We start from the raw sequence: 121,896 nt of genomic DNA on the forward strand, positions 1-121,896 counted from the left end.
CACACAGGATCTCCCCTGACAAATAATTGACCTAAAATGTCAGTAGAACCAAGATTGAGAATCCCTCATATGTCCCCATCCAACAACCTACCCACCCATACACACACACCCATCTATTTTTTTAAGTATTATTTATTATTTATTTTTTTGAGAGAGAGGGACAGCACGAATGGGGAGGGGTCAAAGAGAGAGGGAAAGCACGAATCCCAAGCAGGCTCTGCACTGTCAGCACAGAGCTCAACACAGGGTTCAAACTCATGGAAACTGTGAGATCATGACCTGAGTCAAAACCAAGAGTCACATGCTTAACCGACTGAACCACCCAGGTGCCCCACACACCCATCTATTTCAATGTTTATGGAACACCTGTCACAATGTCTCTCAGTCTTGACTGCAAATCAGAGTCACCTGTGCACATATACAACCTACACGTGCCCAGGTATTCCCTTTGAGTATTTGGATTTTTATAATCAGAAATTATGGAAGTTTGTGAATTGAAAGTTAATCAGCAGAGAAGCTTCTATGCTTGTTTCTAATACAGTATATGATATTAAACAATTGCTAAGATTAACAAAAAATTTATCACCATATTAATCAGGGAATATACCAAAGGTGAAAAACAAATGTCCAGTACTCCTACCAGGGTAGTCTCAACTGAATGTACACATTAGAAACACTTGGGGGCTTTTAAAAAATACTGACGCCCAGATCCCAGAGGCTCTGATTTAATTGGTCTAGGATGTGCCTTAGGCATCAGGATTTTATAAAAGCACCCTAGATAATTATAATGTGCAACCAGGGATAAGAACAGCTGTGTCATGGGGGACCTGGGTGGCTCAGTTGGTTAAGTGTCCTGACTCTTGATTTCAGATCAGGTCAAGGTCTCACGGTTCATGGTATTGAGACCTACATCAGGATCTGTGCTGACAGAGTGGAGCCTGCTTGAGTATCTCTGACTCCCTCTTTCTCTGCCCCTTCCTCACTTTCTAAACAAACAAACAAACAAACAAACAAACATTTAAAAAAAAAAGAACAGCTGCATCCGAACTCAAAGAAATGCACTTCTCTTTTTCTTTATTGGCTAATTTTTTTTGGCATGTTTGTAACAGGTTTTTTCTTTTTCAATTTAGAGTCTAATCTTAAAATAATGTTTGAGTTAATCTGCATCCTCTTTGTCCTTGGATTCTTGGCTTGCTTTATTTTGTGTGTGTGGGATTGACCTAGAATCACAGGCCCCCAAAATTGTAGGATTGCCGACCATCAAGGGAAGGGCTCTTAAGTCATTTTCTGCTTCTGGAGCTTTTCAAGAAAGTGGCATTGGCAGAAGACCACGAGGTCTGTTCCAGGAGCTAATTATACATCTTTACTAATATTAGAATACTCAAACAGATGGTAACAAAATTTAGGTGAAAAGATTTAAAGGAATGGAAACACCTAAATACCATTAGATGTTCCTCTCACTAACATCCAGGCTTGTGCTGCAGAAGACCTGGTTTCGTGTCAGGTTTGAGAAAAGTCACATCTCAGGTCCAAAATCTTTCTTAGCTTTGGACACCATTGCTGCTGCCACCACCATGTTTTTCTGTAGCTCTGGGGCTTTTTAATGTTCTTCCTAGATGTCAAAACTCCCATTCTTTTCTAAGGCCCCCACCCCAACAGAAGGGATTCTTACCTTATGCAGCTTTCTGCCATTCTGGGGGAACAGGAATAATAACAGATATTTATGGAAGGCTTTAGGCATTGTGAAGTCTTCATAGACTTTATCTCCCATGATCCTTTTAGCGTCCCTGTAGTGGAGAGGGCAGTGATAGCTGCTGCCTCCTTTTTACAGATGTAGAGACTGAGACTCAGAGAAGTGTGCCCAAGGTCCCAGACGCTGAGTGGCAGCAACTGGACTTGCGGTTCTCAGATCCAGTGTTACCTTCTCGTACACCTGGCCACATGCGTGGCCCCACACGTTCTCTCGTTCAACTTGCCCACTTTCTGGAGAAGGCCAGGGCACCGGCCCATAGTAAATCATCCCCAAGTTTAAGAATAGTACTTGTCTACTACACACACACACACACACACACACACACACAACCCCAGCTTCCTAATGCCTTTTATAGCTTTTCTGGCTAGAACAGATTGTCCTTCAAGCAACTTGTAACAGGAAAATCCCACCTGTGTTCAGAAATCCATCTCTCACAAGCCACTTAAGTCATCAAATCACACTGTCGTGTCTGGCCTCGAGGGAAGCCCCTTCCCTATGTGTAAGACCCCCTTTTTCCTTCTAGCCTTTGCGGATACGTTTCTGCAAACAGGGTGCCTCTCCCTTTATTGTTGGAAAGCTGAGCTGGCAGAAGTGTCTGTCATCTGCTCATAAACAGATTGTTTTTATTAAAATATTATTTATAAATTAGACATTTTTGTTAATAATAGCAATTCATATTTAATAAATTAAAATTTCAAAAGGGAAAAACATCACTTCTAGTTTCATCCGGAAACAACCATTGACCTTTCAACATTTTAGTCTTTTTTTATTCAAATATAAATGTATCTATGTATTGGATATGTGAATTAGCTTTTTCACACCTGCTTTTACAGAATCACAGAATTTAAATTTAGAAGGAACTCAGAGGCCTCAAAGTCCTGTCTTCCTGGTTTGAGGATTCCTTTCACATGGACCTTCACTGGGGCTGCTCAGACACGGCTTGCATCCTCCAGGGACTGGGGGCCCAGTTTGCACCAAGACCACCCATTCTGGGTTTAGAAACTTCATCTTGTTATTTCCTCCTGAGGGGACAGAAAATTCAACTACCCCCACTCCTGTCCCACAGCCGTCTTTGGACTTCACTTCTCAGATTGAATATCTTTAATTTCTGTGACTATCCCTTACTTGACAGTGTTTTGAGAGCCCTTCGTGATGCTGGTCACCCTCCACTGGGCAGTCGGTCCAGCTAAAACCCTGCCTCCAGCCCCCAACGTGAAGTTCCAAGTGTAGCCTGGCTGACGTGGTATACAGTGGGACTACTACTTCCCTAACCCAAGACGCCTGACCTCCAGTAACACCACCCACGATGACACCAGGTATATTTTTAGCAACTACTTCTCTCTACTGTCAGCTTTTGGATTGGTCTTTAAAGGCCATCAGAATCAGGGTTAATTAAAGAAAGATAATGCCAGTCTCAATGCTGCCTTTTCAAATTCAAAATCCATTTTGGGGAGTGGAAACGGAGCCCAACGTTTGGGGGGGGGGTGTATGTTTGTACGTTCACCATTTATCAGACATAATGCTGGGCACATTCATATCCTTCTTTTGTACTTGGTTGAGGCCCAGCTGTGCGCTAGACATACATGGTGCCAGGATTATTAATCATTGTTTTACACATGAAAAAAGGCTGGGAAATTGGACACCTTGACCCAGGTTCCATGCCGGTAAGATATGGAGTCCCAGTTTAACTTGTATGTCTTGGCCCAAAGCCTGTGCTCTACCCCTATAATGTATTGCCTCAGATACGTGCAGCCTGCTATCAAGAGTCAAGTCCAGGGGTGCCTGGGTGGCTCAGTAGGTTGAGCGTCCGACTTCAGCTCAGGTCATGATCTTGAAGTTCATGAGTTTGAGCCCTGCATCAGGCTCTGTGCTGATGGCTCAGAACCTGGAGCCTGCTTTGGATTCTGTGTCTCCCTCTCTCTCTCCCCCTCCCCGACTCACGATCTGTCTCTCTCTTTCTCTCTCAAAAATAAACATTAAAAAAAAAAAAGTCAAGTCCAGAGTGAGACTCCCCAGGCCCAGCTGATGGGGGCCGTGGGTGAGGGGCAGACACAACAGAGGTGTCTGAGCCCTCCAGGTTAAAGATTGTGGAGGACATGGAAGGACTACCCAGAGTTCTTTATCCTATCTTGAATCTCTGCACTTCTGAAGGAAACTTGGGTGCTATAATGGTCCAATCTTATCCTTTTCATTATACTTTTATAACATAGATCATTAAAAATTCTATCATTAATTACTTTAATGATTTTGTCATATTATTTCACTAAAAATCCCATGATACATAGCAACCATCTTTTTTCCCCCTTTGGTTCCATTCATCTGTGTGTGAATTTGTACTTTTATTGGGGAGTCCCAGGAAATAGTGGAGAACCTGTCTCAGAGTTGTCCCACCAAGGGAGAGGAGGTATGGGTGCTCATCTACCAACTCACTGGTTGAGTTGCTCCTAAATGTGTTAACTCTCTGGCATTTGGGCCCACTTTGCAGCAAATAAGTACCTATGGTTGAGAAAGACTTTATGTAGAAAGCTACAGATGCTTTCAGTGGGAACCTACTAGCAGGAATGGCAAGTGCATGGGGTTATGATCAAGGCATGGCAGTATCTGCTACAGAAGGTGACATTTAAGCAAAGACTTGAAGTGAGAGAGTGAGCCATGTGGACATCTGGGAGAATATTTCAGGCAGAGGAAAACAGCCAGTAAGTACAAAGGTCCTGAGGCAGGAGCTCCCGGGCATGTCTGAAGAACAGTAAGGAGGCCCACATGGCTGGAGCATAGTGAGCAAGGGGGAGAAGAGAGTGAAGTCATAGGAGACAAAATCATGTAGGGCCTTCGAGTTGCTTTGAGGAATTGGGTTTCACTCTGGGAGAAACAGGAACCATGTGACGTTTGAAAAGATGTGTTTCGTGGTCTAACTTCTATTTCAAAAGGATCAACCAGGCAGCTGTTCTGGAAATGGACTATATAAGAGCAGAGGAGGAAGCAAGGACATAGGAAGTTGCTGCAATATCCAGGCAAGAGATGACAATGGCTTAGGTCAGAACAGGGGCAGTAGAAGTAGGAAGTGGTCAAATTTTTAATGTAGTAGGAAGGTAAAGTCCATTGGATCTCTTGACGGATTTGATATGGCGTGTTGGGGGGAAGAGAAGTATAAAACTACTAAGGATTTAGCCTGAGCAATTGGGCTGAGATTAGGGAGACTTTGGGTGGGGCATATCTGGGGGACAATTAGGCATTTAGTTTTAAACATGGTGATTTGTAGATGTCTTAACAGACATTCAAATGGAGATGCCACGTTAACAGGTTTGGAGCTCAGGAGAGCAGTCTAGTCTAGATATATAAGATGGATAATTGGCTATGAACGCTGGATGAGCTCACTAAGAGAGTGATCTCCTTGGGATCGCCTCCAAATCTGTGATTACCTGTATCCCGGCACTTCTCATGCTGTCTACCATGTCTCTTATCCACACATTCAATCTTCTCTCTCTTCATCCCACTATGCTACATTCCGGGCAATTTCTTCAGATCAAACATCCAGGTCAGCAATTCTCTCTTTTGCTGTTTCTAGTCTGTCATTTAAACTTTTAGAACTACAGTTTTTCATTCCCACAGGTTTCACTTAAAAAAAAAAAAATCTGTGCTCTATTTTGATAGCCTTTATCATATCGATTCCTACTTTTGTCTTTGTTTAAAACATATATGTTGTATAATCTTTATTCAATAATTTGTTATCTGAAGTTCTTAAAATCTGACCATGCTCTCATTATGCCTCCACTATGACAGGCTGTTTCCACACGCACATGTGCATGCATGTGTGTGTGTTTAATCTTTGGAGCTCATGTTTATGAGGGTCTTGTGGGAGTGTTGTGTGGCTCAGTAAGGGCATGTACAGATTTTTTTTTTTTTTTTTTTTTTTTTTTTTACTCTGCTGGGTGTTTTATCCTTGGGCTAAGTTTTTTTTTAATTTTTTAATGTTTTTATTTATTTTTGAGAGAGAGACAGACAGAACATGATCGGGGGAGGGGCAGAGAGAGAGAGGGAGACACAGAATCTGAAGCAGGCTCCAGGCTCTGAGCCATCAGCACAGAGCCCGATGTGGGGCTTGAACTCACAAGCTATCAGATCATGACCCGAGTCAAAGTCAGACTCTGAACCAACTGAGCCACGCAAGCACCCCTCTCTGGGCTAATTTTTACACTAATTCCTCAGGCTGGGGGTTCCTGGACACAGTGTAAATCTGAATCCCAAACCTGTGCATGGTTGCAAATTCTCTCAGGACCTGTTTCCCCTCATCTCTAGAAACTTTTCCCCCAAAAGTGGGGGAACTTTTTCTAGCTTACCTCTTTAGGAAGGATGAAGCCTTCAAGGTGCCAGCTTTATGCCCAAGGTCCCACTTTCAACTTCCTATGGGGCATGGCCAGAGCCTTATTTCTCACACTTACGTGGACATTCACACTCAAGGGCAACAATCCACGCACACCCCTTCCTACCCCTAGCAGCCACAGCCAGTTCCCATGCTGACCACTTGGGTTTTCAGTTCTCCAGCTCCTGGCAGTTCTCTGTCTCTTCCTGCAAATTTAGCTTTGCATTGAAAAGAATTTTTACTTGAGCCAGCATTTCTGTTTGTAGCAGGAGTATTTTCAGGTTATCTTATCTGTCCCATGTTGGAACTGGAAGTCCCCTCAGGGATGATTTTGGTGGTCAGATTAGCTCAGCAGAAACTATTTTCTAGAACAACAGGCCCATTTGAGTGGACGTGATGCCCCCTAGCTCCCTGTCATGTTGGAAACATCTGCTCCCGTGAGGAGTTTGTGGAGGGTGATCTGCCAGGCACCATCCTGGCTTATTTCTCTGGCTCTGCCCACATTGATGATTACTTGGTTCACTTTGTGCCACAGAGGCCTTTGTCATAATGAATTGAGCTAGAGACCAATGTGCCCAGCTGCCATGACAGAGGCCTAGCTCGCCCTGGCCAGCAGGCCCCAGGACTGGCTGTCTAGAAATCCTATGGAGTGACGTCCAGTAGGGCCATGCCATTGCAGCCAGTGGCAGGGAATGAAGGGAAGGGGGACCAGTAATGCCACAAACAGCTGCTTCCTATGGCCCCCAAAAGATGATGTACCCATTTGCTATGGCCTATTTCCTGAGATGCCCTAAAGACCTGGGAACCCCAAACAAGTCCCGGTAAGAGCAGGGGAAGCCGAGAAAGGAAAGAATCAGGTGCAGCCCGAGGCCTGCACTAGCTGGGAGGGCAGGCAGAGCCTGGGCAGACTCGTCTATTTGGCCACAATCAAAGGAGACATGAGGACTGACCAGTAGGGCTGTGTGCACACCATTAGTGCCGATCAGTGACAGTCCCCATGTGTGTCATCCAGGGTGAGGGAGCAGGGGCACTTCAAAGCGGCTCTGCGAAGCCTCGGTGTAGTAGGAGCCTCTGAAAGCTGTTTTAGGACCATTATGTATCAGTCAGTGAAAGTGAAAGGGGCTGAAGAGGAAGAGGGCAGAGACCTCACGGATGCCTTTCTACTTTCTCTGTTCCACAAACCCCCATCCATCTGCTCACTGCTGGGCTGAAGGACAGGGTCACCGAGTGTTTGAATGGACTGATGCCATCCAGTTCAACCTTCTATCTGATACAGGTTCTGCAACCTCCTTGCCAGACAGCCTCCCACTGTGGGGCTCTTCCCACTAACTTCAGGTAGGGCTGTGCTCATTTTAAGCCTCTTCTTATTCTGAGATAAAAATCTGCCTTTCAGCCATTTCCACCTAGACCCATTCCTCTGCTGGTTGCTGAGGAAGGAGGGCCTCCCGCTTTCACTGGCTCAGGATCACAGAGAGGATGTCCCAAGAGAACCTACAGTCTGACAGGGACTGAGAGAACCAGGGCTCCTCAGAACTAGCTCCCCCCAAGAATGCCCATCCAAGGAAGGAAAGAGGGTGACCAGTGGGACAAAGGCATGCCAGAGGAAGGTGGCTGAGCTACTTTTTCCCTTTCTTACCGGAGACTCGGTTCTGACCCCACCTGTGCATAGGGAAGCATCCTCCTGGACGGGAAATAAAATCAGGCTCTTGAGTGAGCACTGAACGTCCAAGCTAGAAAATTATTTTATCCTGTCCCTGCATATAAAACAGTGAATTGAAACCAAAAGTGGTCTGTGAAGATGAGTGTCCTGTGAAGGATGTTCCTGTTGGGAGGCAGGCCATTGTGAGTCCTCTGGGCTGGGCTCCAGCATTGGAGCAGGCTGTCTGGAACTCTGGGCAAGGGGTTTGGCAGCCCCACTCCAGAGCAGCAGGAGTTACTGGGGGTCTTGTCCTTGAAGGCACTGGCGATGAATCCCTATTTTCTGTGTGCCTGCTGGAGGCCCATCATGGTTTTCAAGTAATTGTGCTGGACGCAGAAAGGGGGAGAAAACAGGAATTGATTAGCAGGTATGGAATTAAGAACCAGAAGCCATGCCACTTACACCCACCCCACCATTCATCCTGCAAACATCACATTCTGGGGACGAGGATGCCCACTGACCAGCCCCAATTCTGTTGAGAAATAATGTTCCATTCATCCCCTTTCATATTTTCATCCTAAAGAAAGTGTGTAAAACTGTTTTAAAATGGTGTGGCAGGCATGTTTAAAAGCAGATGTGTATGCTTCAAAGGCCCACTTGAAAGTTTCTGGCAAGAATTAGGTTCAAAAAGAAAAGAAGAGGGTTCTGTCTCCACAGGGGTGGGCACACATGTATTCCGAAGGGCCCTCCCTCTGCAAACCAGATTGATGTTCACAAATTCTTCCCTTTTAATGCAGTTCTAGGCCCTCAGAAAGCAGGTGGGAAAGGTGCGCTGAAACAGAAACAGTGGGCAGTAAGCAAGCAAGTCCTAAAACCAACTTGAAATGTAGGTATGAATCCTCGATCCCCCACAACGTGGGAACGGAAACTGAAGCTCCCGTATTCAGCCAGAATTCTTTTCTACCCCCAATGTTTTTATTGTGGCAAAATACCTACCTTACATAAAAATTTCCCATTTTAACCATTAAATTTTTTAAATTATTATTTTAGAGAGAGGGTGCGTGCACAAGTGGGAGAGGGGGAGAGGGAGAAGGAGAGAGAATCTTAGGTAGGCTCCATGCTCAGTGTGGAGCCTGATGTGGGGGCTCGATCCCCTGACCTGGGATCATGACCTGAGCCAGAATCAAGAGTCAGATGCCCAATGAACTGGGCCCCCGCAGGTGCCCCCCCATCTTAACCATTTTTTTTTTTAATTTTTTTTTTCAACGTTTTTTATTTATTTTTGGGACAGAGAGAGACAGAGCATGAACGGAGGAGGGGCAGAGAGAGAGGGAGACACAGAATCGGAAACAGGCTCCAGGCTCCGAGCCATCAGCCCAGAGCCTGACGCGGGGCTCGAACTCACGGACCGCGAGATCGTGACCTGGCTGAAGTCGGACGCTTAACCGACTGCGCCACCCAGGCGCCCCTATCTTAACCATTTTTAAGTGTACAGTTTGGTGATGTACTGATAATGTGCAACCACCACTATCACCCATCTCCGTATGTCTTTTCATCTGGCAAAACTGAAATTCCATACCCATTAAACACTCACTCCTCATTCCCCTACCCCCGAGACCCTACCAACCACCATTCTATTTACTGTCTCTATGATTCTGGCTACTCCAAACACTTCATGTGAATGGAATCATATAGCTAATTTGCCTTTTTGTGACTGGCTTATTTCACTTAGTGGCTGGACTATTTTATATTCCCGCCAATAGCACACACACAACGGTTCCAATTATTCTACCTCCTCACCAATACTTGTTATTTTGTTGTTGTTGTTTTGTTTTGTTTTGTTTTGTTTTGTTTTGTTTTTTCTGGATCATTGCCATCCTAATGGGTATAAGGAGGTATGTTGTAGTTTTAATTTGCCTTTTCCTGATGATTTGTGACGTTGAGCATCTTTTCATACGCTTACTGTCCATCTGTATATTGTCTTTTGAGAAATGTCTACTCTTTGCCCATTTTTTAGTTTTAAAGTTCTCTAGAGGGGGGCCTGGGTGGCTCAGCTGGCTAAGCATCCAACTTCGGCTCGGGTTGGATCTCAGAGTTTATGGGTTTGAGCCTGTGTCAGCATAGAGCCCAGAGCCTGCTTCAGATTCTGTCTCCCTCTCTCTCTGCCCCTCTCCCATTTGCACTCTATCTCTGTTTTTCTTTTTTTTTTTTTATTTTTTTTAACGTTTATTTATTTTTTTGAGACAGAGAGAGACAGAGCATGAACAGGGGAGGAGCAGAGAGAGAGGGAGACACAGAATCCGAAACAGGCTCCAGGCTCTGAGCTGTCAGCACAGAGCCCGACGCGGGGCTCGAACTCACGAACCATGAGATCATGACCTGAGCCGAAGTCGGACGCTTAACCGACCGAGCCACCCAGGCACCCCTCTATCTCTGTTTTTCAAAAATAAACATTAAAAAATTTTTTAAAAAAAGAAGTTCTCTATATATTCAGGATATTAATCCCTTATCAAGTTGGAATTTTTGAAGGGAAGTTAAAATGGTCCTGGGTTGGCAATGCCCTGTGGCTAACTGCAAAATCAAGTGCAAATGCCATCAGGGGGAAAGAATGCACTTATGCACTCATGACTCCTACACCTTCAGTTCAGTCAAACATGAACTTATCACACGCGCGCGCACACACACACACACACACACACACACACACAGATAAAAGCCACCATAAGAGAAATTTAGCAAGATGGAAAACATTTTGACCTTGAAAAATCTGATCCTGTATACTTTACGTATAAAAATATATATGAAAAGTTTAAATAAATATTAAGATAGAATGGCTCAAGTATAACATTTACATATCAAGTTTCTGTGTTGGCATGTCTTTTTCTTTCCTTCCTTCCTTTCTTCTTTCTTTCCTTCCTTCTTTCTTTTCTTTCCTTTCTTCTTTCCTTTCTCTCTTCTCTTCCCCCCCTCCCCCCTCCCCTCCCCTCCCCTCCCCTCCCCTCCCTTCCCCTCCCCTTGCCTCCTCTCCTCTCCTCTCCTCTCATAGGTTCCACACTGGGCTTAAACTCATGACCCTGAGATAAAGACCTGAGCTGAGATCAAGAGTCAGGTGTTTAACTGACTGAGTCATCCAGGCGCTCCATGTGGGCACATCTTAAACATAAAAATTGTCCAATGCAGAGTTCTCCTAGAGATTGAGGGATGGTGGGAGAATATAATACTGACCTATAGAAATGCAGGATTCCCCTGTTGAATGGTTTAGAATTTAAATGTTTATCTGAGACTTTGGGAGTAAAGACAACACAAGGTTATGGGGCACCTGGGTGGCTCAATCTCTAATGCTTCCAACTCTTGGTTTTGGCTCAGATCATGATCTCATGGTTTGTGAATTCGATCCCTACATTGAGCTCTGCATGGACAGCACAGAGCCTACTTGGGAGTCTCTCTCTCTCTCTCTCTCTCTCTCTGTCCCTCCCCTGTGCACACACACTTACCTCTCTCTCAAAAAATAAATAAATAAGCATTTAAAAAAAAAAAAAAGAAAAAGGAAGGTTTGCCTGGAATGTCAAGAGAGAAATTCAGGGTGGTAGCCATGCAAATCACTTTGGTCCATCTTTTCTGTGATCTTGAAATAATTTATGCCAGTCAAAACAAGTTCACAACAATAAGGAATAAAATTTTGGAAGCTCTTTCCTCAAAGCCAAAGACCTTTTGGTCCTCCTATTCAATATATATGATGACTTTAACCAATTGATCAAAATTAACCTCACCAATAATGGGACAAAGCAACATCTTGTGCCTCTTGTTACAGACTGAATGTTTATACCACCTCAAAACACATTTGTTTATCGCCACTGTAATGGTATTTAGAGGTGGGAAACTTTGGGAGGTAATTAGGTTTAGATGAAATCATGAGGGTAGAGCTCTCATGATGGTTTAGTGTCCTTATAAAAAGAGGAAGAGTGAGAAGACTCTCTCTACACAAATACATGTCTAGGAAAAGGCCATGTGAGCACACAGCAAAAAGATGGCTGCTTACAAGCCAGGAAGAAGGCCCTCACCAAGAAGCAAATCTGCCAGCACCTTGATCTTGGTCTTCCCAGCCTCCAGAGCCATAAGAAAGAAATGTCTGTTGTTTAAGACACTCGTGTATGGCATTTTGTTATAGCATCCCAGGCTGAATAAGACATGTCCTGATATGATGTACATGAAGAACATGACATCATTCCTGTGGTATTTCTGCCCAGAATGCAGAACTTGAACTTAAATCACAAGAAAACATCAGACAAACCTAAACTGAGGGACATTCAACCAAATAACTGGCCTGTACTCTTCAAAAATATCAAAATCATGGGGCGCCTGGGTGGCTCAGTCGGTTGGGTGTCTGACTTTGGCTCAGGTCATGATCTTGCAGTCTGTGAGTTCAAGCCCCATGTCAGGCTCTGCGCTGACAGCTCAGAGCCTGGAGCCTACTTCAGATTCTGTCTCTATCTCTCTCTGCCCCTCCCCTGCTCTCACTGTGTCTCTCTCTCTCAAAAATAAAATAAAAACATAAAAAAAAATGTTTTTAAAAATCAAAATCATGAAACACAAGGAAAGACCCAGGAATTGTTCTAGATTAAAGGAGACATGGCACCTAAATGTGATGTATAATCCTAGACTTGATCCTGGCCAGGGTGTGAGAGGAAAACAACTATAAAGGACACCATTAGGTCAACTGTCGAAAGTTACATATGGACCTTGGGTTAAATAATATTGTTGCATCATTGTTAATTTTCCTGATTTCAATTACTATATCATGATTATGTAGGAGAATGTACTTGCTCTTTTTTTTTTTTAGGGTTTATTTTTGAGAGAGAGAGAGAGAGAGAGAGCGAGCGTGAGTGGGGGAGGGGCAGAGAGCAAGGGAGACACAGAATCTGAAGCAGGTTTCAGGCTCTGAGCTGTCAGCACAGAGCCCAATGAAGGGCTCGAACTCACAAGCCGTGAGATCATGACCTGAGCTGAAGTCGGACACTTAACTGCCTGAGCCACCCAGGCACCCTGAGAAGGTACTTGTTCTTAAAAAGTAAACACTGAAATATTTAGGAGTAAAAAACCAAGAGAATGACATGTTCTAAAATTCACTGTGGTTATGGTTGCATTTAACTGTGGATATATGAAAAAACCACTGGTTGTACACTATAAATGGGCGAATTGTATGGTATTTAAATTATATTATATCTCAAAGGTTTTTTTTAATGGTTATTTATTTATTTATTTATTTGAGAAAGAGAGAGAGTGTCAGCAGGGGACGCGCAGAGAGAGAGAGAGAGAGAGAGAGAGAGAGAGAGAGAATCTCAAGCAGGACTTGAGCCATCAATAGGAAATCTTATGTGGTGTTCAACCCCACATACCACAAGATTGTGACCTGAGCCAAAATCAAGAGTCAGACACTGAATAAGCCACCCAGATGACCCCCTTTGTTTCTTTTTATTTTTATTCTCTCTTATGATGTATGTTAGACTTTCTCATTATGTCCTGTGTATCTCCTAAAGTCTGTTATTTCTTCTAGCCTCTCACCTCTCTATGCTGTAATTTGGGTAATTTTGTTACATTCCTATTTCAGTTTATTAATGCCCTCTTCAGCTGTGTCTAGTCAGCCATATCTAAAAACTGTACTTGGTTTTTCTTCAAATCTGCTTGGTCATTTTTAATAAACTCTTTTTTCATGCCCTTTAAAAAAAGGATAAGGCTCCAATATCCTTTCGTGATAAAAATACTCAGTGAACTAGGTACAGAAGAGAGCTTTTTCACCCTGATAGAAGAAAGGTTCTAAGAATAAACTTCAAAGTGTGCTACTCAGAGTGTGTTCCCTGGACCAGCCACATCAGCATCATCTGGGAGCTTATCAGAAATGCAGAATCTCAGGCTCCACCCCAGGGCTGCTGCATCAGACTCTATTCTAACAGCCTGGTGATTCATGTGTACTGCACAGAGTGAGAAGTTCTGCTATAAGGCTCTTCTTTTTTTTTTTCTAGGAAAACCCCATAGCCAACATTATACTTAATGGTGAAGGAATGAACACCTTCCTCCTAAGGTCAGGAACAAGACAAAGATGGCGACTTTCATCTCTTATTTCAACATCATACTAGAGGTTCCAGCCAGGCAAAGCAGGTGAGAAAAAGATATAAAAGGCATTGGATTGGAAAGAAAGAAGTAAAACTATTTGTATTTGTATATGACATGATCTCCTATATAGAGATAACCCTAAGGAATCCACTAAAGAACTATTAAAATTAATAAATTAGTTTAGCAAGGTGGTAGAATACCACATCATTATATAAAAATCGGGGGCACCTAGGTGGCCCAGTCAGTTAAGTGTCCAACTTCGGCTTAAGTGTCTGACTTCGGCTCAGGTAATGATCTCACGGTTTGTGAGTTTGAGCCCTGTGTTGGGCTCTGTGCTGATCTGTGCTGACAGCTGGGAGCCTGGAGCCTGCCTCGGATTCTGTGTCTCCCTCTCTCTCTGCCCCTCCCCTGATCATGCTTTCTTTCTCTCTCTCAAAAAAACATTAAAAAAAAAAAAACTTTAGAAAAAAAATCAATTGTATTTCTATACACATGCAATGAACAATCCAAAAGTGAAATTTAAAATACAATTCAATTCATAATAGGGGTGCCTGGTGGCTCAGCTGGTTAAGTGCCCAACTCTTGGTTTCAGCTCAGGTCATGATCTCACAGTTTGTGAGTTCAAGTCCTGATTCAGGCTCTGCACTGATAGTGCAGGCAAGGGATTCTCTGTCTCCCTCTCTCTGTCGCTCCCCCGCTCTCTCACTCTCTCTCAAAAATAAATAAATATTTTAATAAACAAAATTCCATTCATAATAGCATCAAAAAGAATAAAATACTTAGGGGCACCTGGGTAGCTCAGTCGGTTAAGCATCTGACTTCGGCTCAGGTCATGATCTCACGGTTTGTGAGTTCGAGCCCCGCATTGGGCTCTGTGCTGACAGCTTGGAGCCTGGAGCCTCCTTCGGATTCTGTGTCTCCCTCTCTCTCTGCCCCTCCCCAACTTGTGCTCTGTCTCTCTATGTCTCTCAAAAAATAAATAAATGTAAAAAAAAATTTTTTTTTTAAAGAATAAAATACTTAGGAATAAACTTTTTTTTAAAAGTACAAAACTTATACTCTGAAAAGTACAATTATACTGAAAGAAATTAAAGACCTCAATAAATAGAAAGATAGCCTATGTTCATAGGTTTGAAGACAATATTAAGATGTCAATATTCCCCAAAGCAACCGATAGATTCAACACAACCCCTGTCCCAGCTGGCTTCTTTGCATAAACTGACAAGCTGGTCTGAAAATTTGTTTGGAAATACAAGGAACCCAGAATAGTCAAAACAATCTTAAAAAAGAACAAAGATGGAGAATTTCTACTTTGTAATTTCAAAACTAACTACAAATCTACAGCAACCAACACAGTATAGTACTGGCATAATGACATATAGATCAATGGGATAGAACTGAGAGTCCAAAAATTAAAACCTCACATTTCTGGTCAATTGAATTTCAACAAGGGTAACAAGATAATTCAAAAAAGAATGGCTTTTTTTCAATAATTGGCACTGGGAAAACTGGATATCCACCTGCAAGAGAATAAAGTTGGATCCCTGCCTCATACCATGTGCCCCCTCCACTGAGCCCAGCAGGGGCAGGCCTCTTTATGGCCAAAGAAGGAAATTCCTACATGATGGTCACAGTCAAATGATCTTTGAGGCTGGGCTATCTAGGCCTACTTGTCCCTACTCCATTCTCTGCCAAATGTTCTGGGAGAGCCCTGCCTCCCCACAGAGAGATTTTCATGGACAACCCTGAGTGAGCTCTTTGGAGTCAGGTAGTGGGGTCAAGGGGGACAGCCTGGCCAGGGTCTCCTTCCCCAGCCAACGTGGTTGTGTTCCAGCAAACTTTTTCAGAGAGTCAGGGCCCTGTCCACTGATCTGGGCATCCCTCCAGGGGCCAGGGTTAATAAAGCTTGATGTTCACAGCACAAAGCTAAATGGCTAAATTTAGCTCCCATCCTCTCTTCTGCTGAGGGAATTAGACCAGGCAGCTGGAGCAGGCAGGGGAACCTGCTCCAAACCACCACTAATTAGGCCAGGAATGTACATTTAACCCAAGAAGAGTCACCTAGGCTTTCCCTCTGGAGAGACACAAAGTAAGTAGTCAGGTGATATACTGGACATTGGAGCTGGGAAGTCTTAGAAAATAGCCAGACTGGGGGCAAAGACTGGGGCTAAAATCGAGAAGTGAGTGGGAAGAACAGATAGGGGAAGGAGTAGACCTCAGGAAGAAGCTCACGGACAGAGAGAGGCCTGGAGGGAGAGGAGCCAGAGGCTGTTTCCTGCAGATGAGCTCTGTGGCCTGCTACTCAAAGTGTGATCTCGGACAAGCAGCATATGCATCATCTGAGCCTTATTAGAAATGCGGAATCTCAGGCTCCACCCTAGACATGCTATGTCTGAATCTGCAATCTAACAAGTCAGTACAGATGTCAGCTTAACTATAAGTGTAAAGAGAATGAATTCAATAAGGAGAGGACTTAATTATGACACAAAATCCAGAAGCCAAGAAAGAAAAGACTAATACACTTGATTTCATAAAAATCAACAGAATAACTACAAAAAAAAAGGTAAAGACAAATGACAAACAGGGAAAAATATTTGCAATTCATATCATAAAGAGCCAATCTCCCCAGTATATCAAGACTTCCTACAAATTAATAAGAATAAAGACCAATATACAATGGAAAAATAGGGGCGCCTGGGTGGCTCAGTCGGTTAAGCATCTGACTTTGGCTCAGGTCATATCATGGTTCATGAGTTTGAGCCCCTCATTGGGCTCTGTGCTGACAGCTCTCAGCCTGGAGCCTACTTCAGATTCTGTGTCTCCTTCTTTCTTTCTGCCCCTCCCTCACCTCTTTCTCTCTCTCTCTCTCTCAAAAATTAAAAAAAATAGGCAAAAATATGAACAGGCAATTTATAGGAAAAGAAATTAAAATGGCTCTTAAATATATGAGGAGAAGCTCAACTTCACTTATAATAAGAGAAATGTAAAATAGAATACCTGAGAGACCATTTTTCACCTTTTAGACTGGAAAAAAAAACAAAAAGCAGGATAATACATCTTGTAGTGAGGCTGTGGGGGTACAGATGGGTCCAGCTCTAGGCAGGCGATTTAGCACCATCCATTAAAAGTACACATGTCCTGGGGTGCCTGGGTGGCTTAGTCGGTTAAGCATCTGACTTCTGCTCAGGTCATGATCTCATGATTTGTTGGTTCGAGCCCCGCGTCGGGCTCTGGGCTGATGGCTCAGAGCCTGGAGCCTGCTTCGGATTCTGTGTCTCCCTCTCTCTCTGCCCCTCCCCCACTTGTGCTCTGTCTCTCTCTGTCTCTCCAAAATAAATAAATGTAAAAAAAAAAAAAGTTTGAAAAAAGTACACGTCCTTGGGGTGCCTGGATGGTTCAGTCAGTTGAGCGCCTGACTTGATTTCGGCTCAGGTCATGAGATCGAGGACTGTGTTGGGCTCTGCACTGAGTGTGGAGCCTGTTTAAAATTCTCTCTCTTCCTCTCCCTCTGCCCCTCCCTAGCTTGCACAGGCACTCTCTCAAAAAAACAAACAAAAAAAAAGTATACGTCTTTGTGACCAAGAAATTCACTTCTACAAACTTCTCTCTCACATATATTCACTCATATGTGAATTCACATTTCTACAAGGTTAATCATCACAACAATATTTGTATTGTAAAGAAATGGAATCACCTAAATATTCCTCAATATGAGATGGGTTAAATAAATTTTGATACATCCTCACAATGGAGTACCACTATACAGCTATAAAAAAAAAAAAAGAAGAAGAAAACAAGCAGCTATGAGTTGACATAGAATGATCTTCAGGATACACGGTTAAGTGCAAAAAGCAAAGATATAACACAATGTGCAAGGGGAACAGTAGAAATAAGTGACAGGGTTTCCCTGTCAGAGCGGGTTGGTGGGAATTGGATGGATGGGGACTGGGTATTTGTATTTACATTTATATTTTGTGTGTGTATATATATATATATATATATATATATATATATATATATATTTGACAGAGAGAGAGAAAGAGTGTGAGCAGGGGAGGGGCACTGGGGGTGGTGAAAGAGAGACAGAGAGAGAGAGAGAGAGAGAATACAACGAGAGAGAGAGAGAGAGAGAGAGAGAGAGAGAGAGAGAGAGAATCTTAAGCAGGTTCCACACTGGACGTGGAGCCCAACACAGGGCTCGATCCCTCGACCCTGGGATCTTGACCTGAGCTGAAATCTAGTCAGACACTTAACCAACTGAGCCACCCAGGTTCCCTGTATTTATATATCTTACATGATGAGCTCTCTTAAGCAGTCCCCCACGTGCACCTGCCACTTGCATATAGGAGCCTGTGGGCACAGAGAAGTACACAGCACACAGGCCCTCTGTGTTCTGGCTCCAGACTGAGCCTCAGTAGACCGAACCCTTCTGCTCCAGCCCAAGCTGCTCAGGGAGGAGAGTGCAGGCCCACCCCATGGCCAACACCTGGTCTAGCTTTGCCTCAGCTGCATGTGGTCCTCTGTCCCCTGCCTCCTGTTCATGGTGGCCCCCATTGGAGACATTGTCCCCAGCAGGCAGACCCTGTCCTGGGCTACGAACCACACATGGACCAGCTTAGCTCCCAATAGCCATGTCCAGGCCTGGCCATGGTCTGTGGGGCTCCTATTGGTTCCCAGGACTCTGGTGTCAGCAGGAGATCCCAGTGACTCCAGGTGACTGTATTTCCCGCAGCTGGCATATTCCTTCTTTGTCTTTTCAAAGTAGGAAGTGTGATCTTGGGTGTCCCAGTAATGTGGCCCCCGAGGCCTCACCTTCCTGGAGACATGAACCCCCAAGTTACCTTCTGTTCTGTCTTGACTTTGGCATTGTAGAAGGCGACGGAGTCAGGGCCCTCGGGCAGCACCACCTGCTGCAGCTGGCTGAACTTGTCCTGGGCATCTTCTCCCTAGAAGAGGCTCAACTCAGTACAGTCCCTTCAGCCTGGCACTGTCGAGATCGACCCTGACACGGCCTGTGGGGGGCATCAGGGCAGCCCCTCGCAGGGTTGGCAAACCCCTGTGCAGGGTAGCTCACGACCCCCAGCCCCAAGTTTGCCAGACACTCTGCAACTGCCTTCGGGGCGGGATGAGCCACCCCAGAGAGGTGACGGCAGCAAGTGATGTTTCCTGGGTCCCCATCTTCTCCATACCTGGGGAGAGACCTATACCTGTCTGTTTGCCTGGGTCCGCCATGGGCGAGGCCAGGAGCAGCCTGTACATTGCCATGTTCGTGGAGAAAAGAGAGGATGAAGGGCGCTGCCCACTCACTACCCCGTGCTCGTCCATTAGCCCCACTCCTGCCCTTGTGCCACTCACCAGGGACATGATCCTGCTGACAGGCACCATGCCTGGCCGGATGCTGCCGCCTGGCTTCAGCGCCACTTGTAGGTCCTCGGGGATGAAGAAGGACTCGTTGTACCAGATATCAAATTCTGCAAGCAGGCAGGCAGACGGCACTGTGAGCTGTGGGGGCGTCTCTGAGGGAGCACTTACAGCCTATGTGTGCAGGTCACAGGCTCGCCCTCTGTTTACTTCCTGTCCCGGGGTCTCACCCTTTCCTATCTCCCTCCCCTACCCTCGGAGTGATTTTTTTTTTAAGTTTGTTTGTTTGTTTGTTTAGAGAGAGGGAGAGAGAGAATCCCAAGCAGGTCCCCCACTGATGAGAGACTCAAATTCATGAACTGCGAGATCATGACCTGAGCCAAAAACTGACAGAGCCACCCAGACGCCCCTCTTGGAAACACTTCTGAAGCCCCTGTCCAGCCCCAGCCTCTGTCAGAGAGACGCTCTGAAGCCACTTCTAGAACCCAGGTGGTGGCCTTGCCCTCTGTCTCCCAGGACCTCAGGTGGCCAGCCGACCTTCCCAAATGGCACACCTGTGAGCAGGCGGTGACGACACTGATCCACCAAGTGCTGGCAGTACTGGATTTCTGCCCTGAGGTCTCGCAAGTCCTGATACTCAGTACGGTACTGCTTCTTGAGGTCTTTGAGCTTCAGGATCAGCAGGAATTCCTCCTCATCGATGATCATCAGCCCCTTGTTCTCATACTCACCTGCAGGGACACAGGAGGTCAGAGAATGAGTTGCTCACTTGGGGTGTGGGGAGGAAGGTATTCTGGAAGGACAGAACAAAGTGCTGGCAAAGCCCGAAGACCAGAAACCAGAGGAAAGGCTGGGGTGTGGTGTGCGGGTGGGCAAAGCACCTGGACTTGCCAGGCGACAAGGACATATGTGGAAGAGGGAACTCAGGCCGGAGGGGCCACACTGGCACCTTTAAGAACAGGTGGGGGCGCCTGGGTGCCTCAGTCGGTTATGCATCCGACCTCGGCTCAGGTCATGGTCTCACAGTCCCTGGGTTCAAGCCCCGCTTGGGCTCTGTGCTGACAGCTCGGAGCCTGGAGCCTGCTTCAGATTCTGTGTCTCCCTCTCTCCCTCTCTGCCCCTCCCCCGCTCATGCCCTGTCTCTCTCTCTCTCTCTCAAAAAATAAACATTAAAAAAAAAAAAAGAACAAGAGGGGTGGCAGAGGAGAGGGTAGAGATGGCCCATGTTTCACACTTATGTTGATCTTAAACCTCAGTGGCCAAAGATAATTTAGTAAGCACCTGGATTAAATGGATGTTTTCCTTTTTTGTAAGCTATATACATGAACTGCCAGCACTTGGGCAAGGTTCCCTATTAATAACAGTGGCTGTAAATCTGTATCATGTCGAGTGGCTGTCAGAAGCTCCAGGAGGAGAGGGGTCAGTTGCGCTGTTCGTCAGCTCTACTCACGGTCTCTGCATGACCTTCGAAGGTCTGTCAGTTGATGAGCGTTGCTGAGTTAAGACAACATAACATGGTCTGTGGAGTCACGCACCTCAGCCACTGCCACTGCCCGCAGCACCTTGAAAGCTCAACATAGGCATCATGTCAACCCCCCCCCACCAGGGAGTGTGGGGCTTCCACCCCAGGACCCCTGGAGAGTGAGTCCTGCGTGCGACTGAGGTGTGTGGCGGGGGTGTGCGAGGCAGTCTCCAGGTGCCCTTCCGCTGAAGTTTACTGCAGAAAAGTTAAGACGCTGTCACAGACACCACATATGGAAAGGCAACTGGGACCTTGAATTGGTCCCAATTCAAGGAGTCTGGAGTTGGAGGGTACAGTGTGGAGTGACCTGGTCCGTGTACTGTGGGCAGTCCCCAGTGTGGTCACTGTGACAGACACAAATCCTTTATAAAGTCTTTACAGTATTCTATTTCACAGAGTCTTTACGGTATTCTGTTGACATGGGGAGGGACTGTGAGCACCCTGTGTCCCACTGCAGGGGAGGGGGGTTCTCTGATTATCTGCAAGGAAAACACTTCAACCTAAAATGATTTTTCAGGGGCACCTGGGTGGCTCAGTCAGTTAAGCATCCCACTCTTGGTTATGGCTCAGGTCATGATCTCACAGTTCATGGGATAGAGCCCCGTGTCGGGGTCTGCGCTGACAGCATGGAGCCTGCTTGGGATTCTCTCTCTCTCCCTCTCCCTCTGCCCCTACCTTGCTTGCACATTCTCTGTCTCTCAAAATAAACATTTTTTTTTTAATTAAAATGATTTTTCATTTTTCTTTCACAAAACACTAATCAACATGCCAAATTTGCTGACCTTCTGGGCCAATAAGTGGCTATCAATCAAAATGAATCAAAAAATGAATTCAGTTGATCTATTTCCTCAAGATAAAAGTATTTTATTTGGTATTTTAACAACCAATGGAAAAACAAGTGATGTTGGGGGTAAGAGCAAAAGTGTTTTCTTTGGTACTGATAGATAAAATTTATTTATTTATTCATTTATTTATTTATAAGTTTATTTATTTTGAGAGAGAGTTCAGGACCATGAGGGGGAGCAGAGAAAGAGTGAGAGAGAGAGAATTCTAAACAGACTCTGTGCCATCAGTGCAGAGCTGGATGCAAGGCTCAAACCCACAAACCACGAGATCATGACCGGAGCCAAAATCAACAGTTGGATGCTTAAACCAACTGAGCCACCCAGGTGCCCCTGACAGATAAAATTTTAAGTATTTTATTTTACTATTTTTTTAATCAATTGAATGTAATTTTTTTAATGTTTATTGATTTTGGGAGAAAGGGTGCATGCATGAGCGGGGAAGGGACAGAGAGAGAGAGAGATGGAGAGAGAATCCTAAGTGGGCTCCATGCCTAGTGCAGAGCCCAACTTAGGGCTCAATGTCACGACTGTTAGGTTATGACCTGAGCTGAAATCGAGAGTTGGATGCTTGACTGAGCCACCCAGGTGCCCCTAATTTAAAATATTTTATTTTTATTTTTATAATGTTTATTTATTTTTGAGAGACAGAGAGAGACAGCATGAGCAGGGGAGGGGCAGAAAGAGAGGTAGACATAGAACATGAAGCAGGCTCCAGGCTCTGAGCTGTCAGCACAGAGCACGACGCGGGGCTTGAACTCACGAGCCATGAGATCATGACCTGAGCCGAAGGTGGACGCCCAACTGACTGAGCCACCCAGGTGCCCCTGAAATATGTTAAAGTACTGTTTATTTATTCTTCATCTCATCCTTTAAAAACATCTGTTTTCAGGTATATTTAGGAATAGATGATATGTCAGCACAGCATGAGTATATATTATTTAAGGTATGTAAATATGTAATAAGAAATTGTATATTCAAAGAAGGTGTGGGCAGAAGAGACAAAGAAGTACTTGGCTCTGGGGGCGCCTGGAGCTTCTGGGCGGGGGCATGAGAGCCACCGTCACCAGCCCTTCCCTGTCCCCAGATCCTTGGAGGCTTTGCCCTCTGGAATAGTGTGTGACAGTTGCTCTGTAGGGTGTGAGCAGAGTGGCCTCAAGAATTTGGAGGTGCCCTCTGAGAAGTAAATGAGCAAGGTACGTGTCTCACTGTGACATGATCCACCTGGCCTGCAGAAATAAAACAGATGACATCTAGAGATGTCCCCACTGATAATCACCTGGAAAAAGGTTGTGATTTAGCAAGATAAAGCCCAGTAACCTGTGGTGTGCCCTGCTGAAAGGACAATGGGACCAAGCCAGGGGTGTGAACAAAGATGTGGTTTCTGAACCTCTGGCCTCAGAGTCAGGATGGTTACTCATTAAAATGCAGGTTCTGAGCCTTGCTCCAGATCCCCTGAGTTAGAACCAGCAGTCCGGGCCTGGGAACCTGTGTTTGACTAGCCCTACCAGAGGAGTTCTCTGAATACTCAAGCTTGAGGGTCCCTGGCCCACAGTGCAGGTGTGGGCAGTGTCTGCCACTGTGACAAGGGCACCAGGTCAGGGTAACCAGGTGAGCACCCTCCTCACAGTAAGGTCCCTGCTTTCTGAGCCTGAGGGCCCCCACACCACCTGGCTTAGGGGACGAGATTTTGCCAGGCCAGCATTGGGTGTTGAGGGTTTGGCATAAGGAATGGTCCTAGTGACAATGAATCCCCAGGCTCTCTGGTATCCACATTCTCTTTCCTTCCTCAGTTTCCTGTGTCTTGACCAGCATCCTCATGTCAGTCAGACTACCCTGGGTAGTAAGGAGACCACACCAGGATCTCGGGGCCTTGTGGGGGACGCCAGCTGCCCATCTTCCTGGGGAAGCCTCTATAAGACCAAGGCCTGCTTCTCCACTGGGAGAAGCACCTAGGTCTGAGATAACAAAATAATGGGGGGCCCACAGGCAGAAGCTGACTGACAGGGAAGGACCCTGTGATTCCCAGGGCTGACTAGAGCCACGTGATGACCCAGGGGTGAAGACTGCACCCCAACATGCCCTGAGGCCCCCTCCCATCTGAGTCCTCCAGTACCCAGGGCTGCCCCATTTAGCGCAGGATATTCAGCTCCCACAGCCGCCCCCCCACCCCACTATCTTCCCATCATATTTACCTTGTTTCTCCCGGAGTGACTTCTGGAAATTTAGTGCCTCCTTGGTCACGTCCATCTCCCGTTTGATGGTATTGATGCGCTGTGTGGTCTCGCTGGCCCTTTTCCTCCGCTCGTTCAAGATGGATTTGTTCTCTTTGAAGATGCGGTTGATCTCACTGCCTCGCTCGTTCTTAAAGTCCTCGAAGGCCACAGGTTTGGGGGGTGGGGTACTGGGCCTGAAGACAGAGGGGGAGGGGAAGGAGAAAGTGGGGCAGGGTCTTAGAGCCTAGAGGCACTTGGCCTCTCTTCGCCGGGGCTTCTGTGGGCAGAAGGCCCAAACTCCCAGGCACCACCTATCCTGCACTGGAGCTACCCTGTGTGGGAACCGCTCACCTGTGTCTGTCTCACTCAGCAAGCAAGGACACATGGCCATTGCAGAAAGTGAGGACAGCAAGGAAAAGTGTAAAAAACAGAAAACAAAGCAAAAAACCACTCACTGCCTATTAGCAATTACACTCTGGTGTCTCTACTTCAGGGATCTCTTCGATAATTTTTTTAATGTTTGAGGAGCACTTGGGTGGCTCAGTCGGTTGAGCATCTGACTCTTGATTTCGGCTCAGGTCATGATCCCAGGCTCGTGGGATCAAGCCCCATCTCGGGCTCCGTGCTGAGCATGGAGCCTGCTTGGGATTCTCTCTCACCCTCTGCTCCTCTCCCCCGCTCACACATGTTCTCTCCCTCTCTCTCTAAAATAAAAATAAATAAATAATTAAAGTTTTTTTTAATGTTTGAGGCCACACAGTAGATGTAATTTTACATCTTACGTCATTCACAGAACCATTCTTTCGTGTTATAAGGAGCCCCGAGAACTCTGGTTAACAAGATATAATTTGAAGTGCTGGGGCAGGGAGAAGCAGATCGTCTGCAACTTCCTATGAAATGCATCGAAAAAATAAGAGGGATTGGGGTGACTGGGTGGCTCAGTGAGTTAGGCGTCCGACTTCAGCTCAGGTCATGATCTCATGGTCCATGAGTTTGAGCGCTACGTCAGGCTCTGTGCTGACAGCTCAGAGACAGGAGCCTGCTTCGGATTCTGTGTCTCCCTCTCTCTCTGCCCCTCTCCTGCTCACGCTCTGTCTCTCTCACTCTCAAAAATGCATAAATGTTAAAAAAAAATTTTTTTAATAAGAGGGATGGAGAGAAAGATGGATGTGTGATGAAATAGGTATAGTAATATGTTAAATGTAGACTCAAGACAGTATTCACTGTCCAGTACTTCCAACTTCTCTGAGTGCTTAGAACTGTTCACCTGCTGGGGAAAAAATTCTTCATGCACATCCTTGTACATCCCAAGGGCAGAGATAATAACTCATTTAGTGCCTTTGCCATCACATTAGCTCCTGAAGGTATTTCACAAAAAACTGTCGTCACCTTTTTAAATTGATGATGCAATGAACATCTGTTTGCACAAATCTTTGTGCAAACATCTCTAATTATTTCCTCAGGATGGATTACTGAACACTCAATGACCGACTCACCAGGGAGAGAAACTGGGTAGCCAGAGGAAGGGGTCTCATACCTTGAGAATTCGGTGCCTTTTTTTTTCTTTGTCTTTAAGTAGGCTTCAAACCCAGCATGGAGCCCAACGTGGGGCTTGAACTCATGACCCTGAGATCAAGACCTGAGCTGAGATCATGAGTCAGACACTGACTGAGCCACCCAGGCACCCTGAGGGGCCTTTTAAATGCATTAGTTATTTAAAGAAAAAAAATTTTTTAATGCTTATTTATTTTCTAGAGAGACAGAGCACGAGCAGGGGAGTGGTAGAGAGCAAGAGGGACAGAGCAACCGAGTGGGCTCTGCAGTGATAGCAGAGAGCCTGATGTGGGGCTCAAACTCACGAACCATGAAATCATGACTTGAGCTGAAGTCGGACGCTCAGCTGACTGAGCCACCCAGGCGCCCCTAAAAATTTTTATTTAAATAATGGCTATTTGAAGGGTCTAAAATGATTCCATGTGTAACTGCATATCTTGGAGGAGTCCTGAGGTGGGACCATTTTGCATGTGTATAAGCCATCATCTTACTTCTTTTTTTTTTTTTTTTTGTTACTTCTTTTTGGATTGTACTCCTAGTCTTTGCCTGTTATCCCCTGTTTTATCTCATGTATCTACAGGTACTATTCACATCTTGAGGATCACATTCTGGTTTTGAAAGATCTGGAGCAGGAACTACCATTAGAGGGTCACCTGGGTGGGCGTAATTCCTCCTTTGGGGAGTCCGAAGGAAGAGGCTCAAGGCTGGAGGTCTCCCGTTCCCGTATAGTCATGTCTTTGACATCCCCCTCCTTGGAGGATGGGGTCAGCTGGGTCTTGGACGTAGAGACATCCAACTCCTTGCCACTCACAGGGCTGCTGGCACCTTCCTTTCTTGCTGAGGAGCTAGAAGGAGAAGGCAGGGAGACCCCAGGCTTAGTCATGGGCAGTAAGGTGTCTCTGGTGCTGAGGAGAGTGACCTTTCCAAACCCTGTTATATCAAAAGCCCCATCCCACTCAGTCTTATTTAGATCATACATGTGGGCCCAAACACAAAGAGTAAGACCCTATGGATAGGAAGAGGAGAGCATTCTTCTCCTCCTCATCAGAATACGTAGCCCCCCCTTCAGCAGCCTCAGCAGGAGACACCTGGGAAAATGGCAGTCTCCAGGTCTGGAAGCAGGTGCACCTGTGGGGTGGGCCACAGGCTCCCGGGAATATCCTGGCCATTGAGGCACTTATCACACAGGCACCCCTGGAAAGGAGTGGCAGAGCCCCCATCCAGGTTAGGTCTGGGGACCGAAGGTAAAGCAAGACATGTCTGCCCTGATGCCTTGACCAGCCCATGAGTTCTGCATTCTCCCACCTACATGGGTGCCCACACCAGCTCCCAGGAAGGTAGCTGCCCTTCCCCTCCAAGTGACGGTGCCCAGGGTCCTCCTTCTCAGAGAGGCACGTCTGAGCAGGCCTGAATCATCAGGAGGATGCGAGGGGCCTCGGCAACCCCCGCTACCTGACTCCTGTCCTGCATGTGATGGTTTTGCACAATCAGCTTTGGACTGTGTCCTTTACCAAGTGATAGTAACAACAACAACAACACATTCCCACTGTGTACTTTCTAGGTACGGGGACTGCATTCACCCACATCTTCACAACCCCCGTGATTTTGATGCTACTATTATGAGTCCCAACTTAGGGACCAGAAAATAGAAGCACAGAGAGGCTGTCATGCCTCGCACAAGGGTGAAAGGCGCTTCCTAGAGCCTATGCTCTTTGTCCACTGCTACGAGCATCTCCCAGGGAGAGCGTCTCATTAAGTGAGCCTTGCATCCACAAATGATCCTTGCCTGAAAGGTGAACTGTGGTTTTTAGGGGACATGAGCACCAGGCAGCTGGGTCACAGGTGGTTTCCGCGTGCAGTACTAGAGTGGGGAGTGCTAGCCTGGCCTCTCTCTTCTACTCTACCACTCATCAGTGGTGTGGCCTTGGACCACACCCCTGGGCCTTGGTTTCCACATCAGTAAGATGGAGACATTAATGCCCACCTCATGGGGTCGCTGTGTGGACAAGAGGTAACCAGCCCAACCTGAGTCCCGCGGATACTGCTAGTACTGGCAGTAATAGGAGCAACTGTGACCAGCCAGTAGCTAAGACACTAGCTTAGCTACTCTCTTCTTTCACCAGCCAAGGAGGGCCAGGTGTTGAGCAGGTAGAGCAGCAGGAAGGTTACTCACCTGAGCTGCTCTTTGAAGGTCTTCTTGGACTTGGATTTCTTTCCCGGTTTGGCAGAGAAAGGGGTGACCCGGAGTCCGAAGCCTTGTCCATCAGGCTCACCTACTAGGTGGCCATCAACGTCCACAAGCCCTGCCTGGAAGAGGCCAGCCACAGGGCAAGGAGTTAGTTGAAGGCTTCTGGCCTGTGGGGGACCCAAGTGCATACGTGCTCTGGTGGGCACGTTGACCCCACACACCAAGATAGCTGTCACCAGTGCCGCTGACTTCAGGCTGCCCCCAACAGCACTATCTCTGGCCATTCTACCAAATGTCCACTTTCCACATCAACACCACACCATACCGAGAATCTCGAGTCCTGTTGCCAACGTGACTCCAGGAACCGGTCTCGTCTGTGGTCACGTCTCTAATTTTGGAGACCATTTTAAATTCCTGTATGGCAGACTCTTGCATGGGTCACACTCATCCTGGTGTTACCTTTACCTGGTGCAACCCTAGATCTGCTTTAATGTGACACTTGCTGCTTCTGAAAAGGTCTGGGGATGGAAACATCTGACATGAATGCTGTCAACAAGAAGCAACCATGCATACCTTCTGGACCGCAGAAATGGCTGCAAAGTCATTCTTATCTATGAGGGTATACTTCCTGCGCAAAGCAGATTCCACTTCCTGTTCCTGTTGGCTTGAGAGAGAGAATGAGAGAACACCTGACACCTGGGGCCATGCTGAACCCTCTGGAGCAAGAACCAAGTACTGGAGGTAGACCTCATGTGGGTGTGGCCCCCCTGTGATGGAACCACACCCTCCTCATGAACCAGACCAGACAAAACAAGTTCATGCCACATCCCGATTTCTCAGTGCACACATCTATTGTCCGGCCTCCCAAATTTGTAATGGCCACCCTTGCTTGCCAGGCACTTCTGCTCCAAGATAACTTTAACAAGGACTGTAAGCCTGCCTCAGGACCATGCTTTCCTAGGTGCTATCTTTAAAGGCCCTTTGGGGGGTGCCTGGGTGGCTCACTTGATTAAGTGTCCGACTTCAGCTCAGGTCATGATCTCACGGTCAGTGAGTTCAAGCCTCACATCGAGCTCTGTGTGACAGCTCAGAGCCTGGAGCCTGTTTCGGATTCTGCGTCTCTGTCTCTTGCTGCCCCTCCACCACTCAAGCTCCCTCTCTCTCTCAAAAATAAATAAACATTTAAAAATTATTTAAAAAGGGCCCTTTGGAATCACGTGACCCACTTCTGTGATCCACCCAGCATAAGCCACTCAGTTTACAGGTATGCCTGTACCCATATAAACCACAAATGCCTCTTGAGGTGGGGGTGGGGAGCAGGGAATATTCACGATGCCCTGCTCTGGCCATGCTCAGGGCGCTCAGGGTCGGCACTCCATAAGGACCTCCTGTTGAGTTAATGAACTCGATAAACATCTACCAGGGACTACCAGGGACTCCTCTCTGTGTTGTCCTTAAATGGATGTCTGTCCTCCCCGCTTCCCCCAGGGGAAGGGAAGGGCTGGAGGATTTGAGAGCTCAGGGGCCTGGGCACACCCCAAGAACTCTGATCTGGCTCTTCACCCACGAGAGACGAGGCAGTGCACTTAGAGGCCATGCCCTGACCACGGGAAATGAAAATGGCCGCCTGATGTAGGAATCCAGTGGGTGGGGAGGGTCCCTTACCTCAGAACCACCCGGAACTGGTTGAACACCTCCTGGATCTGTCTGAGGTTGATTATCTGGAGGGAAGAGAGCAAGGCAGAGGTTAGGCCTCTGGCAGCGCAGCACAGGGTGTGTCTCTGTTCATAGAGAAACCAGGACTCCTTGACTAACCCTTTGATCCTCTGTCTTGAGAATGGCATATCTGTTCTCCTCAAGAACAAAGAAACAATTGGTTAATAGTTTTCAAGCTAAGTATTTATTGAGGCTTTAAAAATGACCTTTTCTAAGGGAAGATCTCTGTAAAATTAGAATGTCTCTAGTACTTGAAAATACTAAGAAAAAACATTTTAATAAAATGTATTGTCCTCAGCTCTCTCCTGTTGCTGAAAGGTTCTGTTGAACTTTTGTGTGGTTACAGACACATATACATCTATGGCTGGGGGAAGGCTATTGGCTTCCCTCTCGGCCCTAGGGACCACACGCATTACCCCTGAGGGTCAGTCTAGGACTAGCACTGTTACAATGCCAGAAGGGCCTGCCCCTCCATCGTCTGAGGCCTGCCAGTTATAGCTGCCACAGTGACAGGCTAGGGATGGGGAGGTGTCTGTCATGTAGCTCCCTGATGAAGGGTTTGCTGGCCTGCACTGTGAAAAAAGAATGCAACCTTCCTCCTGAGGGCCCTTCCCCATGTGGCTGCCGTCTCTTCCTCCTTGGCCTACTCCAACTCAGGCCCTGGGTGTCTGCCTTGTAAACCAGCATGACCATCATCCTTGAATGGCCTCACCCCACGTGGCAGAGCCAAGCACCTGAGCTCCTACAGCTCAGTTAATTCCAGCTTGCTTTCCCTCCTCACTGTACAAGTGTGGCCACCAAAGTCCGCAAGGTTAAGCATTTTGCTGACATCACTCAGCAAGGAGGCAGCTGAGCTGGGACGTGATTCAGGGCAGCCTGGCTCCAGGGCCTGCACTTGTGATGGACCACCCCCTGTGTGGTCAGGGCCGGTCAAGGCTTCTGGCCACTCTGTGGGGCACACCCATGCTTGTAACCCTAAACATGGATGCTGAGGCTTCAGTGGGCTGCAGGGCCCAAGGCCGGGGGTCCAGCACCACCCACCCGACACCCACTGCACCCACTCAGTGTAAGGTTCTAAGGCCAGCACAGCACAAGTGGGGGTATGCCCAGGATAGGGAGACCCAGGCCACTGGGCATGGTGGTCCCAAGGAGATGCTCCTTACATCAATCTCGTCCAGTGTCCCCTCCAGGTACCTCCGCACCTGGGAGTTGATCTCAGCAATCTGGATTTCATCCATGGGATCGTAGTTCACAAGGGTGCGGTTGGCCTTGGAGGAGGATGAAGAACATGTCAACGAGCTCCAAATACCTGAGCCCGACAGGGGCAGGAGGGGTCATTCTGAGAATCAAGGTGGAGAGGTTTGGGCACAGGTCCTGGCCACCTAAGCCAGCTCCATTCCCTTCACCATCAGGTCCTGGCCAGGTGCTCGGGTCACAGAGGGACAACTGGGTCTTGGAGGGAAGGAAAGCCACCTGTCATGAGCTTGCCACTCCAAGCAAAGGGCTCTGCTGCCCGAGTCTCAGGAGACTCTAGGATGACAGCCATGGGTGGGAGGTGGCTGCCTCTGCCTTGAGACACCCCCCCCCCCCCCCACTCATGAGTAGGCCCAGGCAAGCCACCAGAGGTCTCCTGTCCCCACCCTCTGCCCTCAGGGCTCTATGCTGCTGCCCCTCCCCCACTGCCCAGTATGCCCCACCTCCTCTGACCTTGACCATCATGCTATCTATCCCTGCCCTACCTGCCTGGCACCTGGCCCCCTGCCCCTCATCTTCCTGCCAACTGTCTGCCTCTGCTCCCTGATATCTGACACCCCTGCCCACAGCCTCCTGCTCTTCCAATTTCCCTGCCCACCAGGCATCCCTGGCTCCTTAGCCCCTCTGACCCCAAAGTCTCCCTGCCTACTTGGCCCTCCTGGGGCCTGTCCACCCAATCCCTCTGCCCACCTGGTACTGTGACCGCAGTCCCTCCAGCACTCTGGCCAGCCCCTCACCCAGCCACCTGCCTCCAGCCCCTTACCAGGCTGTCGTGGATGGCCAGCTCCTGCTTGAGCAGTGCCAGCTCCTTCTCCAGGTTCTTGACCATTCGCTGCCAGGGAAACACAGTTTGGGACGGGGCAGGGAGGACAGTCAGAGAGGCCACTCTGCCTCTTCCACATCAAGCCCACAGTTCCCCAACCTGTGGCCGGACATCCTGGCCCCTCCTGGTAAACCATGGAGTGTGATCTCAGCATCTGGACAATTCCTTCCCCGCCAGTGACTCTTTCCCAACCGGGGTGAGTTTAGGGCCTTCGGGGGCCTCACAAGTCCCTGGCCTCTGCTTCTTTCAGCAGACAGAGGAGATTTAACAGAGTGAGCACAGGCACCCACAGGGCAACCTCACACCTCAACTTCCAGGAACTTCGGGTTATTTCCAGTCTACCGGGGTGAAGGCCTTCTCGTTGCAGCCCGCTGCCTCCAGGAGGCTCCCCACGCAGTCGTACCTTTTACCCTCATCCTTCCCAACCACTGCACAAACATGTCACATTCCCTGCTGATAATCATGTATGTCACCTCCAAAGTTTTGCTGTTATAAACAAGGCTGCACAACATTTTTGTACTTACATCTTTGTGTCTTTATAGGTTTCTGTAGGATAGCACAGGCTCTTTGTGATCTGCCCCCATTAACTCTTCCCTACCATTCTCCTCCAAGCTCATTCCACTCCTACCAAATTGGCACACTCCCGCCTCTGCACTGCCTGTCCCCTCTGCCCAGGACACTCTTCCCCCAGGTGTTGCCCTGGCACACCCCCACACCTCCTTCAAGTCTTTGTTCAAAAGCTTCTAAATTAGGCACATTTCAATCACTCTATGTAAAACTGCAGTTTTACACACTCCCCACTCCCACACCACTCTTTTCTCAAATCTTGCTCTAATTTTCTTTATAGCACCTATCACCAACACACCCTAGAGCAGTGCTGTTTGACAGTACTTCCTGTAATGATGGAAATGTTCTATATCTGGGCCCTGAGTTACACGTAGCTACTGAACCCTGGAAATGTCATTAGGGTGACCAAGGAAGTGAACTTTTAATTTTATGTAACTAATTTAAATAACCCCAAGCGAGTAGCAGCTACTATTCTGGATGGTGGAGCTCTAGAACTTACCTATTTCTTTTTTTTTTTTTAATATTTTTATTTTTTTATATATATTTATTTATTTATTTATTAACGTTTATTTATTTTTGAGACAGAGAGAGACACAGCATGAACAGGGGAGGGGCAGAGAGAGAGGGAGACACAGAATCTGAAAAGGGCTCCAGGCTCTGAGCTGGCAGCACAGAGCCCGACGCCGGGCTCGAACTCACGGACCGTGAGATCGTGACCTGAGCCGAAGTTGGACGCTTAACCGACTGAGCCACCCAGGCGCCCCTTTTTTAATTTGTTTTTAAATTTATTTATTTATTTTGAGAGAGAGAGAAAGCAGGGGGAGAGAGAGAGGAAGAGAGACTCAAGCAGGCTCCACGCTGTCAGTGCAGAGCACAATGTGGGGCTCCAACTCACAAACCATGAGATCATAACCTGAGCTGAAATTGAGAGTCAGATGCTCAACCAACTGAGTCACCCAGGCACCCCTTTAAACATTTTTTAAAGAAAAATTGTAGGCACGCATACCTCATTTCATTGTTCTTTGCTTTACTGAGCTTCTCAGATACTGTTTTTTATAGATTGAAGATTTGTGGCAACCTTGAATCAGGCAAGTCTATCGGCACTATTTTTCCACAACATTTGCTCACTTCCTGTCTCTGTGTTACATTTGGTAACTTCTGCAGTATTTCAAATTTTTCATTATTATTTTATTTGTTATATTATCTGTGATCAGGGATTATGAGTCACTGAAAGCTCAGACTTGGGGTGAAGTAGGCTCCATGCCCAGCATGGAGCCTGACACGGGGCTTGAATTCATGACCCTGAGATCAAGACCTCAGCTGAGATCAAGAGTCAGACACTGAACTGACTGAGCCACCCAGGTGTCCCAGCAATAAAGTATTTTTAAATTAAGGTAGGTGCATTGTTTTTTTAGACATAATGCTATTGCACACTTAACAGACTACAGTATAGGGGTGCCTGGGTAGCTCAGTCAGTTAAGCATCCAACACTTGATTTCAACTCGGGTCATGTTATCACAGTTTGTGAGATTGAGCCCTGCATCAGACTCCATGCTGACAGTTCCAGAGGCTGCATGGGATTCTCTCTCCCCATCTCTCTTTGCCCTGCCCCAGACTACTATATAGCATAAAAGTAACTTTTATAGGCACTGGGAAACCACAAAACTCATTTGACTTGCTTTATTGTGATATTCACTATATTATAGTGGTCTAGAACTGAACCCACAATATCTCTGGAGGTATGCCTGAATATTTGAGGTGTACAACATGATATACACATACATAGTAAAATGATTACTATAGTCAAGTTAGCTAACATATCTATCTCCTCACCTAGGGACAATTTTTTGTGTGTGGTTAAGAGCATCTGAGATCTACTTTCCCAGCAAAGCTCAGATGATGGTTAGCATTTTTGAGCAATAAAGCATTTTTTAAATACAGTATACAATACGGTATTATTTTTTGAAAAAAATGTTTAATGTTTATTTTTGAGAGAGAGAGAAACAAAGCACGAGCAAGGGAGGGGCAGAGAGAGGGAGAGATACAGAATCCGAAGCAGGCTCCAGGCTCTGAGCTGTCAGCACAGAGCTCAATGTGGGGCTTGAATTCACAGAGTGCAAGATCATGACCTGAGCTGAAGTCGGACGCTCAACCGACTGAGCCACCCAGGTACCCCTACAATATGGTATTATTAACTATGGTCACCATGCTGTACTGAACTGGGGATAAGATCCCCAGAACTTATCCATCCTACAAACGAAAATTTGTGTACTTTGACCAACATTTCCCCTTTCCTCAGCCCCTACCCCCACTCTTGGTAACCACCACTCTACTCCCTGTTTCTGTGAATTTGACTTTTTAGGTTCCACATGTAAGTGCGATCTTGCAGTATTTTTCCTTCTGTATCTGGTTTATTTCACTTGGAATAATGTCTTCTAAGTTCATCAATGTTGTTGCAAATGGCAGGATCTAGATTCACTTCTTTTATTTTTTTTAAGTTTATTTATTTAAGTAATCTCTACACCGAATCTGGGGCTCAAACTCACAAATCCGAGAGTAAGAATTATATGCTCTCCCTGGGGCGCCTGGGTGGCTTAGTCAGTTGAACGTCCGACTTCAGCTCAGGTCATGATCTCACAGTTGGTGAGTTCGGGCCCGGGCCCGCATCGGGCTCTGTGCTGACAGCTCAGAGCCTGGAGCCTGCTTCCGATTCTGTGTCTCCCTCTCTCTCTGCCCCTCCCCCACACATGCTCTGTCTCTCTCTGCCTCTCAGAAATAAAGAAAACTAATAAAAAAAAATTTTTTTTAAATAGAATTATATGCTCTCCCAACTAAGCCAGCCAGGCTCATTTATTTCTTATATTTATCGTATCTCTCTCTCCCACCCCCAGTAGTCAGCTCTTTGAGGACACAGATTTGTGTTTTTTGTATATTAACACACTCCAGGTGCTTCAAAAAGTGCCTGGCACATGGTAAGTGCTCTATAGATTTTAGGTGAATGGATAAATGACATATTTCTAGAAACAGAATTGCTGAGTCATTTTACATTTGATGGATACTATCCTGTTGTCTTTCAAATGAGAGGCACAAGGGATTTTATGCTGAGAACCTTCTCTGTGAACAACAGGGCGTTCTTCAGTTGTCAAAAAATGGCCACTGGAGGGAGCCCCTGACAACTGCATCCTGGTACTGGTGACCAGGGCTGTGACCAGTCTGCAGCGAGAGGTGACAGAACCCTGGCATTCTGGTGTCTTTGTGGCAATTCAGGGCACAAAGCCTAAGACTCAAAGCACATGACCAGGGTCCAAATCCCGGCTCTGCCCCTCTGGGAAGCCCCAAGAGGTTCTCCTTCAGGTAGACTTCCTATGAGGTCAACGGGAGAGGCTTGGTGGCCAAGCCCCTCCCCTCAGCTGAGGGATCTCAGTTCTAAAAAATACATCATGCCGCCGCTAGGGAAAGTCGGGCTGTTGAGGGCCTCCAACTGGATGACTGTCCAGTGTGGCGCGGGGAGCCAGGCTTAGATCTCTGGGCCAATCAGGTGATGTGAGGAAATGGGTCATTGGCTCCCCCTGTAACCAGCCTCCATGTCACATCCTGAGACCACAGGTGCTTCTCCTCATGCCTGGCAGACTCGCCCTCCTGTACCGAATGGAAAGAAGCTGCTTGGAAACACAGGGCTGGAGCACCAGACCCCACAGAACAGGGCCTGGCAGCACCTCCTGGCTGACCAACTCCTTTTTTTTTTTGTATCTCAGATGGAACACGAACCTGACCAATGCCTTTAAAGACCAGGGACATTTTCTGGATGGAACTAATGCCTTGGAAACAGCACAGACTCAAGTAAGTTCCCTGACGGTCAGGGGTTTTCATCATAAACATAATGAGGATAATTCAGCACCTTCTGTTTAAGCAGCACACCAGGCTAGGAGCACCTCTCCACTCGGGAAACTTCCCTGGTTGACCCCACTGCAGCCTGCAGGTATGATCTTCTCTCAGCAGAGCAGAATATCAAGTGTTTGTCTGCTGCCTGTTTACACCCAAGGCTCACAACCTTTACACCACCTCACAGAATCACAGACTGACAGAGTACAAGGGTCACCTGGAGGTCATCAGTCCAGCCTCCTAGTCCATAGGTGAAAACTCTGAGGCAATTCCACAGAAGCTACCCCATGGTCCAGAAAACAGGCATCTATACTGAAGAGGGCGCTAGAAATAACACAGGCAGACTGGCTGTGGTCTATGGAAGGCGGCAGCCCAGGTAATTTTCCATGCCTCTCTCAAGAACTCATGCTTATAAATGCTTATCATTTTTTAAGTTTACTTATCTTGAGAGAGAGAGAGAGAGAGAGAGAGAGAGAGAGAGAGAGAGAATGAGGGACAGAGAGAAAGGGAGAGAGAGAAAATCCCAAGCAGGTTCTGCCCTTTCAGTGCAGAGCCCGATAAGCTCTTTTTTAATTAAAAAAAATTTTTTTTAATGTTTTTATTTATTTTTGAGACAGAGAGAGACAGAGCATGAGCAGGGGAAGGACAGAGAGAGAGGGAGGCATAGAATCCGAAGCAGGCTCCAGGCTCTGAGCTGTCAGCACAGAGCCCGATGCGGGGCTCGAACTCACAGACTGCGAGATCATGACCTGAGCTGAAGTCGAACACTTAACCGACTGAGCCACCCAGGCGCCCCTTAAATTTTTTTAATTAAAAAAATTTTTCATTTTTTAAGTAGGCTTCGCACCCAGCATGGAGCCCATTGCAGGGTTTGAACTCACAGCCCTTGAGATCAAGACCTGAGCTTAGATCGAGTCAGACACTTAACCGACTTGAGGCACCCAGGTGCCCCCCCCCCACCTTTTTAAAGAAATAAAACACTGCAGACAAATATGCAGCCCCTATGTACCTCTCTCCAAGTCCACCGCCCCCCCGACATCCCAGAGGGAACCCCCAGCCTCAGGTTGGTCTTTTCGCCCCTGTGTTTTGTTGTTGTTGCTTTTTTTTAATGCACACACATGTATCGATGAACAATATTCAGCTATGCTTCACATGTGTTTAGACAGATGCTACCATTTGGCCCGCTTCAATCCCGCTTGAGATTATCCAGCTGGCAGCTCGAGCCCTGGCTCTCTCCCTCCCTGACTCACTCAGCTCCTCTCTGGTGAAGGGCTAGCGGTCCCGTGCCCAGCTGCTCACTAGTACAATGAGCAGCACAGGCACCGTTCTGCCTCGAGGCTCTTCACATACATATGTGGGGACCGCCTCCAGACTGTCCACCGGGAAAGGGAACACTGCTGACCCATACAGCGAGCAGTGCGCTAGCCAACATTTACTGAGCATTCACTCCACGACAGCACTGTGGGAAGAGGTTTCTCCCCATTGTATGATTCTCCACAGCCTCTCTTAGAGAGTGGATTCTGCCACTCCCCCAATTTACTATTGAAGAAATGGTGGCTTACTAAGAATAAGTATCTTGCTGAGGATGTACAGCTGATGGAAGGAAAGAGCAGGTTGCTGAACCCCCAATGTGGGGGCCATGGCTCTTAACTACTGTGCCAGTGGTTCTTGAGTATGGCCCCGGAAGAGCAGCAGCAGCAGCATCTGGAAACTTATTAGAAACGTGAATCCTTAGGCCTCACCCTTTGGCCAATGGAATCAGGAACTCTGAATGGGTTCAGTGACCTGTGGTTCCAGAAGCCTGCCTAGAGGGGCTCCTGGGTGGCTCAGGCGATTAAGCGACAGGCTCCAGGTTTCTTCTCAGGTCATGATCTCACAGTTCCTGAGGTGAAGCCCTGTGTGGGGCTCTGCTCTGATGGTATGGAGCCTGCTTGGGATTCTTTCTCACCTCTCTCTCTGCCTGTTGCCCCCTCACATTCTCTCTCTCAAAACAAACAAACAAACATTAAAAAAAAAAAAGAAGCCGGCCTGGGGTTCTGCTACCAGGGTCTGAGAGCCACTGCTCTAACCCACCCCCCTCCTCAACCTCCAAACCATGGGTTAGTTACACAGAGCCACGGGGACCACTATTTTCCTTTAGGATTTGGAATCTGGAAGGTTTAACTACTTTGTCATGAGCTCAGGGCACATACATGCTCCTGTCTCTGGTAACCATGATTCCACAAGCATCCTGAAGGAAAATGAGGTAAATGAGTTTTTACTTTACAAGAAGTTGCCAAGATGCTCTCGAAAGCAATTTTATAGATTATGCTCTGGCCAGGAACAGACAAAGGCTCTGGTTTCTGCACATTCTCGCCACCACTCTGCATTGTGGAAACGTGCTAATTTTTGCTAGTCTGAGGGTGGACTTTCACTAAGGTTTCAACCTACACCTCCCTGGTGGTGGTGCTGAGCGCTCCTTCTGATCGGTCAGCTGTGCTTGCTGAGAGGGATCACACAGGTCAGCAGCAAAGAGGTTCCGTAGCGTTCTAACCAGATGAGTCTGAGACATGGTCCACACTGACTGAACTCTGAAACAGCTCTAAGGAACTCTCATATAGAAGTCCAGGGTAGTCAGAGGCCCTGAAGCCTCACACATGAACTGGGTGGGGACCTGACCTAGTCCTTTCACCTGTGCGGTGGCCCCCAAGTGGGGGGGGTGGGTCTCCAGGGGCTCTGAAGACTCTGGCCTGTCCCAGAGTGGAAAGGGACTGACCCGGGATCTCATTGAGGCAGGAAGGGAAGCCAGGCTTGTGTGACCCAGGCAGCAAACCCACACACCCTCCACGGTGAGACATCTGCCCACAAACCCCTTACTACCTCAGCATCATACTTTTCGTTGATGGCAGGCTCAGTGGTGACCAGCTTCATCCTGCTGGCAAACCGCAGTGAAGACAGCTGAAAAACAGATCAGACAGCCCTCTATGTCTTTGGCCAATTGCTTATGAATAGAGATATTTTCAAAACAGGCCAAAGGAGTCCACCAGGAAAGACAAATTTCTGCATATAAGTCTACTCCAATGTGAAGTGTGGGGTCTCCTTGGGGGTTCCACCCGAGTCCCTCTGGAGGGGCAGCCAGGCAGGGGTAATTATGGCCACAGGCCCAGGAGGCAGCCACGTAAGTAGGCACTTGAGAAAGAGCCCCGGCACTGTGCCCCACTGCACCAATGTTACACGACAGGTGGAGGGCTGTCCCTTGGCAACGAGGAACTGCCAGTGGTAGCACGGGGCGGGCCCTGAGATCCCAGCCTCACAAGATGGCGGGCTGTCGCAGGGCCCCGAAACAGGGGGGCGGGCCTGGGGGAGGGCCACCCAGAAGTGGCCCAGAAGAAGGCCCGAAAGCGCTCTTCAGTCCACCCTGGTGATTAAGAACCCTACCGCTGACCCACCACGCAACCTCAAACAGGTTTTGTAGCTTCTCTGTAAAGTCAGGGAGACTTCATGAAGAGGTGGGTGGTGTGCTCTGGATGGAGCTGGCAGGAGGTCCTCCGGAGGAGGCCCCTGTCACTAGTCGGAGCTGCTTCTGTGTGGGGTGGATTCGGACTCTCCTGCTCCAAACACAGCAGCGAGTGTGGCCACGACCCCCTTGCTGTGTTTACTCCCACACATACGTGCAGCGGCCCTGAATAAAGCAATGTGATCCACGACAGGAACACCGTCAAGGTTTTGAAGCATTTGGAGAAGAGACTCATTAGCTTCCACACCCCAATATGCCTTCATCCCAACCCCCTGAGGCCCCTCCAGCAGCTCCTCTGGGCTCCATGGGCACCGTCCTGGGTCACGGGACGGGATGGCGGGGTACCAGCAGAATGGCTTTCTATGCGGTGACCATCTCAGGGGTGGGAATGAGAGAGAGGGGCCTTCCACCGTCTTGGAGGGCATTGCTCAACAAGGCAGTCAGGAGGCCCAATTTTCATATGGCTCCTCTCGGGGTTCACTCGTGCTTTGTTATACTATGCGGTTCCTGAAGCCTTCCCCCCCCTGGGGATGCTGCCTGCACGTCAGTGGGAGCTCCCTCCCTGGCCTCCCAAGCCCCAGGGTGCTCTCTCTGGAAGCTGGAATGGTCCCTGATGCAAGAAACTGGGAGGCCCTGCAGGAGCATCTTGCCCTGCAACGTGCCTGGAAAGGACCTGTTTCACCTAAGTGGATTCGCCAGATGACTGAGGCTTGCCTTAAACATCCACACCTGACAAAATGTCTATGGAGCACTTTCCAAATCTGTCTTATTTATGATGAGTGGCCCTTCAGAGGAAGAAGGGAAGCCTCAGCCGGAATGCCCAGTTGTGTGAGCTCACCTGTGTCACTGCCTCAGCCATTAGAGCCCATATTCCTGCCTCTGGGTCTCCTAAGCTTGTCCCCTCCCAGGTCCCCTGGGTCCTGCTGCTGGGTTAATCTTCCTGAGTCACAACTCTGGCCACAGCCCTCCCTGCTCAAACCCCATGACACCCCAGCAACCAACAGAACAGCCAAGGCGGCACCCTGGCTGCCAGGACCCGAGCAGACTCTGGAGTCTTTTCTCCCCCTTCTCCTTCCTGAACACCACCCCCACTCCCCCTGCAGCAGCCAGGTGTTCCCGGCATGGGCCACACCATCAGGCCCACAGTTGCCTCTGCCAGAAGCATCTCTGCTTTCTTTTTATTTTATTTTATTTTATTTTATTTTATTTGTTTTTAAATGTTTACTTATTGTGAGAGAGAGCGTGCACACGTGCGTAAGGGGCAGAGAGGGAGAGAAAGAATCCCAAGCAGGCTCTGTGCTGTCAGCACAGAGCCCGATGTGGGACTTGAACCCACAAGCCATGAGAGCCTAATCCTGAACCAAAACCAAGAGCCAGCCACGTAACGAATTGAGCCACCCAGGCAACCCGCCTCTCTGCTTTCTGTACCACCAACCCTTTAAACCCAGCCAGCTCGGTGCCCACCTACCTCACCCCACTTTCAGGAAAAGTACCTTTTCCTCTGAAGGATTCTTTCGTCCAGACCTCTCACATTACTCAGGGCCATGGCAAGGAACTCTGAGGCGCGAGGCCACGTATAATTCACCTCTACCGAGCTGCTCTTCCCCCCACACGCACACACAGTACGTGCTCAATGCCCATCAGTTTGCACCAGCCTCATAACCACAGCCTGGAACCCTGTGGTGCTTCTAAGATTTTTCAGCGTGTAATTATGAAGAACAAGAAATCAGCTGCCCTAGATCCCAATTCACAGGAGCAGCACCGTGGGAAGCATGGTCCTTGCCCCCACAAAACCCTCTTCACATAGACTCCCACGGTGCGCCTGCTCCCTGCCTTGCCTCTTCCTCAACACAGCCTCTGCCCCTTGGTACTTGGTATTTGGATCCCGCAACAATTTTGGTTGATTCAGTCCCCGGATCTCTTCCCTCTTGACAATGTCTATGGCCCAGTATGCCAGCTTAGCCAGCCCGGAGCCAGCCTTACCCAGCCCTGGAACCCACAAGAAGGGATTCCAACCAGGCCGCCTCGGCTATCTTTACGTACCGTCTCTTCTAACTGGGCGGCTTCTCCGTAGATGTTTGTCAAGAGAACCATATTGCAATTTCCCCCTGCAGAAAGCAGGACACAGAAGGGCCATGAACCATGTGGGTATTCTGCCAAGAGATTCTTTTAAGGCTGGTAGGGGTCTGCTATGGGTTGAGAGTTTGTGTCCTGACAAAATTCCTATGTTGAAGTCCTATCCCCAAGTGTGATGGTATCTGGAGATGGGGCCTGGGGGAGGTGATCAGGTTTAGAGGAGGTCCTGAGTGTGGAGCCGGCATAATGGGATTAGTGCCCTTATATGAGAGAAAGAGAAAGACCAGAACTCTGTCTCTCTTTCTGGTCCCTTTCTCTTTTCTTTCTTGCTCTTTGCCGTGTGAAGGCATAGAAAGAAAGCAGCTGTGTATGAGCCAAAAAGAGCCCTCACCAGGAACCATCCATGCTGAACCTTGATCTGGGACTTCCAGCCTCCAGAGCTGTGAGGAATAAATGTCTATTGTTGAAGCACTCCAGACTGTGGCGTTTTGTTACAGCCACCTGAGCTGACTCAGACAGAGTCAGGAGGGACATGCCCAAGCATGTGTGAGACTGGAGGAGGGCAGGGAAGGGGAGAGGCCACTGGATGTACCTAAAAGAGGAGCCGGGGGAACAGCAGAGGAGAGATGGCATGGGGCAGGGGAGAGGGCTGTGGGCCAGGGCTTTGCTACTGGTGGCTCTCAATCAGTAATCAGACACCCAAGACCGTGCCATCAGGCGACACAAATATGACAAACACAACCCCTGTTCCTCTGTCAGGGAGGCTGTGGGGGAAGAGAAGGAGGCATGACAGAGACCCTCCACCTGGTCACCTTGAAGGCTGTGAAGGATTCTGCCAGGTTAGGGATGAGGGGAAGTGAGCAGGTAGTCCCAACAGAGGCAAAAGTTTAAGCAAAGCTTCTGAGGGAGCAGCACTGCATGCTGTGGGTGAAAGAGGGGACCATGCATGACTCTGCCTTTTCAGCTGTGTCTGGGATCACAGTGAAAAGGTTGCAGGGAAGTGCCAGCTGCCGGAAGGGAGCAATTCCATTACCACCAGTAGCAGCTAGACCCGGCCTGGCCCTCCTCCCTGTGCATGGACCTCGCCCTCACCTGCCCTTACCTAATGAGTCCTTGAGGGCGTGGGTAAGCTTGCACTGCCGGAAGGGGATGTGCTCCCGCTTCTGGTCCCCGAGGGCAATGATGGCCTGCTCCAGGAATGACAGCGACTTGTTGATGTAGGTGGCTTCCTTCAGGACTCGGCCCTCAGACTACAAACCAAAGGTCAATTCCACTTCACACCAAATGGGGAGGCTGCCTCACTGGGAACACTGTGGGTGGGTGGCCAGGCCGGAGCCTCCTTTCCAGAGCCAGTTCTTTTCTCAATATCATGGGATTGTATTCCATCATGGCCTAATACTAATACTCACAGGAATGCTCATGCGAATATTCATGGGAACGCTCACGGGAATATGAATACTTCTGTGAATATTCAATGAATTCTCACCTAAGAGTCACACCGATATGAATACGCACAGGAATGTTTGTGCAGACACTTGGGCAAATCATCTTGTGACTATCATACACATACAAACACTTAGCTGAATGCACATAGGAATGCTCACTGCATACTTGTGTGAATAGTTATGCTAATTCATGGCCAAGCCCATGAATAGCTGAGCTGAAATACTCATGGAAAGACTCATGTGGACACTCCTACTCATATGCAGAGAAATGTTACTACTAGCACCAAGCATTTTCTGAGTACTTATGGGGGGCTAGGCACCTGGCTAAGAATTTAGGGGCTGTCCTCTCATTTAATATTTACCAAAATCCTCTTAGGTAGGATGCAACTATGGTGCAGCTGTTTCCCCTCCACTAATTCCATCCCTCAAAGCTCCATGGGGTCATGCCCACATGCTCCACTGCGCCCAGCTCAGGGCTGGGCGCACAAATGCCCCATGAGGGACGTCCCATGTGCATAGGCACTGTGCAGGAAACAGGGCTGTGGCTTGAGAAGGGATGTCCTGCTCCCACTTACCCCAGACTTTCCCAGCCTTTCTGAGCCCGCTAGATCCACCAAGTTAATTTTGGAAGTGATGTACTTTTCGTCTGATAAGGTCCTCGAATGAGCCTACAAAACATCCAAACAGAGGTTAGATGTCACAGGGAGAAGCTTCTAGTCTGCAGCAGATCCAGTGGGACTGGGCTGTGCCCCGCCCCCATCCCCCCATCACTGGGCTATTCAAGGAGCTCAGACCCACCTCCACATAGATGGTGAAAATGCAGTGCGACCTGGATGAGTTTTTATTCATTGTGTGGGAGGCTATAATCCTGTTGGTCTCTCCCTGAAGAGGAGAGGAAAAGTAGACAGCATTTTGAAGAATTAAAACAATAAAGCATTTGGGTTATTTTCAACTATTCTGACAGGTATACAAGTGATTTCATGTTACTGCAATCAGACCTTCCAGAGATATCTCATTTATACACTAGTAGAATGAGAGACCAATTGGAGTCCAGACCTAGACTTTCACCCTCTGCTAGGGATGTGTGAATTTGTAGAGCTTTCTGAAAAGCCAAGTAGCAATAAGAATGAAAAAGTCTTAAAAATGTTCATGAATATTGACTAACAATTAACCTACATACCCAATGATTAGGTCTATCTGTACAATGGAATGTTATATAGCCAGGAAAATGTTGACAAATATGCAGAATCCAAAATCATAACAAACTGACTTCAATGGCACATTAAAAGGATCATGTACCAGGGCACCTGGGTGGCTCAGTCAGTTAAGTGTCTGACTCTTGATTTTAGTCATGATCTCACGGTTCATGAGTTTGAGCCCTGCATCAGGCTGTGTGGTCACAGTGGGAAGCCTGCTTGGGATTCTCTCTCTCCCTCTCTCTGTCTGCCCCTCCCCTGCTCAATCTCTCTGTCTCTCTCTCAAAATAAATTTAAAAACATTAAAAAAAATTTTTTTTGCACATTTAATCCCATCTTGGCATCTGCTTCTCAGAAGGCACAGACTAACATACTTTTAAAGGACTATTGAACAGACTGACATTGACTTCTCACTACTAGTGATGGAAACCATAACTTTGCAATGATCTCTTTAATATGGTAGAACAAAACAGGGGCACCTGGGAGGCTCAGTTGGTTAAGCATCCGACTTCAGCTCAGGTCATGATCTCACAGTTTTTGGGTTTGAGCCCCATGTCGGGCTATGTGTGGACAGCCCAGAGCCTGGAGCCTGCTTCAAATTCTGTGGCTCCCTCTCTCTCTGCCCCTCCCCCACTCTCACTCTGTTTCTCTGTCTCTCAAAAATAAATAAACATTAAAAAAAATTTTTTTTAAATATGGTAGAAGAAAACAAATGTGAAAATAGAATTTTATACCCAGCAAAAATATCTCTCAAGACTAAGGGTAAAATAAGGACATTTCAAAAAACAAGAAACTCTTTGTCACCAGCATGCTCACTGTAAAGGATATACAACAGAAGAAAGAAAACAATCTCCAGTGGAAGGTGATGGAGAAAAGAAAGGAAAAGCAATGAGGGTGGTAAATACGAGGGTAAACGTAAAAGAATGTGTACTATATAAAACATTAATAATGATGCCCCTGCAGAGTCAAAAAACAAAAACATAAAAGACAAGGTAGCAATCCTAAGGTTCTTATAGAATGCAGGAGGAAGTAAAAGGTTTTCATGAACTTTAGATTTTTAGAGGTTTTATTTTTTTATTTATTAAAAATTTTTTAATGTTTATTTATTTTTGAGAGAGAGAGAGACAGAGCATGAGCTGGGAAAGACAGAGAGAGAGGGAGATACAGAATCTGAAGCAGGCTCCAGGCTCTGAGCTATCAGCACAGAGCCCAATGCAGGGCTCAAACTCACAAAGTGTTAGATCATAACCTGAGCTGAAGTCAGATATTCAACTGACTGAGTCACCCAGGCGCACCACAGAGGTTTTATTTTTAAATATATATATATATATGTCTATTTATTAATTTTGAGAGATAGCAATCAGGGTAAGAGCAGAGAGAGAGGGAGAGACAGAGAGAATCCCAAGCAGTCTCTGAGCTGTCAGTACAGAACCTGACATGGGGCTTGAACTCATGAGCAGTGAGATCATACATGACCTGAGCCGAAATCAAGAGTCGGATGCTTAAATGACCAAGCCCCCAGGCACCCCTATTTTTAAACATTTTAACGTAATTATAACACAATTAAAATGATAATGTTATAGTAAAATATAATAAAAATTATGATAAAATGACACTTTATTTTGATCCACAGGAGTTTTGAAGAAATGTACAGGGAGGTCCCCTGTACTCTTCACTCAGTCTCTCCCTAAGATAATATCTTGCAAAACTATAGCGCAATATCAAAACCAAGAAGCTGACTTTGGATAATCCATAGAGCTTATTCACATCTCACTAGTTAGATACACTCACTTGGGTGTGTATGTATTAACTAAATGTGCCAAGTTGTTATTTCTGGGCTAAACGGAGAGAGTGAGAGAATATAAATATGAATGAACATACAACTTCTAAATTAGTAAAAGGGAAAACAAGTATAATAAAAAATATCCAATAAAAAAGGGGCAAAACATGGGTAAGGGGCATTAAGGAGGACACTTGTTGGGATGAGCACTGGGTGTTATATGTAGGGGATGAATCACTGGATTCTACTCCTGAAATCATTATTGCACTGGATGCTAACTAACTTGGATGTAAATTAAAAAAAATAAATTAATGAAATTAAATTAAATTAGGGGCAAAACGGGTAAGAAAAATAAATGTAGAACAAATGGAACAACGAGATAGCACATAATAACATGACAGATGTAAACCCCAATATATCAGTAATTACATTAAGTGCAAATGCAATGAAATGCTTCAGTTAAAAGATAAAGACTGTCAGACTCCCAAGACTGAATTATGATGAAAAGGAAAATCTAAACAGACCAATTTATGAATCAGTAATCAAAAACCTCTCAACAAATAAAAGTCCAAGGTCAGATGACTTAACTGGAGAATTCTACATGTGGATTAAAAAAAAAAAATTGGGGGTGGGGCACCTGGGTGGCTCAGTCGGTTAAGCATCTGACTTTGGCTCAGGTCATGATCTCACCGTTCATGAGTTCGAGCCCCACATCAGGCTCTGCACTGACAGCACAGAGCCTTCTTGGGATTCTCTCTCTCCCTCTCTCTTTGCTCCTCTCCTGCTTGCTCACTCTCTCTCAAAATAAATAAATAAACTTAAAAAAATAAAAATTTTTTAATGTTTTATTTATTTTTAAGAGAGAGGCAGAGTATGAGCAGGGGAGGGAGAGAGGGAGGGAGACACAGAATCTGAAGCAGGTTCCAGGCTCTGAGCTGTCAGCACAGAGCCCATCGTGGGGCTCAAACCCACGAAAAGTGAGATCATGACCTGAGCTGAAGTCAGATGCCCAAATGACTGAGCCACCCAGGTGGCCCTCTACCTGTGGATTTTTAAAAGAAAATCCTCTTATGTGCTCTTTACACAGAAAGTCAAAACAAAAAATTTACATACATTCAATTAACCTAAAATCAAGAATTTTTGTTCATCAAATAACACATAAAGAGTGAAAAAAAGGCAAGCCATGGGAAATATAACATATTCACAATACATATAATTGAAAAAGTATTAGTTTTCAGAGTATATAAAGAATTCATGCAAACAAGACAAAGAAAAAAAAAGACATCTATAAAGAAGATAAAAAATATGGGAAGGGAAATCCAAATGGTCAATAAACATATGAAAAGGCCCTTCACTTCATTAGTAATTAGGGAGAAGAAAACAAAGATCACAGTGGGAAAAACCACACACCAGCCAGATTGGTCAAAATTTTAAGGTCTTAAGGTCTAACCCACTGTGGGAGTATACCATTATGGGAAAGAGTTGGCATTGCCTAAGAAAGTTTAAGACACACTCAATGACCCATAACTGCAGTCCTTGGTTTTACCTAGAAAAATTCATGCTTATATACACGAGGCAGACATACAAGAATGTTCCCAGTGGCATTGTACGAAATATCCCTCAAACTAGGAAAACCTACATGTCCATCAGAAGTAGAGTGGATAGGGGCACTGAGGCGGCTCAGTCGGCTCAGCATCTGACTCAATTTCAGCTCAGGTCATGATTCCAGGGTCGTGGGATCAAGCCCTGTGTTGGGCTCTGCACTGAGCATTGAGCCTGCTTAAGATTTTCTCTCTTTCTTCCCCTACCCCTCTCCCTTGCTCATGAGCACACTCACTCTAAAAGAAAAAAAAAAGAAAAAGAAAAAAAAAGAAAAGGAAAGAAAGAGAGTGGATAACTAACTTGTAGTATATTCACCTAACACCCAATGTAATACAGTGATGATGACAATGAAAAATATATAGCAAGAACATAGATGAATTTCACATAAAAAGTAGATAAGAGGGAAAAGTAATCAGAATTCATCCTACATGATTCCTTTTATATAAAAGTTTTCAAAAAAATTTAACTATGCTGTTTGAGGAAACATACATGGTATGCTAGAAGTGGTAAAGCTATAAAGAAGACCAATGAAATGATTACAAATCAGGAGAGTGGTTACCACTAAGGGTATGAATAAATACTTATTAATGGTAAAAACTCTTCCCAAACTTGGACATTCTTTAACCTTAAGCCACCAAAGCCCCACAGCAAATACCATTAGTCGTGGTGAAATGTCAGGAGCAACAATAAGAATGCTCTATTGCTGGGGGCACCTGGGTGGCTCAGTCGAGCGTCTGACTTCGGCTCAGGTCATGATCTCACAGTTCGTGAGTTTGAGCCCCGCATCTGACTCTGCGCTGACAGCTCAGAGCCTGGAGCCTGCTTTGGATTCTGTGCCTCCCTCTCGCTCTCTGCCCCTCCCCACTCACACTCCGTCTCTGCCTCTCAAAAAATAAAGAAATGTAATAAAAATTTTTTTTAAGAATGCTCTATTGCTGCCTCCTGGGATGCTCTTTCCTCCCTGTAGATCCAAGGGCTCCAGGTTTAAATCACCCTGAGGACCCCTATGTGACCTTTTTTTTAATATGTAAATGTTTATTCATTTTTGACTGGGAGGGGAGGGGGGAAGGACAGAGAGAGAGGGGACAGAGGATCCGAAGCGGGCTCTGCATTGACAGCAGTGAGTTTGATGTGGGGCTCCAGCTCACGACTGTGAGATCATGACCTGAGCTGAAGTTGGCTGTTCAACCACTCAACCAACTGAGCCACCCAGGCGCTCCACCTATGTGACTTTTTAAATAAACTTTTATCGACATATAATTTAATAATTTTTTAACATGTTTGTTTGTTTATTTATTTGGCGAGAGAGACACACAGAGAGAGATCAGAGGATCAGGGGAGGGGCAGAGAGAGAGGGAGACAGAGAATCCCAAGCAGGCTCTGCACAGTCAGTGTGGAACCCTATGCGGGGCTCAACCTCACAAACAGTGAGATCGTGACGTGAGTTGAAATCAAGAGTCGGAGGCTTAATCAAGTCACACAGGTGCCTCTATTGACATATAACTTATATGGCATAAAATTCTCTGTTTTAAGTATACAGTTTGTGATTTTTTAAAGGAAATTTAGAGCTATGCAACCATCACCACAATCCTGTTTTAGAAATGTTACATCACCCAAAAAGTTCCCTGGGCTCATCTGTAGCCATTTCCCACCCCGTCCTCCCAGCTAATCTACTTGTATCTCTAAAGATGTGGCTACTGGGAACATTTCAAATGAATGGAACCAAACAGGATGTGATCTTCTGTATTTCTTTTACTTAGCATTTTTTTGAGACTCATCTATGTTGTAGCATGCATATATCAGTACTCCATTTCTTTTATTGTTAAATAGTTTTGCATCATTTTATTTACCCATTCACCAGGTGATAGAATTTTGGTTATTTCCAGTCTATGGCTATTTTGAATAATTCTGCTATAGTATTTGCTTACAAGCCTTTGTGTAACATACGCTTGTGAACATACGCTTTCATTTCCCTTGGAAAAATACCTAGGATATTTGCTAAGTTCTATGATAAAATTAATTAACTTTTTAGGATACTGCCAATATGGCCACACCATTTTATAGTTCATCAGTGAGGTATAAGAGTTCCAATGTATATGACTTTAAAAAAATTTTTTTAATGTTTATTTTTTTGAGAGAGAGAGAGAGAGAGAGAGACAGAGACAGAACACGAGCAAGGAAGGGACAGAAAAGGAGACACAGAATCCAAAGCAGCTCCAGGCTCTAAGCTGTCAGCAAAGAGCCCAACGTAGGGCTCAAACCCACGAACTGTGAGTTCATGACCTGAGCCGGAGTCGGAGGCTTAACTGACTGAGCCACCCAGGTGCCCCCTATATGACTTTTAAAAGAATAACATATGCTGAGGAATTTATAGATTTATAAGAGCTTTTATATACTAAGAATGTTAATTCTTTTTTTTTCTATACCACAAATGCCATGATTTCACATTAACTGAAAATTTCAACTGACAATTTCAATTATGTTAATTTTTGTTCCTGTATTTTTTCATTACTATCTGAACTTGCTAAACGAGCATATATTAACATTTATTCTGGTTATCAAAGTAAGTAAAACAACTAAGGAGGGAGGGAGAAAAGAAAAAAAAGAACAAAGGAAGAGAGAGATGGAAGGAGAAAGGGAGGGAGGGAGGGGGATGTGAGGGAGGGAGGGAGAGAGGAAGGGAGGAAGGAAGGAAGGAAGGAAGAAAGGGCAGAAGGCATCCTTAGACTTGGTCATCTCACCTCAAAAAGGAGGCTGAATGCATCCTCCTCCTGACTTGTAAGATGCACTGACAAGCCCTTAATGAAGACCCCTTGAGGGTTTTCCACGATGGTCATTGGTGTGACTGATGGTCCGACATAGGGCAGAGTGGACAGGAGATCAAACAGACTCTCATTGTAAATTTCCAGGTAGGAAACACGCACAGTGATGGCATGTGTGGGGCGTTCTTCAATCATCCTAAAAACCTACATGGAATATTGGACAGTAGTCACCAAGAGCAAAACTCCAATGACCAACCAGTGTTAGGAGAGTTCTTACCTCAGCAGGAAACATCAAGAGGTACAATAAAAAAAAAAAAAAATCTGTCCTAAAAGAATTTACAGTCTAGCTGGCATAATGGTCATCATCATCAACAATTACTATTAATAGTTCATTGAGTGGCACTTATTATCATCTTGTAGAGTTTTTTTTTTTAATGTTTTTATTTATTTTTGAGAGAGAGACAGAGTGTGAGCGGGGGAGGAGCAGAGAGAGGGAGACACAGAATCTGAAGAAGGCTCCAGGCTCTGAGTTGTCAGTACAGAGCCAACACGGGGCTCGAACCCACAAACCGTGAGATCATGACCTGAGCTGAAGTCGGACGCTTAACTGACTGAGCCACCCAGGTGCCCCACATCTTGTAGAATTTTGAAGACTGACTTAACAGATTGTACAGCCATGATGAATGGAAAGGACTCTGGAGTGAAGATCCCTCATTTTATGGAGTCTCACCATATATAAGCCTCTTACACATCCATTATTTAATCCTATTCTTACAACTCCCCTGCGATTGAAGAAGGATAGGGGCAATGCCCATCTGGGTAAAGGCCCATGCAATGAAATTATTTGTCTATGGCCTCAGCTAGTAAGAGAAGAAGCCAAGCCAAAACTCAGCCTTCCCAACTAACAACTTCCAAATACCCTTCCTGGTACTTCTGAGCAGGTGGTGACTTTGGACTGGTCTTTTCCCCTCTCTGGACCTTAACTTTCTTAGTTGCCACATGAAGGGAGGGGTTGGGCTGGATGATCCCTGAGGCCCCCACCTGGCTCTAACAGTCGAGGGTAGTGCTGTCCAACACGGTAGATACTAGCCACAGGTGGCTGCTGAACACCTGAAATGTGGCTGATGCAAATAAGGAATGGAATTTTAAATTTTACTTGATCGTAATTAATTTGAATTGAAAGTTAAAACTAGCTGCTAAAGGGGCACCTGGGTGGCTCAGTCAGTTGAACATCTGACTCTTGATTTTGGCTCAGGTCATGATCTCACGGTTGTGGGATTGAGTCCCACGTCAGGCGTTGAGCTGACAGCAAGGAGCCTTTTTGGGATTCTCTCTCTCCCTCTCCCTCTGCCCTTCCCCAGCATGTGTATGCACATGCGTGCACAGACACACACACACACACACACACACTCTCTCTATCAAAATAAATAAATCAACTTTAAAAAATGTCCACTAAGTTCAATTACTGGTAAACTTTTCAGAATGTTGGCAACAACTTGAGTTTATAAATCTACTTTTTCAACTGTAAATTTTATGAAATCTAAATGCAGATTGAGTATTCCTGATAAGTACTTAGTGTCTAAATTGAAATGGACCGTAAGTGTAAAATACACACTGCATAGACTTAGTGTGAGAAAAATAATGTAAAATATTTCAAGAATTTTTATATTGATTATATGTGTAAATTATATTTTGGATATACTCAGTTACATAAAATATATTATTAAAATCAATTTCACCTGTTTTACTTAAAAAAATTTTTTTTTTAATATTTACTTATTTTTGAGAGAGAGAGAGACAGAGTGTGAGCTGGGGAGGGGCAGAGAGAGAGGGAGACACAGAATCCGAAGCAGGCTCCAGGCTCTGAGCTGTCAGCACACAGCCTAATGTGGGGCTTGAACTCACAAACTGTGAGATCGTGACCTGAGCCAAAGTCGGGCGTCCAACCGAGTCACCCAGGCGCCCCTTCCTGTTTTACTTTTTAAACTGTGGTTACTAGAAAACTCAAAATTGCATGTGTGACTTACACCGTGTCTCTACTGGGCAGTGCTGGGCTCGACTACTGAAGTCTAAGATACCGAGATACTGAAGCTTGGACAGTGGGATGTGAAGGCTACTGCTTCATAAATTAGAGCATGGATGCTTTATACACTAGACAGTCATCTATGTTTTTTATAGGACAGGGCTATAAAACCTCGAGACGCTTTTGGGGAAAGGCCCTTTGCCTCCTACCTTCCAACAGAAGGTCCTCACAGAACTCCAGAGGAAGGCCCTTGTGTACTGTTTTCAGTCATACTTCCCAGACCCCCAGGACTCACTCGATCCTGAAAGTTCATGTTGGGCCCTGCTTCTTCCCTTTGTTCTTTCTGGGGCTGTGGCAGTGGAAGAAGCCAGAGCAGGCCAGGGAGGAAGCTTTGCAAGAGGCCATATCCCCCTCATTAAAATGAGGCAGGAACATGATTAGGACTTCCAAATCCTCAATTACAGGTTCACAGACCATCACAGCAGCAAGAAGCTGGTTGGCACGTCCAACTCCCTCTTTTACAATGAGGAAATAGGTTCCTCATGGGCTTGGGTCAGACCCTGAAACTTGAAGTCCCAGTTTCCTAGTTTCCTGAGGCCTCTGCACCACCCTGCCCCCCACCCCCCACCCGCCACCATGTGTATCCTGTCTCCAGTAGCAGGCCTAGGGTTAGCAGCAGGTGTGGTAGAAAGGGGACCTGTGTGGTACCCTGCCTGTGGGCCCTCTCTCTACCTGCTGTAGGGCACGAGGAAGGATCCCCCGGTGCTTGTAATTCTCAGTTGTCCCTGTCATGGTATATGTCTTGCCGGCTCCCGTCTGCCCGTAACACATGATGGTACCTGCAAACATTTGGAAGCGTGTCTTGGTGATGTCCAGGAAAATAGCTCCAAGGATAGCTCTCCTATCCCCCAGCATGCCCGATGCCAGCCTGGACCCTGGCGCGAAGGTGGCCATTAGGAGCAGCCAGGGACAGGAGGGATTCCTGCCTTGGAGGGCAGGGTGAGTGGGCAAGGAAACAGGACATAAATGGTCAAAACACAGACTGCAGCTCTGAATGTGTGGCCCAGGTAGTGCTCTACTGATCCCTCTGCCAAGAGACCAGACCCTAGGGCTGCTGAGCAGAGTGGGGAATCCCAGGGAACAGAGGAACTGGGAATTTTTCTAGACAGGTGAGGAGGGAGATAGAACATTGAACTCCAGCCCTTCTTTAGCAAGGCCATGAACTGTCAAGAGTCTCGGGGTAGGCCTCCCAGGGGCTGGCCAGTCAGGAGACAAGGAGAGCTTTCAAAATCCCCAGGAAGAGATGGGAGTGGGGAGAGAATTTCCTGTTGATGGTGAGGATTCTTTGCAGACTGCAAGTTCCCACAGGATCAAACAGGGCTACTAGTTGGCCCCAAGCCACTTCCAAACACAGACCATGACAGGTCCTGATCTGGTCCCACGGCCCTCTCTGGGAAGACTTCCACTTGCACTTCTCACATCTCTTAGGTCTACTGTCACCACCAGGCTCTGAGACACGAAGAATGCTGTCACCCTGGACTCCGGTTCCCATCCGCTCTTTCTCCTGGCTTGGCCAACCTGAGCCAGACCCCATCCCAAATGCCGCTTCTGGGCAACACTGGGCCATGGAAATCAGCATTTGCCTTCACCACACCAATGCTCTAGTTCCTGGGATTGGTAGGTTTTGCACACGGGGCTCAAACTCAGCATGTGAGCTGAGGTCAGAAACAGTGCCGATTAGCACAGATGTGCAGGAAGGAGTCACTTCAGCTGGGACTCAGAGCCCACTTGTAATTCTATAGCAGCCAGGGCCCAAGACTCTTAACTTCCTTGGCCTTCTTAGTTCCTCTGTCTCTACCTCCTCAGGGCCATATCCCCTCAGGATTAATAAGGACCACGTCTATGTGTCACAAGTGGGATACATTACAATGTTTAGTTCTCAACACTAAACAGACTTTAAAAGAGACTTTTAAACAGAAGACCTAAAACTTGCAGACAGGGGTCATTCTAGTCACATGGGCAAAGTTTACAAACTGTGATAGATTCTTTCTACAGATTTTCAAATCTTAAGATTTTAAAGCAATCTTAGACCAAACTAGTTTGTAAAAATCTCCCAATAAAGCTGCTTTCCATTTGTTAAGAAAATCAAACTCTACTCCATTTTTTCATGCTATATGTAAATAACTCTATGCTAAAATAGGAAGAGTAGATTTATTTTGCTGGTAAAATGATGGAAATAACTCCTGGCAGGTAGTCAAGAGAGAAGTATTTGGACTCCATCAAATTCGTAAGGCCATTATCTTCAAACTAGTATTTGAGAGATTTGAAACAGGATAATAGTTCAATCCCCATGACCTATAGAGAGCCACAGTCACTTAGTCTTCCTATTCAGAAGTTTGGATCAAGTCATGCCCACAATACCACCAAGCAAATAATAAGTTTTCTACTAAAAGAATATGAGATAGACACATAAACAAACAAAAGTTAGCACAAGAGGTTATATTTTATTTTATTCACCATAAAATACTTGCACCTCTTCCTCCAGGAAGGGTTCTGCAGGTTCTTACAGTCAATTAATAACAGTCAATTAACTAAATTACCATTGTATCCGTCGAGAGCCTGAGCAACCACGTCCTTTGCGACCGTCTCATAAACCAAGTCCTGGGAGGCATTGTGGAGAACTCCATCCAGCTTGAACGACCAGTCTGTCTGCTGGTTATTGACAACCCCTCTCCGAGTATCTTTTTTTAAGTGAATATCAATGCTCTAGAAAGAGAGAGAGAGAGAGAGAGTTAGCCAGCTAGTTAGGTATTAGGAAACTGGTATGAAAAACTCACTGATAGCTGAGGCCTGACCTGGAGAAAATAAGAGGAAGCAAACTTTAGGAAGAACAGGGATTCTCACACATGGGCTGATATTCAGATGATTTCTTTGGGATGGGAGAGGAGAAGGGAGGCCACACCGCCTTTACGGTGGAAGGATCAGGAGACTGGAGCACTTACTGGTTTCAGGCCTTGTCACCCTAGGTTACAGGGTGCTGTTTGGCTTGATTCCCACATCTATGATACGAGGTCAAGCACATTTATCATGTTTTTTTATTAAACAAGCTTTAGACACATTTAATAAGCACAGGGAGGCCTTGACTTAGGCCAGAGAGAAGACTGGGCTTGGTGACAGAGACCTGGGCTTGAGCCACATCTTTTACATGCTACGGAGCATTGTGAGGAATGATGAATTAATAACCACAGAAATGGCTCTTGGCTTCTCAGACAGTTCCTCACTGGTATTATAGCAAATCAAGGGTGCCTATCACTTGTAATTAGCATATCTTCAGGTGCAAAGATTTCATTTTTTTTTTTTTTTTTTAGATGCAAAGTTTCCTAAAGACATTTTTAGACTTTTAGATCTCTCCATAGCAAGCCACTAAGGCAACAGCTGGTTTAGGAACATATTGGGTTAGGTCAAGGGGAGATTCCAATCTTCACCGTGGGGCCTTCTGATGTAAAGAGACTCTTGTCAGAATTTTACACTGGCTGTCCTAATCCAGGAGCCAACACACAGCCACATGCAGAAAAAGTAAGATCAAGCAAGAGGAGGGGCTTTGTCCATTCACACATGAAATGCTCTGTGTTTCTGTGCTCACTGAGACCATGTCCTGCAGGATTTGCTGCACATGAGCTTTTCTCTGACTGTCAAGACTTTCAAAGCTTGGGCAGTTTGCTCTCGGATTCTTCCCTTAACGAATGTCCTCATGCTGCCCATGTAGGTTCACAGATGTTTGCTCAATGAAAACATAGAACTCTCTCAACCTGTCCTAAGCCTGTCATGGGCTTCAGAAAGGTTGTCAGGACAGTGGTCGGGACACAGGGATGGATACATCTTTCCAGTTCTTTCGAAAAGAGTTTCTCTCACTGGTTTGGTAAGTTGAACAGTTATCAACTTAAGACATCTTACTTGACTCCCTCCCTGAGGGATCATGTAACAGCAGATCTGATCCCCACAGAGTTTTATGAGTGTGGACAAATGTCAGCTTTTCTGTGTCAGACACAAGGATGAAGGCAAACTTATTAACCACAAATACAATTAAAAGTGGGAGCTTCGGGGCACCTGGGTGGCTCAGTCGGTCAAGTGCCTGACTTTGGCTCAGGTCACGATCTCACGGTTCATGAGTTCGAGCCCCACGTCGGGCTCTGTGCTGACAGCTCGGAGCCTGGAGCCTGCTTTGGATTCTGTGTCTCCCTCTCTCTCTGCTCCTCCCCTGCTCACGTTCTGTCTCAATCTCTCTCTCAAAAAAAAAAAAAACATTAAAAAAAATTAAAACAAAAAAAAGTGGGAGCTTCAGGAGTTTCCTTATCAAAAGTGACTCAAGGGGAGTGGTTTGGACTTGTTGGAAGTCTGGACTCCATCTGAACTTTTATCAATTCTGTCTTGGCCCTTAAAGGCTGTTTGGACACAGGGTCCCACCGCAGCAAGGTGGGACAGAGAGGACCAAGCTGGTGAAAGCAAGCACATCCCACTTACTTTGTTGTCATCTCCGTATTTGATCATTTCGTGAGCAAAGTCATCGGTGGGTTTGACACGGACAAAGGTATGAACTTTTTTCCTAGTACCCATTCTAGCTAAAAAGAAGAAAACAGTACAGCTTTCAGTAGTTATCATCAAGTGGCAACGCATTAAGAAGATCAGAATGGAGTGACTGACACTTGGTCTGTGTTCTTCTATCCCAATGAGACCCAGTCTTCCTTTTTACCCCTTCTCGTGTCAGTGCTCTACCCACAGGACCCGCTGTTCAACAAGTACAGGCACTTCCTACTTTACAGGCTGCCTCACCATTTTCCGCCATGGGCCCCTAAGAGACAGAAACACGAAGCAAGAAGAACGCTCCCTTTAGTGGCCTAATCTTAGACGTGTTTCCTAAAAATATTCTGTACCTAAAAATGTCCGCTTATGCTTTGCCTCATTCATTATGCTTTCATCTAAAATACTTACTATGAAATGCATTTAAACTTAATTTTCTTGTCTTCACGAACATATGTTATTTCAGATGCAGCAGCCCCTCCTTTACCTCCGTTTGACCAGCTTAGATCAGAAAATGATTCCCTAGAAGTGTATTTAATCTAGTCCACAATCAGATACTCTTTCTTTTCTGACAGTCCATTGAGAAAAAATCAAACAGCCCTCTACCTCCTCGTCTTCTCGTCAACCTAACTAGAGTTTCATCATTTTCTTTCAGGTAGATCCACTTAATCTGTATTCCTTTATTTATACTACCACAAATAATTACCGTGTATAACAAAATGTCAAAATAAATGCTTGGTGTGGCTTCATGGAATAGGATGTAAGCATACAGGTGTATGTGTTGAGGGAGGGAGATTTAGGTAAATGACCTTCCTACTATGTAGAGCTGTCCTATAATGGAAAAGACTCAAGCAAGGTCAAGATGCCAGCTAGCAGAGATGCTACCAAAGGGACTGTTGCACTGAGGGGAGAGTTAATTAATTTCTAAGATCCTGTCCAACTGAAGTATTTTATTAAAATTTAAAAAAATTGATTGCACAATCAAATGATAACCAAGAAATCTTGTATTTTATCGGCTATTAGTCTCATTGGTGAAATCACACTAGGCCCTTTCCTGAGAGTGCCTGTGTAAAAATATTGAATACTAATCAGACAGTAAATTTTGGTTCCAACATTGACATAGAGTGGAAAAGCAAAGAGGGTTATTAAACAGAAGTAACAATTGTGCTATTTTTATTGCTTTAAGGGGAACTTAAAACTTAGTTCTTCAAAAAATAAAAATAAAAAACAAAACTTAGTTCTTTAGGTACCTCTTATACCCTGATGACAAAGGATTAAATATTGAGAGAAAATGTCAAAAGCTCTAAGGAGAGCTAAGGAAAAATCAACCTGTAATCATCATCAATACATTTAACCTAGTTAAGTAATACCACTAAACAAGATGAAAGTCTATGAAAATGTACTAAACTTCGTTATTTGAAACTATTAGGGAAATTAACATAATACAATTTTAATTTGTTCAAAGGGGAAACATTTCTAATTTTACATATAAGTTTTCCTAATATCAACCTAATATTTTTTCTTTCCTTCTTTTTCAAATGATGTGAACAGTATCATCAAGTGGTCTATGGTCATGCAGTCCTAACATTGGGCTCTCACATTTCAATAATTTCACTTTTATGGAACTATGAATACACAGAAAGAATGTTAAAAACTCATTTAGCGTTAATGTTCCAAATGTACCAAACACATTTGGAATAGGGACAAGGCCTGAGGGTCAGTCAGGATGTATGCTGCTTGGTACACTTCTCTTCTGACCTTCCTATTGGGGTTGAATCAGTTGAATAAGAGATGAGGCATTTGGTGCTAAAATAACTTGCATCTTCATAGGGCAGGAAAGAGGAGTTAAGGCCAAAGAAATCACCTGTATGCTTTTGTAAACAACAACAACAACAACAACAACAACCAGCAAAAGAATTTGTTGAATTTAGGAAGAGTTAGGGAAACATGAGACATAGGGAGCTGATTCAATTTCATATTCAAATTGGAAAAGAGCAATAACACAGCAATTAAGGAAAAATAGCTTGCTTGAACTACTGCAAAGCACTCTAATAAACTGCTATGATGCTTAATATTTTTAAAAAACGAAATGTTAAGACCTGTACTGTAAAGAAAAAAATCATGCATGACAGGGATTTCTTCTCTGAAATACAGTTAATTATTTCACTTTTTAAAAAAAAAAGCACTTTAAGGGGCATCTGGGTGGCTCAGTCAGTTAAGCGGCCAACTTCAGCTCAAGTCATGATCTCATGGTTCGTGGGTTTGAGGCCCGCATCGGGCTCTGAGCTGACAGCTGGAGCCTGGAGCTTGCATTGGATTCTCTGTCTCCCTCTCTCTCTCCCCGTCCCCTGCTCATGCTCTGTCTCTCATTCTCTCAATAAATAAATATTAAAAAAAAATTAAAGCACATTAAATAAAGAATATTAACATTTTCCCTGTATTATCTAAGATAGGCTCACTGAATGTTACCTGATAGATTTTAAGGATATTAAACATATTTCTAGACACAACTTGCAATGACCGGTAGATTTCCTATTACAATTATATTAACTATCATCAGTGGCGTGAAATATCTCTATAGAAGTAAATTAAATAGAGACAGGTCCTGCCCTTTCAGTCTACAGTTTCAATGATGTAGACAAACGAAACTCTAACCCCTGTTACAAGCCCTTCAGATGTAAAATCAAATAAGCAAACATGACACTTTCACATCTGCCAACTGTAGAACTGCGTGTCCGCTTGCTACATTCCTCAAGTAATTAGTTCATGGAAGTCTTTTCCCAGCCACTATGGGACCATTCAGACCTTTCAATTTTTAGAAAACGAAGCTGAAAAGTATTCAGGTGATCAAGGATGATGGCTTATCCAATTTCAGTCCTAAAATTTTTGTCTACAACATTGAGGTCGAGCGATAAAGAGCCACAAATAGCTTGAAGGTCAATAGCTCTGGGTCTGAGGACCCAGCCTCCTGGCCAGGGTGCCCTCTGAAAGGAACCAGCCTAGGTGGCAGGTGCCCAGGCCTCCCTCCTGGAAGCCTCCACCCACCAAGCACAGGAACAGCACGGACAGCCTGAGCATCGCCCTCCCCTCAGAGTGGGGCCTGTAATTTGCCAACATGCACATGCACATGCAGCTCCCCTATCCTCCCCAGACCCTCCCCGTGCTCACATCCATAGCTTCAAGTATGCCAGGAGTCATACCCACCTAAGACAAACTTTCTCTATTTTCAGATTTTTTTTTTTTTATTTTTAAGTAATCTCTGTGCCCAATGTGGGGCTCGAACTCACAACCCCAAGATCAAGAGCTGCATGCTCTACCCACTGAGCCAGCCAGGCACTCTGCAAGCTTTTTCTATTAACTTAACTCCTCCTATAAGGCTCCTACTCAGCAGCCCCTCAACACCCAGACATTCAGAGACCCCATGCCATCTTGCACTTACTGAAATAACGCTTGTTACCATTCTTACGCCACATCATTTGAGTGGGTTTCCGCTCCCAAATTAAATTACAAGTTGCTTGTGGGACAGAACTGTGCTTTCTCTCTTTTGAATCCCCCTTCAATGTCCAGAACAGTGCCCAGCACAGAACAGGTACTCAAGAAATGGTGGTTGGTAGTGATGGTCATGGCTGGAAGTCAGAGGGTGGCTGGCTGAATCTCCACATGTGGGTCCATCTTCGGTCACTACTGAGAGAGTCCCAAGGGGCATATGTCACTTCCCTCCCACACCACATCCAACCCCTGAGCCCACAGACCTTCCAGAAGGGCTTAGCTTCCAGGCACCACTTACAACAAGCCATATTCAGCCCCTCACCATGCCCTCTCTTTTAGCAGGGGTTTCCTCCCTCAGGATCTTATGGGAAATGCTTCTCTCTCATGGGCACCACCCTTAGATATTTCTTGTGTAAATAAATGAACCTCGGAGTGGCCACCAGCAGATCTCCCTGAAGGTTCGTGGTTTCCTTATTCGTTTTAGTGGTGGGAATGAACAGAATTTGCTACCAAGCGTTTCTGAAAGCTGGATTAAAGAAGAGGAAGCGTCTGCTGGAATGGTGGGCACCAGGTGAATCCCTACCTTTCAGCGCTCCTGCCCAGACCAGACGCTCTCATATGGAACCCTCATCGTTTTAAAGCGGCGGCAGCACCTGAACCCCGAAACAACAGGGTCCAAACGCACCCGGCCCTAGGCTAAACCAAAGACTCGATTCCCGACAGACCTGGTCTTCTCCCTTTTCCTCACCCAACATACCGGACCCCTGTGTGGAGTGTGGGAGGCAGTGGAACTTGGGACCATTCTTGCCCCTCTTTGGAGCGGCTTCCTCATCCATAAAGTGAAGGGCTCTACCTAGCGATCCCGAAGCCCCCTCCAGTTCGAAAACTGCCGTGTATGAAAGGGTCCAGCAGACCTCTGGTCCCCCACCTCACGCCCTCTCAACCTCGGCAGAGACGCAGAGGTCTCGTGGGGCCAGGGAACGTTAGATCCGAAGACCCTAAACTGCAGCCAGCCTGAAAGAGCCCCCACGATGCCGCGCCCTCTCCTCCGCTCGGGTTTCACAAATCAGCGAGCCAAGCTGGGGGACTCCCGGGTAGGGCGGTGTTCGGATCCCAGCCGCTGCCCACCGCCTGGGCGTATACCCCGTCTCGGGCCTCCCTTCTCCCCATCCGTGCGGCGCGTGGTCGCTGCTCACCGCTCCCGAGGCAGAGGCCCTCCCGCCGCGCGACCGCTGCAGGAGCAGCGACCGCAGCCCTGCATTCTCGGCTGCAGAACTGTGTACATAGCCGCCATGGCAACGGACCGTTTCCGCAGATGCCGGAAGTGTCGGGTAGTGGCGGAAGTGAAGTCCGCGGCCCTGGGTGGAGACACGAGTAAGGTCAGGGCCGAATCGGAAAGGCGGGAGATGGGACCGGTTAATCCAGAAAGACTGCGGCAACGGCAGGCGCGACAGCACGGTAGGGAAAGCGAGGGAAAGAAGGCTGCGCTCGCACCAGGAAGCGGGGCAGCGGAGCTTCCGGCGCAGAGCAGCCGAGACTACGGCGGCCGTGCAGGTCCGTCTCCTTCTAGCCGTGTGCTCGCGGCGGCAGTCCGCCCCGCCCCGTTTGGTTTCTAGCCGGCCTCCCAGGCCTGCGCAGTCGCGGCGGCCGGGGAAGATGGTGGAGGACGGCGCGGAGGAGCTGGAGGACCTGGTGCACTTCTCCGTGTCCGAGTTGCCTAGTCGCGGCTACGGCGTCATGGAGGAGATCCGGCGGCAAGGCAAGCTGTGCGACGTGACGCTCAAGGTACCGAGGGCTGGGCAGCGCGAGGCTGAGGGATAAGGAACCGAGTGGGGAGGAAAGAAGGGCGGGGGGTAGGGGAAGAGAGGTCTAGCGGGCAGAGCGATGGGGCAAGAAGGTTGGAGACCGAGTAGGGGAGAGAGAGGTGCCGAGTGGGAGAGGGGATTGGGGCTGAATGGGGAGACGGACAGGAACAGCCTCTTAGCCCTTGGAAGGCAAGGCTGAGAGGTGCGCGACTGAGGCCCTCGGCGTGGGAGACATTGGGGTGCCGCCTCCCTTTTCTGTCAGACAGGAGAAAATGGACTTGCAGCCTCTTTGGAGGAGGGGGCGGTGGCCGCCTCCACATTCTGATGGGCACCAGTGAAGCACCTTCTCTTGTCACCATAGACATTTCTTTGTGCCCCTCGAAGTTAGCTGTTCTGTTGCAGAGGCGCAGGCTACGCCTTAGGAGTCATTGCTTGCCCTTGGTCGTTAGATTACTACCTTGTTTCCTAAGAGCTTTTAAAATCATATCTGGACATCTTTTGAGGTGGGCATCTACTCTGCCCCCCACCCCATACTGGAAGGCACACCACCACTACCACCTCCACAAGGGTCTCTGAGGATGGACTGGGTCTGCGTGGGGAGAGGGATCTCTTAACCACCTGTTTCCTACCGGTATTCTGGGCGCAAGAGCCAGCCTTCCTCCTGTGCTTTGCATCCATTCCTGCTGGGGAGGCATGCTGTGCTGCTCCTTGGCCAGATTGCTGAGCCCTCAGGAGCCCTCCAGGTGGGGAGAGACTGCTGTGAACTGTGTTCCCTGTTGGGCTTTGACTTGAGGCTCTGAGCATCTGTGGAAGACCACGCTAAAACGTGTGTGTGTGTGTGTGTGTGTGTGTGTGTGTGTGTATGTGTGTGTATGTATATGTATATATACATATTTATATATATGTATCTATATTTATATATGTGTGTATACGTTTATATATATACATATATATATATACGTATATATGTGTATATATACACGTATATATACGCATATATATGTGTATACACACACACACGCAGAGCTCCTTTTGCTCTTCTCATTTTCTGCAGAATTAAGGAAACTTTTTTTCTTCCCATATTTGAGTCAGACCTCTGGAGACATGAGAGTAGATTTAAGAGTGTGGAGATAGAAGGATTTGGAGTAGAATCCTAGTCATAACCTTGGGCAAGTTACTTAATGTCTCTAAACATCAGTGTTCCAAATGTAAAAATAGGGATGCTTTCTTATTAGTGTGAGAATTAAATGAGACCATTTGTGGTGTTCTTTGCATGAGGCCTGGCCTGCGTTTTCATCCCTTGAGGGAGGTCAGTTTTCCAGGAGAGGCATGAGGTGGCCTGAGAGGGAAAAGGATCTTTAGTGGGGAACCAAGGGGTTTGAGAAAAATGAGCTGGACTAAAGGAGTCAGAGGAAGTAAATATAAATGAGGCGGTTACATGTAGACGTCGCGGCTACTAGAGGTTTGTAAGCACAAGAATGATCTGGTTGTGGCGGTGACACTTAGGGTGAGTAGAGACTGGTAAAAAGCAGTAATAGGGGAGGGTTTTTGGATTAAGATTTAGGCTGTAAGGGTGAGCCATGGAAAGCCTGAGAGAGAAGCAAAAGCGTATGATACAGGGGGATGATTACAGATATTTCTACATAAAATAAAGCAGTGCAGTTTGCCTCTGCATGTAATGCAAACACAGAATATAACAAGCCTTTGGCATAACAATGCTCGCGTGATTTTTTTCCATTAAAATGCTATTTATTCATTCAAAGAGACAAGATAATTATCAGAGGTAGTTCCAACCCAGAGTGTCAGTCTAAATTGCTGTGTTAGTTTCGAGCATCCGGCACATAAGGATAAAGTATAAAGGCACAGAGTAGAACTGAACAGGACCTAGAGAGCGTTTGCTTCATTGGTTTTCTAACTCTTCTGTACAGCCTGAGGAGTAGCTCAGTGGCAATGTGAGGTCAGAGGCCAGGGAGAGGTCATACAAACCAGGCTCTCTCTCATTTCTCTCCCCTTCACTAAAGCTGCCCTGTGAAATCTGTTTTGGTTTCTCTCTCTCTCTCTCTCTGTCCCTCAAGATAGAGTCTTTCCTGAAACTTCTGATGTTTCCTGACTGTCTTCCAAATAAATGGGTACTGAAAAGCTGGTTGGAAGCATTTTGGTGTGGGATGGGTTTATTGACTAGTGGTCCTCCTTATAGGGCAGTGCTTCTCAATCTTTAGCAGGTATTATAATCACTCGGTGGCCTGTTCACACACTGGTTGTTGGACCTCACCCCAGAATTTTTTATTCAATTCGTCTGGCATGGGCCCAAGAATTTCCATTTCTGACAAATTCTCCAGTGATGCTACTGCTGGCCTGGAGCTGCATTCTGAGAGCCAAAACTGTAGGGTGATGGACCTGACCTTTTCAATGTGATGTGTTCAAAGTCCATGGACCTTCATTCAGGCTTCTGCCTGAGTGGAATAACCTTGGCTCTTACCATTTGAGGAGCCTTGTGATGGGAGGGGACTGGGGGCTCTTGCTTCTGTGTGCAGACTTTCACCTAGTCCCCCGAATGGTGCCACTTCCTTGTCTTCAGTGGTTCCCTAGCTGCCCAAGTTTGGAGTCTAGTTCGTCCTGTCCAGATGATAAACCTCCAGCGTTTATCCAGCAACGGAACAGTTGCTTGCCTAGTGGAGGGGAGCAGTACTGTCTGATTGCAGCCTCCCTTATCCCCACACCTTCAGAGGAAGCCTGAGTCTCCAACAGTTGAGTTTTGGAGGGGGCTCTGCAGGGACTTGCCGTCTGTAGCACTCAGTATTCTCCATCTAAATCAGCTACTACTCATCTTCCAAAATTTGGTGATGCTTTTAATATCCTCTTTCTTTCAGCTTCTTTTTCCTTGGGAGCTTTGCTGTTTCTTGATTTTCAGTCTGAGAGGTAGTATATAGTACAGACTCAAGCCAGACTGCCTGGGTTTGAACCCTGGCTCTGCCAGTTATTAGCTGTGACAGCTTGGGCAAGTTCCTTAAACACTGGTGACTCAGTTCCTTCATCTTTAAAATGGGTGTCATCACCTACCTAGTAAGTGTGTTAGGGATTCCATTAGTTAATGCACTTAAAACAATCATGTAGTAAATGTTCAGTAAGCAGTAGATATTTATGAATAATAATTTGATGGCGCTTCTAGAAGGGAGGGGAAATAAATGGGTATGTTCAACGTGCCATTTTGAATTTGTTTTAGCTTCTGATGAATTCTGGATGATTTTATCTAAACATAACGTTCATTGCCTTAAAAGAGTTTGCAAACCACTGCTTTGCTTCAGTAGCCTGCATTTTACAGATGAGGACCCAAGCCCAGAAGAAGGGACTGGTCCAAGGTCACAGACTGAGTTAGGCGGAGCTAGGACTAGAGACTGGACTCCTGGTCTCTGTTCTCCTGGCCAAGTGTTCTTTCGTGCTCTCCTGTTGCCTCTTCTGTCACTGACAGTGGCAGAACTGATTCCAGCTGCTGATTCAAAGTGGATTAATCTACCTCAGGTCAACCCTCACTCATCCTTAACAACATGTCATCTTTTCTGTCCTCCCGAGTTTTAGTGAGAGTGTGCAAGTTAGCGTTAGCAGGTATGATGCAGTCTGTAAGTTCACTGCCAACTCCTAAACCTTTCTTAGTTTTTTTTTTGGAAATATTTGAAATTTAAATTCCTTGGGCACCTGTTGGATAATTAAGAAGAGGCATAACAGAAAGAGTAATAATGCTGGATTTTTAAAACCATATTCCGTATCTATGTTGACTTGAACCTTTTTCTTAAAAACTGAACATGATGAACCCTCTTCCCAGAAAAATGTGCATACAAAATTTTGCATTCAGTCATAGGCGCGATTCCCCTGAAGCCCATCTTTGGATCATGGGTCATGAATCCAGCTGAGTATTGTTCTCCTATCAGGAAAAACCCATGGTCCATCTACTTGGCAAATCATTTTATCTTGAAGGTACGGAGGATAGCAGTGCAGGACTTCTCGGCAACATATAGCAGAAGGCTTGGTCTGGGTAGAGGGGTTTGCGTACGGTCAAGGCTCTTAGCCCCTCGTTCCAACAGCTGGTTTCATGTCCTTTCCTCTGGGCCACCAGCTGCCCAGTGCTCAGGCCACATCTGTCAGGCTCACATGCGTCCAGCGAGTTGAGCAGATTCAGTGAGTGCTCACCACGGGTTGTTATTCATAAGATCTAGACCCACCACTTTAACATTTGTCTGTTCTCCTCTCACCTCACATACTCCTTTTTCTTTATTTGTGAAGACAGAATGGGGTCACCAAACCTGAATATTACTCACTGATCCATCAGCTTAGGAGAACAGCTTCCTACACACACACACACACACACACACACACACACACACACTCTCACACCCTGATTTGCAACCACTAATGAATGGTTCTCCACCAGTTTTCTGGCATCAGTCTTCTAGCATTTTCCCAAGGCCCTTGCTAAAGTTTTGAGCCCAGATCTGAGAATTTATCCTCTGGAAAGAAATGTCTTTTCCATGGGTAAAAGGCACAGTATTAGAATATTTCCTTTTGACCCACTAAACCCAAGTACGCAATTTTCATTGAGACTGGCTTCAAAAGCCACACATTTGAGTGGAATCTTGCCTAAGTTTCTCTCACACTGATTTTGTGATGAAGGAGTATGTGGAGAAGGATATCAGGAAGTGAAGTAAGAACTTGTTGATACATGCCACTTTTATGTTGTGTGTGGTGTTACACAGGTATAATTACAGAGCTGGAGGAATCCTATGAAAAGGAGCCATAGAGATCCTCTATCAAAGCCATTCATTTTACAGATTAAAAAACCCTGAGGCTTAGAGATATTAAGGGACTGCCCAAGGCACAAAGCTATATTCTCTGGGATCCAACATAGCTGTTTGTTGGTGGAAGGAATGCCTTTGCGTCCTCTATCAGATTACTCACCTGCCCTGCTGGTGTTATGCAGCAGAGCAGGGAACACCATCTGCAGTGTCATTTTTGAGCAGGGAGGACAGTGATGGGTATGCTGCTAGGCCTTTGGACGTATGGATTGTGAACTCTTTTGAATTTGAAATGACACTGTATTGGAAAACTTGAGCCTCTGAATATCATTCATTCCTGGTGTTTTCTACTGACTTTTTCCAGGCGTCTGTGTTCATTTCCAGCCTCTCCTCTTTTTAGTGAACAGTTAGACCTCAGAGGAAGAGTGTGCTCCTTGAGAGCACGTGTGCACTTGGGATATGAATTCATATTCATCGAAAAGTCAGTCTTGCTCTTTCTTCCTCAAGTTATGTGGTGGGTAATGCTGTTACCTTTGGACACCAGGCAGAGGATGAGAGAACTTGCTGCTGCCTGATGTAGGGAGGGAAAGGGAGTCGGAGGCATCCTGGAAAATCAGTTACCACCCAAGCAGTGTTCCTGGGGTTCACCCTGAGGCTTCTGGAGCTTGGCCAGCCGGCTGTGTGAATTTAAGAAGCTTATTTTGGGGATGCTTCTTAATGCAGGTGGTTCCTTTATTATTTTGTACATGAGACTCCATCGTTTGCCCCTTGGCCACACCTGGTTCAGCTTAGAGGCTGGTTGATGGAAAATGAGATCACATCTTTCTAAAGGTGTGTTCCTCGCCCCTTCTAAATTGCAAGCATGGCGTGTCCCTTCCTACTCTTGATTTGTTGCGTGTTGGCACTCCTGTTGCCTCCTTGGTGTAGAGCCAGCCAGTTTCCCCACAGTCAGTTTGGGGAGGCCCCTTCCGCACAAACCACTGACCACATCACCCGTTTCCAGCGGGGGAGAAGAGAATGAACCAAGATGTGTGAACCAGGAGTTGGCAAGCATTTTCTGTAAAGAGCCAGATAGTAAATATTTTAGGATTTGTAGGTCATACAGTTTCAGTTGCAACTGCTCAACTCTGATGTTGTAGCACCAAAGCAGCTGTACAGAATACATAAACAAATGGGTATGGCTTTGTCCTGTTAAAACTTTATCTGCCAAAAACAGGTGTAGGCCTAACCCATCGGCTGTGGCTGGCTGACCCCCGTTGTAGAGTGATATGGCCTTTGTAAAGTTAAAGGCTTTTGAAGTAGGCTCCACTTGCTTTATTGCCCCAGCGTATACTTCTGTGGTTTCAACACAGTATCTAGCAGTGGGAAGCATCTCTTGTTAAAGAGTACAAATGAGCCCGAAGTGAAGCACTTTCTTTTTCCAGCTCACTGCAGGGGATCATGGGACTATCCTGGTTGGTGACTGAATAACTGACATAGGAGAAGTTACTGTTAAATTTTGCATCTCTAAAGTCTTGTTAGCTCTGCTGGAGCTTGAACCAGACTGTTTCTGAAGCATTAACTAAAGACACCATGCTCCCTTTCTGTCTCAGTTGAAGCTGAGGATGCTTAGCTGCTTGCAGAATGGCAGGCCAGAGGAGACCGTGATGGCTCCTGTGTTCCAGTGGACCTGACCGGCTGTGTTCAGGGCCGTGAAGGTAAGGGCCAGAGTTGGGGCTGCCCGCCGGCAGGCAAAGTAGACAGTTCACATATGGCCCAATACATCTGGGCAGAGTGTGCTGCATATCTGATCAGAACACAAAAGTGCTTTCCAAAAAACAAGCTCAAGAACAGATATTTTTATATATTTACGGCAGAATTATTCACAGTAGCTGAAAGATGGAAACCACCCAAGGGGCACCGACTGTTGAATGGATAAAATTTACTCCATTTTGTTGAAATATACACGATGGAATAATATTCCATACATACAATGGAATATTATGTAGCCTTAAAAATGGAAGAAACTCTGACACCTGCTACAATATGGATGAACCTTAAAGACTTTATTTATGCTGAGTGAAACTAGCCGTTCATAAAAGGACAAACACCATAAGATTCCACTTGAATGACATAACCAGAGTACACAAAGGAAGTAGAGTGGGGGCTGCTTAGGATTGGGAGGAGGGGACAGAGTTTCAGTTTGGGAAGATGGAAAAGTTCTGGAGACAGATAGTGGGGCTGGTTGCACACCAATGTGAATGTCTTTCACGCCACTCAACTGGACACTTAAGAATGGTTAAAATGGTAAACTTTACGTTATGTGTATGTTACCACAATTTTTTAAAAAGCTAATAAGCTCAAGAAGACTTGTTACCAGGTGGGCACGTGAGACTGCTTGTAGTGCTGTGATTGTGGAGACACTGAAGATAGAATCTGGCTCTGTGTCCAGACCCACCGAGGAGAAACACAGATACTGAGGGGTGATCTCTCCTGTTCTTGTGCTGCCTCAGCTGTTAAGAGCCACATTTTATTAGCTCAGCCCTGGAGCTGCACTTCAAATGGTCACTTAAAAGGAATCGATTTCTGAGAGATACATAGTAAAGTGATGCACACGTGTCGTAAGCTTATTTTTCCTGTGCTGATTTGTAAAATCTAAATGTCCTGTAACCTTGACAGAGCTGTTCTGAGGACCAGCAAAACATACTGTGCTAACCTGTCTTCCCACTAAAGGTTTGTTGGCATAATCTGTAAATTACAGTGGCTTTCACATCAATATCTCTGTTTTGCTTATTTTGCTTCTAAATACTAGACCTGCGTTTCACCTGTCCTGTTGATCCTCATGCTAATTATGTCTCAAATGAAGGCTCTTTCCCTCCTAAACTATCTCTCCTTTTGTTCATTTTGTGTATGGATGGCACACTATCCATGTAGTCAGGTAGAAGGGAAGCTCTGGAATTGGCTTTGGCTCATCCTCTCTCTCTTCTGTATATTTTATGGCACTTATCACAATAATAATGACATTACTTACAATATCATAACTCCGTGAGAGCAGGGACTGTGACTGAATTATTCACTGATGTGTCTATGTAATGTGTCTAGTAAGCCGCTGTCCTAATTCAGGTCCTCTTCATCTTTTCCCTAAACCCAGGATTTCTGGAGTAGTGTGTTGAGAGAATTCTTACAGACCCTTTAGGGAATGGTCCTTGTGCAGCTGCCAGATTGTTTCTCCCCAGGCTCTGGTCTGATCATTCGTTCTCCTGTTGTGAGTGACCTCCCATTCCATTCTCATTCAGCAGTGTGCTCAGCAGATATGTCAGTGCCTTCCGCGTGCCAAGCACTGTTCCATCTGCTGAGCAAGCAGCCCTAGGCAGGGTAGGCAGCGCCTCCGTGAGTGTGAGCTCACGTTCTGGTGGGAGGTGGAGTGGCAGACAATAAACAGATAAATAGGTATAAAATGTCCCATGGTGATAAGTGCTATGGAGAAAAATAAAGCCCGATAAGGGGACTGAGGGTGTTGTTTTTGTCAGAGGGACCAGAACCAGCCTTGCTGAGTAGAGGTCTGAATGAAATGAGGGAATGACCCATGAGCATATCTAAGGGAAAGTATTCTAGGCAGAGGGAATAGCAAGCACAGAATCCTGAGACAGGAGCATACTTGGTATTTGGGGACACACCAGGCAGCTGGTGTGATAGGAAGAGAGTGACCTGGGTGACAAGTGGAAGAACACAAGGTTGGAGAGGTAGATCTGCAGGCCCAACATAGTTCCTTGTGTGGCTCAGTGAATACTTGTTGAATGAATGAATGAAGCTAGACAGTAATTATTCGTTTATTGGTTTATGAGTTTAGAATCACGGCAGGGTGTTTGGGGTACACATAAGAAACGTAGGGAGAGGGCAGGGACTGTGACTGAATTATTCACTGGTGAAGAGAGCACAGGATTTCACTTGGACTTTTCCCTTCTCCCATTCAGGAGACATGAGCTCTCTGGCCAGAGCTAGAGAGACCAATGTTGGCGTGTGTGTGTGTGTGTTTAATGTTTATTTATTTTAGAGAGAGAGAGAGAGAGCATGAGCAGGGGAGGGGCAGAGAGGGAGACATAGAATCTGAAGCAGGCTCCAGCTGTCAGCACAGAGCTGGATGTGGGACTCGAACCCACGAACCGTGAGATTGTGACCTGAGCCGAAGTCAGAGACTTAACTGACTGAGCCACCCAGGCGCCCCTGGCTTGTTCTTGAAGTAACTTCTCTTCACCACAGAGAACATCAGAAGTTAGAAACTTGTCAGGGGAACAGGAAGTAGAACTCTTGGTGGTTTAAAAGGTGCTCCTACCCATGTTTGGGAAAGCTTGTCTTTTCTCCCCCTGTCCATAGGCTGTACTTTTAAGTCAGCAGGACATCTGGGGAAAGCCACTGGCTGGTGGGAGTGCAGGAGCAGCAGGTGGTGGCTGGTTTTCGGTGGGATTAGAGGAAAGACTGCTGATTTAAATGCTTCTCTGATTATTCTAAGCTGCTCACAGAAATCTGCCACTGTGCCTGTGAGACGTAAGAGAAGCTTAAGCATGCCCTGTTGGTGCTGACCGCTACTCCTGGTTGACTTTTTTAGGGCCACCAGCGGCATCCTTGATATACACATTCCACCAGACTGGCCCTTCTCTGCCTTTCTCTCCTAGTCGTCTGTATGCTCCTCCTGCCGACTGTGTCTTTGTGATCTGTGTTCTCCAACTTCCAAGCCTTTGCTCCCGCATTCTTCTGGCTTAGAGTATCGCTCACATCTGCCAGCATTCTTACCCGTGTGCAAGGCTCCTTTCATATTTTTTTTTTCCCCAATTAAGGGGAAAGAAGTGGCCAAACACTCCTTCCTCTGTTCTCCTAAGGCACGCTGCATTGTTTCTGTTCAGCATTGTCTTGTGGTCACAAGTTTGCACTCCTGCCTCCCTGCCAATCTGTGTTTTTGTGAGGCACAGGCCTGTGCCACCTTCTCTCTTTTGCGCTGCCCTGTTGCGGTGGAGGGTGGTGTGAAATCCTGTCTGTCTGGAGTCTTCTCATATCCCTCCAGGTGCAGTCAATCTCTCCCTCTTCTGTTGTACCTTATCCCCTTGTTACTGACAATATGGCCCTTGCACTGATAGCTTCCATGTCCCCTGAGAGCTCGTTGGAAATGCACACTCTCTGCCCCCACCTCAGACCTGCTGAACTGGAATCTGGTGGTTCTTACATCCTGTGCACATGAAAATTTGAGAAGCATTGCCTTCACACTTCGCACCCCTTACCATACTGAACACAGTGTAGACGTGCTTGAGTGTTCACTCTTCCCATCCAGACGTTGAGCTCCTGTGGCCTGTGAAGCCTCTATTATCCAGCATACTTCTTAGCATGTTTCAGGCGCTCAAAAGTGTTTGCTGTATTATCTGAAAGGGCCCCTGGTGTTATGTTTGAGATGCTCCTTCAGTCAACATATTAATGAAGTGCCTAACTGTGCATGCTGCTTTCCCAGTGCACGAGGCACCCTGCTGTTGAGTGGGCATCAGCCCCTAACTTTGGCATTGAGAGGTCGGTGGGTGAGATGGATACCCATAATTAATTATGAGACAAGGTGGAGTGTGGTAAATTCTGTAAGTGCCCAGCTGTTACCAGAGGCCTAAGGGAATGCCAAAGGAATGGCAGCTATTTCCAGTTCACAGGATTTGTGATGGTTTCATGGAGAGGATAGTGTCCGATTGGTGCCCTGCACGATGAATAGAACTTTGACAAACAGACTTTGTGGGAGGAGGCATTCCAGGCTGGGGAGAGCCTGTTCAAGGGCCTAGGCATGAAAGTGCACAGACAGGATGTTCCTTGAACAAGTAAGACGTAGAGGTGGAAGGTGTGATTGGGGAGGTGCGTGCATGTGCACTGAACTCCTGGAATTCTAGTGGTGAGGAGTCTGGACGGGTGAGGAACTGGAAAATCACATGCTATTGTTGCAGTTAGATGTTCAGTGGTTTCTAGGGGCTCTGCCCTCCTGTCTCCCTCTCTCCCTCTCTCCCATTCTACCTTGCTGGACATGGTGGGAGGCAGGGGAGGGTTTAGAAGCAGTGGGATAGGCCTGAATATTGTAGCTGGCTCTTTACTGGCTCTTTATGGGACCATGGCCCACGTCTTTTTTTAGTCCTAGCTGGTCAGCCACTTCCTCCCTCACCCCCTTCCGGAGTCACTTAGCCAGTGGGGGCTCCCTATAGCTCATCAATAGAGGGTTTCACACAGTGAGCTTTAAGATGCCATCAAAACCCCAGACTGAACCCAGTGTGTTTTATTATGCCTGCTGTCTGCTTCTCAACCCTGTGGGTTTGGGATACTAATCATTTTTCCTTTTGGTGGGATGGACTAACATCCCTCAGCCCATGTTCTGGGCTGGGGGCAGGTCATCCAGCATTCAAAATGAAAGGACACACCCCTACCTTCATTTCCTTACATGCCACCCTGTTAGAAATGCACCTGAACAAGGCAACCATAGTGTGGCTTGTTTATTTCTTCTAGGGTTGGGACTGCACTGTCAGCCTGGACACCAGGTCCTCCTCTGGTCGTCCCTAAGCTTTACCATCTTTTTGTTGAGCCTCTTACTTCAGCTAACTGAATTTCCAGATAAGGTTAGATAGTAACCCACTGAACTTTTTTTTTTTTTTATTTAAGGTTATTTTTGAGAGAGAGTGTGTGAGCAGGAGAGAGGCAGAGAGAGATGGGGACAGAGGATCTGAAGCGGGCTCTACACTGACAGCCTGATGCGGGGCTCAAACTCACGAACTGTGAGATTATGACCTGAGCTGAAGTCAGACACTCAGCCGACTGAGCCACCCAGGGGCCCCTAGATAGTAACCCTCTTGATGCTTCAGTGCCTTCCTCCCACCAGCTCTGTCAGTCCTGAGCCAAAAGATCAAGGTTAAAAAGAAGAGATGGCACTCATCAGAAGTTTTGTTATTTGTTTGTATCTCAGATGAAAGACTGAGAGCTATCTCTTAGATGAAATGGGCTCTGGGATTCATTAAGTGCACTTGGCAATGAGTTACTGTGTTAAGTGCTAGGACATCATAGCCTTTCCTTTCTGCGGGAAGAACATTCGTTCCGGATGGGGAGACATTCATTAGAGACAATATAAAAATGCTACAAGTTATGCTGGAGGCTTGTACCAGGCACTACAGGATGGGGATGCCCACTGCCTGGGAGTCTCGGAAGCCCCATAGAAGAGGGAGCATTTGAGCTGTATCTTCATAGATGAGCAGTAATTCACCAGGCAGAAAAATATGGGATAAGGATCCCAGCAGAGGAAATAGGGTGATTTAGGGGAATTGCCAAGAGCTGAGAAGAAAGGCATGGTGGGGGATTTGGGGTAGATAGAGGCTAATTCGGGATTTGGATCTGACTTGTAGGCAATAGGGAGCCCAACAAAATGGGGACTGACATGACAGACTCCATTATATTTTGAGTTGATTCATTCAGAAACTTTATTCATTCAACAAATACTGAGCGTTCATTGCCAGAACTAGTCCAGGAAACATACAAAGATTGCTCCCTTGGTAGACCTCGTGATTTAGTAAGATAGGTAAGTTACTTATGTCAGGCCGCCACCATTTGCTCTTGTCAAGGTTGCCCGTGACCTCCACATACAGAATGACCTCCACAGTATAGAACTATTCTGTAACCACAAAGATTTCCCTTGTGCTGCCCCTTTATAGTCACACCCATCCCCCTCCCACCCTCCATCCCTGGTCTCTGGCGGCCGCTAATTTGTTCTGCTTCTCTCATTTCAAGAATGCTGTATGAATGGAATCATGAAGTACGTGACGTTTTGAGATTGACTTTTTCTACTCAGCATAATGCATTTGAGGGCCATCCAGGTTGTTAAATGTACTGATAGTTTTTTACTTAATATTTCTGACTAGTATGCCGTGGTGTGGATGTACCATGTTTTGTTTAACCGTTTACTCATTGAAAGACATTTAGGTTCTTTCCAGTTTGGGGCTACAAATAAGGCTGCTATGAATATTCATTCACGGGATTTTGCACGAAGGTAGGTTTTCGTTTCTCTGGGATAAATGCCCAAAGAGTACAATTGCTGGGTCATCCAGTAAATTGATTTTTAGTTTTAACAGACATTGCCAAACTAGTTTCCAGAGTGGCTGTGCCATTTTACATTCATACCGGCATGTATGAATACCATGGTTAATTTTGGGGGTCAAGTTGACTAGACTATGGTGTCTAGTTGTTTGGCCAAACATCAGTCTGGATGTTGCAGTGGAGGTATTTTTTTGGATGTGGTTAGCATTTAAATTGGTAGACCTTGAGTAAAGCAGATTACCTTCCATAATGTGGGTGGGCCTCATAAAATTGTTGAAGGTCTCAGGAGCAAAAACTGAGGTTTCCTGAAGAAGAGACAATTCTTCGAGATTGTAACATAAAAACCTTGTCTGATTTTCCCACCTGGGGGCCTGCCCTGCTGATTTCACACTCTAGACTGCAACATCAAATCTGATCTGAATCTCCTTCCTGTCAGCCCACCATATAGATTTCAGACTTACCAGCCCCTGTAATTGTGTGAGCCAATTCCTTAAAATCAACCTCCCCTCCCTCTCCCACCTTCCCTCCTTTCTCTGGCTCCCTCCCCATACGTACACACAACACTTCTGTTTATCTGGAGAACCCTGACTAATATGATGAGTGACTGAGTTCTGCATCTTCACCAGCAATTGGTGTTACCACTTTTTTAATAGTAGCCATTGTGTTAAATATATAGTGATATCTAATTGTGACTTTAATTTGCATTTCCCTAACGGGTGGTAGGGTTGAACATCCCATGTATTTATTTGCCAGCTGTATATCCTTTCTGATGAACTGTCTCTTCATGTCTTTTGCCCATTTTCTCGTTGGATTATTTTTGTTAGACAACTGTTGTGCATTTAGTGTTCTTTATGTATTGGAGGTAGGAGTCCTTTGTCAGATGGACTCACATTTGGCAAATAGGTCAAAAATACAGTGTTAAATAGCATCAAGTCCTATTATTAAATAGTATTTTTTGCAAGTAATAATACAAATTTACAAGTGTAATTTGCAAATAACAATACTTTCATTTTTCTTTCAATCCCACACCTCTCAGAGTGAGAGGATTTCTACACTAGCCTAGTCTGCCTTTGTAATGAATCTGATAATTTGCCACTTATTCAGTTCTGGGGAAACCTGTTCCTACCATACAGAAAACATACTCTTTGCTGATCCCCTGTCCTTGGATTCCTGCAGAGAAAGGACAAGATCCAAGATCCAAGATCTGAACTCTTAAGTGAGATCCTGCTGAGTATCCCTATAAAGTATTTTAAGTTTATTTATTTATTTTGAGAGAGAGAGAGTGCATGCATGTGCATCCGAGTGGGGAAGGGGCAGAGAGAGAGGGAAGACAGAATCCCAGGTGTCCAAGGCAGGCTCCACGATGTCAGCGGGAAGCCCAAAGTGGAGCTTGAAATCATGACTTGAGCGAAATCAAGAGTTGGACACTTATCCACTTAACCAACTGAGCCACCCAGGCACCCCTGAGTGTCTTTTTAATTTAAAAAATGCTTTTATTTCTTTTGTATCATTTAATTTTGAAAAAAAGATTTTCTTTCTTTTTTGAAAAACATATATTTTTTTAAATGTGTATTCATTTTTGAGAGAGAGAGAGTGTGCAAGAGAGTGCACACAAGTGGGGGAGGGAAGAGAGAGGAAGACAGAGAATCCAAAGCAGGCTCCTTTGAGGTCAGTGCACAGAGCCTGAAGTGGGGCTCGAGCCCATGAGATCATGACCTGAGCTGAAGTTGGATGCTCAACTGACTAAGCCACCCAGGTGCCCCCCCAAAATATTTTCTTAAAGACAATATAAGTCTCCCCATTTCATAGCAGATAAAGTTGAGGCCCAGGGAAATTGGGCCTGTATTTAATTTGCAAATAAAATTTATTTATATTGCAAGTTTGCAAATATTTCTCCCCATCTGTAGATTGTCTTTTCATTCCCCTAAGAGGGTGTTTCATGGCACAAAAGTTTTAAATTGTGATTTAGTCTAATTTATTAAATCTTTTCCTTATGGATTGTAGTTTTCAGTCTCATATCTGATAACTCTTTACCAAGCCCTAGGTCCTGAAGAATTTCTCCTATGTTTTCATCTAAGTTTTATATTTGTAAGTTTTACATTTAAAAATCTATGATCTGGGGTGCCTGGGTGGCTCAGTCTATTAAACGTCCGACTCTTGGTCCCCACTCAGGTCAGGGTCTCCTGGTTTGTGGGTTCAGGCCCTGTGTTGGGCTCTGCACTGACAGTGCCGAGCCTACTTTGAATTCTCTCACCCTCTCTCTGCCCCTACCCAACTTGTGCTTGGTTGCTCTCCCAAAATAAATAAATAAACTTAAAAAAAAATTAAAAATCTATGATCCATTTTGAGTTAATTTTTGTGTGTGCTGAGGTGTAAGCTGAAGTTCTTTTCTTTGCCTGTGGATTTCCAATTGCTCAGCCCTATTTGCTGAAAAGACCTATCTTTCCTCCATTTTAGGTACAGATGTTTTCGTACCTTTGTCAGAATTCAGCGGCGGGAGATGCTCAGGTGGCTCATTCGGTTAAGCATCTGATTCTTGATCTCAGCTCAGGTCTTGATCTCAGGGTTGTGAGTTTAAGCCCTGCTTTGGGCTCCATGCTGGGCATGGAGCCTACTAAGAAAAAAAAATCAGTTGGTCATACTTGGGTGGGGTTACTTCTGGGTTCCTAGTTATCTTCCATTGGTCAAGGTCCCTATCCCTACACCACTTATTCTGGCTATATAGTAAATCTTGAAATGGAGAGAGTGATTCCTCCCACATTATCCTTTTATTATACTATTTTAATTATTATTATTATTTACATTTTAAACCATTTTTAAATGTATAATTCATTTGTCATTATGATGCCAGCAAGTTGGGTCCAGAGACCCAGAGGATGGATGGACTTTAAATGTAAGCCAGCAGGGGGTGCCTGGGTGGCTCAGTCGGTTGAGCTCCGACTTCGGCTCAGGTCATGATCTCACGGTCTGTGAGTTCGAGCCCCGTGTCGGGCTCCGTGCTGACAGCTCAGAGCCTGGAGCCTGCTTCGGATTCTGTGTCTCCCTCTCTCTCTGCCCCTCCCCTGCTCACGCTCTGTCTCTCTCTCTCTCAAAAATAAATAAACATTAAAAAAAAAATTAAAAAAAAAAATGTAAGCCAGCAGGAGGTGAAAGCAGAGTTTATTGAAGGTATAGAGAGAGTGCAGGTACAGAGAATCCCAGAGACTCAGAAGGAAAAAGAGGGAGTCTCGTCTTTGCTCATGGTCTTGGGGTTTTTGTTGAAGACTGTGGTGTGGTGGATTACGTGTCCACTCACGCATCCAGGAACTGGTTGGAACAAAGAGGAGGGCCCAGGTGTTATTCCCAGGAGCCATAGGGCCCGGGTGTCAAGATGTCCAGAGCTGTGGTGGTCTGAAATGCGCGTACGAGGGCTTCCCAGCCATTCTCATCTGGTCCTTCCTTAGATGTTATCTATTCTAAAGAAATCATTATTAACTCCTTGTCCCTTACTTACAAGAGGACATATACTATTTGCTTTATAAGGCCTGTGTAAAGTGGGGTGGACGTTTAGGTCCTAGCAAGAATAGAAGTAGGAAAAGGAGTAAAGTGCAGATATTTATGGGATCCTTCAGTCTCCCTCTCTCAATTAAATACACTTAAAATGTGTAACCATCACCCTCGCCCACCGTCTATTACAAACCTTTTTCATCACCCAAAACAGAACCCTGTAACCAATAAGCAATAATTCTCCGTTGCCCCTTCCCCTGTCCCTTTGAGCCTCCTTTTCTGTCTCTGGTTTGCCTATTCTAGACCTCTCCTGTAAGAATCATACAGTATTGGCCTTTGTGTCCGGTTTATTTTGCTTAGTATGATGTTTTCAAGGTTCATCCACATTGTAGTATGTATTCTAATTTAATTCCTTAAAAAAAAAAAAAAAGACTTGGGGCACTTGGCTGGCTCAGGCAGTAGAGCATGCAACTCTTGATCTTGGGGTCATAAGTTTAAGCCCCACATTGGGGGCAGCATTTACTTAAAATTTTTTAAAAAGGCTTTATTTTTTAGAGTAGTTTTAGGTTCACAGTAAAATTGATCAGAAGATGTAGAAATTTCCCGTATACCCACTACCCCCACAGCACACACAGCACCCTTCACTATCAGTTCCTGCACCAGAGTGTGGTACACTTGTCATAATCAAACCCACACGAATACATCATGATCAGAGCTTATGGTGTACATCAAGGTCCCCTCTTAGTCGTGTATGTTCTGTGATTTTTGACATGTATAATAACATGTAAGCACCATTATAGTATCATAAAGAATGGTTTCACTGCCCTAAAACCCCTCTGTGCTCTACCTTTCATCTCTCTCTCCCTACACCCACAGGCAACCACTGATCCTTTTATTGTCTCCATAGTTTGCCTTTTCCTGAGTGTTGGAATCCTGTAGTATGTAGCCTTTTCAGATTGGCTTCTTTCACTTAGCAATATACGTTTTAAAGTTCCTCTACATCCTTTCATGGCTTGATAGCTCATTTCTTTTTGCGCTGAATGATATTCCACGTCTGGATGGATGGACCACAGCTTATTTATCCATTCAGCTCCTGAAGGATATCTTCAGGATATCCTTTTAACTTTTGGTAATTATGAATGTGGCTGCTATAAACATTCACGTGAAGGTTTTAGTGCGGACATAGGTTTTTAACTCCTTTGGGGAAATCTCAGGGAGTGTGATTTTAGATTGTATGATAAGAATATGTTTAGTTTTATAAGAAAATGCCAAATTAGGGGCACCTGGGTGGCTCATTCGGTTAGCGTCCGACTTGGGCTCAGGTCATGGTCTCGCAGTTCGTGGATTTGAGCCCTGCATCGGGTTCTGTGCTGTTAGCTCAGAGCCTGGAGCCTGCTTCGGATTCTGTGTCTCTTTCTCTCTCTGTTCCTCTCCTGCTCACACTCTGTCTCTCTCTCCCTCTCTCAAAAATAAATAAAGATTTAAAAAATTTTTCTTTTTAAAGAAAATGCCAAATTGTCTTCCAAAGTGGCTATACCATTTTACATTCCCACCAGCACGAATGAGAGTTCCCGATGCTGCACATCTTTGTCAGCATTTGGTGTTTTCAGTGTTTTGGATTTTGGCCATCATAATAGATGCACAGAGATACTTTTTTTTTAATTTACATTTCCTTGATGACATGGTATGGAACATCTTTTCATATGCGTATTTGCCATCTGTGTATCTTCTTGCTGAGATGTCTGTTAAAATCTTTTGCCTGTTTTTTAAATTCACTTGTTTGTTTTCTTATTGTTAGGTTTTAAGTGTTCTTTGTATGTTTTGAGGGGCTCCTGGGTGGCTCAGTCAGCTCAGGTCATTATCTCTTGGTTTGTGGGTTTGAGCCCCGCATCAGGATCTGTTCTGACAGCTCAGAGCCTGGAGCCTGCTTCAGATTCAGTGTCTCCCTCTCTCTCTCTCTCTCTCTCTCTCTCTCTGCCCCTCCCCTGCTCGTACTCTGCCTCTCTCTGTCTCTCAAAAATAAATAAATGTTAAAAAATTAAAAAAAGTTCTTTGTTTTGATTAACAGCCCTTTATCAGTTAGGTCCTTTGCAAATATTTGCTCCCCATTTATGGCTTATCTTCTCATTCTCTTGATTCATTCCTTTTTAAGGCTAACTAATATTCCATTGTATGTATATGTACCACATTTTGTATACCCATTCATCTACTGATGGAGACCTGGGTGGGCTGTTTCCACCTTTTGGCTATTGTCAATAATGCTGCTGTGAATTTATGGGCATACAAATATCTCTTTGAGACTATGCTTTCGATCCTTTTGGGTATATACCTAGGAGTAGAATTGCTGTGTCATATTATTATTCTATGTTTAACTTTCTGAAGAACCTCCAAACTTTTCCACCATTTTATATTTGCACCAGCAGTACAAGCAGTGCACAAGGCTTCTAGTTTCTCCACATCTTCACCAGCACTTGTTATTTTGTTTTTTTTGTTTTGTTTCGTTTTGTTTTGGTAATAGCTATCATTGTGGGTGTAAAGTGGTATCTTATCGTAGTTTTGATTTGCATTTCCCTGATGACTAATAATTTTAAACATTTTTTCATGTGCATATTGACCATTTGCGTGCACTTTATTACTTGAAATTGGTTCAGATATTTTAGTTCTTTTTCCCATCATATGAATTTTGGGAGAATCTTGTCTGTATCTATAAAAATAATCTCGCTGTGGTTAGGAATTGCATCAGATCCACACATCAGTTGGGGGGAAGAAATGACCTCTCTTTACTGTGTTGAGTGTTGTAATCCCTTAAGACCTGACTGGTGAGCAGAATGGGGGTCTTGAGACACAACAAGGGCCCAGTCAGAGCTAAAGCCACCCATCTACTAAAGCCGGGAAAGAAGGTCCGCCTTTTCTGATCTTCCCCAGGGCTTTCTCTGGATCACAGTGCTCAGAACTCTGCTCTTAATAGCAGAACTACCCTCAGCAAGACCAACCATTTATTGGCTCATGCAATCCAACTGGAGAAAAGACAGTATTGATGATGTGCCAGGGACTGAAATGCTGTCAAGATACTTTCCCTGCATGTTCAATGCGCTCCTCCCGCTGCAGACTGGTTTTTCATACATGGAGGATGGTGGAGCATCTGATGGGCCCTTGTTATCCTGGGGGGGGATTGTTCCTCTTTCTCATTTGAAAAGTCCTGAGGAAGGGCCTCATCGTTAGGGTTTAAATCATATGTTATATAGTGTGGTTGGAATGAATATGGAAGTTCCCAGAAGGTAAGGAGCACTAGACAAAGCTGACACGAGAGGGAGTCTATAGCTAGTCATGTTTTTGGAAGGTTTTTAGTGGCATGTGTTGAAGCCACAAGTGTTTTCTGCTAACCTTCAAGTAACCTAAAATAGTTTAGTAAGAGATCATCGTTATATTACAGATCATTGATAGCTAATATATGTTATTAGTATACATAGTTACCTAATTATATGGCTATTTAGTGACATATATCTAGTTAAAGGTAAATAATAATAATAAACATATTGTCATTGCAGTAGCCTTCAAGTGTTACACTTATTTGCAGACTTACTGTACCTATTTATATATGTAAGAAAAATTTGAAGGACATGAGTAGAAAATCATAATGCCTCCTGCTCAATCTTTTTTTTTTTTTTTTTTTTTAATTTATTTTGAGAGAGAGAGAGAGAAAGAGAGCCCGGGAGGGGCAGAGAGACAATCCCAAGCAGGCCCCATACTGTCAGCGTGGAGCCTAACGAACCGTGAGATCATGACCTGAGCCGAAATCAAGAGTCTGAGGCTTAATCAACTGAGCCACCCAGGCGCCCCTCCTGCTCAATTTTTGATAGGCTTTTCTAAATTTAACCAAGAGAACCTGCTGTCCATTTTGACTATAACCTTCAGTGAAACTGCCATCTTTCTGAATGTGCAGTTAATTTATTTTCACAGGGAATTGTTTGTTGACTTTCTGAGTCGCTGTTGAGGATAGAGTTGGTATTTTAATACCAATGACTATTTACTGAGCTATGTGAGGGATGTAGGAGACCCTTTTTGCCCTCAAGGAGTCTGAAGTCTACTAAGGGGGTAAAAACAAAAATACAGTGCTTGTGACTGAGGCTTCATATCTCCAACATGAAATAGCCTTACTTGTCTAAAATCTGAATGAGATTTTGTTTGGGGGTAGAGAGCTGGGTTGAGCTGACTTTTGTGTTTGGCAGTTGCTGCATAAGATAGGGGTATGGTTGATACCTGAGGTAGGAAAACAGATGCTTCAAGGCATCTCCATTCAGTCCACCTCTTCCATTTCTAATGGACAAGGCTGCTTTATTGCTGAAACTGATTAGCATTTAAACTCCATGGGGGTGGGGGTTGGGGCAGAAAGAGAGAATAATTGTGTAACTATGATTAAGAAACTGAAGTTTAAAAAAAAAAATGACATTGGTGGTGAGTAGGCCTATAACAGGCCATTAATGGCTCAAGTGTGAATGCTTCTATATCAGGCTTAGCTCATTTCCTTTTTTAAAAGGAGCATTTTGTATAAGATACTGTTTATCTCAGTGTTGAATTCCACAAAGTGCAGACAGTTCATACTGGTTCAGTGAGTCTGTGAATACCAGCAAATCAGGTGTGATGTAAGGTGAGGGGGTTCTTAAGTTAAAATCGGTATCTTCTCCTTTCTAGAGAATGTATTCACGTCCCTCTTCATAATATGTGTTCCCTGTGACTCTAAAGCAGAAATTAGCAAACTTTTTTTTTTCTTTTTTTAATGTTTATTTATTTTTAAGAGAGAGAGAGGGACAGAGCACGAGCCAGGGGAGGGGCAGAGAGAGGGGGAGACACAGAATCTGAAGCAAGCTCTGGGCTCTGAGCTGACAGCACAGAGCCCGACATGGGACTCGAACTCACGAACTGTGAGATCATGACTTGAACTGAAGTCAGATGCTTAACCAACTGAGCCACCCAGGCACCCCTTGCAAACTTTTTCTATAAAAGTCCAAACAGTAAATATTTTTGGCTTTGTAGGCCAATGGTCATTGTCATAGCTACTCAACTTTGAGATTGTATGGACATGTCTGTGTTCCAATAAAACTGTATGTGGACACTGAAATTTGGATTTCATATAATTCTCACATGTCATATTAGTCTCCTTTTGATTCCCTCCTCCCCCCCCCCCCCCCCCCCAATCTATAAAAATGTGAATGGGACGCCTGGGTGGCTCAGTCGGTTGGGCATCCGACTTTGGCTCAGGTCATGATCTCGCGGTCCGTGAGTTCGAGCCCCGCGTCAGGCTCTGTGCTGACATCTCGGAGCCTGGAGCCTGCTTCCGATTCTGTGTCTCCCTCTCTCTCTGCCCCTCCCCCACTCATGCTCTGTCTCTCTCTCTGTCAAAAATAAACATTAAAAAAAATTTTTTTTTAATGTGAAAAACTACACTTAGCTCATGGGCTAAAACAAGAGGCAGGCCAGATTTGGGCCCATAGACTATAGTTTGCTGACCCCTTCTCTAAAGATCTTAAAAATAACTTCTATCGGGGGTGCCTGGCTGGGAGCAAAGGACTCTGGATCTTGGTTTGAGCCCTACGTTTTGGGTGTAGAGGTTACTTAAAAATAAAATATTTATTAAAAAAAGGGGCACCTGGGTGGCTTAGTTGGTGAAGCATCGACTTTGGCTCAGGTCTTGATCTCACTATTTGTGAGTTCAAGCCCTGCATCAGGTTCTGTGTTGGCAGTGCGAAGCCTACTTGGGATTCTCTCTCTCTCCCTCTCTCTCTGCCCCTCCCTGACTCGTGCTTTCTCTCTCTCTTTCTCTTTCTCTCAAAATAAATAAATAAATAAATAGTTAAGAAAACTTCTATACAGTCTTATATTTGAGGACATTTTATTTATTTACCAGTTATATTGCACTTAATATGTGCCATGCACTATTTTAAATGCCTTACAGAGATTAATTTAATCCTCACAATTAACCCCAGGAAAAAGGTACTGTTTAAATTTTTTTTTAATGTTTATTTGTTTTTGAGAGAGACAGAGTGTGAACAGGGGAGGGGCAGAGAGAGAGGGAGACACAGAATCCAAAGTAGGCTCCAGGCTCTGAGCTGATAGCCCAGAGCCTGACGTGGGGCTTAAACTCACGAACCGCAAGATCATGACCTCAGCCAAAGGTGGACGCTTAACTGACTGAGCCACCCAGGCGCCCCAAGAAAGGTACTGTTTAATAACATTTTGCAGATGTGTGAATTGAGGCACAGAGAGGTTGAGTGACTAGCCCAGAGTCACACAGCTAGCAAATGGCAGAACCTGGATCTGAACCCAGGTATTCTAGCTCCAGAGTACTTGCTCTTATCTACAATGATATGCTATCTGTCTTAAAGGATTTATAATTATTGATTTTCTAGCCTAAAGGAATTTTAGAGATTAATCCATCCCTACTACATTTCCATTTTGTAGACACATTCTCACGCACCAGCTTCCTACATAGCCTTTATGATTCAAATTTGTGCCTCAGTAAAATCATGGATTACCACTTATGCACTTTCAGCATCTCTTGTGACTGCCTAAAAGCTTAGTCTTAAATCCCACTTATCCCAAGGGTAATCTGTCTGCACAGGCTGGGCACTTAACTGTTCCCTTAGTGTTTTATTTATGTTCCTTGTGAGATGTTTGAAGGTAGGAGCAAAAGTATCAAAATGCTTTCCATCAAAGGGAAATCTATTCTGGGCATATCTTTTGCTTTCTTTGGGAACACCTGTCTCAGATTACTCCCAACTCAGATTTTGCCCTGATGCTTTTCCTGCTTGAATAAGCAGCTGGTTGAATCTTGAGCCCCACCTGTCTGTTGATAGGAAACAGAATTTGTGGTGTCATGCTACACTATCCTTGTTGATCTAAAGATACCACCAAAGCAGGGCTGTGAATGGAAAATTTCCCAGTCTTTCCAAGGAAAAAAATGGAAGCTAGGTGTGAATGCATGCGTGTGTGTGTGTGTGTGTGTGTGTGTGTGTGTGTGTGTTAAAGCAAGTCAAAATTTAGGTAAATGATGAGGTGCTCAGGTCTTCTGGTTCTTTTTGCTTATAGTCTCAGATTCTACTAACCTCTGATGAAGAGGTTCCTGTGCCACAGGGACTCAGCAGAGTTGTTGCCAGGGGCTCTCATATCCAAATGTGCACCAGTCTGTCAGCCAGATAAATGATACGTTTAAGAGGTGGGCGTAATTACTTTTCAAACGTATGTAGGTATCATCATGAGCAAAAAGCAGAGCTTTGCTGAATTCGTGTTAGATGGCTGTTATTAATACAGTTACTACCTATTGAGACACCCGATCCAGTTAGAGCCCCTTATTTACACATGAAGAAACTGAGGCTCAGGGGTGAAGGGAAGAGATTTGCCTTGGTCACACAGAAAGAGAACAGCTGGCCTGGAAGTTTGCACGGTTTGTATGTACCATATGGCTTGTGCTGTCTCCCTTGGGATGATCAGATAAAGCGATTGGTAAATATTTTGACCTTTAATACTGCGCTGTACTTTCTTTTTTTTTTTTTTTTATTTTTTTTTTTCAACGTTTTTTAATTTGTTTTTGGGACAGAGAGAGACAGAGCATGAACGGGGGAGGGGCAGAGAGAGAGGGAGACACAGAATCGGAAACAGGCTCCAGGCTCCGAGCCATCAGCCCAGAGCCTGACGCAGGGCTCGAACTCACGGACCGCGAGATCGTGACCTGGTTGAAGTCGGACGCTTAACCGACTGCGCCACCCAGGCGCCCCTGCGCTGTACTTTCTAATAGAGTGGTTGATCACAGTAACATTTACCAGTATTTATAGTGCTTCTCTTGAGAATTTTAATGTGTTTTTTGGGGTTTTTGTTTGTTTGTTTGTTTGTTTGTTTTTACTGTATTCCTTGCTATACCAGCATTAAGTAGTAATCCTACCTGGAAATCCAGTCCAACCTAGAAGCAAAGCCTAGGAGAATTGGGCAGCTTGCTTATATCTGTAGTAGAGCTGGCTCTAAAACTCAAGGTTTAATCTCTATGAATCAGACTGAACTTGTGAGGATTTTAGTTATTTATATCTTAGCCTTCTATGGCTGTTATCTCTCAGCTGGGTGTAAAAACAAACTTTTGTTAAATCTCTGCTAAGTGCCTGGCAGTGTGCTAGGGTATTTTCACATGTATTACCTACCTATCACTTAATTTAATAAGACCAATGTTGCAATTCTGAGGCTCTGCTCAGAAAAAGCTAAATAGCTTCAATCTGCTCCAGAGCCCATCCATCTAGTCATTGATTTATTCATCTATTTACTGTTGTGGACCACCAACATCAGGTTTGCAAATGTGCCCTTGAGTCATGTCCCATTGGTGGCCAAGCTGGGACAAATCAGCACAGATCCCTTCCTCCAACAAGACTCAGGATTGGCAGTAACATCAGCATGGTCTGCACAGGGCAACACTTTTTTCCCACTAGAACTTCAGGAATTTGGAGTGACCCTGCTGATTTGGTCGAATGACGTTCGCAGCAGCCATTCTTGTACATCTTTCTATTTGATCTTCTTAAAAACTCTTAAGAAGTCAGATGAATAGGGACGATCTCATAAGTTGAGAAGCCAAACATGGAGGAGGCCTGTATGAGGTGACCTTGCTAGCACGGGCTGGGCCTTCTAGCTTGCACGTTTGTGTCACGTGGCCATGTGTTATGGTTACATGGCATCATGAGCCACCGCTGCCCCCACGCTCTTCTCTTCCTTCAGGCGGCTCCTTGCTTCTCTTCTTTTCTTTTCCTTCCTGTACTTTCCTTCTGTTGCCTTGCAGATGCATCCCCAGTAGGTAGGCTTTGACTGTCAGAGTTCCACAAGGCTTCTTATACCCTTTTTGCGCTCTAAGCTCTCCCTCAGTGACCTCTTCTTGTCTCTACACTGACAACTCCAAAAAGTGTCATTTGAGCCTAGACTCCATCTCTCTGTGTTCCGGATGTAGCCATCCACTTACTACACGGTATCTGTTCGGATGCCTCCCAGGCACTCAGTGGCAGCTTGTCCCAAACTTGACTCCATCTTCTACCCCTAACATAGCCCTTCTGTGTCATTTCTCATCTAAGTGAATGGCAACTCCCAGTTCATGCTCTGCCTGCAGAGAATGGCCCCATGGCCTTAGAGACCCTTCCTTGTACTGTTTCCTGGTTTCCTAACACTCTTAAAGTAAAATGTAGAATTTCTGAGTGCCCTATCTACTTTTCCAGCTTCACATCACATCACTTTCCTTTTCATATCTGTACTTGCATCATGGAGGCCACTTTGATTTTTAACAACTATCGATGGAATAGTGTGTTCATGATTTTTAAAACCAAGTATAGAGGAGTTGCAATACATGTGGATTTATGTTACCCTTACCTTCTTCCCCTTCATTTAACCCCATTAGCTCTTAATTTTCCCAACAAAGCTATTAACAGACATTATAAGTTACAGGGGCTTCATAATTAAAAAAAAAAAAAAAAAAAAAAAACCATACAGAGGAACTCTATAGGTGAGCTTCAGTCTCTTCAGATCCTACTGTGCAGAGCCCCTGCTTAGAAAGAGGTTCTGATTCCACTCTTTGTAGAAGCCAGATGGCCTGAGTGCCGAGTCTTTGCTGCAGTTTTAGTGGAAGTTGGTTGGGTTTTCAGTTGGAATTGGTGTTTTTTTCTCAGAAGCACACTTATGTACCTAGGGAGTCCTGGGATTGCCCCTAATTTGCTTTGTAGATGCTAGTCATCGCATACCATTCCAGAGCGGTTAAGTGGCTGGTGCTGATCCATGCGCTTACTAAGGAGTAGTGTGAGCACAGGCACTAGGAGTGTGCTGTGTGCACAAAGACCTGATATCCTGATCCAACCCAGGCAGCTCCATATGTGGTCATGCATTTAACTCTTTCAGTTCAGAGTGTTTCATTATACCACATATTTACTTTTTTCCTTCTGCCCTAGCTTGGACTTGGAACCTAGCTCTTTCCAATACTTTAAATTAATGGTCTGATTCCGTTCTAGTGGTGCCACCAAAGCACCCTTGCTTTATTCCTTTTTTTTTTCAAATGAACTTTTTATTTTGAGATGATTGTAGATTTGGATGTAGTTATTTGAAATGATAACAGTGCAGGGTGCCTGAGTGGCTCATTTGGTTGAGCGTCCAACTCTTGATTTCGACTCAGGTCATGATCCCAGGGTCATGGGATGGAGCCCCACATGAAGCTCCATACTGAGCGTGGTACCTGCTTAAGATTCTCTCTCTCTCCCTCCCTCCCTCCCCCCTTCCTCCCTCGCTCCCTCTCCCCCACTCTCCCCCACTCTCCCTCCCTCTCCTTGTGCCCCCTCCCCCATGCATGCTGTCTCTCTCTAAAATAAAAATAAGTGAAAAGAGGAAATAATAACAGGGAGATCCTGTTTACCCTTTACCCAGTTTCCCCCATGGTAATCTTACAAAACTTCAGTACAACATCACAACTAAGATTTTGACATTGATATAATTCACCACTCTTACTCAGATAACCCCAGCTTTACTTTTATTCACTGGTGTGTATATGTGTGTTTAGTTCTATCTAATTTTTTTTATCGTGTGTAGATTTTTTTATTTTTTCAAAAATTTCCCACATGGCTGAGAACTTGAGCTGGGAGGAGGTGTTTATTTACTTGGTCCCTCTCAAACTCCACTAGTAAACAGCTCAAGCATAATTCCTTCTCTTTTACATAATAGCTACTTAATTTTCAGGCAAGTTATTTAACTTCTAAATCTTCGTTTCCTCTTTTACAAAATGGAATTCACAGTAGCTACTTAATGCACAGGTTGCTATGAGGGCCAAAATGAGAAAATAATGCATAATGGGTACTTAACAAAAAGGAATTCAGTAAATGATCATCTCTCTCTATCTCTGTCTCTCTTTCTTTTCCTTTTTTTTTTTAAAGAAAGTGTGCGCAAGCTGCAGAGAGAAGCAGGCGGCGGGGGGAGGAGAGAGAGAGAGAGAGAGAGAGAGAGAGAGAGAGAGAGAGAGAGAGAATCTTAAGCAGGCTCACACTCAGCACACAGCCCTGAGGGGGCTTGATCCCATGGCCGTGGAATCATGACCTGAGCCAAAACCAAGAGTTGGTCATTCAGCCGACTGAGCTACGCAGACAGGCACCCCTGATCATCTCATTTTTTAAGTGATTTTTTAAAACTGAGATTACAAATGAGAGTATTTGGGTTTTTTAAAGCTTTTCACAAAAATGTGGTATCTTAGGATTATAGAATTGGAAGATCCCTTAATAGGTTTGGGACTGGTGAAGAACCGCCCTAAACATTCTTAGGTGATAGGACCTTATTCTTTGTAATAAACTAAAATCTGCCTCCCTGTCATTTCTGGATCTGCCCTCATCCATGTGATGGCCCTTCTAGGGTTTGAGGACAGCTGCTGTGTCCCCCTTCCCAAATTATCTTTTACAAATGGGCTATCCTTTAGCCATTCCTCTTAAGATGTAGCTTCCAGACCTTCCCCCAGCTTGGTCTCCCTCTTCTGGATAAAGACAAATTTGTTGTCCCCTTTAACAAAATACAGAGTTCAGTTGTAATCTGGCTAACGTATCCCAAGATAGGCCTGCCTTCTCTTTACCTGAGCTTTTTGGGGAAACCAGGTCACCTAGTTTATGCATGTACCGTTTGTTCTTTTGTCTTCTGTCTACTTCCCAGATGAAAAATAAATGCATGGCAGTTTAACACAGCTAATTGAGCACACATTTTAACCCCCATGCTCTGCTGTAATCCCATTAAAATGATAGTAAGAGGGAGAAGAGGTATCAGTAGTTGAGAGGTCAATGGAATGTTGACACCAGAAAGTAGGAAGTGTGGTGAGCTTTGAGGGCCAGAGGAACTGAAAGTGCCTGCCAGGGGGAGAGACTAAGAAGAAAGAGGATTTGTAATGCAGAACCCTGGAAGAGTTCCAGAATTAGAGAAACAAAATACTGAAAACAGGAAGATTAGTTGAAAGTCTGTGTGAAAAGCAATTAGTTGCCTACAACTCCTCCCCCACTCTCCCAGGAGACCAGAATTTCAGTCTTACATATTGAACCAGAGTCATACCAAGGATAGAAGAGGGGATGGAATATGGTACAAAACTGAAAATAAAGGCTTTAAGGCAGAGGTCTAACTAGTGAGTGGTAGGACCATCACCTCTCTAACCTACTTTTCAGAATATCTGCAGGCAGGCACTCCCATCCAAGAGATTGGAAGATCCATCTCTGATAAAGTTTGCCACAGAGAAAAAGTTCCAAAGATACTATTTTTAGGGGTCCTCAGTAGAATGGCAGGGTCTTGCTTGGTCACCCCAATGTGAAGTCCACAAGTTGATAAGCCGAGTTCTCCCACACAGAACTTTCAAACAGTTTCTAAAAATATCAGCAGTTAGGGGTGCCTGGTTGGCTCAGTCGGTTGAGCATCTGACTTCGGTTCAGGTTATGATCTCACAGTTCGTGGGTTTGAGCCCATGTCAGTCTCTGTGCTGACAGCTCAGAGCCTGGAGCCTGCTTCAGATTCTGTGTCTCCCTCTCTCTCTCTCTGCCCCTCCCTTGCTCACACTCTGTCTGTCTCTCTCTCAAAATTTAAACATTAAAAAAAAATTTTTTTTAAAGTATCAGCAGATAGCCACTGTCACGAGGCATTTAAAGCAAGCCTCTAACATAAAAGACAGAGACCAAAACAAATGGGGGAGAAAAGAACTCAGAGGAATAACAGTAAAAGCAGGGAGGAAGAGGAAAAAAAGAAGAAAAAAATTTAACATTTTAAAAAAAGGTTATTTATTTATTTTCAGAGTCTCAGAAAAGAGAGAGCATGGAGGAGGGGAAGAGAGAGTGAGAATCCCAAGCAGGTTCCACGCCAGTGGTGCAGAGCCCACACAGGGCTTGATCTCATGGCCATGAGATCATGACTTGAGCTGAAGTCTAGAGTCAGACACTTAACCAAATAAGCCACCCAGGTGCCCCTAACTATAATATTGAGAGAGGTTAGAGAAAATACTGCATTTGTGAAAGATGAATAAGATTCTTTCAGTAAAAAGCTGGATGGGGGAGACCTTCAGAAAACAAGAAGGGCCTCTTGGAAATTAAAAATACACCATAGCCTTATAAAAAGCTACAACACAGAAATATTGAAAGATAAAGTTGAAGAAGATTCCCAGGAGACTGACCAAATGAAAGAGATGGGAAATGGGGAACAGGTGAAAAAAATAGAGGATCATGGGGCGCCTCAGTGGCTCAGTCAGTTGAGCATCTGACTTTGGCTTGGGTCATGATCTCGCGGTTCATAGGTTTGAGCCCCATGTCGGGCTCTATGCTGACAGCTCAGGTCCTAGAGCCTGCTTCGGATTCTGTATCTCCCTCTCTCTCTGCCCCTTGCCCCTCCCCCCTCAAAAATAAACATTAAAAAAATTTTTTTTTTAAATATAGGCACATTCCAAGAGGCCTAACATCCGACTAATAGAAATTTTGGAAAAGAAAAAATAGACAATAGAGAGGAGGAAATTATCAAAGAAATAGGATGGAAAAGTATTCTGAGAACTAGAATCAAGTCTGTGGATTGATAAAGCACGCTGAATAAAGGACACCAAGAGCAAGGTATAATCCTGTTAGATTCAGAACTCTGAGAATAAAGAGAAAGTACTAAAAGCTTCTAGAGAGAGCAGTCACATACTGAGGGTTAGTGATCAGAAGGGCATTAAATTCCTCAAAAGCAGCAAAGTAGAAGACATTGGAGCAATGCCTTCAGAATTCTGATAGAAAAATATATTCCCAACTTAGAATTTTATAGCCAGCTAAACTGTCACCCAGGTTTAAGGCTAATAAAGACGTTTTCAAACATATTGTGCATATGCCCTATGATATTCTGATATAATAAGAATATGTATTTGGTCTTTTTCCCTGGTTTCTGGCACAGAGCTCCTCAAACCCTTGGAATTTCCTGAATAGGGGTGATAAAAGCATCTTTTGTTATAATATTTGGTCTTTGTTCCCAGTTCCTGACACAAAAACTTCTAAAACCCTTGGAATTTCCTGAGTGATAGGTGTGTCCTTTGTTATTCATAACAAATCTCTTTCAGCCACGCCTGAGTTTATGCTAATAAGGTGACTCTTTGTGGGCCCCTAGATAGCTTCAGGATGGGGGCTGGTTCCCAGAGGAGACAACCATGTGATTAGAGGGTTGGAATTTCAGTCCCACCCTTTGACCCTTGGGGACCTTCCAGCTTAGTGAAGGTAGCCATGTGTGAGGAGAGTGGCACACATAAGGACAGAAGCTCCTGTGCTCAGGACCCATCTAGACTTTGCCCTATGTACCTCTTCATCTGGCTGTTCTTTTGTATCCCTTTACACTGTCCCTTTATGGTGTATCCCTTTATGATTACACCAGTAACAGTAGGTAATCCATTTTCCCTGAGTTCTGTGAGCCATTTTAGTAAATTATTACACCTGAGAAGTGGGTTGTGGGGAATACTCCCCCCTCAACCCTGCCCCGACTTTATCACCAATTGCTCAGAAGTACATGTGGCCCAGCCAGACAAGCCAACCCTGAGACAGTGTAGGAGGGACAGCACAAGGGTGTGAGCACCAGGAGGCAGGGATCACTGGGGGCTGTTTGTAGTTAGGCTGCCACAAGTAATAACTAGAAGTGAAAACTCAAGACCTATTATAGGGATATTACTTAGAAAGGTGAGATAGGGGCACCTGGGTGGCTCATTCGGTTAAGGGTCGGACTTCGGCTCAGGGCATGATCTCATGGTTCGTGAGTGTGAGCCCCACGTTGGGCTCTGTGCTGACAGCTCAGAGCCTGGAGCCTGCTTCGGATTCTGTGTCTCCCTCTCTCTCTGACCCTCCTCTGCTTACATTCTGTCTCTCTCAAAAGTAAATAAACATTAAAAATTAAAAAAAAAAGAAAAGAAAAGAAAGAAAGGTGAGATAAATACCAGAAGAAAGAAGTTGTCCCTGAGAGCAGGAATCAGGGAACCAGAAACTGCTGGTGTGAAAAACCTTGTAGAACAACTTTAAGAAATATTTCCAGGGGCATCTGGATGGTTTAGTAGGTTAAGCGTCCAACTTCAGCTCAGGTCATGATCTCCCAGTTCAGGAGTTTGAGCCCTGTATTGGGCTCTGCGCTGACCCTGCAGCGACTCCTTGGGATTCTTTCTGTGCCCCTGTCCCATCCCACGTGCTGTCTCTTAAAATAAATAAGTAAACTTAAAATATATATATATTTCCTTTTTTTTTTTTTTTTTTTTTTTTTAATTTCTGACCCCCGCCCCAGAGCACACAGCCATTTAATGCCCCTGAACACCAGTAGGAGAGCAACACGTAGATTATGTGAGGAACTCATAGAATCTGAATCAGTGAGGCCCCTTCGGTGTTTGGAAGATGGTGTGATCTTAAAGAACAGCTTCCAGATAATAAACCTAAAGTGGTACAAAAGAGGCCATAGTGACAGAACCTGAACTAGAACCCTTAAATAAATGTGACCCGGGGAAGAGCATTGGGTAGTGAGATGCTCTGGCATTTCTCTAATGTGGAACTGGGCAGGGAGGGTGGGGGGGAGACTGTTCTTTCTGAAGACTAGAAAGTTCTTAAGTGGAAATGTTTATGTGGTTTGAAGCTATAAATGGCAAAGCTTGTGAAAAAGACTATCCTTTTGACAGATAGTTGGAAAGCTCTTTATAGGACTCCCCAGGCTAAGGATGTGTCTCCTTAGTGAGGGTTTGACACACTTTGGAGAGAGTCTCTGTCCCTGTGTGGCCTGAGCCTTGTGGGCCATGCAGAGCCCCTGCCAGTACACAGCACCAGCCATTTGAGCTGGTTGTTGTCCCAGGACCCCCCAACATTTGTGCCCACAATGCTTGCTTTGTCCTTCATCCCCACATGTGCCCCTGTTCAAGTCTGGTCTTGTTTCTCCTTATCATTTCCTGTCACTGTGTATTTACCCTTCTCGAGCCTGCTGTCAGGAGCTCCAGGGTTCTTGGACAGTTTGTCAATTCCATCTGCCTTTAATCGGGATCAGGATAACATGAGAAATCAGGTGTTTGAGTTGGCGGCGAGTTGGGAACAGTGCAGTGAGACTGCCATATAAGTAAAAACTACCACTGGAAGCATTCAGGCTTCTAATTTTTTAACCATTTTAATGCCTCATTAAGATGTATTGCTTACATTCTTCTACTATAACTGAGTGTGTTGAATTGAAAATCTCAGGGTCTCCATGACAGGCTCAGCTCTCATGTACTGGGATGCCTCCAGTACCATTGCAAGGGGCAGAGGCTTAAGCGGGGGAAGGGGCAGTTTGGGTTTTGGATGTGCGTTCCTCAGTGTCTCTGTTTATATTTCACTCTGCCCACAGATTGGGGACCACAAATTCAGTGCCCACCGGATCGTCCTAGCGGCCTCAATCCCGTACTTCCACGCTATGTTTACAAATGACATGATGGAGTGCAAGCAGGATGAGATTGTAATGCAAGGAATGGACCCAAGGTACTCCATGTCTCCGCTAGGTCTCACAGCCTGCAGTGCCACTGGGGGGCCTGCAGCGGGACGCGGCATCTAGCGCAGCTGTGCGCACACAGTAGGTGATTTGGTAAACCAGTTAGAACCTCTGCCCAGTGGCCCGAGACAGGGTTAAATTGAGGAGAGTTTTTTTGATGTGTTTTTACTCTATTAGAGTAACACATTTAATAGGAACTAGACCGAGATATTTTTTATAACTAGGACTGGGTACAAGGTGCTGGAATACTATTCTGTGTGCTTTTTTGTGCCAGCCATTGTAGCTGGCAAAACAGTTTTTCAAATAAGTGTCTTCATTCATTACCCTCCTTACCAGTCTAGAAGTGTTATCCATCAGAACTTCCTGCATTTGTACTCTCTACAGTGGTAGCTACTAGCCATACATAGCTACTGAGCACTTGAATTTTAACTAGTGGGATAAAGGAGCTGAATTTAAAATGTTTTAAATTTAATTGTAATTAATACAGTTTTTAAATGGCCACGTGTGACTGGTGACTACTCTATTGAGACAACACAGATTCAGAAGATGGCAAGATTGTGGTTATTTGATGGTTGAGAACATTGATGTCCAAAGAGGTCAGGCCCAAAAGTGATCCCATCTAAATTTCTTCCACTGTCCAACACAGCCCTTCCTAGCAAACAGTTATTGGCCTCAAATGTCAGTACTGCCGCTAGATGAATTTGTGCTAGATGAATTTTTGGGGACGGAAGGCAGTACCATAACCCTGAAATCATGCCATTTAGGCACTTACTTAAAGTTGTCCTTACATGTAGAGTTGCTTACTACTGGACCTTCTACATGGAAATACTTTCCTGATTACTGCATGCAGACTTTATGTAAACATATCCCATAGTATGCCTTTTTGGGCCTCGAAAGGGAAATGGATGTTTATGTGACTGATTCTATGCAAGTCTATGAACTGAGAATGTATGTTTATAACCTAGGCTGTATCCAGGGGCCCGCTGCACACCTACTATGTGCCTGGCACTGTTCTGAGATCTGGAAATGCAGTAGCGAACAAAACACACAGGGTGACTCAGGGCCATGACATTCTCGTTGGAGAAGAAATAATAAACAAAACAGGGACTCTAAAACGTCAGCCAGTAACCTGTCATTTGTTGCCTACCTTCTTAATCTCACAGTGATGGAAAGAAGGGGTAAGGGAGCCAGGAAACTGTAGTACGCTCTGACTGATTGAAGGTGATCTGCCCCAGCACATGGGGAGGATTTATATACCCAGTGCAAGGCAGAAATCTCAGGCCAGCTCCCTCTAAGGAAAGACACAGAAGTGGGTGTGCAAGGGCAGCTATGCACTCTCTTCTCTCAGGTCTGTGTCTGAAGGAGCTGTGCTCATCGGCACGCACAGCGCACGCGCTTCATTTAAAAGAGGTAGACTGAGCACCTGTTATGTGTGCTGCTGTAGACACTGAGGAATAGCACTGAGAAGACAGCACCTCTTATTGTACCAGCTTTCTAGTCATGAGCATCTGGCAATAAACATGCACATGCATCATATGGCTGGCAAGTGAAAGTGATATGAGAAAAGTAAAGCAAATGAAGGTGGGCTTCTGTGCTGTTCCAGGGTGATCAGGGAAGTCTTCTGTGATGAGGTGACATTTGAGCTGAGACCTTAATTAAAGTGAGGGAGTGAGCCATCTGGGGAAAGAGACCTCCAAATAGAGGAGCAGCCAGTGCAAAGGCCCTGCGGTGAGAGTGTGTTTGGCATATTAGAATGGAGTGAGGGCTAAGAGTAGAAGGTGATGAGGTCAGAGAGCTGGAGAGGGGTCAGACCACATAAGGCCCTAGAAACAGAATTTGGATTTCATGCTCAGTGGGAATAGAAAGGCAGAAAAGTTTGTTGGAATCTCATTCTGGAAATTTATCTCGAAGAAATAATAAGAAACATTATTTATGATTGCAATACAATGAATGCTATGAGCTATTATGCCTACCAATAAAGGAAATGAATTATAGCTTGTTTATGTGTTGAAATACTATATAGCAGTCACTAAAAATGATAAACATGAGGACAGTATAGCAACATGGGAAAGGAGTTGATAAGTTACATGATTATATCCATACCATCTCTACATGCAGGCAAATGGGGACTGAAAATGAACCTAGAAAAATAACCACCGTTGACTCATTCAGTAGTAAGATAATGGGCACTTGCTTTCTTTTTTCAGAATTTTCTGAATAAAATTAAGCAATAAAGACAGCTTAAGAAGTAGAATGTATCTTTGGCTCCTGGTGAAGTAATTATTCCTTTCAGATAGATTCTCAAAGGGCATGGGCAAAATGGATTTTAGAGAGGAGCCCACACACTCGCCAGGTCAGCATGTCAGCTTGGTTAGGGCCAGAATCTCTGAAGAGTATCTTTTCTGTTTCCTCTAGCGCCCTGGAGGCTCTGATCAACTTTGCTTACAACGGCCACCTTGCCATTGACCAACAAAATGTGCAGTCGTTGCTGATGGGGGCGAGCTTCCTGCAGCTGCAGAGCATCAAGGACGCCTGCTGCACGTTCCTCCGAGAACGGTGAGGTCGTGCGATGGACCCGGCCCATTTCGTTCCTGGAATCCCCTGTGAATTTGTTGAGTCTTTGGGGCATGCCGAGTTTTCCAAAGGGAGTGAGCCAGGGAGTTTACTCTGCAGAAATAACCTTTCTTCAGATCTCTGTCAAGTAGTGTCCAGTTATTTGGGGTGAACATTTGAGGGGACATGATTTACGGACCCCCGCCTGCACTCCCCCTGGCCTGACATGTACCTCTACTTCTGGTCCTCTCTCTTCAGTTTGACCAGCCACTAATTTAGCTGACTGTTCTCACCGAGCCGATTGGTTCAGTGCTACCTGTTGCCTAGCCTGTCTCCATCTTTGTGTAGATCCTGCCCCCTCCTTGAGTGTCTTGGCTTCTTTTCCCTTCATCTCTTGAGGAACCTACCCAGATTTCACCTCCTAGAATTCTCTGTCTCCCTCCGTCTCCCAGAAGCAATCATGGACTGTATCCTTACCTAAGTCCAGCATTTGGCAATGACCTTTTGATGACAGAGCAGATAAGAAGGCTCTTCCTCCCCCTCAGGAGGCAGAGCTCTTAGCCACAGGGTAAAAGCTGCGCCTTCACCACTAGAGACTTGAGGGTGCAGGTTAGCACTGGGCTCCACATAGGCAGGGAGAAAGCAGAACAACGTTTCTACCTGAGCTTCTATGATCACAGGTCCCTGACCTGAAAACCAGCATTCTTCCCACCTCAGATCTGCCCTCCTGAACCTCATTGCGTTGTAGAGCTGCCCCCTCCCATTCCTGCTCCACCAGACCAGTTCACTTAGCAGCTCTGTGGACCCCACCTGCTGTCCATGTCCTGCCCATGCGGTGTTCTTGGATGTCACTGAGCACTGCTGTGTGTGCACCTAGTCTTGATAACCGTGGTAATGATGCTTAGCATGCAAGGCGCTCTCTGCTGGGCTCAGAGTGAGCGGTTTCATCATGAGGTAGATGGTCTGTTTCAGGTTTTATAGATGGAGACCACATAATGAGAGCACAGCCCCAGAGCCCCGCCTGACCTTGCCCCGGAATGCTGGGGGTGTGGGGCACACAGTCTTTCCTACTCATTTGTGAGCTGCTGCTTCTTCTTCCTTTTTTTTTTTTTTTTGTCTATTTATTTATTTTGGGAGAGATAGAGACAGCATGAGTGGGGGAGGGGTGAAGAAGGCGAATACTAAGCAGGCTCTGTGCTGCCAGCTGCATAGCCAGATGCAGCGCTTGAACCCACGAACCGTGAGATCATGACCTGAGCTGAAACCAAGAGTCAGACACTTAACAGACTGAGTCACCCAGGCTCCCCTCATTTGTGAGCTTTTTAAGGACACAGATGAGACTCTTGTTTGTCTCTTTGTCCCCACAGAACTCAATGATTAATTAGGCACTCTGGAAAGAATTAAGGTTGGCCACTCTCACAAGGGGACAGCAGCTCCACCTAGGGGCTTTTGAGGTCATCACTATCAATACTGGACCAGCCTCTTTTATAAAGTAGTGTCGTCCAAAAGATGCTTAAAAAGTGATTTTTAGACCAGTGGAATTTTTACATGCATCAGTGACATTTTAGGAAGACATACTTAAACACAAAGCCTGATGTTATGTCTGTCTTTTGACATTTTTCCATTCAGCCCTGCAAGAAAAACACACCTTCAACTAAACTGGGCTTCGACATCTAAAAGAATGGGATGTGGGAAGCCTGTCTTTATTCCTCCACACAGGCCCCAGAGGCTTGGCCTGCTTTCTATTTTCTTTCCAGTAGTTACCATCACTGCTTCTGTTCCTTGGGGTGGTTCTCCTGAGCCTGGCTGCAGAGTGTGTTAGGGTGTCCCAGCTGCCCCCTTCCTATGTATCCGCTTCCTATGGAAGCATGTGGACCTTCCATTTTCAAGTTTTGATTGCTAATGACTTGAGAGAAACCATTCTGAGCAGTGGTGGAAAAGACAGGATGTGCCAGGGCACAGAGAAGCTGCAAAGCCATCAGAGTTCTTAGAGCAGTCGTTCCTGAAGTCTCTCCACCTATTGGGTCTTCAGCCTCTCCTGATTTTTTTTCTTTCATGAGACTGGGTTGATTTTTTTTCTTGTGGCCCCTTTCCAAGTCTTCAGATGTATGGACCTCCTTGTGTCTAGGTGAGCGTTGGAGCTGTGTATTTTCTAAAACACTCGTCTCAGAACATCAAATGCATCAGTGAACCAAGCCAGTAAGTTATTTAATTCAAGTCATTGCTTCCTGACTTTGATAAAGCATTACATCTTACTGTGGCCTCCTTGCTTACAAGCTGTGCCAGCAAGGAAGGAGGTCGTGAAGTGTCCACTGAAAGATGTGCGTCTGTATCAACACTTTGGGTTCATTTTCCCTCTTATCTTCTTCCTGCTCCTGAACGGGGCCGTCTCCTGTGTGCCAGCATTCCCTCCTCCTTCCCCACCTGCTGCCTCACAAGCAGGCTGCCCACATCCCATCCTTTTAGATGTCAAAGCCCAGTTCAGTTGAAGATGTGTTTTGTTCTTAATGCCAAGCCAGTGAAAGGCAAAGGTGAGGTGCAGGAATCCTAGCCCGAGAGGGAGCGGATGGGAACGTGCACAAGTCTCATTCAGTCACTGTGAGCACTGCAGGAGAAAGGCGTTATTTGATGACTGAGCTGACATTCTGATCTTAAGCCCTGTGTTCCTCACTGGACATGCTGCCTTGCCTAAGTGTTGCTCAGTGCTCATGCTTCCCTGGCCTTTGTGGAAATGCATGTAGGTTTCCAAAGCAATGGACAGACAGAGCCAGTTCAGTCTGGAAGGGAAACAACATCTTGTGGAGTTTAGACTATCCCAGAGCCAGACTCCTGAGATTGCCCTTCAGGTTTGCTGATGAGGGGCAGGGGTACTTGTTGGTGAGTACAACTCTGCCTAGAACTTTAAACAACATGGCGGCGGGGTGGGGGCAGCAAACCTTCTGATACATACCCTCTCCCTCCATGGATTATCAGTCACAAAGTCAAAATAAGAAAAGCCCCATCCCCCCAGGATCTCCTGCTGTCACTAAGATTTCAGCACCACTTTGGGCTCATTTGAGATGCAACAGTAGTAAGAAAACCATTATAAAAATGAAGGCAGCTGCCCCGACTTCATGCCAGCCACCATGCTGAGTGCTTTTGCCACATTCTTGCTTAATCATGGCCACAGCCTGAGGAGGTGGGTAGCTGTTGTCAGGTGAGGCTTTTTCCAGGTGAGGCTGTTAGTGGCACTTGAGGGATCCTCCCCTGTCACCTGGTGCCATGCAAGGCCCGGATTTACCCAGACGGCCCCAGCGAGGGCAAGTCTGCCTTGGGGCCACGGGAACGCGCACAGGGTTCAGCCTGGCACCGCCACTTGCTTGTAGAAGGCTGTGGGCACATTTCTTAGTTTCTCTGAGCCTCAGTTTTCCGTCTAAAAATGGAGGCGATTACTGCTTGGCAGTGCGGTTGGAGACTCTGGCCTGGCAAAGTACTGGGCTCACCGATGGTGCTGAGTAGTAGCTGCTGCTGTCACTTCTGGGCGTCTGAACAATTAGACCCATAGAGCTTCTTGCTATTTAAAAAAGATGAAAGGGGCGCCTGGGTGGCTCAGTCGGTTAAGCGTCCGACTTCAGCTCAGGTCACGATCTCGAGGTCCGTGAGTTCAAGCCCCGTATCGGGCTCTGGGCTGATGGCTCAGAGCCTGGAGCCTGCTTCCGATTCTGTGTCTCCCTCTCTCTCTGCCCCTCCCCCGTTCATGCTGTGTCTCTCTCTGTCTCAAAAATAAATAAACGTTAAAAAAGAAATTAAAAAAAAAGAAAGAAAAGAAAAAAAATAAAAAAGATGAAAAAAGTAAGTAAAAGAATAAGATTTTAGATCAACTAAAAAGATGAAAAAGTGGAAGGGTCCCGATGTTAGAGAAGTCGTCTCCCCACGTGGTTTAAAGTCTCATCCTACAACCTCAGTACCCTCCTGGGGAACAGAGGTAGATGTTCACCAAAGCATGCCAGCGGCTGAAGGAAAGCAAACAGGTTTTCCAGTATGTGCTCTCTTCTTCTCTCCTCAGGGCTGCTTCACGGGACTTCCCGGAGAACTCATTCCACCTAGACGCACTGAGCATGAGGCCCAAGAGGCAGGGCCCTCTGAGGATATAAACTGTCTTAATTTTAAGCCTGTACAGTTGAGGCGCTGAGAGGCACCCCTGAGATCACACAGGGAGTTTCCAGCAAAGCTGGGGTTTTTTCCATTCTGTAGCACCCCACCCCCCGGAACCAGCCTGAGAATGATCGAAGAGAACATTCTTCCTCTAAATTATTTCTTTTCATCTTCTCTTACGCCAAAAGCCTCCACCCCAAAAATTGCCTGGGTGTACGCCAGTTTGCTGAGACGATGATGTGCGTGGTGCTGTACGATGCGGCCAACAGCTTCATCCACCAGCACTTTGTGGAGGTGTCCATGTCAGAAGAATTCCTGGCCCTGCCCTTGGAAGACGTGCTTGAGCTGGTGTCTCGGGATGAGCTGAATGTAAAATCTGAGGAGCAGGTGTGTAGAGCAGGGCAGCGGTCTGCAGGTGACACGGGGCTACTGCTCTTTCTGATCTTTGTTTTCAGTTGTTTTTTTTTTTTTTTTTTTAATTTTTTTTTTTTTTTTAACGTTTTATTTATTTTTGAGACAGGGAGAGACAGAGCATGAACAGGGGAGGGTCAGAGAGAGGGAGACACAGAATCTGAAACAGGCTCCAGGCTCTGAGCTGTCAGCACAGAGCCTGACGCGGGGCTCGAACTCACGAACCGCGAGATCATGACCTGAGCCGAAGTCGGACGCTTAACCGACTGAGCCACCCAGGCGCCCCCAGTTGTTATTTTTTTAATGAAGATCATGATGTGTGTGCAGCTTGTTGATTGTGGGTTTGTTTTATTATACTACATACATCTTTCATGAACATTTGTATCCATGTTAGTGTCTAACATTCAGTTGATTTTATCAACATCGCATCCCTTATTGGATGTTCGGGTTATTTCCAGCATTTACTATTGGAAGTAATGCTGCCATGAAAGAATCTTATTCTAAAGGAGAACAGAGCACCGGGGCAGTCGCTGGGGAGGAGTATGAGGTCAGGAGGGGTTGGTTTGTTTTTTAAGGTGAGAGAAATGACGGGTACATTTGGCTGATGGTGGGAATTTTCCAGAAGAGAGGGAAGAGTTGGTGATGTAGGAGAAAAGGGAGAATGACTGCTGGAGCAATGTCCTCAGTAAGCGAGAGGAGGCAGAGCAGAGGGCACAAGGCGTGTACCTGTTAGAAGTGCCAGCCGTTCTCATCCGCCACCACAGGAGGAAGAACCCCCGCACCCAAGGGGGAGGTGTGGGGTGAGAAGGGAGGTGCTGGCAGATTCCACTGACATTCTCTTCTGGCTTGGTTCTGTTTTCTCAGCTGAGAATGGGGATCAGGAGGAGTAGTAAAAACGTGAGGTCGGATGAAGAGGCATGCACCAGCCCTGTGGGAGCTGGAAAAGAGATGCAGCTAGAGGAAGGAAGAGGGCTTGGTGGGAAGCGGCCCCGATGAGATTAGCAGTCACATATTTAGAATGGGCCGGCCAAAGGGCGCCTGGCTGGGCCGAGTCGGAGGTGCATGCAACTCATCTTGATCTTGGGGTTGTGAGTTGGAGCCTCATGCTGTGCGTACAGATTACCAAAAAGAATAGATAAACTTAAAAAAAAAAAAGAATGGGTGGGCCAACTCTGTCAGCTGCAGAGTTCGGGTGGGGGTGAGCTTAAAGAGCTGGACCTCACTAGAGTAGAGACTTTTTTCCCAGGTGGGCGTGATTAAGGGAGATAGGCTCAGCATGGGCACTGAGGGCACCCACATCATAACTCATGGAGCCGGTGCTGGATGACAGTGGGGAGGAACGAGGCTCTGCAGGGGGCCCTGAGAGGGAGGTTGGGGGAGAGGGAGCACTGTCAAAGGCTCATTGGCATCAGTTACCGAGCAGAAAGGATTGGAGGCGGTGATCAGTGCCGGGAGATTGAAATTGATGGAAGAGGTGGAGCCTTTGGATGATCAGAGGGTCCTCGAAGGACAAAGAAGACCTCTTATCGGAATGGTCAAGAAGAATGTGAATAAATGGGAGTGCAGGGTGTTAGCAGAGGAGTGAAGGGTGACCCTTTAGGTGAGCAGAGGTGGGTGTAAGTGCCTGAAGAGGACTGGGAGTAGATATTACCTGGAGCAGAGTGGGGCGAGGGCTGCACAGCAGAGGGCTCGAATGCAGGGGTGAGGTGTTTAGATCTGGCCCTCCGGACACCGGGAGCACCACCCGACAAGGCCTCCACCTGTTCAGTCGTTGGGAAACCTAACCAAAGTCCAGGGCAGAGCAGCTTGGGGTATTTGCAGTGGAGAGTCCTGGCCTGTCGTGAAGTTCTGCTTCAGCAGGAGGAGCCCCAGGCTCCAGGAGGCTGCTTATTTCCCTAATATCAGAAAAGCAGGGGGAAAGTGGGCCCTGAGTGTGGTCATGTGGGCCCTGTGATTCACAGGGAAGATCTCCGTCCCAAGACCAAGCCCCTCTCTAGCCATTCCACTAATGAGCGTGACCTGGGGCAGCTCAGTTACAAGTGGTACATTTCAGGGGTTTTAGAGGGACGTACCCTTGTGGCTAGAGCTGTTAGGGAGACCTCCAGAGAACGTGGATCTGGAGCTAGGCGTTAAGAAAAGGGGAGTGGGTTTAGAAGAAGAGGAGGAGGTGAGGGGACTTGGAGGTGACGTGAAGGTGGCAGTATGAACAGAGAACTAGCCAGCCTGGGAGGCGGTGGGGGAGGGGGCTAAGGAGGAAAGCAGGCAGGGTGGAATGCAGAAAGGAATAAGGAACCATTGACAGCTTTTCTTTTCTTCTTTTTTTTTTAATGTTTATTAATTTGAGAGGGAGAGACAGAGCATGAGCAGGCGAGGGGCAGAGAGAGATGGGGAGACACAGAATCCAAAGCAGCTCCAGGTTCTGGGCTGTCAGGACAGAGCCCAATGCAGGGCTCGAACCCATGAACTGTGAGATCATGACCTGAGCTGAAGTTGGACGCTCAACTGACTGAGCCACCCAGGTGCCCCGGCAGCTAGCTTTTCATTAGGAAGGTATAATGAAAGCCAGGAGCCTGTTATAGTCACGAGGCTTGTGTTTCAAAAGATGGCCAAATGGGGCAGCTTGGGGAGGTAGAAAACAGTGGCTTCAGGAAACAAGGAGGAGGAAAGATTGACGGACCCAAGAGACTAGCTGAATATAGGGAGTGGAGGGATGGAGACAGGGTGGTTGGGTGAGGTGCCTGGGGGTACGGCCCGGGGAGAGAGGAGTTACTGTACAGCTTGCATCTCTGCCGCGGCAGGTCTTTGAAGCTGCGTTGGCCTGGGTCAGATACGACCGGGAGCAGAGGGGGCCCTGCCTGCCTGAGCTGCTGTCCAATATCCGCCTACCCCTCTGCCGGCCCCAGTTCCTGTCGGACCGTGTGCAGCAAGATGACATGGTGCGTTGCTGCCACAAATGCAGGTGAGCGAGGATCAGCCTGCACAGGATGCTGCCAGGGTCCAGGCAGAGGAGAGGACGTGGCCCCACTTAGGCTGTTTATGTTCCAGCTCAGGGGAGGAAGGATTGAGTGATCAGTCCTAATTTATAGCACGCAGATTGATCTGTCTTCTGTCTGGAGCCTGGAAAAGCCCAAGTCTGACCTCTTGAGCAAAGAAATGTGCCATGAGGGAGCATCAAGGCAGAAGGGGCTTCCTCCCCCATGCTGCCTGAAGATTTCCTAGCATCTCCAGGAGCTCACTTGGTGGCGACTCCCTGGGGCTCCTTACTGTCTCCAGTAAACATTAGGGCACTGGCCTTGGGTGGGTTTGGGCCCATCTAAGTGATGGGCAAGTGGGTGGGGGGACATGTTTGTGGCACCTGAAACTTTTACCCTGGATAAATCAGTGCTGACCTGGCACAGCAGAGCTCCCAAAACAGCTCAGAAGGCGGTAGCCCTTTAGGAGGATCATTATAAAAGCAGAGCAGCAAAGAACAATGTTCACCTTCCTCCAAACTGCTTGTCATATTCCCAGCGGGTTCAAGGGAGGTCAGTGGCTGTGTACGAGCAGTATGAAGGTGTGTTTTGACAAGGGGTGGAAGTGTGGCTACGGGTAGGTGGGACCCCGCAACCAGCAATCTCAACGGTGCTGTTAAATTTGAACTTCATTCTGTAGGCAATGGGTAGCTATCGGAGGTTCTTACAGAGACAGCTTGGACTATAGTGTGGAGGGTGGAATGGAGAGGCAGGACTGGAGGCAGAGAAATCCACCAGGAGCAGTCGGCTTCTGCTGCCACAGTCTAGGTGAGCAATAGTGAATTGCAGGGTGCAAGCCATAGGTATAGGAAGGGCTGGGTCTCCGTTGTGACAGGATGCAGGCTGCTTGTTGAACCTCCCCAATGCCAACTGCTGTGGCCGTCACCCTGTTCTTCCGCCAGGTGTGTGCTTGTTAGAAGATACTCATTTTGATTACACCTGCTGACATGGGCTCTGCTCACCCTGCCTCTCCAATTTTGAGCATGTTTCAATAGCTGTGTATGGTTTCCCCTGGACTCACCTGGGTTCAAGACCAAACCTTCCAGAAGGCTTCTCCTCCCATGTTTCCCCTGCAGTTCGGTCGGGGAAGCCATGATTGGAAATACACATGTAGACCACGTGGGGAGAGTACCTCCTGTCATAACATCTTGTGCCTTGTTCCAGGGACCTGGTAGACGAAGCGAAGGACTATCACCTCATGCCAGAGCGCCGGCCCCACCTGCCGGCTTTCAGAACTAGGCCTCGCTGCTGCACATCCATCACTGGCCTTATCTACGCCGTGGGGGGCCTCAACTCAGCAGGTATCTTGCAGCTCCTCTTTGCAGCGCCCTGTCTTGGACTTTGTGGACGAAAAGGCACCCAAACAACCTAGCCCGGCCCTCTGGTTCCCCTCCCTCGTGTGTCACCACCCTGGTCCCTCTTGATTTTGTACAACTGTACTGCAGTTAAAGCATGTCAGATGTTAATACCGTTGAATCAGAATATCAGAGCTAAATACAGCCCTGGGTAGAATTCAGTTAAACACCCAGTTCTGTTACCAAGCTAATCACATTGGTCATACGGATCTCTGGAGTTAGACTATGGCCATGTCCCCATGAGAAGGAAAATTCTCCATATACACAGGTTCTGCCACTATCAATAATGCTGTTTTCACTTCCTACCTGCAATGAAAAGCACACATGCTTCAGAATCTGTATGTTGTTGGCAGCTCTTACACAGTCAAGTTTTCAGGAAAGCTTGTGGGCCCCTCTGCCCTCCTGCCCACCCAGGCACTGCTGCAGGGCCAGAGAGATTTGTAACGTGGCGCCTGAATCTTTATGGTACAGTGGCGTGAGATTGTCATCTAGGTGAAGGCCAGGCCGGTTCACAGTGTCAGTCTCGGTTTGTGGAGGTGGGGAGTTGGTGGGCAATCCTGGGCAGCTTCATTTTTAATTGCAGGTTAATGAGAGGTGGGTACAAGTCTCTGCTGCTTGTTAACCATGTGACCTGGAGAAGGGAAGTCCTTCTTAACTAGTACATGCTGAAGTGTGGACGGTATGAGGTACCCCACAACAGAATAACAAAGGGAAGGTGGATTATCTTATTTGATCCACAAAACAAACAAACAAACCTGTTGTATAAAGGTAGGGTTGGAATCACTCCTGGCTACTGTAACTACTGTTTATTGAGAACTTAGTATGTTTTAGAACTATGCTAGGTGCTTTGCCTATTCTGTCATTTGATCTTGACAACAAAGCTGCCACAGAGGTTATCCCCATTTCATGTGTGAGAATAGAAGATAAGAATACAAAGCATCTTGCCCAGAGTCACATGGTAGTAAGTGAAAGTCAGCAGGGGACCCACCCCTTCCCTCCAGGCATGCTTCCTGCCCTGGGGGGATAGTGTGCCCATTTCCCATCTTTGGCTTTAAGCAGGTGGAATACCTCACTGCAGTTGTAAAACTGCCCTCTCTAGAAAGTACATGCCTCTTGTCTGATTCTGATTTTCCTTGAAGAATTAGGTTTGAGGTTAACACAGCTGGAATGTCGTAGTGGGCCCATCTGGCTCCAGTAATTCTGTGGGAAGAATTGATAGAGTCAGATCAAACGTTCCATATAATCAATGCCCAACAGCCGTGGTCTAAACACGTGGTCTCATTTGTTTTAATTTGAGTAGCAAATTTTTATGCAGGTGATTCCCTGAATGTGGTAGAAGTATTCGACCCCATCGCCAACCGCTGGGAGAAGTGCCATCCCATGACAACAGCCCGCAGCCGTGTCGGTGTGGCTGTGGTGAACGGGCTTCTGTATGCCATCGGAGGGTATGATGGCCAGCTACGGCTGAGCACTGTGGAGGTCTACAACCCAGAGACGGACACATGGACCAGAGTGGGGAGCATGAATAGCAAGAGAAGGTATCCTGGAAGCCACTTGTGCAGCCCGAGCACACACACTGAACATCTGGGGAGCACCATGAGAGACAAGCAGAGGCACATAATAATGTAAAACACAAGCTGGCCTGGGAGTTTCCTGCGGCCAGGCCAGCCACAGCCAGCACCTCCCGGGAGCCAGCACCCCCATCTGCTTTAAAATCCCTGCCTTGTCCTTTGAGGAACCTGGGGAGATGAGACACAGACATGTGGAAGTTGTATTATTACTTAAGTGTCAGATAAGGACTGAAAATGCATGTTATGGAAGATTCGAGAAGGGGAAAAAACTGGATGGGAACCTCTGGAAGATTTCAGGGAAGAGGTGGGATGAAAGTCGACACTTGAAGAATGAGTAGGATTTCACTTTATTAGTGATAAAAGGAAATGAGCGATGTTGTCCCTTATACTCTCTTCCCCCCCACATCTCTGCCACACGCAGGCTTCCACTACCCCAGGGAGTATGTGAGCCGCAGCAATGCACTTTACTTCAGGGCCCCCACCCCCAGGTGTGAGCACATAGGTATTTGTGAAGTGGACCAAGTTTATGTCGCTTAACAACTTCCAGATACTTGTTTCCTCCATCGCTTGCCTGCTCAGATTTCCTGAAGAAGGGTTCGAGGGCATCCAAATAGCACCTCCATTCAGCCTTCTTAGTCCTGAAGACGCAGGCAGCCTCTTCCCTTACACCAGGCATGTGTGGAGCATGTGCACAGTTGGGCGGTGGGAGCTCTGGAGTGGGAGGGGATAACTGGACAAGTTCTTCTGCCCTCCGTGGGGCCACCCGGATCAGCAGTTTCAAGTGGCATTCAGGTTTCTCTTCCAGGGCTGACAGAGGAGAGGAAGTTGTCCCTACCCGTATAACCAGAACAGTTCTGCATTTCTCTTTCATAAACTGAGCTTCCTTGACAGAAGTCCAACTCTAGGGGGAAAGTTAAATGAATTATTTTTGAAAGGGACAGTTTGAAATCCACTGGGGCAGATGCTCTGCTTTGGGTTTTCTGTTTGTAAGATCAAGTGACTGCATATGTGGTGAGGAGGAAGAATCGGGGTAGGAGACCTTTACCATGTGGAAGTGTTGGGCCGGGAGGCACATGTGCCCCGTCGTGCAGTTAGTACGTGGCCTCGAACCGGAAGGAATCTGCTTCTGTACCGATAAGACCAGATTCACAAAGGGTCAAATTAGGCTCATTTGGGAAAAATAAAGTTTTTATACACGATCTGTTCCTCTCGAGACCCTGAGCTAACAGGCTTGTGGTTCCTTTCTCTCCCTCTCCCTGCCTCAGTGCTTCCCTTTTCAGCTCCTTGGGTGCTTTGTGGCCTTCTGTGGCCTCGAATGACTCATCGCTCCATTTCCCCAACCCCTGACTGCCTTTTTTGCTTTCACTGCAACTACTTGTTCTTCCTTGTGTGTCTGCTCTGGGCAACTGCCTTGCCTTGACGTCCCCGGGTTTGGAGTGTTGTCCAGCAGGAGAGTCCCCTGGGCATCCCCTTCCCTCACTGTGGCTAATGCCCTGTTATTAGTAGCGTGGATCCAGCTCCATTTCCTCCCTTTTAAATTACAGGCTGCCTAAAAATGTTCTGAGTCCCTTGCCTGCTGACACCCCACATGGCAGTCTGTCTTGCCAGTTGGTGACAGACTCCTCCCTGCTGTCAGCCCTTCCCCTTCAGGCTTTCTCTTGTGGCCCATTCTAGTCCATGCTGGTCAGCGTGCCCCCCACCCCCCTCCCCCTTCACGCTGGTCTCTACCATTTGGTTGACAGTTAACCTGACGCAGTTTTGTGGCACCTCTTCTCTCATATTGCTGTTGAGCTCATTCCTGTGTTGTTATGTATGTCTGCTTCTAGCAAGATAGTGATGTGTCTAGTGAATTTGTGGTCTTCCCACGGTCCTTGCCTGAGGCAAGAGTCCTTTTCCTCTTCTAGGCTGGTTCGGGGTGGGGGGGGGGGTTCTGTTACCGAGTCCCTCAAAGGGACATTGCATGGAATCAGCTTGATTTTACATTGGAAAGGTGGCAGTTAGCCTGGTATATTTTATTTTCCTGTTTGTCAGCCACCCAGATTCATTTTTAATCTTCTCCAACATCAGATTTGAAAACGGTGAATTGGGCAGCTTGGCACTCATGTTTCTCATGAGGCTTTTTGTAGAACAGAAGATTATGTGATTATGCCAGACCACCGGGTCTTTAATCTGAGGGGAGTGGGGCATGGTAGACAGCAGGGGAGTGGGCTTGTCTCATTTAGATAGGAAGCATGCCTCTCCCTGGGCAGTCTGGAAAAGCACCCGACCTCCCCAGCCGCAGCTGCTCATCTGTACGGTGAAGATGGTGGTGCCTCCTTGCAGGGTGTGGTGAGGGTGGGAGATAGCAAGCCTAGAGTACCTGCCCTATGTCGTAAGTGCACAACAGGAGACTAGCGTCACCCACTGAGACAAAGTAGGGGCCATCTGGGCCACATCTGTCATGAAAAGACATCTGTCAAACTTCACAGCGAATTAAATAAAATCAGGCTAACACAACAAACATGTTGAAGGCCTATCACGTACAAAGCACCATGCTAAGCACTGTCAGAGTCACACAGAGGAAGACGCCTGTCTTCCAGGAGGTCCCCACTTGTTGAGAGGTGACAGGTGCCAGAGTATAGCACCTGTGGGTGGGAGCTTTGGCTTGCTCAGCACTGTGAATCTAGTGCCTGGGATGCGAGCCTCCTGAGTACTTCATGGGATCTGAGGAGTTAATGAGTGACCACAACCAAGCTGTGATAAAGAAGCTGTCCCTGGCAGCGAGGGGCGGGAGGGACGGACTCTTGCTGAAGGATCCAAGATGGCTTTTTGAGCAGGAGAAAGAGGAATTTGACCTGGGCCTCAAAGGTGTTGAGACCCTGAGCACAGCAAGGTGGAAGGTGAGCATTTCAGACAGATCAAGTACTGAGAAGGGGCCCCAGAGTGAACCCTGGCAGGGGGTACCACACGGCAGCTTCTTTCTTTCCCCCTCAATTTTATACCTTTACTTGGTCACACATGTGGGATTTAGGTCTGCTCTAGAAAGAGGCAGTTGATGGTTAGGTTTATCCCCCAGGGAGCATGAAAGGCTGGCCCTGGAAGTCGGAGGCCCATCTGGATGACAGCTCTGTCTTTTTCAGTGCCATGGGGACGGTCGTGCTGGACGGGCAGATCTACGTCTGTGGGGGCTACGATGGCAACTCTTCTCTCAACTCTGTGGAGACCTACTCACCCGAGACAGACAAGTAAGGACTCCAGCTCCTGGGGACAACTGAAACTTGTTAAACAGTATAAAGAATTAGACCTGCAGGATAGAGAATATCCTAGTCGCCTTTTCAGCCTGTATAGTACCTTGCATATAATAAGTATTTAATAACTTTTGGTTAAATGAATGAAGGACTGAATAAATTTTATTTTACTTTATTTTTTTAAGTAAGCTCTGCACCCAACATGGGGCTTGAACTCATGACCCTGAGGTCAAGGGTTGCAAGCTGTACCAACTGAGCCAGCCAGGCTTATTTTATTTAGTTTTTTAATTTTTTTGATTTGAGAGAGAGGCAGAGGGAGAGAGAGAGAATCCCAAGCAGGCTCCACTCAGCATGAAAGCCTGACATGGGGTTCGATCCCACGACCCTGAGATCATGACCTGAGCCAAAGTCGTGAGTCAGATGCTCAACCAACTGATCCATCCAGGCACCCATTGATTGAATAAATTTTTAAAACAGATAAGCCTGAGTAGATAGTTGGAAATGTTTATTTAATCATCTATACCTCTTTGTTAAATCAGCCCATTTTTTAAAATCTTTATTTATTTTTGAGAGAGAGACAGAGTGCGAGCAGGGGAGGAACAGAGAGAGGGAGACACGGAATCCGAAGCAGGCTCCAGGCTCCAGGCCGTCAGCACAGAGCCCGACGTGAGGCTCGAACCATGAGATTATGACCTGAGCCGAAGTCGGCCACCCAACCAACTGAGCCACCCAGGCGCCCCTAAATCAGCCCATTTAATGGAAGTGCAGGTGAAAGGGGATAAGAAATAAATGCACAACACTTTCCAAAGTAGGATAGGTATGACTCGGGTAGGATGTGATTTAGAGAAAAAAAAAGTTATATGGTCAAATAAGCTTAGATGACATTGATGTATGTACCGCTAGAGTTCCTATCTTTCCATAAAACATATTAACATTTTAAAGACTGAAAAATTCTGCAGTGAAGAAGTCTGTTCAATCTCATCTTACACAACGCCTGTCACCATCTTCCTTTATGGAATACTCTTTGGAAAACAACCGGCAAGGTTAGCCCAAGTTTTTCATTTCAGTATTTGAATCTTCTCATAAGCCAGTTAGTTGATTCATCAGAATGCTTTTCAGCCAATGTTCCATTCACTTAACCAACTTACTATGTATCAGGCAGCAGGCTGGGTGTCTGAGATCCTAGCAGCCCGTCTGCAGGGGCCACAGGTGCATCGTGATTATCCTACCCTGGGGGCGTCTGTTTGGAGCTCTTGGGTGCAGGGTGGGGAGCACCTTGATCTTTACCATGGCTGGCAGGGAGAGGCAGGGTGTCAGGGTTGACTTCTGAGAGGAGACCCATTATGGATAGTGGGAGATGCGCATTGTAGGCAGGGAGCAAAAATAGAGGCCCAGAGGACAGCGAGTGCTCAGTGTGACCGAGCAGCCAGCATGCATGGCACATGGCAGGAAATGAAAATGAAGTAGATGGGGACCAAGAGATAAAGAACCGCATAGGGAACTGGGACTCTGCCATGGAGAAGACAGTAAGGAGCCACTACCGGGGTGGGCTGCATAGGGTTGGGATGGGGAGGGTTTGAAAGCCAGGCCACCTGTAAGGAGGCTGTGGCAGGCCACCAGGTGAGAGGCCCGAGCTAGGGCAGCGGTAGCAGGGATGGGAACGAGCAGTGACTACCAAGGCAAACCAGCTGGGACTTGGTGACCACAGGAATGTTGATGATGAGGGAGAAAAGACCATGAAAACACTGAATCTGAGTATGGCGGTTCAGTGGCTGGTGGTCCTATTAACAAGACGGCAGTGCAAGGGAGGAGCAGATCTGTAAGGGAGAGGGGCCTTGTTTGGGACGTGCTGATTTTGAGTGCCTGCAGAGGTGGGGAGATTGTGCAGGGTGAGAAGGAACACTCCACGCTTCACCCCAGCCCTTCTGAGCTGTCCTGGGAGGACAGCAACGCCGAATCTCATGGCGCCCCCTCCTCCTCTGGCTCTTCCCTGAAGGTGGACGGTGGTTACCCCGATGAGCTCAAGTCGCAGTGCTGCTGGGGTGACGGTGTTTGAGGGCAGGATATATGTGTCAGGTGGCCACGACGGTCTGCAGATCTTCAACAGTGTAAGTCTGGGCTCCCCCTGGGTTAAGGGTACCCACTCCTTCCATCTTTGAGAATGATTTTGAAAGGCAGTTCTTTGGAAAAAACTCCAGCCTTGCCATAGCTGCGTAAAGCGTCATCTAGTGAGGTTTCAGGCCATCTGCCACGTGCTCTGAAATTCTTCTGAGAATGGGAGCCAGTGCACACAAAGGAGGGGTAGAGTATAGCCATGCCAGCCGCACCCCCACCCTGTCCAGTTCACAAATGCTTCATGAGACCTGGCAAAATCCCTGCCCAGAGTAGGCGCAATTATACACAGTGTGAAGTTTCAAACAGTTGTATTCTGGATGATTTATTCTTTAAAATAAACATTTATTCTTTAAAAAGCAAACAAACAAACAAAAAAACCCTCAACCGCCATCTAGTGGTAGATCCATGGAGTTGCTCGGTGCTGTGGTGGAATGCACTCTGGACAGGTTTCGGGAGACCCTGCTCTCATCCCAGCTCTGTCACTACATAGCAGTGTATCCTTGGGCAACCCCTTTGTTCCCTGAGATGTAAGACAGAGGGGGTCAGATTAAGTGATCTCTCTCCTGTCCCATAAGCCCCAGAGCAGGTGCGCAGCCAAGGAAGCAGGGCATGGGAGCCAGGGCACACACTGGCCTCTGACTGGAGTCTGACACCATGCAGGTCACCGTGCCCTGTGAGGTCGCCCTGCAGACTGAGCTTCGGCTCTGACCCCCGTACCTCTGTCCCAAATGCAGGTGGAACACTACAACCACCACACAGCCACCTGGCATCCAGCGGCCAGCATGCTCAACAAGCGTTGCCGGCACGGAGCCGCGTCCCTGGGAAGCAAGATGTTCGTCTGTGGGGGCTACGACGGCTCGGGCTTCCTCAGTATCGCTGAGGTGTACAGCTCCGTGGCAGACCAGTGGTGCCTGATCGTCCCCATGCACACGCGCCGGAGTCGGGTCTCCCTGGTGGCCAGCTGTGGGCGTCTCTACGCTGTCGGGGGCTATGATGGACAGTCAAACCTGAGCTCGGTGGAGATGTATGACCCGGAGACGGACCGCTGGACGTTTATGGCCCCCATGGCGTGTCACGAGGGAGGGGTTGGCGTGGGCTGCATCCCCCTCCTCACCATCTAAGGCAGAGGCAGGGGATGTGGCGGGGTAGGGATCTGGTACAGGCACAGGCACTCCCTTCCAGGGACAGGCCCCCTTGGGAGAGGTGGTAGACCAGGGGACGGGGTAAATGTGAGCTTGCTGGAGGTACAGCCTTTCCAAGTGCTCACAGCCTCCCTCACTGTGCTGCCCTTGTGACCGTCAAGCCTAGGTCACCAAGATGCACAGCGTGGGACTGAGCCCCTCCGGGTTCCACAGCTGGTGGCATGGGACTGCTTTGCTGGTCCACGCGTACACAGGCTCCATCCAAGTCGGCCTCCTACCTGCCACTTGGCAGAAAGCCTGCCATCTGACGCTCTTCCTCGCCTGCTGTTCTGGCCACGCGGTGGCCAGCTTGCAATGGGGTAGCTGCAGTGGCCAAGACTGCTGGAAGCTGGGGTGTGGCTAGGGGAGGAAGGACACGCCCCAGGGGCTCTCGTTGCCTGTGGCGGTGCAGCCACAGCAACATGCCCGTTGCACACAAGCACCTCCCTCTTCCATCTTAGGGCACAGAGGACTTCGTCTTCATTGCTGGGTGACCAGGGAGAGCAGAAGCTTTTCCTGAATTTTGGAATTTTAACGAGGTCTTTTTCATCTTGTTCAGGAGAAATAGAAGGAGAAAAAAGATACTTGAAAGAAACCGAAAGATATTTAAACAACGAAACAGTTGAAAGAAACTGGAAAGAAAAATACCTTTTTTTAAGTGAACATTTTTTGCGAGTAGAAGGCATTAGAAGACACTAAAGGCAAATGTGAGTTTAAATGGAAAACTGCCCACCACGAAAAAGGGCGGCATCCACTCCCACATTCGGGTCCCAGGGTCCTGAGGCCTCGCACAGCACTTGGGGTTGCCTCTGAGCCCTCACGTGTCTGGGGTCAGTACGCTCTCCACTGGTCCTCTAGCAAGGTGCTCATGGGGTTTGTACTCACACTCACCATCAGAGGACTTTTTTAATTGTAGGCTTAGTGAATCGGCTCAATTACGGCCACTCTTCTAGGGGAGAGTTTCCAGCTGGTCGCCAGAGGCTCCAGGGTGCCCCTGTGGTCACCTCCCACTGCCACCATGGCGCTCACTCAGACTCTCCGCCCCTACTTTCATTCCTCATATGACCAGCAAGGAGACAGCAGGTCTGGCCAGATTCTCGCCCGTCTATCATTCTCGGATAGTTTTCCTCGTTGCGATACTTCTGGGGCACATTGACCATTTGTACCTCTAGAACCTAACCAGGGACTTGGTCCTTCCACCAGCCATGGCTGGCTTGGTCCAGTAGCCTCGTCTACCCTCCAGTCCACTGCTCCTCCATCCACTCGCCAATTCCAGGGGTCTGGCCTCCCTCCAGCCCTTGGCAGACCGACCAGCAAGGTGGACCTTTACACTCAAGCAAAGCTGACTTTATGGCAAAGAACTAAAGGCCGAAAGAATCTCTTGCTGCTGCAAAGAACAGATTTTATATTTCTTCTTCTGATCTTAGCAAATGACCTCTTGAAGAGACTCCATGCTCCTTCCTCCTCCTCCCTGAACAGGACCTTGACGTCACACAGCAGGGCCTGAGCAGGAGGACACTTCTGTTACCAGTGCACTGGGCAGTGGGGCTGGGCTTCAGCTGCTGCTGCCAAAACCTGGTTTTCTAAACTGCTTCCAGCACAGACTAAATGAGGACACAGTTCCTTTAAAGCAAGACTGGGTCTTAGGATCCCATTCTCTGCCTGGCTGGTCTCCTGTCCCTTGCTGCCTACTAGGGTGGCCTGGAAGCCTGTTCAGAAAGGCACAGTGTGGATCCTGAGACGTCTTTTCCACCCCCACACCACAAGGTTTACGAGTGTGTGCAATCGCCACGTATCCAGAAGGATGTACCTTTGTTACCTGCCACTTAGGAGCCGGGCCTCTGCTACAAGCACTTGAAAATGATGTTTTTATTTCAAAAGACCCAACAGTCTGATGTAGTTTCACCTGGGCTCGTGGTGGAGCCTCAGCATTTCTCTCTCACTCCCTCTGGGTTTGCCTACAGAAGTAGACTCGGAAGGCGGTTGGGTCTGCGTTTCCTGTTAGAGAGGCGTGTGTCAGTGCTCCTCTTATTATCAGAAGCCCTTTTATGAACTAGAAGCAGTCCTGGCCATCCCAGATTGTGGAGGGGTTAAGGATCAGTCAGTGGGCTAATGAGGGGGCCTCCCGGGCCCTCAGGATGCTGGCACGAATGTTGCCATTGAGGCTGATAGATGATTTCCCCACCATCTGCTGCTCTTGTAGTGGCCTTCCTGAGTCCACTCCCACCTCCTGGTGTGGAAGTTAACACTGCTGCACCCGGGGCCAGTGCTTTGATCTGGGTGGGCTGTGAGCACGAGTGAGCCAACACCAACATTTTCACACTCTTCCAGCCATCGCTTCCTCAGTCTGAGGGGGGTGTTTGCAAATGACTGGGCTGGCTCTTTGGGGTTGGAGCCTTTCCAGTAGCCCTGTGAAAAGAAGAGTCCTCACCCAAGGATGTTGTGAAAAGCGTGTAACTAGGGGGTAGGAGAGATGTCATGCTCAGTGGACCTTGGGGTCCAGCCCAGCTGTGAGCACGGGATTGTGGCACTCAACGTCCTTGGGCATTTCCCCTCCTCAGATAACACACAGAGCCTTCTGGGTTTCACCTGAGATCAAAGCCAGGATGGGAGCTGAAGACCAGCCTTTTGGTCACAGAGATGGAAGTAGGTAGAAATTCTTCCCACCCCCCCACCCCCCGGCAGTTTAACCTTTCCCAGAAAATCTTATTTCCTTTTATTTATAGAACGCATGTCTTTTGTGTTAAGAAACCAAAGAAAAATAAAAAGTACACTCCTAATATCTTCTTGTCCTTTCTTGTTGTATTTTTTAAATATTAGAAGTAAATCATGTTTTTATTGAAGTTCAGTGAAAAGATATATTGGACAAAGTAAAAACATTCCTGTGAAAATAAGGGAAGAGCCAGATGTATAGCAAAATCAGTCTTTGGAGAGACACCTGTATGTTTTATAAGAATGAGTTCGGGTGAAAAATACACAAAAGTCTTCGCTAGCATGTTGCGTATTTGCTGCTGTGCAGATCAGCACTCTTCTTGGATTTCCCCTTTTCTTCGCTCAGTGCCGTAAAACTCCAGAGTTCCCTGGCAGAGTGCGGCTAGCCTGTCTACTGCCGAGAACCCAGACGGCTCCTTAAAACTCTGGGCCAGAGGTGCTTAACTTCGGTGTACATAAAAGTCCCTAACAAATTCTTAAACCACACGCTGATTCACAGATCCCTCCTGTGGGACCAACGGCTGGGGTGCAGCTCGGGCACACGGGCACAGGCAGATTTCCATGGTGGTTTGTCCACTCCTCAAAGTGTGAGAGACCCACTCAAAGTGGACTCCTGTGTTTAATTTCCACTTCTCCAAATACAGCCACATTCCAGAGCTGCCTTCCTGAGATTACACCCTGGTCACTGTGGTTGTGGATGTCAGGAAACTTCATTCACACTTTCCCGAAAGCCAGCTACAGTCAGTCCTATCTAGTGGGTAAGGATTATGCTTGAACGGCAACTTTTATTTTTCAAGACTTTAGAAGGGTAGGTCTCTCCCACGTACATCCCACCAGCACGTTTCACACATAAACACTATTGATTCTCACCAGGTCCCCTCAGGAATCCCCACAGGGTAGGTTGCGTGGCTCATTTTAGCATAAAGAAAGAGCTTCAGAAGGGCCGAGTAACTGACCTGATTCATCAGCTAACTTGTAGTGTTTTCAAGAATTGTGACCGGATTTCCACTCAGTCCAGCTTGCCGGAAGGGAACAGCGTCTGACCTTTGCAAGCAGCTAGTCCATCCGGCCTCGTGCTGTGTGTGGAGGGTGGTTGCCTAGTACCGTGACGGACCTTGGAGAAGACTGGGCAGTGAGGGAAAAGGAAGAACTCATCGGATTATAGAGGCAAGCACCCTTGTGCTGAAGCAGAGGAAGCCAGACTATCTGTGGGCTCTGTGCTAGGGGAGAAAAGTCTCTAAAATAAGAGCTGCCCTTTCCATGTAATCTACACCCTCTTGCTCAGAACCAAAGCGCCCATGGGTGAAGAGTGGACTGTGACCTTTATTCAGCTAGATTCATCTGCTTGACTTCCCATGTCCTTTCGTTGTTCCGTGGACTCCTCTCCCCTCACAGCCAACAGCAGAGCCTGCCCCTCTTCACCCCAAAGCAAGCAGTACTGTTTTCTGCTGCTGCTCCCGATCACGTAACATGACACAACCAAAAACTGACAACGGGGGGTTCTCATAGTGATTACCCCAGACTTGCTGTTCCCAATTTCATCTTTAGTGGTACATAGATATTTTTCTCTGTAATGGAGCTCAGTTCCCTATTCTGTTTTTCTACTAGCTTTGCAGTTCAGGATAAAAGCCCAAACTCCATAGCATGGCACAGAAGGCCACCGTGATCTGGCACTTTTTCTCACCAGGTTCCCTGAAATCGTCCTTCAGGGTGTCAGTTTAGATGTCACCCCTGCAGGAAAGCATCTCTCGTCAGCCTGGTGCCCCTTCTCTGTGCTTGTCCCCGCTGTATCCCACCAGGGCAATGGTCTGTTTGCTTGCCTTACCTGGTAGATGGGGTCTTTTGTTGTGTACCCAGCACCAGGCACATAGAGGAGGCGCAACAACTGTGTTTCTTGAACTTGAGGACACTCGGGTATATCAGATTCAAAGGTTGCCTAATCATGCTTCTCTCTCTATTCTTCCTCAATCTCCCATCACTAAGTTTTTCATAGTTTTAGTGAGGCATAATCTGCATACCTTAACACTGACCCATTTTAAGCACTCAACGATTTTTATATGGAATTATCCCATTTTAGAATACTTTCATCATTTTGAAAAGTTCCCTCATGCCCACGTGCAGTTAGTCCCCCCTTCACTCTCATCCTCAGGTAACCACTATTTTGCTTTCTATATCTTATAGATTGGCCTATTCTGGACATTTTATTTAAATGGAATCCTATCATATGTGATCTTTTGTGTCTGGCTCTTTTAGAATGTTTTAGGGGTTCATCTATGCTGTAGCATGTATCAGCAGCTTGTTTCTTTTATTGTTCCTGAATAGTATTCCACCGCATGAATACACCCTATTTTTTTTTTTTTCACTAATTGATGAGTATTTAGATTGTTTCCAGTTTGTGGCTGTTACGAATACTACTAGAATGACGTACAAGTCTTAGTGGACACACATCTTCATTCCTGTTGAGTAGATTCCTAGAAGATTGCTGTCACATGGTAAGTGAATGTTCAACTGTTTAAGAAACTGATGAGCATTTCCAAAGTAGTTGTGCATTCTACATTCATGTCAGCAGTGTATGAGGGTTCGGGTTTCTCCACAGCCTTGCCAATTTTGTAATTGTCTCTCTTTGATTATAACTGTTCTTTTTTTGTTGCTGTTTTCTAATTTTTTTAATGTTTATTTATTTTTGAGAGAGAAGGCACACACGTGAGCAGGGGACGGGCAGAGAAAGCTGGAGACACAATCCCAAGCAGGCTCCAGCCTCTGAGCTGTCAGCACAAGGCCCACTGCAAGGCTCGAGTTCATGAACTGTGAGATCATGACCTGAGCCGAAGTCGGATGCTTAACCGACTGAGCCACCCAGGCGCCCCTGATTATAACTGTTCCAGTGGATGTAAAGTGGCATCTCTGTGTAATTTTAATTTGCATTTTTCGGGGCGCCTGGGTGGCTCAGTCGGTTGAGCGCCGACTTCGGCTCAGGTCACGATCTCGCGGTCCGTGAGTTCGAGCCCCGCATCGGGCCCCTGTGCTGACAGCTCAGAGCCCGGAGCCTGTTTCAGATTCTGTGTCTCCCTCCCTCTGACCCTCCCCCATTCATGCTCTGTCTCTCTCTGTCTCAAAAATAAATAAATGTTAAAAAAAAAATTAAAAAAAAAAATAATAATAATTTGCATTTTTCTGACCACTAAAGATTTTGAGCATATTTTCATGAGCTTGTTAACCATATCTTTGGTGAAATATCTATTCAAATCTGGCCCTTCTAAAAAGATTTTTTTATTTTTATTTTTTAGAGAGAGCGTAAGCAGAGGAGAGAGAGAGAATCTCAAGCAGGCTCCATGCTAAGCTATGGTAAGCTAAGCATGCAAACTGAAGCTAAGCATGCTAACTGATGACCCTGGGATCATGACCCATGCCAAAATCAAGAGTCAGACATTCAACTGACTGAGCCACCCCAGTGCCCCCAAATCTGGGTAAATTGGGTCATGTGTCCTATGAATGAGTTGTAAGAATTCTTTACATATTCTGGATACCAATCTTTCACCAGATATAGGATTTGTAAGTATTTACTCCCAGTATATGGTGTGTCTTTTCATTTTGTCAGTGGTATCTTTTGAATTGTACAAGTTTTTAATTTTGATGAAGTTTGGTTTGCCAATTATTTCTTTTATGGATTATGCTTTTGGAGTCATATCCTAGGAACTTTTTGCATAATAAGCAAAGATCATGAAGAAATTCTTCTAGAGGTCTTATAATTTTAGCTCTCGTGTAGGTATATGATCCATTTTGAATTAACTTTTAAAAATTCATTTTTTGTGTGTGCATAGATATCCATTTATCTCAGTACATTTGTAAAGATTATTCCTCCACCGAATTTCTTTGGCATCTTTGTTGAAATCAGTTAACCGTAAATATAAGGGTTTATTTCTAGCTTTTCAACTCTGTGCCATTGGTCTTATGTGCTTGTCCACAAGCCAATACCACATTGATCGTATGGTATTGATTTCTCCAGCTTTAAAGTAAGTCCTAAAACTGGATAATGTAAGTCCTTAACCTTGTTCCTTTCACAATTCTCTTGACTATTTTAGGTACTTTGCATTCTCATGCCTTTTATGATGAGTTCATCAACTTCTCCAGAAGAGCCTTCTGGGGTTTTAATAGATACTGTGTTGAATTTATAGATCAATTTGGGGAGAATAGCCATCCTGACAATATAAAGTCTTCCAACCCATGAACACAGAATGTTTGTCATTTGTTTAGATATTTGATTTCTCTCAGTAATATTTTGTCATTTTCAGTGTACAGTCTTGTACTTCTTCTGTTAAAATGCGCCTAAGTATTTTTATTTTTTATGCTATTATTGATGGGATTGATTTCTTAATTGTATTTTCAGATTTTTTTGATACTAGTTATTTAGAAAAAAAAATTTAATGGTTATTTGTTTATTTTGAGAGAGAGTGCATGTGAGCAGGGAAAGGGCAGAGCAAGGAGAGAGAGAATCCCAAGCAGGCTCTGTGCTGTCAGTGCAGAGCCTGACGTGGGGCTCTCAAACCCATGAGACCATGACCTGAGCCAAAACCAAGAGTGAAACACTTAACTGACTGAGCCACCCAGGTGCCCCTAGAAATGTTTTTTTAAGCTTGATCTTGTATCCTGTGACCTTGCTAAACTCATTTACTAGTTTTTATCTTTATTCGTTTCTTTCTTTCTTTATTTTTGAGAAAGAGAGAGAGA

The 121,896-nt window shown here is 46.2% G+C and overlaps 2 protein-coding genes across 10 annotated transcripts; one reads left to right on the plus strand and one right to left on the minus strand.

Annotated features, from left to right (window-relative positions):
* Positions 1-7,831: 7,831 nt before the first annotated feature.
* On the minus strand, positions 7,832-61,516 carry KIF9 (kinesin family member 9). 7 transcript variants are annotated; one of them, XM_049642599.1, is made up of 22 exons: positions 61,432-61,515; positions 60,186-60,430; positions 56,690-56,787; positions 54,769-54,934; positions 52,901-53,007; positions 50,125-50,349; positions 43,604-43,687; positions 43,381-43,473; positions 42,463-42,610; positions 41,328-41,392; positions 38,648-38,725; positions 31,280-31,348; positions 30,426-30,530; positions 29,212-29,267; positions 28,120-28,210; positions 27,532-27,665; positions 26,012-26,203; positions 23,784-23,998; positions 19,779-19,955; positions 19,219-19,334; positions 18,705-18,809; positions 7,832-8,138 (listed from the first exon to the last, which is right to left on the minus strand). In XM_049642599.1, exons 2-22 carry the CDS (start codon positions 60,220-60,222, stop codon positions 8,088-8,090), a joined length of 2,412 nt encoding a protein of 803 aa, XP_049498556.1. In that variant the 5' UTR covers positions 60,223-60,430; positions 61,432-61,515; the 3' UTR covers positions 7,832-8,087. The 7 variants fall into 7 exon arrangements, with proteins under 7 accessions (XP_049498556.1, XP_049498557.1, XP_049498559.1 ...); XM_049642600.1 differs by having other exon boundaries at positions 60,186-60,427; positions 61,432-61,512; XM_049642602.1 differs by lacking the exon at positions 60,186-60,430 and having other exon boundaries at positions 61,432-61,516.
* A 25-nt stretch (positions 61,517-61,541) lies between these two features.
* KLHL18 (kelch like family member 18) lies at positions 61,542-119,830 on the plus strand. 3 transcript variants are annotated; one of them, XM_049642613.1, is made up of 11 exons: positions 61,933-62,020; positions 68,420-68,524; positions 94,758-94,888; positions 97,314-97,454; positions 101,774-101,972; positions 104,795-104,955; positions 106,172-106,308; positions 107,663-107,900; positions 111,053-111,157; positions 113,157-113,268; positions 114,010-119,830. In XM_049642613.1, the coding sequence occupies exons 3-11, from the start codon at positions 94,824-94,826 to the stop codon at positions 114,394-114,396; spliced, it is 1,545 nt and encodes a 514-aa protein (XP_049498570.1). In that variant the 5' UTR covers positions 61,933-62,020; positions 68,420-68,524; positions 94,758-94,823; the 3' UTR covers positions 114,397-119,830. The 3 variants fall into 3 exon arrangements, with proteins under 3 accessions (XP_049498568.1, XP_049498569.1, XP_049498570.1); XM_049642611.1 differs by lacking the exon at positions 68,420-68,524 and having other exon boundaries at positions 61,542-62,020; XM_049642612.1 differs by lacking the exon at positions 68,420-68,524 and having other exon boundaries at positions 61,542-62,020; positions 107,678-107,900; positions 114,010-119,829.
* Positions 119,831-121,896: the final 2,066 nt, after the last annotated feature.

This window comes from Panthera uncia, chromosome A2 (assembly GCF_023721935.1).
Source record: "Panthera uncia isolate 11264 chromosome A2, Puncia_PCG_1.0, whole genome shotgun sequence".
In the NCBI taxonomy this organism is placed as follows: Eukaryota; Metazoa; Chordata; class Mammalia; order Carnivora; family Felidae; genus Panthera; species Panthera uncia.

What these genes read in the sequence shown, in the direction of transcription:
- KIF9 (XM_049642598.1), bottom strand. Translation starts at nt 61,071, where the DNA reads ATGGATGAGGAAGCCGCTCCAAAGAGGGGCAAGAATGGTCCCAAGTTC. An exon ending in TTTTCACCATCTATGTGGAG is followed by an intron (nt 43,474 to 43,603) that starts GTGGGTCTGAGC and finishes GATGTTTTGTAG; the next exon opens with GCTCATTCGAGGACCTTATC. An exon ending in CCGCCCAGTTAGAAGAGACG is followed by an intron (nt 38,726 to 41,327) that starts GTACGTAAAGAT and finishes TCTGTTTTTCAG; the next exon opens with CTGTCTTCACTGCGGTTTGC.
- KLHL18 (XM_049642611.1), top strand. Translation starts at nt 61,892, where the DNA reads ATGGTGGAGGACGGCGCGGAGGAGCTGGAGGACCTGGTGCACTTCTCC. An exon ending in ATGTAAAATCTGAGGAGCAG is followed by an intron (nt 101,973 to 104,794) that starts GTGTGTAGAGCA and finishes CTGCCGCGGCAG; the next exon opens with GTCTTTGAAGCTGCGTTGGC. An exon ending in CGTTGCTGCCACAAATGCAG is followed by an intron (nt 104,956 to 106,171) that starts GTGAGCGAGGAT and finishes GCCTTGTTCCAG; the next exon opens with GGACCTGGTAGACGAAGCGA.